General features: G+C 53.9%; 1 protein-coding gene and 1 long non-coding RNA gene across 4 annotated transcripts; one reads left to right on the top strand and one right to left on the bottom strand.

Annotated features, from left to right (window-relative positions):
* The first annotated feature begins 26794 nt into the window (after positions 1-26794).
* Positions 26795-100558, top strand: MID2 (midline 2). Of its 3 annotated transcripts, none has more exons than XM_040572349.1 (10): positions 26795-26913; positions 40097-40818; positions 75307-75402; positions 81179-81286; positions 86276-86424; positions 86886-87013; positions 87524-87667; positions 90184-90345; positions 96354-96561; positions 97380-100558. In XM_040572349.1, exons 2-10 carry the CDS (start codon positions 40153-40155, stop codon positions 97780-97782), a joined length of 2064 nt encoding a protein of 687 aa, XP_040428283.1. In that variant the 5' UTR covers positions 26795-26913; positions 40097-40152; the 3' UTR covers positions 97783-100558. The 3 variants fall into 3 exon arrangements, with proteins under 3 accessions (XP_040428283.1, XP_040428284.1, XP_040428281.1); XM_040572350.1 differs by lacking the exon at positions 26795-26913 and adding an exon at positions 34451-34471; XM_040572347.1 differs by lacking the exon at positions 26795-26913 and adding an exon at positions 37212-37444.
* Positions 100559-103686: 3128 nt separating this feature from the next.
* On the bottom strand, positions 103687-111413 carry LOC121077262. Its single transcript, XR_005823970.1, has 2 exons — positions 110515-111413; positions 103687-109687 (listed from the first exon to the last, which is right to left on the bottom strand). It is a non-coding gene; the product is annotated as an uncharacterized LOC121077262 (long non-coding RNA).
* Positions 111414-126921: the final 15508 nt, after the last annotated feature.

Below are 126921 nucleotides of genomic sequence, written 5' to 3'. Positions count from 1 at the left end.
AGCGACCACAGGACGTGCTGGAGATGGTGCCGAGTGTGATGGCTCTGGGATTCGAGGGTTTGTTTGCAGATCTCCGTGTTAAATGTGAACTTAATGCAAACGTAAAGTTAACTACAACAGAGCCCTGTGGAACAGAGCTGGGGTTAAGGAATGCACAGGGGATCCTGTCTCCGTACGCTGCTGCCTTCCTCCCTGGTGACGGATGGGTGCTGAGGGAGCGGCCAGGATGGGACCTCGGAAACTCCTGCCCCTGCCGTGGTTTCTGCCTGTCTCTGATGGTTTTAAATTTTAAGGGAGCTGAGGGGGATTTAAGTTTGAAAAATGGGTCTGCCTTGGAGATGGGAACTGTTACCAGAATGGCGATTTAAAAGGAGTCAGCAGAAACATGATCATAAACAAGATGTTAAAATTAAACCAATTTCTTCTTCTTTTATTTTCCCACCCTGAGGATTGGCAGCATGTCGTAAGCAGCTGCTGCGCCCAAGGGAATCACGGAGCCAGCTCTCCTGTGTCTGAGTGGAGGGGAAGCACCAGTGAGAAAATAGCAACACCAGTGAAGGGGAAATTCAGCTTCTAGACGCTGCCTCCACTTTGTTGGTCTCAAGTATTCCTCCTAATTCAGGGGCATGCAAAAATAAATAAATAAATAAATAAATAAATAAAATTTAAGTGGGAGTATCCCATCATCATCCTACTGCTCCCTGCGGGCAGGATCCCCGTTCCCTGTGGTTCCCTCCCAGCAAGGGGGTTTGGCAGCGGAGGAGCGTGTGGGCGCAGCAGCATCTGCCTGGAGCAGCAGCTCGGTGTCTGGGGGATGCTCTGCGTCTCGCAGTCTCCACGTGCCTGGTTTACAGGACAGCAAACCCCGACGAGATAGCATGGAGGAACAGCAGAGGTGGAGCCAGGGTTGCTGCGCTTAGGCTTTGATGTCTGTTTATTTCCAAAGGATCTGGATTCAAACAGAAAACCAGGGTAGAGGAGAAGATCTCTTTAATTACAGACTTCTCTGACATCACTGGAACAGTGAGAGATTCGATCTTTTCATGCTGGCTTCCCTTCAGACTCATAGCCCTTTGCTTTTAACCCTGGTACATTTGTAGGTTTTGGAGCAGCACCACCGACAGTGGAAGGAGAGGAGAGGAGATGCAGCACCCAAAGTGCCCCTCAGCCACCCTGCACACCAGCTGCTGTGGTTTCCTTGGTGCTGCGAGCCAGACAGGTGCCTTCCCTTGAAAAACGGGCAAAGCTGTGTCATTTTGCCAAAGTCCATGTACTTCAGCAGACAGGTGCCTCTGGATGAGAAATGTTCCTGAGCTCCACTCTCCTGCCCAGCCATACCCACTGCCCCCTAGGCCAGGGTGCCTGTGGGCCCCCAAGATCGGTTGCTGCTTGCTGGGTTCTTGGCAGCGAGACGGGACCACGCGTCCTTGGCTGGGTGCTGTGGGGTGACCCCAGGGGCTTGCAGCCTGTCCTTGGGGCTGCAGAGGCTGTGAGCAGTGGGAAAAGCAACCCAGGGCACCGCAGCCCCTTGTCCTCAGGAGGGGTCTGCCTCCCCAAAACCACGCTTTGCGCCCAGAAGATGTACCTGAGAGCGCTGCCACCCTTGCACGTGCCACGAGGAGCCTGGGACAGCGCTGCCCATAGCAGAATAGTATTTTTACTTTCTTCTCCTCTCTGCTCTTCCCTCTCATCTAGGCAGTCCTGCAGCATGCCTCTGAGCCCAAAGGCAGCCCAGGCAGTGAGCACGCCTGCCCCCAGCTCCTCCACGTGGGAGCAGGCTCTGCAAAGCTGCCAGGCACCGCATTTCTCACCACGTCAGCCCAGGTGCAGCCCTGATCTCTGCTCCTGGTTTCCTGCAAGCCTCCGGCCTCCCCATCGCACGCAGCACGAAGGCTGCGCGATCCCAGCCCTAGGCAGTCCTGCAGACTGAGAAGCATCTGGCCATGCACTTCTGCAGCCGAGCTCCTCACTGCTCCCTCTGCTCCCTGCAAACCTCCATCATCAAAAAATCCATCAGCTCCCTCCTGGGTAGCATTTCTCAGGCCACCACCAGGATGAGTGGTTACACCAAACTTGCATGAACCAGGGGTTTATGGAAAGAAGCGACCCCGGGAGCTGGGTGCTGGGTCTGCTGGCCTGGCCACCAGCTGTGTCTCTGGTGAAGAGCAGGGATCTCTGTGGGAATGCAGGTGGAGAACTCGTCTCATCTGGGGCAGGACAGGGTCCTTCACCTGGCTCTGTGATGTGGTTCGGGGCTTCGAGGACTGTGCCTGCAACTTGCCCTGGTGCTGCCAACGGGCCAAGTCACACCCTTGCATCAGGTGGAAATGGAAACGCAGCTGTAGTGATTCCTGACAAGGTCAGCCTCGTTTGTTTTTGTGCCAGCGTTGCTTTCAAACAAATAACCTGAAAATAGTCCCTTTCCCCTCCACCTCCTCCCCTGCTGTGTTTACAGCCCCAGCTTCAGCAAGCCCTGGCTCGGTCCCATCCTGCAAATCTCCTTACAAGACCCACAGGGCACTGTGCAATTAGCATTAGGATTTGACCTTTGTCCCTGAAGACCTGCCTCCTTCCGAGCGCTCGGAGCCCCCGGTGAGACGTTTGCAACCTTCGGGGTCGACCTGTTGTGGGAGGACACCCCCCCACTCCCCCTCATCCCCCATGGGATGTTTCCAGTGCAATTAAAAACCCGATCCTTTTCCAATCAGCAGCAGAGGGGGAACGCAGCCTTGGTGTGCTCCAGGACCTCACCGAGCAGAAGGCACCTCCGCACCAGGAACGCAGGCGAGCGGTGCCAGGTTGTCTTTCTGTACCCAGTGGCGCTGTGCATCACGAAGGTGTGAGCAGCTCTGTCCCGTGCTGCACCCATTTAGCAAGGGGCAGGAATTCACATATTGCAGTGACAGGAGAAAACAAAACAAAAACACACACAAAAACACAAAACAAAACACCTTCATTTTGTTTTTTAGCCTGTAGAGAAAGAAACAACGGCAGTGCCAGAAAGGTATTTAATTATACCTCATGATTGCAAATTTTATATCCCCAAATTGGAATGCACTGTATTTAATTCAATTAGACACCATAAAACTCCCGTTACCCCCTTCAGATGTTAATAAAGCCAAGAACTTACAACTCACTTTATTTGTAGTTCTTGCAACACCGAGCTGCTGTTATTTACATGTTCCTAAACATAACAGATTTTTATTACTTTTTGGCTGTGTGCCCAGAATCGGTAAAATTTTGGGAAAAAAAAGGAAAAGATGGGAACTTCTCTTCCTGTTTTTCTCTCCTCTGCCACTTTCACGGACTGACTACATAAGCTGTGAAAAAAAAAATAATAAAAGCGGGGGGGTTAATTGCTGGAGAGGTCTTCTTAAACACCACCAGAGGTTGCTCCCGGCCATCGGAGCGCAGCGTGGTGCGGAGCTGCTGCGTCCTGCAGGGATTTGGTGCGAGACACTCCCCTGCCCTGGCTCCTTGTGCACTTGTGTGTGTGTGTGTGAATTTTCTGTCCAATCGTTCTTGGATGTTAGAGCAGGTCCGACATAAGAAGGCAGCATCCCAGCTGCCTGCACAGCTCGGGGAGCAGTGAGGTACCAGAGACCACGCAGGCATCCCGCAGAGCCCCCAAGACCCTGTTCCAGCAGCCAGGTGTCCTCCCAGTGTAGCCCAGGCCATCCCATTTGCCAAGGAGAAGCTTTTTGCCAGCTTCATCCCAGCTGAAGCTGCTCAGCAGCATGGGCAGCCCACGACAGCCCCTTCAGACCAGCATTTGGAGAGGAGCAGCGATCTGCTCTCAGCACAGACTCCCCTTGGCTCTCCCTCCTGTGACGAACCGTGCTGACGCCTGCTCAGTGCCTCTCAATCACGCCGAGCCGCTGGCTGCCACCCAGCTGTCCCTCGGCCCCAGGGGACGAGAGGTGACAGCCAGCCGCACAGCGCTGCGTGCTGAGCATCTCCTGCAAGGAGCACACGGGCAGGGCTACTGGGTGCTGCCAGAGCCTGGCAAAGGGAGGCTGTGGAGGAGGCACAAACCCTGTACAGGATCTAGAGGCCGCCAGGACCTTGGGGGACTCTCTCCCCACTTGGAAATTCCTCCCTCTCCCCACTTGGAAATCTCGGACAGGGTCTGGTTAACGCCTGAGAGCTGCCAGCTTGGTCTGCATTGACCAGCCCCAAGTCGGGCTGCCCCCCATCCCGGGCTCGCCAGTGCCTGGAGGTGGCAGAAGCCTCGGGGCAGGGGCAGTGCCACCAGGCAGTGGCACGAGACAGGCAGAAGCGACCCGGCCCCACCAGCACATTTGCTGAAGCGCGATTGCAAAGTTTAGCAAACAAGATTGCCAAAGCAAAATGTTTTCTTTGCGCTGTCTGGAGGTGTTGGCGGGGTGGCCAGATCCCACAAGGATTTTTTTCCCAGAGCTGGGACGAGATCCTAGATGACCTCAGGGTGATCTCTGGTGTGACTCAGAAGAGGTTTGGCCACGGCCAGACACCCATGCCTGGCTAAGCTGCTGCTTCCCCAGGACGCAGCCTGCGAAGCCCAGCTCCACACTCGCTGGCGGAGCAGAGCAGGCGGCTGGAACAGAAAGTGTTTCATAACTGAACAGCAACGGAGGGGATGATGAGCCGGACCCAGACATAATTATTTCAGACACTTTTTTGATGATGCTTCGACGCCAAACTGTTTCAGCTTTAGGATGAAAAATGCCAGGCTATTAGTTCACAGTGCAAAACAGAGCTGCTGGGAGACTTCGGGGCTGGAGGGAGATGTTAGAGGATAATTTTGTACTAAGTTCTTTTCTTTCTGTTTTTTTTTAACTCCCCTGAGGCTTTTCAACTTATAAATTCATGCACTTGTGTGGCAGCTGCATTGACCAGCTCTGTCACATCAATAACATGTGTCACAGAGCGTCCTGTGGAGCTTACTGACACGGGAGAACACAATGGCCCATCCTGATCCCCAGCACACTTTCAGGGACATCTTCTAAATAAAAGCTGACTTGAGTGCACAGGATGGGAACATCAGGGACGGCTGAAGAGCAGAAAGTTGCTCCATCATCAGAGCAAGCTGAAGGTCCAGGGTTCGCTGTGGACTGAAAAACTTTGGCAGAGCTCGGCGGGGATCGTTGGGCACGCTAAGCAGAAGTCAGCAGATAGGAACCAAGACGAAGGGCAGGGCTGGTCTGGAGCCAGCAGCGGGACAGCTGCATCTGGTGCTGGCTCAGGTTGGGAGAAGTAAAAATAGGACCATAGCAGCGATGGGTGCCGCGCAGCAGGGAGAGCTCAGCACAGCTGCTGGGAAGCTAACATTGTCCCTTCCCAACCTGCTGGTCCCTGTTTGCATGCCAGCCGGCGTATGGAGAAAGAAAATCCAGGTGGTGACATCTCACGGGCCCAACAAAACTTCCAACAGGTGCCCTTAGCTGAGAGTACTCACAGAGCCCAAATAATCCCGACGTGGTTGATGCAAGCACCAAAACCAAAGACACCTCTGCACTGCTGCGGGTTCAGTGCCAGGGGGACTGATGCTGGGAGTTACCAGCATGGTTTTGGTGTGCAGAGGTGGTTGGGTGGAACCTGCTTGGTGCTTCCTTGGAGGCTGCTCACCCAAATTCATCTCTCCTGCTTCACCTTGTGCCCTCTGGCCCCCACATCCACCCACCCAGCACACCTCTGTATCTCATGTGCTCTGCCCCACCATTCCCAGCTTCAGGTTGCCAAGCTTTCACTAAAATTCACCCATTCCTACACCTCCCTCCTCCCAGCCCGTGTCAGTATTTTGCAGGTCTCTTTTTCCTTCTGACCCCTTTGGAAGACAAAAACCAGCACAGCCTCCCCTCTTCCTACCTTCTCAGGCAGTTGCTGGGTGCACAGAAGAATTTTTTTCAGCCTTCAGCCTAAAGTACTGCTGCTGTTGTGCCATTGCCCCAGATGTCCTGCTCAGACAATGGGAAATGAGTTTTCCACTCAGTGCCCTGGCTGTGAGGACACCACAGAGACTCCTGGTTGCGAAAAAGGGGCAGCCAGGAGACTGCAAGAGGTCAGCGTTGCATGGGGAGGATGGCAGGAGCGTCCCTGCAGCTGTGTGTATCCTGGTGAGCACAGCCCGGTGACCTCAGGGAAAACAAGACGGCTTCAGATGCATCCAGGAGACAGCAGCACTCCTTGTTAGGGCCGTGGGACTCAGAATGGGAGGCCTGGGATTCGGGTCAGGCATTACGAAAACCGTGTGATGCAAGAGCAATGAAGCTCCGGAGCAAATGGCTGGGGGCCAGGGCAATGTCACACTGCAGGCCCTAGAGAACAGGTTCGAGGAGCACCTGTGCAGACAAAGGTGCCCTGGGGCATTGTCTGAAGAGTCAGATGCCCTCAGGTTCTCCCAGCATCAAGTGCTGCGACGTGCGGGCCATGTGCGGTGGTATGTGGAGTAGGTCTCGTGCTTCCCAGAAGCATCAGACATGCTGCAAGCATGCTGCGGACTTGCACAGGGTTTTTGTGCCTCTTGCTTGTGGTTTTTGTGCCTCCTGCTCGCAGTCATGTACGGCTGGCAGATGCTGTCCCTGTGCCCAGGAATCCAGGCTCACCAGATCACCTGAAGGCAGCTCTCCAGGCCATGGATATGCCATGGCCACCAAGTGAACATCTGGATGTATCAAAGCCACCGCGGAGCTGTACCCTGGCACCCGTCCCGTCACTGCGTGGGCATCCTGGGGAAGGATCGGGGCTCGCCCCGACATCCCCAGCATGGCTGCAGAGCCCAAAGCACGCTGCTCTGGGTGCCCCTCATTAAGCAGAAGAAGTTTCAAAGCACTGCTACTCTACCCAAGGATGAAAGAGCCTCCCCTTACTCATCACACTCTCCCCAGCAATTAGCTGCTGAACCCACTTTAATGCTTTAATGAATTCTTCTCATTAAAGAGCAAACGTCTCAGAGCTGGGGGCCAGCAGGGTGAGAAGGCAATTACAGCAACCCAAATCCATGCCCACCCATACCCCTGGCTGAGGACTCGGGCTGCTCTTGGAAGTCCCTTATCACCAAGGACTTCTTGCCCGTTGTTTGCTGATGAGACACGCGAGCCCTAAAGCACCTCCCCGCACTGCGACAGCTCCGCTCGGCACGGCACAGCTCTCACATCAGCCACGAAGTTCCTCGAGAGCAGGATATGTCCGATGTTTGGGATGAGCAGCAGCACCTGAAGGGTGTCAGCAGACGGCTCCACGTGAGATAAAGCCGTGCACAAAGGCAGTCGGGGATGGTGAGAACAAGCTTCAGGTGGGAGACCCGGTACCAGCAGGAGTGGGAGAGGCGCTCTCAGCCTCAATAGGAATGAGCAATTGAGACAAGCGTAGGAGTGTGCCGTGGAAAGTGAACAGGAGGCATCTGTGGCATCTTCACACCAGCCTTTGAAAGGAGAAAGTTTCCCTGAACTGCCTTTGATTCTGGTGCAATAAGAGGATTAGCGCCAGGCAAGCTAGTCCGGGCCAGTGACTCATGTGAGGAATTCAGACTGCAATTCTGTTTGCAAATTGCCAGCTTTGATTTGGAGCAATTTGGTCATTATTCTCAACTATTCGGAGAGAGCATGTTCTTGCTATATAAGCACTTCTGCTGATGGGCGGTTTGCAAACCCTTCACCATGAGGGCGGCCTTTGTGCTGTTCGCATGGTGGGGGCTCAGTCCGTCACACCTCGCGGGGTCTGCACCGCCCTTCCCATCAGTGACAGCCAAAGGAAAATCAGCAGGATCCTGGCTTCAGAGCTTTCCACAAGGGTTTTCTCTAACCTGTTGGATGCACGAAGGTGTCGCCAAAAGGGCAAAATGTGCGACAAGTGGCTGAGGAGCCAAGTGCCTGCGAGTGCCCCCAGTGACAATCTGCCATGGCTTGAAGTGGGAAAACCTGCTTTTACAAATATTTTCACACCCCATGAAGGGAATCAGCTAGCAAGCGGGGAAAGCAGGGTATGTCTACCCGGGAGCTATTGTTTTCTTGCTCCTCGTTGGGAGCACAACTTCTGTTGGTAGCAGCTGTCTTTGCCTCCCTCTGCTCACGGATGGGCAGTGTGAGGTCCCAGCACCTCTCCTATTTTGCTTTGCAGAGATCTCGTTACGAAAGACGCTGCAGCCAAGGCTGAGCCCTTCCCAGCAGCAACAGCAGCTCATGGGCATCGGTGGCAACATGGCCAGAAGAAGCCATCTGCACCAGTAGGGCTCGGGCTCACACCACCTGCCCCAGACATCTTCCCGGATGGTCCCTTTTGAAGACCAGCCGCTATTTATAGTTTGTGACACAGAAACAAGAACATTTGGGAACGCTTCTCCATGAAAGCAAAACCCAACATTTTCTTTTAATTTCTCTGTGCGAAATGAAAGCCAGCTCACCGCTCTATTTTTAGCTTCCCCATAACAAGCCACATGAGCAGGCGAGAGGAACAGCATGTTGATGAGGAAGGTTATTGCACTCCAAACCTCCCATCGTTTCTGCAGACAAGCTGTGCTGGGAGAAGCTTACCAGCAGCCAGCAGAGGGGCTAGGAAAGCTGTCGGTCTCCTCCTTGTGACAAACAACAAGTTCGAGGCTGCCAAAGAGGATGGGAATGGACTGAGACCTGTTGGTTTCTGCAGTAGGGTGGCCTTGAGAAGACAGCCCACCATGGCAGGCTGGTCGTGGGCGCCTTTAGTCTCTCTTTTGCCTTGCTTCTGCCTCCAACTCAGAGGTTTGAGCCCAAGTATGCTGCATGAAACTCCCAACGTGAGAGCGAAGAGGAGCCTGCTTTGGGAAGCAAACTCTCCATAGCCAGTGTTGGCAATCATCCTGGAAAGAGATGACAAAACCCAAAGCGTGTCTGGATGGCAGGGAAGGGCAGCGTCCCCTGCGACACGCTACAAAAGAAGGAATAAGCTTGACCTAGATACATGAAATAACATGGTCCCTGGCAAAGTGCTGCAGCAAGAGGGAGAATTTCACATTCATTAGAAACCCAGCTCACTCGCCGCCCCCAGATACAAACAGCCCAGAAATAAAGATGCGCGGGGACAAAATGGCTTCAGCACAAGCTGGTTCCAGCCACCACAGCCACATGTGCCACCTGCCCTGTGCCATCAGGAGCCACCTCCCCTGACCCATCCTCCTGTCTCCTTGGTGCAGAGGCTCCCAGCCTGCTGCCTCTTTTTCCCAGACTTAGCAGACCGTCGTGGGGCCGTGTCACACAGGGTGGCACCAGAAGGGCTGTTGCAAGACTGGAAAGGCTGTGCTAAGTCCCGCTGCCACCAGGAATGATGTTTCAGGGGCCCATCCTGGGTTTTCCCTCCAGTGCCCAAGCAAGCGTGCTTGGGGGTTTTCCTCAGGCCCTGGAGCTGGCAACACGGACCTGGAGCACGGAGGTCTCTGATCCTCATGCCACATGCAGAACATGCCAAGGCTGGCGGAGCCCGTCTGGCAGGCGCTTGTAGGCAGGAGCAGCTCCCGCTTTGGTGCTCCAGGTTCTTATTAAAGCTTGGGCACTGCCTCGCATCCCCACCCAGGAGTGTGGGAAACGTAATTGCTCTCTGGGCAGCGAAGAGCAAGCACGCAGGGCGTGAAACACAGGCCAGGGAAGGGGGGAACCCAGGCCAACAGTAATTTGGGAAGTGCAGAGAATTTGTGAAAGTCTCCCCATCCCCACCCACAGCCCAAGGGCGTGTTACAACAGTGCTCTCCCAGGTTTCCTTCCACCACCAGGAATGACTGATCCCGACCATGCAGGCTCAGGCCGCTGGAGCTTTGGGGAGCTCTGCTCCCTGTCCTGGGGCAGATGTCTGCAAAGCCTTCTCCTGGAAGATCCTTCCTCTCGGCCACCACAAGATGCTTCCCAACAGTGAGGTTTTCAGCAACCAGGAGGTGACAGCACCTTGTGTGGCAGCCCAGGGCTGGGGGCAGGCAGAGGGCAGTTTGCCATGGTCGTCAGCATCTCCAGGAGTAACCTGGGTGCGCACCAGCCAAACGGGGACCTACCTCAGTCCTGTCACCCGTGTGGGAGTAGACGGCTCAGGAAGGAGACTTTTGTGTGGGTCCAGTGTCCCTCAGAGCTGTGCACCATTGGAAAGCAGGGTAATGTCCCACCCCAGACCCTCCTGGACTTCTGGGGGGGGGCATCGGTTTGGTAAAGCCGTGCAGAGGTGCAGCTGAAGGCTGCTTGGCCTCGCTGACCGCAAACCCGCAGAGTGTAACTGCAGCAGGCTGAGCTGGGATGCCCATCCCTTGAGGGCACCATCACATTAATCCAGAGTGAAAAGGTTGAGGGCTCGGTGGGCTTGGCATTTCCTGCTTTGATGGCTCCATTTTTCACTCTGTCCTCTCCTGGCCCTATGGGAACCTTTTGAAGAGCATACTGCTCGATGCTGTCTGCAGAACCTGCGCCATGTCCCATCCCCTGCTGCGTTGTCCAAGCAGTGCTACTCAAAGGAAAGGCTTTGCTCGAGTAGAAATGTCACTTCCCCTGTCCCACACAGGGCAGAAGCCCCCGCACCTGGTGCCCACCTCTGGCATTAAGGGGCTTTATCTCCAGGCTGCACCAGTCTGACCAGCCTGGTGCAGGGATGGCAGTTAAAAGAGGGTTAGACATCTTAGAGCAGCGATGTTGAAAGCCTCTTCTAAGTCCCAGCCTCCAATGATTATCATCTGCATGTGTTCAGATTGCCAGCACCTGGTGGATGAGGGAGCTGACAAGCTCGGATCCATCACCCATGTTGTGCTGATGCTGCTCTCGGGGGCTGCCCTGCCATGAGAGGAGCACGAGGTTAGTCTGGGAGCAGCCCTGGACAGGAGTCACCATTCCTCCTCTGCAGCAACCTTCCATTAAACATTTTTCTCTCCTAAAGCAGGGTGGAAAGCTTCACGAGCTCCCCATCACTGATTGCTCAGGAAGAACTCAGCCTGAACCACCTACATTTGTCTGCCTGAAACATTCCACTTTGATTTAGAGACATTTAGAACTTTTCATCATTTTTTTCTTCTGAAATGAGTTGAAATCAACCTTTTCCTGCAGACGGGCTTGGCCTTTTTTTCAAACTGGCCATTTTCCAGCAAGAAGATTTGAACCCAAAAGACCCAGGATGACAGGGACCGTGCAGAAAGCCTGCAGGAGCTCATCTTGCAGGAGCTGCGTAGCCATGGGTGATCCCTTATGGGGAATGGGGACATCTGTGGCAGGGGGGGCGAGGACACAAGGAGAGCAGGGGCAGAGGAGAGTGCAGCCCCCTGCTCACTGAGCCAGGTGCTGCATGGGCTGCTCCAAGCCCAGGAGCCTGTAGCATGCGTGAGAAGCGAGGGGAAGCCTCAGCTGAGGCCACAGCAGGGATACAAAGTGAAGTGAGTCAACTCCAAACACCCAGCTGGTTGGGCAGGTGTGCTGGCTTGTTATGCTTCTGCCTTCCTGATCAGCCTCTGCTCTCAGCCTCTGCCCCCCTTTTCCCACCCAGCCCTCTCCCCTGCTTCAGAGGGTTTGCTGTGCAAGGCCGGCGCGAGCTGCATCTCCAGGGGCTGGTATGAGACGGGCAGCAGCCTGCTGAGCCCTCTGGCTGTTTCGTGCAACCAGGAGCATCAACTGAATGAAGGAGACCATGGTATCTTGGAGGCTTCAGCATCCAGCACTGAAAGGACCTGGCAAAGGGAGTGAGGAGATCCAGGTGTGTGCAGTGGAGGTGGAGGAACAGGGGGAAGCAGGGCGCTGGGCACCAGCACCTCCTGGGCTCCATCCTGCTGGAACACAGAGCAGAAGACCTCAAGAAGCTCTGTCCTCTCCTGGAGGATTAATTTGCAGGGACCGAGAGGAGCTGGAGGTCAGGGCCAAGGAACAGACTGTGGCTGATAAACCTGACAGACGATAAACCTAAGCTGTGGTACAGCCTGGTGCCCTAAGCAAAGACCAGAGGCTTTAGGTTTTCAGTCTTCTCTCTGGCATCGAAATCGATGAGCAGCAGCCGTGCAGATGCACGCCAGCACTGTTCCTTGCCCCGTGCAGAGCCTGCAGCTCCGCTGGGGAGTGAGACCACCGCCAAGCCTCTGCTGCTGGCACAGGCTCCCAGAACGAGGAGCAGATGCTGGTGTCTCCCTTTCATTCTTGCTCAGCTCCCTTCCTGCTCCTCCTCCTTCCCATCTCTGCAGGGATGGTCCCCAGGTAGCAGCCAGTGGTCCACTGGGGGGACATGGGGCCAGACTCCAAGCACATGTCAGCGGGGGGCTGGACCCCCCAGCTGCCTCCCCTCTGCACCGCGCCCCCAAATAAGGCTGCTTCTAACCCAACAAGGCCGAGCAGCTCCCAATGCCCCAGCAGGACTCACTCCAGCACCAGCAGCACCCAGCCAAATGGTGCCTGGTTAGGGACATACGGCACAGGACAGGGACTGTCAGCAGCCAGAGACAAGGTGAGGTGATGAACCTGGTCCAGGTCTACCTGGGGGCAGCAGGAGATGGGACCAGCTGCAAAAATCAAGATGCAGCCAATGACCTGGGTCCAAAGTCCATCCAGGAGACAGGAGTGGAGACAAAGCTACAGTGCACATCTGAGAGGCCCACTGAAAAGACAACACAGGTCCAAGGTCCATGTAGGAAACCGAACCAGACTGTCCTGAACGTGGTAAACCTACCACATTGCTCAGGCAAGGGCTGGCAGCCCGCGGGCAGAATGTGTGAGCGGAGGCAATGAGCCTCCTGCCTCCTGCCTTGGGCACTGCTGGCACGAGCCATGCTCTGTCCTGAACAGGAATGAGGCAGGTCCCATGGGGCACCGCCAGGATACGAGTCAGAGCAGGGTTTAGGGGAGGGTTGGGGAGTGGTCTTGCCTGTCCTGGAGATGCTGCTATTCAAAGGCACGGTTTTAGCACCCAGGAGAAGCTGGGGCTGCTGGAAAAGCTCCATCTTCATTGCACAATATAGAGCTAGACTAGGGCGAGCATAAACTCTGCGTGGCCACGGTGGAGTCGTTTGCCTTGGGGCTTGATTCATGGCTGCTGGCTGCAGTGGCAGGCGGGTTAATGATGCTGCTTCCAGGAGGCTCCGTTGCAGTGCCCTGGGACTGTTCTGGGAGCAGAAGGCTGCCCGAGGGCTGGGAGCAGGGAGGGGGTTTGTGCCAGGCTGGGTACCCCCATCCTGCCTGGGAAACACCAGGCAGGTATGCCAGCAGCTCAGGAGAAGTGAAAGGACCCTCCTTATGTTGTATTTTCCTCCTGAGCCTTGCCGGTCCTGGGGCTGCCGCACATCTGAAGGCTTCCTGCCTTGCTGGTGTGCTGCCCTGCTGGCCGCCGGGCAGGAGCATCCCCTGCCCAGGGGCTCTGAGCAGGCCCATGCCCCCGCACCGACCACTGAGACCAGAGGGGAATTTAGCCCCACACGGCCAGTCCTGCTGCCAGCGTGCCTTTTGCAGGCAGCATCGCCCAGTGCTCCAGCTCCCAAAAGCCCTGCTCGCTCCCACACTTCGCATGACGAGCATTAAGCAAAATGCTGTGCAATACAGAGGGCTCTCTGCAGAGCCTCCTGAAGGTGCATGTGAGCACGCACGTGAGCAGCACGGCAGGATTATCCAGCAAATGTGCCGAGCAAGGCTGTGACGAATGGCAGTCTGCACCTCGCAGACGTGCTGCGTGCTTGCTCGCAGCAAACGTTGCAAAATTCCTTGCCGATATCTGCAGGACCCGGGCAGGGAATGCAGCTGCCCCAGGTACGGGGCTGCAGATGAGACAGCCATGCAGCAAAGCAGGTGGCTTCATTTCTAATGGAAAGATATCTGGGGCGAGAAATTGTCCCACTGGAAACGTTTTGGGGCTTTCGTATCTGAAAGAGAAGTAAATGAGGGCCGGAGCTAATGTTTGTAAGGCATCTTTTGGGAATCCAAGCGAAGAGTGCAGGCAAACGTGTGTTGTAAAGGAGAAATATATCCAGCCATTAACGAGGGGCTGGAGAAGCGCTGCTGCCTCGCACTTCCTTCCCCATGGATGAGGAGTTTTACAAGGTACCTCAACATTATTGTGGTTGTTTTACAGCAGGGGAACTGAAGTGTTTGCAAGAGGCGTGATTTGCTAAAAGTCACCTGGCAGCACCCGAATCTCCTGCTGTAGATCATCGTGCCGTGCTTACCCGCTCAGTCGCACGGGCACACCACGCAGCTCTGAGCAGGATCGGGGAAGCAGCCCACATCATGCAGCTCGCTGTGTGTCTGCTTGTACCTACAGGGACAGATAGAGGGGAAAGTCTGCTTTCTTGCACCGGCAGCCAGAAGGATGGAAACAATCAGCATGGGAGCCTTTTGTGGGGGTTTTCCACACACTCATCTGCTCCTGAGCCCTTGGATCTTCTGTAGTTTTAAGGGAAAAGATGACACTGGGTGTCACCGATGCCAGCAGACCTGTCTCCTCCAGCGTACAGTCTCTGGAAGCAGAGCCTGTATCATTGCTCAGCCCGAAGCCTGTGCTGCAGTTCCCAGCAGCCATGCACTTCTCCTGAGACCTCACAGTCCCTGAAGAAATACAGCTCCAGCAGCACGCAGGCATTTCCGAGAGCTTTCATAGAGCCCTGGATGGAGAGAAGATGCAGTGCAGCTTTATGAAGTGGTACCCAGTGCCAATAAAACCAATAAGTGCTTCTATTTATCCTTTCTGGTACTGCAAACCTAAATGGGCTTGCACGAGGACAAGGAATAAAACTGGAAGGTGGTCAGGAGCAGCAGCTCCGTGCCCACTGCTCACGCGGACGTGTCCCTCAGCCGCACTGCCAAATTTTAGAGACCTCACAGCAGAAATTAAATCTTCCTGCCCTCGAGTTGCTCCTCAAAATCTCATCCCAAGCAAAGGTTTATTCCCAGTATTGCATCTCTCTCGCTCTCTCTCTTTTTTTTTTCCCCTTATATCCAGCCTGAAAAGGGCTTGGCATTTATCTGCGTGCAGGCACCCGATCAGACTGGACTGGTGCAGATGGGGCTGCTCTGGGGACGGGCTCTGTGCGCCAGTGCTGCAGACAAGAAGCTCCTCCAATTAATCCAAAATCCGATGATTTGCAGATCCAGAACAGTAAGGATAATTTTGTTAAGGACGAGTGCCTGGTTCGGGGGGGCGGTATGGAGGATTTCACTCCAGGCACTCATGTCTACATGTCTAATGAATTCACCCACTGTGCACACCCCCGGGACACCAGCTTCCCCTGCTCTGGATCTGTTTTTCCATCTCTGAAATGACTCTTCCCCTAATTAGGAAACCATAAATACAATTTGAAAAATAAAAATGAGACTAGGCTCCATGCATAAAGCAGGGAGGAACTTGTTGAGATAAGACTTAAACCCGAGGAGTGGGAAGGAGATCTGTACAGGAATTCCAGCCCAGGAACATCTTAGCTCTTTCTGAAAGAGGGAAAAATCGATGGGGCAAAAGAATAAATGACACGGGTCGCTCAGAGCCGCTAATGGAAGATTCCCTGGGGAGGTGAGCAAGCCGGCAGCCCTCCTGCTTCATTTCTTGACAGGTTTGTCTCTTTGATGGCACTGTCAGCTCAGACACCCCCGCACTGTGACACCGAGGGGCTGGCAGCCACTCTGGAAGGGGACAGCGGGGCACGGACAGGACTTGACCACTGCAGATGCTTCCTGGCTCTTCTGGCCTTCCTTCTCACCAGCTCTTCGCTGAGACGGGTAAACTTTTTATCTCGTTCATGGTCAAAACTCAGCTGTGATGGTGTTTTCGATGTGCAGTGCTCAAGGTGGTGGGGTCTTTTGGTATGCAGGAGTCAGGGTGAAGGCATCTGCCCCGCTCTAGCTCTTGCCTTTCCCTTCCTGTGGATCTCCTGCACAGTCAGCATGGGGGGTGCACGATGGGCAGTGACACCTCTCCAAAGTGCAGTTGGGCTTATTTCATGAGTTTTGCTTAAAAGGCAACTAAAAACTGCAAAACTTGAAGAAAATCAGCCTGGAGCCTCCTGTGTCTCAGAGCACTGGTGTGGGGACAGACCTTGTGCCAGTGCATCCAGAGGAGCAGCTCACGGCGCTACGGGCGTGCAGCTGAGCTCCAGAGGCACTCGCTGCACACACGAACAAATTAATTAGTGCTCATGGTCTGTCATTAATAGCCTGTACGATCGCGTTGCCCTCTGGCGTCTGGCCGTCTGGCTCTAGGTTCAAACCGCTCCCAGCACGCTCGGCTCCGGACGGTGTGTTTGAGTGCTGGAAGTAAGGAGCAAAACCGTGTGGTTGCTAATTTTGGGCACTACCAACCAGGTCCAGGCAGCTGGAGATGCGTGCGCGTGTGCATCCACTGCGACTGGTTAGGATGTGCCTAAAATCAGAAATCTGGATGAAAAGCTGAAAGCAAGATGCTCCAGCACTGTGAAGCATGGGCAGAAGAGCGATTCCCCCTCCAAGGCTGTACCCGCTTGCAAATGGGGATTTTCAGTGAAAAACTGGAAGCTGCACCCTGCATCAGGGAGTGCTTCTAGCAGGCGCCAGCACGCCGGGCTGCCAGCCCCGCTGCAGTGTGCCAGGAAGCCACGGGCTGCACATAATTGGCATGGAAAGTGCTGATGATTATTAATGACTCCAGCTCATATTTCACCCTGAAGGAGCCCAAAGCCTTTTATGGATGGAGTGCTCAAGTGCTTTCGGTGTTGGCCTCACTTTGCTCTCCTTTAAGTTGGTAATGAAGCTCCCACAGATGGTGGTGGGACAGAGCTGGGCCAGGCTTGCTGCTCTGGATGCAGGCTCCTCTCCTGCACAGAGATGCAAAGGGCTTTGGTTTTATTTGGGATGCAGGAGGACCTGGCCATAGGGCCAGCACCCTTGTTTCCCAGCAGATGACAACCAGGACCTGTGTCCCTCGGGTAGCTCAGGCACCATGGGGAAGGACACCCCCTTCCCAAGTATTTCTGGGCACAGGTGATTACAATGAGCTCTCAGCAGTGGTTCTTCATTATGTTTTCAAAAGTGCCCTAAAATGGAGGTTCTTGCTGCCGGCAGCTGGTCTTGCAGTGTTCTTGCAGCATTGCTCCCGGTTCCTGCACATGCCGGGTTTCCTTGAGGCATTCCACAGGTGCCCTCCAGGATGCCGCGAATTTTGGCCAAAGCATTTTTTAACTGCCTAAGGTGGTCAAATGGGCCAAGTCTCCTTGCTGAGCACCGACACGAGTGAAAGGAAACAGAGACGCAGAGCGATCGATGTGGTGCCTCCTAGACAAGCGGCTGCAGAGCATCCTGTGCCGGAGGGAAGGAGGATGTTGCTGCTGCAGGGCAATGAGCCCTGGCGGAGACACTGAAGTCACCTCCCACAGCAGGATGTGTGGTCTGCTCTGCATCATACCCGGAGGTTCATAAGTCCTTCGGGAGCACACATCAAGAGCTCTGCTCAGTTAAGGCAGAACAGAGCCACGGTCACCTGTGGGGCTCCCAAAGCCCCGCATCTCCCCCGTGCACAACCGGATCCAGGTGTCGAGAGGGAAGGTGGTGCGTGTGACTTCCAGGCAGTGAAACTCCCTGTGGGCTGCAGGGTGAGGCCGGTTTCTGGGTCTGGGATGTGCTGGAGCAAAGCCGAGCTTGCCCCACGCTGCAGCAGGCTATCCATCCCCACATCATCTCCCCCCCAAACAACCTTTGGTCTGGGATGCGTGGGACGCCCGCCTCCCCACAGGCACAGAAAAGGAAGATAAGCCAGTGCTTCAAAGGCAGCGCTGATTCTGCAGGTACAGGGGGCGAGAAAGTCCCCCTTCTGCGAGCACGTGAAAGGCCAGGCAGTGAAGCCCAAGATGACGCTGATGGACTTCCACGAAGACATCGGCTTCCCACCTGTGTGCAGGTGGGTCCCCTATAGCCTGAACATCATCCCGGGCCAGCTGGGCTTTCTGCTTCCATCATGGCCAGCAGCAAACCATCAGCAGGTGGCCATACAGGGAACATGGAGTGGCATCAAGGCTTGGGCAAGTGCTGGCCAGGGTGTGGAGAGGGTGATGTCCAACTGCTGCAGGCGTGCCACCTCCCAGGCACCCTGATAGTTCCTGAGGCTTCAGTTTTCCCCGCGTTTGCTCCTGATGCATATGTGCTATGTGGTGGATCACTCCGATGAATCCCAGTGTCAAAAAGGAGCTGCAACGGCAAACTGCTCCTCTTGCAATTGTTGCCAAAAGGCCAGAACCAGCATCATGGCATCTTTCTCCCCCTAAGCATGGGGAGCATCACCTGGATCATTTCATGTACCTGGAAAACACAGAGCAAAGCTCTTGTACCTTTTTAAAGGACACATTGCAGAATTTCCGGGGAAAATACACTTCAAAATCCTAATTGTAAGCCTTGTACTCCTCTGACCTACTCAACACCACATGATAAATGTGCCAAATCATCTGGATCCCAAATAATTACAGCCTGGTGCTAATACGTGAGCAACAAACCCGTAATTATCTGCAGAAGTTATTTGATGAATGTTAAAAAAACAAAACAAAACCAACAAAAACACACCAAAACCATGAGGACGGTGGTGGCGGACGGGCTGCCCTCGGTCAGTCTCGCACGCGGGTGACTCAGGCGGCAGCGATGCTGCCGGAGCAGGCTGGGCGTGCGTGGAGCCCTGCGCCTCCAGCCAGGAGCAGGGAGGGATGGGGCTGGTTCCCAGCCCCGCTGCTGCCACGGGGCAGGGCCGTCCCCCAGGGAAGGGCTTGGCATCGCCCGATGCCACCCCGAGATAGCAGGAGCATGGGGTAGGAGCCCAGCCGGAGCTGATCCCGGGGCAGGGAGCAGCAGCGGCGGCGGCACGGAGAGGTTTGCTGGTCATGCAGAGCCCAGCAGCAGCACGGAGGGAGGAGGTGGAGGCCGGTGCTGCACGCTGCATGTACAGCTGGGTGCAGGAAAGGATTTGGGTGGTCTCTCTGACCTGTCCCCGCTGTCCTCAGCACAGTGCTGGGGTCCCTGCTGCCAGGCTCAGACCCTCTGCAGCGGGGTCCTGCCTGCAGACCTGAGCAAGCTCAAGGCACCGCAGCATCCACAAGGGCCACATCCAGGTACTGCCTGCTGTAGGAAGCTGTTACACAGTGTGGCTAGGGAGCGTTTTTGCCAATAAGAGAATAAATTGAAAATAAAGATTTTTTTCCCTCCCTCTGTTCAGCCGCGTGCTTCCCGCACGGTAAATCTTGGTGGGCTGACGGGTATTTAGAAGTGCTCGTTCATTGACAAAGTGAAAAAATATACCTGGAGCAGAAGGGCCCTGTAAAGGTCCTTGTAGACCGTGATTTGTGGCTGTTTATTCTCAGCAGCAAAGCAGAATCCATTAAAATGGATGTGCCCGTTACGGAGCACGTAGCTTCTCACTGCGAGGCGCAATTACGATAACGAGCTGCATGAGAGTGAGAGCAACTTTTCAGGTGGCGGGGCTCGTGAGCAGCAGAGCATCTCCACAGACTGCAAGGTACAACGGGGACGCTTAGGGAAGGGTCACTCGCTCCTAAAAATCGCGAGCCTCTGGCGAGGGCTGGGGGCAGCTTGCGGTGGTGCCCCTGTGCCACGCAGCGGCTGGAGCAGCCGAAGGGGCAGTGGTGCCAGCCTCGCTCCTCCGTCCTGATGTGCTGCTGCCCCCAGAGAGCATCAAGGCAGGGCTCTCTGCCTGCAGAGGCACCCACCGTGCTGCCTGAATTCGGCTCATTTTTCTCTTTAAAAACATACAGCCACTTCACGTTCCTCCTGGGAAGGCTGGAAACTGGAGTGTGGTGCCTGCTGGAGACTAAGGTCCCCGAAGAGCTGCACCTCGCTTAGCCTAGCAGGAGCCTCTCAGGAGAACAAGGAGATAAACCACCTCAGTAGCAACACTTCAGAGGTCTTAGGTGTGACGTTTTCATCTTTTATCTCCAGCCAAATTGAAAATATTTTTGTTTTGCCCTGTTGGCTGAATGGACCATCAGCCCTTCCCTGGGTGCTCCGTCACCCAGTTCACTTCTGCTTTGGGTCCTGTGTAGCTGGAAAAGATCCTGCAGGAGAGTGATCTGGCCGGCTTTCAACCCTCTGATGACAGATTCCACACCATCCCTCGGTTAATTGTTTGAATAGTTAATCACCCTCGTAATTAGCAGTGTGCTCTGCATTGCTCATCTGAATTTCTGGGTGAAACTTCCAGCTCCGGCCTCCTGTTAGACCTGTAGTAGATTAAAGGATCTGTTCCCATCCCATTTCGGCTCCCCACGCAGGTTTTTGTGGGCTGTCAGCTCGGCTTCAGCTGGGATTTTGGAGCCTCGTAACTGCTTTTGAGCCTCTCCGTGCAGTTACAGCTCTTGTCCAGGATGCTCTTTTGCTTTACTCTCACTATGCCCACAGCTCCTGGCTCTTCTTTAAGCTCCTGTCTCTTCTTTTTGATCAAATCTTTTATTTCAAGTGCCTGGAGAATGGGATGCCAGCATTAAACACGAGGTGTGTGTCTGGGATAGGGGCAAAGCATCCTAATAACAAACTCGGTTTTAGGAGCAATGGGTCCTCTGAGGTTTCCACAAAAGTGCATACTAACAAAGCTGCCTAAAATGTATGTGGAGTGTCTGTTGCTTATCGCATATGATCCAGAGGGTGATGCATGCGCTCAAACAGTGCCTTAAAAAATAAAGGCAGATGAAATCAGCTTTATAGGCACGGTGGTTATCATTAATTATTTCAGCTTGTTCATTACCTGGTATCACCTGTTTCACCTATAAATGCAACCGCTCTAGAGTACCTGAAGAGTCTCTTGTACTGCAGGATGCGTGGAAAAGCAGCCACGGCGACTAGTGAACTCCCCAGCTCCCCCAGAAGCGGGGGTACGGCTCGCCCAGACCTGCCGTCTCACCACGGGGCTGCTCGTGAGACTCGCTCCTCGTGGAGCAGCCGATGGCTGCGCACTGTCACTGCCGTTGGTTCTGCCAAGGAGAGGGATGAGAGGGTCTTTAAGCGTGCATACCCATGCACAGTGTCACAGCCCTCCTCCTCCTCCTCCAGGTTTTCATTCCCCATTAAGATTCAGCACCACTTTAATTAAAAAGCCGGCACACGGCCACCCGGTTCCCCGAGCACCCCGCGCCGGTGCTCCCAGTCAGACCTGCCGGGTCAGGGCGTGCGGTCCTGGGGGAGGCTGGATGGGGGCTGCCACCCCAGGAGCAGCTGGCAGAGATGGGCAGCACCTGGGGGCTCCTGCCAGGATCAGGCCTTCTGCTTGAGGCACCCCTGGGCATGCAGAGGGGACCTCCACCTCCGCACACTCACCAGCTGCATCCACTGGTTGCCTGCTCTCTCTGTTGGTCTTCTCCCTGCTGGGAGAAGGTCCGACCGCCGCTAACAAAGGTATCACCATGCTCCATAGCTCCTGGGGTGGGCAGCACCAGGACAGCCCCATGCAGGCATGGCCCTGCCGAATCTCAGCCCCAGCTCCCGGCCCCGCACACGCTGCGCTTGCTCCTGCCCAAAAGCGGGCAAATCCCAGGAGTGCCCCCAAACTCCAGGAGAAGAGCTGCTGTGATGTGGTTCTCCTGAGACAGCAGCAGGCGGGCCCAGGTGGACCTTCCTGGAGGACTCACAGCCATGTTGCAGGCAGGGAGGGGATATAAGCTGGAGGAACACTGCCTTGCTTTTGAGGAAGTTGAGAGGTCTTTGAGGTCTGCTGTGTGCAGATGAGGAGGGAAACTTAGGTTTTGAGCATGCTGGGATGAGGTTACTGGTGTTCTTCTGATTATAAGTCTGACATAGGTCTAACTAAATGCATGTGTGCTTTGTTTAATTCCCAGGTATGTTTTACTTGTTGATATGCGAGGCTGAAACTAGTGGGAGATGCAAGTGAACCTGGAAGGGCTGCTCCCAGAGTGTGTATGGTGAACTGGGAAGTGTGGGAATGTTTCCTGCAGGATTATAGGGTCAGGGTAGGTCTTGTGGGGCTGTTGTGGCTGCTGCAAGCCAGTTTCTCTTTTGCAAGGCATAGCAATTACCCTGGAGCATCCTAAAAGACAGTTTCGTGTGCTACAGGAACCGCATGGCGGAAGTTGAGGCTGTGCTTGGCGTGGAGCTGGGGAGCGCAGATGCAGCACGTGCCCTTGCCTTCCCTTGGTGCCTGTGCTGAGGCTTGCGCATGTCCGAGTGGGTCTTTCTCCCTGTGCAGCTTCAGGTGGGTGTCAGAGGAAAGGGAAACCTCAGCAGCAGCAGAACCTCAGCCCTCTTCCATGCCCTGGGAGGTAACGCACCCATTGGTATCCCCACAGCCAGAGACCAAGCTGATGGGAAGCATTTTGGTTGTGTTGGTCTGCTCCTTGCTGGTCAGCTCTCCACCAAATGTAACATCGCATCCTGCCATGCTCAACACCAGGAGCATCTCATATGCTTTGCTCTGGTTTTATTTCCTGCTGAATCGGTTGGCTTTGGCCCACGCAACATCTCCTTGGGTGCAAAGCTGGGTGGTCTGGGGGCTGAGAGGGCTGCGGCGGGTGGACGGCGCAGATTCAGCTCGGGCACCAACGCTAACATCACTCGTGGGGTGGATCAGCAAGCTCAGGGCAGGGGACTCGCGCTCTGTGCGAGCACAGACAAGAGGTTCACTAAGGACTGGCATGGAGGAGGTGAGGTTAAGCAGTTAAACCAGCTGTGGCTCGGGTGGCTCTGGCACCACGGAGAGCCTCACTCGAGGCGGTGTGTGGAGCTCCTCTGCAGAGGGGTTCACGGCCTGAGAACTGCTCATCTCCTGCTGTAGCTAATTACCAACCTTTAAATGCCCTGCAGCTGGCGGTCACTTGCATCTTTTTGCTGCCAGGTGCTTTAGGATGCTGATGGAGAGCTTGTACAACTCCTCCCTGCAGCTAGGAGTCCTTACAGCTGCTTTGCACCACAGCAAGAGGGCTGCGCTGACCCGGCTCCCTCCACCTTTTCACTCGATGTGGATGTTGGGTCAGGGGTTGTTTGACCACTGTTTTAAAAGACATGTTTCCAGTGCTGCAAGAATCAGCTTGAAACAGAGCTTTCCACCCTACGTGAAGTCCCCTCGTGCATATGCATGGTGAGATGCTTTTTAACTACGTGATCCTGGGTGTTTCTTTCCCTGGGACCCTTCGTCGGGGTTTCCATGCAATAATTCTCTTTGCTCTCCAAAAGGAGGCTCTAGCTGGGTTTTTTTGAAGCCCCAGTGAAGTGTTGCACTCGAAATGGCTGCAGAGGCGAAAACCCAGCACGGCGGGTGGTGAGGGAGCCCTGCAGAATTGGGAAGGGCAGCAGCAGGTGATTGCGGTGACATGCAAGCAGCAGGGGGTGAGCAGTGGCTGCCCTTTAGGGTACCCAGCTCCGTATCTCGATGATCCCTGCGTAGGTTCCATAAGCCATTTCCTAGGCTTAGAAACCAACTGAAAGGGGGAAAAAAATAAAAAAGAATTGCCACGTGAAGCCATTCTGTGCTCCAGGTGGATAAGGAGCTGCATGGCACAGAAGCGGCAGAGGCTCCTCCAGCCCTGGCTGGGGTGGCTGCTGCCCTTGTGCCACCCAGCACTGGGGTGGCTGCTGGGTTTGATGGTCATGCCGGGAGCTCCTGTAAACTAGAGTGGGAAAAACAGTGAGCACCGGTGCTGCTTTCTCTGGTCTCCCCTGCAAAGCTTGCCCTGGTGGAAGGCCTGTGAAGCTGAACCCATTCAGCTAGCTGAGTAGTTTCACCCTGGAGGCACTGTGGGGGAAGCGAAGGCGTGGTGAAACAAGAAGTACAGACTGGGGAGCTTGTGAACTCACGCTTTGTTTTGGTGGGGGGGGGGGTCCCAGCTGCTGCAGTCCCCTTGGGGCCTTTAAAAACCTATTCCACAAGGAGGTGTTGCTTCAGGTTCCTCTGCAAGCACAGAGGGCAGCACGTGGGCTCTGCTGGCGACCCTGGCTGGGCTGTGTTGTGCAACGCACCCGCCCCGTCTGGGAATGGCGAAGGACTGGGGCTTCTCGCTGCAAGGGGAGGGTCTGGAGACACCCAGGAGCTTCAATGACAAGGAGCAGCACTTGCAGATGTTGTTGCAGGGTTTCCAGCTCCAGTGGCACGTCTCCTCCCGTGCTGGCTCCCAGTGAATGGGTGTCTTAAGTGCCTTGTCCCATCCTTTGGGGGAGTGAGGGAGGGTGGCTGAATCGGGACAGGAGGAGAAGGAAGCAGAACTGGGGGCGAGTCCAGCCTTCCTGCTGTGAGAACAGTCTGGGCTCTCCCCTGTAACGTCTCACCTTCCTCCTGCAGAGCCCTTCCTTGACAGGAGAGAGGAGGGCTCTCCCCAGAGAGCGCTCCTCCTTGGCAAGGGCTGAGTTTGCAAATGCTCGTGTTGCCTTTGAGCGAACTGCTTCACCTGCAGCTCGCTGGGATGGTGTGAGGATGAAAATGCGCCCCTCAAAAACTGGAGATGCTCAGAAGATGGCTTAAAACCTGGTGAGACAGTCCTTGCCTATCAAACCCTGACTCCAAACGCTCTCAGGGTGAGAACTTCCCCTCCTGGGCTCGTAGGGGAGGCAGAAGGATGGGGCTGCTCACCAGTGCAGTGGTGCCAATCCAGTCCTTTGACTCTCCTTGAGGAACTGGGTTGAGAAAGCATTTGGGGTGGCTTGTGCGCAGGGATGCGCCGTGCTCTCCAGCAGCGTTTCGCGTGCTGCGGGGGCAGCTCAGCCCTGCTGCTGGTGCTTCTGCAGGAGGACGCTGAACAATAAAGCCTTAATGAAGCGCACAACATCGTCACCAGTTCCTGAAGAGGCGTTGGGCAAGTGGATGTGGAGCCAGAAGAGCCTGTTCTGGGGCAAGTCGGTGAGGCCTGTGGTTTGCTCAGCATGGGAGAGAGCAGAAATTTGGATGAGGCTGTGAAATTCCAAGGTTCAACATGAGGTGGTGCAAAGCATCCACTTCCCATCCCCGAACCGGAGCCACAGCTCCCTGTGCAGTAGCAAGGAGGAGGAACTGAACGTCTCTGGATAAAGGAGGTGCTAGGGAAACCTAGAAAAAATGAAGTCATCAAAATATAAAAAGAAAACGAGAAGAGATTCATCCAGGGGAATTCATCCATCCCTGCTCATCTCTACAGCTGCCTGCTTTTTGGAAGAGGGATTCTGAAGTTAAAATGATTTTTTTCCACTGTGAGAATAGATTTTAGAAGGAGAGTTCTGCTTTATAACTGTTACTTATGCACTAGGCTTCCCAGGCATGCGACACAATTTGAGCACCTTCATTCCCCCTTTGCGATACACGGCTGCTAATGCATGGCAGCCTTGGGCAGTGCAGTCGTGATTCCCTTGGTCCCAGCAGCACGCAGGGTGCAAAATCCAAGGCAGCCCCTGATCGAAACGCACAGGTCCTCCTGCAAAGGGTGTTGAGTGCTCATTCACCTCTCCAAAACACCTCTGTGGGCGGATGGAGATGATCTCCCCACCCCTAATGAACATGAACATGACTCACTCTGGAGTGGTTAGCACATTAACATAAAGAGCTCTACCCTCCCGCTGCCCTGCTTGCTCAATTAAAGTGTCATTTGAACCTGATCCCTCCTGTGTTTTGAACACATGCACACGCACAACAAGGCTGCGGTGGTGGGTGTTTGCCCAAGGTCACCTCTGACACCTCCAGCTTTCATCCAGGGGCCCAGCTGATCCCAGCACGCATCGAGCTGGGAGCAGCGTTGTCGTCTCCTGGTGACCTCTTAGGAAAACTGATCGGGGACTTAAATAAATAAAACAAGAAATAAATACTCCTGACGCTGAGCTGTGGTCTGGCGGGGCCCACCGGCTGATACCTGCAGAGCAGCAGTGGTGCTTTTCTGTGGTCTCCAGCCATCTGCCGGTTGCTCGTGGCCTCATTTCTCCTGCAGCCTGATGTGCCTGCTCGGGGGGCTGCACATCTGTGCCGTCGTCCTCGCTGCTTCAGTGCGGGCACAGCCTAAACCTGGGCCTGGCTACCTGCTAGTGGCCCTCAGGTCAGGAAAGGGGGGTTGATTTCTCCCCATCCCAGCAAAGGAGGGTTGGACTCTGACCTGGCTGCTTGCTCTCCGCACAGATGCACGCGACAGGGATGGGTCCCGGGGCAGCTGTGAGTTACGTGACTTGGCCGCGGCCACGCAGGCTGCGTTTTTGCTGCCAGGAAAAGGGAGATTGGATTTAGCGCGGAGCGAGCGGTAAGCGTTAACCACCCCGCTGTCTGATCCTCCTGCAGGCAGGGTTTGTAGCTGCTCCGCGTGGTGCAGGGGGTGCGGGCGAGCCTGGCGGTGCTGGCAGTGACCTCCCTGGGAATGTCCCAGCGGGTGGCTGCCGTGTGCTGAGGGCTGGCTGGCTGGGCCCGGCCTGCGCGTGTGTGAGCAAAGGGTGGAGAATGGAGGGATTCGTGGCTAAAGATGTGGCTCAACGGCTCTGACGCCCAGAGCTCCCTCCTATCCCACGTGAAGGAGCACCGGGACGCCTTTCCCCTCCTATTTATTTCAAAGAGGCGCTCTGGGCAGCCTTCGAATACAGATAACCCGTGCAGCACATCCCCAGGAATACATCGCACCGCTGGGTCCCCCTCCGTCGCTGTCCCTTTGCCGCTTCTGCCTCGCACGCACCCGCACCCGCCCTCCTCCCGCAGCGGCGCAGCCCCCCCCTGCAGCCCCCCCAGGGCCCTCCTGGAGCCCCCCAGCCCCCCGTACGGCCCCCCCCCAACCCCCGCAGCCCCATCCCTGCGCGCAGCCGAGCGCTGAGCGGGGCCCCCCCGGCTCCCAGCCGCCGGCCGCAGGAGGAAGGGGCGCTGCGGGGCTCGGTGCGGGGCCCGGAGCCGCCTCACCTGCGGCGGGGCGGGGAGGAGCGGCGGCGGCGGCGGCGGCCGGGGGAGGGCTCGGGAGCTCGGCGCCGCCTCCCCGCGCTCCGCTGCCGCCCGCCCGCCCGCCGCCGTCTCCCCCGCGCCGCCGCCGCCGCCTCCAAGATGCCCGGGCAGCGGCGGGGAGGCTGCCGCAGCCCGCTGGTAAGGCAGAGCGGCACCGGGAGGGGGCACCGGGGGGGGGGGGCGGTTGGCACACCGGGAGGGGGGTGCCGGGGTTTTGGGGAGGGGGCCCCGAGGTTCGGGGGGGGGCGGCCGGTGGCGGCTCCTCCGCCGTTCCGCGGCCCCCCGACCCCTCCGGCGCCGGGGCGGCTCCGTGCTCCCAGGCCGGCGCTTTTCGGGCGGAGCCGGCGAGCCCGGCCGGCCCGGGGCTGCGGGGGGGGGTCTCTCTGGGTCCCACCGCGGCCAGCCCCCCCCCGGGCTTTTTTGCTTTCCGCCTTCGAGCCCGCGGCGTTCCCGTGAAGTCCCCGGCAGCAGCCCGCTGCCTCCCGCCCCGCCGGGGCTCCGGGGAGGGGGGGGGAGAAAGTTGCAATGGAAGTTACACGAGCCCGGGCGGCGGGGGGTGCGTGGGCCCCGTCCCGAGTGGGCCCCCCCGGGGGTCGCGGCGGGCCGGAGGGGCGCGGGGGTTCCGCAGGAAGGGGAGCGCTCGGCTTTCCCCCCCACACCCTGTGAATAGGGTGGGAAAACTCGCTGCGAAATGCTTGGGGAGGGGGGGGGGGGGCTTCTCGCTGCTGAGGTGGGCTCGGACCCGAGGGGGTTTTGCGTTCCCGGAAAACCGGCCGGGAACGGGCAGGGCCGAGGAGGAGGCAGAAGGAACGGCAGCGACAGGAGCGGCTGCGTGGATCCAGGCAGGTGGTGGTGTCGCTGCTCCAGAGCCCTGCGTGTGCCGGCGCTTTACAAGCGATCGGAGCCAGGTCTGTGCCCTGCGGAGCCTTCTGCGGCAGCGGGGGAAAGCAGCGCACGCAGACCGTGTCCGGAAAGTTGCGCTGCCTGTTTTGTAAACGTTGCTTTAGAAAAAAAAAAAATTAAAAAAAAAAATAAAATTAAGCGTGCGATGAATTCCCTCCCTGGAAGTACGTGCTTGTGCGCGCTGCGCGCCGGTGGCCTCGCTGGCACGGGTACAGCTTGGGTGCCAGCAGCTTGCATGGCGTTAGGCACACGTGTGTAGGTAGCTGGGTTTGCAGGCAGGGTGGGAGCATCCTTGGGTCCGCTCGAGATAAATTTTAATTCAGGGTTGCCGTTCGTTTTGGGGAGGGAGAGGCAGGTTTCGAAGTTAGCGCTTGGGGTTTTATCCCGAATTTTGGAGTTGGATTCAGAGTGGGTCGCTGTGTAGCCGGAGGTCGGGGCTGCTGGATAGTTTGCAGAGAAGTGTTTGGGGTTTGTGGGGTTTTGTTTTTTTTCGAGCCTGTTACATCCCGAGTCAGCTCTCGTTGGTGAGATGTGCCGGGTCATGGGGGAGGCTGAAGTGGAGACACCGTAACCAGGACTTTGCAGGCTGCACGGCCATTCCCTTCCGTGAGGCTAACGAGCGGTGTGATTGTTCCTCAGGAGGGAGTAACCGCTTCTGATAGCGTACCCGCCTTCGCTCGTCTCTAGTTTAGGCTGGTGCCCCCCTTTTGGGAGCAGCTAGAGGAGTATTTCAGGAGGGTTTGTGGGTGCTTGGGCAGCAGGATTTGGGTGCCCCAGGATCGGCATGGAGCTCGGCTTGCTCCCTGGCCCTTTACAGCATCCTCCACGGCAGGAGCAAGCAGGCTCAGGATCTGGCCTCCTCCCCGAAGCTCCAGCAGGGCTTGAACCTGTGCTCGCTGGGTGCCTGGATCACGTTGGCTGCTTCTTGATTTTCTTCCCCCAGAAAACAAGCGCGTGCTGCCGCTTATTGAGAGCCTGCCTTCACCGTCGTCGTCTTTTTTTTTTTTTTTTTTTTCCAACGAGCCTCTCTGGTTAACGAGAGGACGTGGTGGGGAGGCCCGACGAGCAGCCTCCCTCGGCCGCCGCCTCCAGCAGTGCCCGGGCTGCCCAAAATGCCAGGGCCCAGAGGTCAGCGGCGGGGACAAAGCCGTGCCTGTGCGCGGCCGAAAGCTGCCCCGTGCCCTGCGAGGGCGGTGGGGCTCTGGCACGGGAGGAGCATCTCGCCCTCGGATCCCGCACTGCCTTCCTGGTTTCTTGTGGTGTGTTGTTTTTCTTTTTTTACATGCAGCTGCTTGCAAACATCGCGGTAACTCTTGCCAGTGGGATGTGCCTCCTGTCCGGGACGGTGCCGGCACCGCTTTTGCGTCCTTGAAGTGGAGCTGGGGGCTGGCAGCAGGGGGACCCCGGCAGCCCCATTGGTGCTTGTGGGCTCTGGCAGCTCCCCGCCACTGCTGGGCAGCAGCATAAGAGCCTTTTGTGCTGCTGGATACGCTGCCCTTTCTCAGGAAATCGCCTATTGTGCTGGCTGGAGGCTCTGTCTGTCTGTCTGTCTGTCCCTCCCCGAGCAAGCAAACCCAGGGAGCCCAAAGGGCAAGGGACATCCCCCCACCACCCCTTCCCCCACTCCCCTCTCGCCTTTGAGTCCTCCTCACAGCTGGGTCCCCTTCCCTGGGCAGGGATGCTCGCGGGGACCTCTGCTTGCTGGAGCCTCGCTGGTGCCCAGGGTGCAGGGAGTCACCGTCCCCAGTGTCCCCTGGTGTCCCACCACCGGGTGCAGGGGATGTGGTGCAGGTGCCATCACTGCCCTCCGGCGCGTGCTGCATGGAAAAAGCCTGGCATGCTCCGCAGATCCAGGGCTGCCTCCCACCCTTGGACGCTCCGGGCATGTTCCGGGGCTGCGTGGATGCAGGCGAGTCTTTTAAATTGAAGTGGAAACGGCGTGCGGGATCCGGAGGGTGGTTCCCGATGGAAGCCGTGTTTATTGTTGAAAACTGCGCCGGCTGGGATGTGGCCAAGCAGAGGAGCGTGCTCGGAGCCAGCTGCAAAGCAACCTGTCCTGGTGCGTGGATGTCTGCTCTTCCCCAGACACGTCTCAGCAAATGCTGCCGCTGCTCTGGTTTTATTTCTTTTTGTTTGCTTGCTTGCTTTGTGGTTTCTTTTTTTTTTTAATTTATTTAAATTTTTATTTTGTTTACAGCTGTTGCAGTGTTGGGTGCTGCAAGCTCTCAGGTCTCAAAACTCGTCTTTTTTTTTTTTTTTTTCTGTCTCTCTGGGCCCTCTGCTTGAGAAGAAAAGGGAAAACCTAGAGCACTGTGAAAAGCCAGGATGAGAAATAATCGGAAGCCTGCTACACTGGTGCGAAACAGGGCAAATCCAGAGGATGCTTTCTGCAGGCCTTGTAAGAAAGTGCCCGGCGGGGTTGTTTGCCAGCTCCATGCACGAGCAGCTCGCCATGCGCCAGGAGCAGCGAGGCTTGCCGGCTTCCCGTGACGTGGGTTGGGATTGTGAAATGAAAGGGTCTCTGTGCCTCTGCAAAATATCATTACTATTATTTATTACTGGAATTTGTGTCTAACAGGGAAATTAATTGCTAGGTCTGTTTGTTTGTGTCTCACTTTGCAGGCGCAGGAGCTAGCCCGCTCTGGGGTAATGGCCTAGAAATTAAATTTCATTTTAATATGCAAACCCAATTTTGAGTTGATCGACCAAAGGGGGGAAAATTAACTTCAGACAGCAGGCAGAGATCTTTATGAAGCAGAGTTGAAGCACAGCGTCATAAATGTGAGCTGGCCCAAGATCTGCGTGGGAGCAGAGGAGAGACGCATATATACATCCACGGGTGTGCGCAGAGTGCAGCTGGGCAGCACCCTTCAGCAGCGTGTCAGAGGTGACGTGGAATAAACGAGCTTTTGGTTTCCCAAAAGGCCATGAAGCCACACGGTTAAGGGACAGGCTGGGCTGCTCGATGGCTGGGTGGAGGCTCAGGCTGCTGCCCACAAGCTCCCGTGGCGTTTGCTGTTGAGTGCTGACGCTGGTCACTGCCCTGGTGCCGTGGCTCTGGATGGGACAACTGCACCTTCTCTTACTCCTTGTGTTAGCTGGAATCTCATGCAAGAAAACCCTTGTTTTTATTGTGAGATTGGTCAAATGCTGGCACAGGCTTGCCAGCGAGGTTGTGGAGTCTCTGCCTAGGGAGATGTTGAATACCAGGTCCTGGTCAGCCTGCTGCAGGTGCACCTGTGCAGGCAGGGCTGGGACCCCATCTCCTGAGCTTCCCGTGGGTCCATCAGAGAGCTGATGTCCCTGCTTGTCACCTTGAAGGATTTAGTGGCAAGAGGCCTAAAGGTGTTTTCTCTCCTCGGGGTGGTTTGCTGGGACCTGGTGCAGCCTGGACACTTCAAATGACGGAGCCGTGCCACGGTGAGCAGTGTGCGGTGCTGGGTGGAGCCGGGCTGAGAGACACGCTGGTGTCAAACTGGTGGTGTGATGGAAGTCCTCCAAATGGAAAATGTTCACAGAGTCAAGAGTGCATCTGTGGGAGGGTGGCCAAGACGCTGGCCTTTGCCACTCGGGTGTCTGCAGGATGCTCCAGCCACCAGGACAGGACAGCTCTGAGTCGCTGCCCAACTGTGTTGCTCGGGCTGCATGAAGGCATTTATTTCTCTTAAAGCGCCTGATACCTTCTCAAAGCTGGCACTTGAGTTCCTCCAGCGGCGCGTTCTGCAGCACGGATCCCACCCAGCTCCCAAACTCCACTGGCACGGTCACGAGCTTCAGCAGTGCAGGAGAAGGAGCCAAAAACGATTGCATTTGTTTAGCAAATCCACCCCGACGTCTCCTGGCTTGCGCTTTGCATCACGGTATGTCCGCGGCGTGCTGCGACCTGGCCTCGGCTCTCCCCGCCGATGCCTCTGCCTGCTCGCGTTGTTTCTGTTCCCCCTCCCAGGAACGTGCTCCGATCTGTGCTTGGAGGCTTTCCCTGGCTGCGGGCGGCTCCGACGCTCACTGCACGGCGCCAGGAGCGGTTGCGTGCCTGTAGGCAGGAGGAACGGGCTGGGCCGTGTCTTGCAGGAGGGTGCTGAGCATCTCGGGGTCTTCTCTGGGCTGAGCAGCCCTGGCTGCCGTCATCCTCTTCCTCCACGGTGGGCGGGTTGGTGATGCCCTCCGGGGTCTCCGCTGGCCCCATGACCACGCCTGAGCTTTCCCAGAGCCCCTGCCTCACCTTTCGAGCTTGCTTTCCTGCTGGGAAATCTGTTTCTTGATTAGCATGGGCTATTCTTGCGCCTCCTGCTGTCTCTCCTGGCATCAAGGAGAGCTGTGTGTGAAGTCTGCAAGGAGGTACCAAGTCCCCGAGTGTTTGCACAGGGAGCACAAAGCGCAAAGGATGCTGCAGCTTCTGCTTCTGGTAGCCCAGGCGCATGCCCAAGCTCCGGGTCTGGGATTTCCGTGTGCCAGCTGTGAAAAACTGCCTGTAGTGTGAAACTGGAGGTAATTAGTGAGGAAAATAAGTTGCGCTGGTCTTTGACTTCATTACACTTTGGAGAAAGGGATCCCAGCTTCTGGTTGTCATCAGAGGTTGCTTTTTCGGGTGCTGGCTGCTGTGCCTTTTTGGCCCCATGCCTCCGTGTGTGACACGTTTGCATTTTTCTGGCATGAAGTATGTAGTCTTTTTTTTTTCCCCATCCCTTTTATCTGATTGCTGAAGTCATTAAGCAGAGAATTGCATCTAAGGAGAGCTGAAAGGGACAGCGGTGGGGATGTGCCAAGCCAACCCCAGCTGCCGTGGGGACGCGTGGAGGTGACAGAGGCAGCAGGTGGGATGCAGCCTGCGATGGGCTCGGGGCAGCAGGTCAGAGAGCTTTGCTGAGCCTTTCACCGAAACCATCGTGCCCGTGCACCCCACGGGCATCTGGAAATCTGGCTCATGCACAGAGTGCTACCACGGGGTAGGTGTAGCAGAAGGTTCCAAGAAGCTGTCGCGGTTTGAAAACAAGCCTTGATTTGCCCATCTCCGAAATGATGGGGTGGGGACTGAGCGGTGTCCTCCCCATCAGAGCCCGGGAAGGACTGAAGCGACCTGCATCCGTCTGCATCCACCGTCTTCTGCCGGGGGCAGCCCCAAACGCTTGGGCTTCTGCGTCTCGTGTGAGCCAGCCCTTGGGTTAAGTTGCGCCATTCTGGGTGCCTCTTCCTGACCGCGGTGGGGTGGGAGGGTGTGAAAGCCCAAAATATCTCCTACCTGCATTGTTTCTGCATTGGGGATTAATGCTAATTATTCCCCATTGTCTCCAGTTCCTGCAGGAAGCCTTGTTTATCTTACCCGTTTAGCCAGGAATGCAACCCCAAGGAGCCCACGAGGATATATTTAAACTTACACAAACCAGCACAATAGCCTTTGAATTTCCCGACTCCGTGGCATCCGTCGTGAGCGCAGCCTCATTGCATCCGGGCGTCGCGTTCAGTGGTTTTTGGGGTTTGGATGCTGGACTGAGCAGCCTGGCCCTGGCTGGGGCTGGATCGTGCAGCCGGTAATTAGCGGCGCATGAGGCCGTGGGCGTTGTGTGGGGCGGGATGTCTGCAGGAGGCTTCGAGCAGTGGCTTTGTGAGCGTGTGCTGGGCACAAAATGGAGCTGAAGCGAAGCTGCTTGGGGCTCGCATGTACCCAGGCATGTGTCGTGGCTCCTTGGGGATGCACCATGGCCCTCAGCAGGCTGCGAGGGTGCTGGAAGCCTCGACGCAGGTCGGCAGCTCTGGGACTGGGGGGTGCAGCAGGGCCGTGCCTGCGTACGAGGCTGGCACTGCACCTTGGCTGGGGTGGGCGGGAGAAGCCCCTCCACGGGGGCTTCACATGAGCAGGACTGCCCCCCTTCCCTTTCGTGGAGTAATGTTTGAGAGCTGCTGGCTCCTGTTGAACTAAAGCAGAGCAAATTGGACAGCACGAAAGCAGGGAACTGGAAGGAGAAGCTCCGTCGAGCAGAGCGCAGGGCGGCTCGTGGGGGCTCGAGGGGGCTGCACGTGCCTGCTCTGTGGCTGGCACTGCTCCAAAGCAAAGTGGGGAAAATGCCTGCTGCTACAGAATAACCAACCTGATAAATGCTCCTCGAAATGCGATCTGTCTTAATTATGCCTCAGCGTTAAGGTTCCTCTAGTAGCAGCCTCGATGTTTGCAGGGCATGAGGGCCCCTGGGGAGCACCGGTGTGGGCTGGCTCCTCGCCACGCGATGTTTGCTTGGAGCAGATGCGTTGCGTGGCGGCAAACATCGCCTTCCTTCTTCAGAGCCTGCTCTGGGACACCCAGGAGCCCTGAGGCTCTGCTGAGCTGCTCTGCCTTGCTTCTGGTCTAGTGGGGGCTTTCGCAGTGCTGCATCGGCTGGGTGTGTGCCTGCAGCAGCTCTTTGCAGGGCTGGATGTCTGGATGTCCCCCGCACCCTGGATGTCTCCATGCAGCGTCCATCCTGGGGATAAAAGCCATGGCTTGCTCTTGTGTTTGTTTTTTTGTTTTGTTTTGTTTTTTTATAAACCACGGCATTTGCAGCTGTGCCCTCCCCTTGTCCTTGTGGAGCCAGAGCCCTCTGGCTGCCTGCGGGGACGTGGCTGGGCTCGAGCTGCATTGCAGGCTGGCTGGTGAAGAAGGAAGGGATGCAGCAGCGCTGGAGGGGGACATCAGCTCACCCCGAGCTGGGTGCTGCAGCGAGGAGCTGGCCCTGCATCCCCCGGGGCTGGAAGAACCGGTGCTGGCTGCCGTGAAAGTCCTCCGGTGGGAGTCCACGCGGGTGTACTTCTTGCAAACAGGGTACTGTGTTTCCACCAGGGTGAGCTTTAATTAAAACGATGAGTGAGCAAGCGGGGTTTAGCTTCCAGAGCGGCTGGATGCGCTGGGCTGTGAAGGGGAATGGCATCGGGCGAGGGCTGGGAGGAGAGCAAACAGCTTCGGGACAGGTGATGGACAGAGGGAAGGTGGCGAGACCTCGGGCCCCCCTGCCTGGGGCAGGGGAGAGATGCCCTGCACCTTCCTGCACCGACCAGGCCACGGGGGGACCGCCGCATGCGTGTCTGCTGGGGCTGGGAAGCAAACTGCAGGAAGCCCAGCCCGGCCCTGCACCTTGCAAACTCCAAGCGCCGGCTTTGTCAGGAGCCATCGGTGATGTGCACACTTGGGGGCTGTCACCTGGCTGGGCAGGGCTGGTGGCAGTGCACGGTGCCTCGCAGACGCCACTTAGCTGGGCAGGGTTTGTAGGAGATGGGTAAAATCTTCCCTGTGACCAGAAGGGTGCAACCAGAGGAGAAAGAGATGATCTATGGTTTGCTGCTTGGAGGTCCTGGAGGTGACCGAGGTCTCTGCCCTTTGGCCGAGCACCCTTGCCCTGTGGGGTAGCCTAGGGCGAGCTCCACGAAGCTGCTGCTGGGCTTGTCCGAGAGGTGAGCGCTGCCATGAAGTGTTCAGCTCCACCAGGGGAGCTCTGTCGTGGATGCTGGTGTGCTGGGATGCTTCCAGCACCTCCCCAAAACCCCCCTGGTGTGCTGCAGGGCTGGCACCCGATGCCACTGGGCAGGGAGCGCAGCTCGGGGGCTTCCTTGGTGACAGGTTGTGCCGGTGTGACCTACTTCAAACAGCGACAAAACCTTCGTGCCCTGCCGTGCGCTGCAATCCGAGCAGGGCAGGCGAACACGGCGTTAGCAGCTGAGGGCTGGGCACGGAGCCCTCCCCGTGTCCTGTGTTCCAGCAGGAGGATGGCTTCTGCGCTCCCCTCCGGGCGGCTGCAGGTGGAACGAGCTCATCCCATCACCAGCACGGCTGGCTGGGCCGATCGATGTGCGCAAAGCCGCAGAAGTGTCACTAGGTGTGTAAAATAATGGGAAACGCCGAGGATGAAATGACAGGAAGGATGGCGGAGTGTGCTGCGGGGAGTACAGGGGGGAGCCTGGTGGGGTGAGGGCTTCTTCGTGCCTATGGGAGCTACAGAAATCCCTAGAGGTGACGGGTATGGAGGCTCATGGAGCTGCCTGACAAATGGAGGCATGTTATGGGGCAGGAAAGAGAGAAAAGGGGGAAAACCCCAAAGGGGGCAGCCTGGGAGGCGGCGCGAGGAGGTTGGGAGCGATGCGCAGCAGGACGTGCCGGACCGGTGATGCTAACGGGGCTGGGCCTTCCTCTCTGTCACCAAGTCTTGTGTAGAGTTTGCACGTTGGGAAAGCCCCCGGTTTTAGGATGGGGGAGCAAAGGAAAACAACCACAAGGAGTGGTGGAGGCTGCTGGAGGGGACAGAGCCTGTCCCAGCCCTGGCCTCACCAGAGGCTGGTGGGAGAAGCTCGGGAGGAGGATGCTGTGATGCGAGCGGATCTGTTTCATCAGTCAGGATGACGGAGGCAGAGATGAAGACAAAACTCCCCAGGGGAATTAAAGCAGCGTGCAACTGGAGAAATTAAAGAGCAACAAATCACTGGCACCTGGTGGGCTCCAGCCAGCTCGTTGGGAGGAACTCAACAATGAAGCGGCTAAACTGCCAGCAGAAAGTAATCTCTTGTTAAAAGCAAGTGCTGCTCGGGAGTGCAGCCTCTTCTGCTCCGTCTTTAATTTAGGGAGGTACAAGGACAACTGTGGGAATTACAGACCAGTGAGCTTTATTTTAGCACCGAGAAAATTGGCTGAGAAAATAATTAAAGCTCATGTGGAAATGCCTGTGCTTCAGTGTGACGGATTAAGGACAACAAAGCATGACTTTTACACAGGAAATTCAGTTGTTTTTTCCTTTCTTTTTTTTTTTTCCTTCCTTCAGTATTGCAATAAAGTGATTGGGGAGAGCAGTTGGGAGATGAACTAAGCTATTGAGGAAGCAGCTGAGGCAGGAGCTGTGGGAGGAAGGGCCGGATCCTGCTCGATGCTGGCAGATCGGCTGCAAGGAGGACCCAGCAGTGAGGCACGCGCTGCCCTCGCTGCTTGAGCTGGAAATTTCGTGGTAAATGCGCGCACGCTGCCTTCCCAAGGCTGCAAACCAAGCACGTAAAAATTAGGTAACGCTAGGTGCAAATTGCCTGGATGAGCCTGATTGCCTCCCCCTCTCTCTCTGCTTTGAGTATCTTCGTTAGGAAGCTGTCGCTAATTACACGGTGATTGGCTGTTTTTACTGGCAGGAGCCCTGTTTCTCTGGGGGCAGAGCTGTCCCAAGGCAAATTTCGGGGAGCGCACAGGAAAGGCTGCTGCTTGCCGGGCTGGGGGAGCGAAGGGGCTCCCCATGCCCCCCATCTGCATCCACTGCCCCCCAGATTGGATGCGGCCACGGTGCTGGATGGGGATTTTTATTCTTCCTGAGGCTGAACTGTGGTCCAATTCCCAGCTCGTTTTCCCGAGGACAACAAAAAGCGCAAAGACAACTGCTGCCCAGATTTTATATCCTGCTGTCACGGAGCCAATTAAGGAAAGGGTTGCCATATTTATTTATTTATTTATTTTTTACGTAAGGGTGGAACAGCATAGCGTATTTTCTAAGGCTTGTTCTTGGAAGCAGCTGAGCAATTCTGGCTGAAGTTTTCCTTGGGGGAGGAGAAAAAAAGAAAAGCTTGGTGTAGAAAATCTCAGCCTGAGGAGCCTGTGCTTCCCCAGACTGTGAGCACTGGAAAGCAGGTCCGGAGAGGAAGGGCGGTTTGGTTTTGGTACCCATAGCCCAGGGATAGCACAGCATGGACGTGCAAGAGCTTTCTTACACCGAGGATCAAGGGAAAGGCATGGGCAGAAGGAGCCAAGGGGACTCAGGGCTGTCCAGACACGGTCAGAGGGATGAGGGTGGATTTGGGGCGCATGAATGTGTCTGCAGGAGGCATACGGGGGGATTCCCACCCCGGGTGGGGCGATGTGAGCGCTGCCTCCTCTGGCCACTTCTCTCCAGCACATCCTCGTCTGTGTTGCTAACGGAGCACCTGTGAGCTTCAGATGGGACTTGGGCTTGACCCCGAGGCTGTAAATGATACCTTCTGAGAGGCGATGCGGGGCACCTTTGCGTCGGGCCCTCCTGAATGCCATTTGCTGATACCCCACGTGTCTGCGGGTCTCGTGCCGCTCTGCGCCAGGGCACGGGTTTGAGGGGCTGCCACAAGCCGGGCTGGGCACATGGGGATGTGTGACACAGTGACATGAGCTAGGAGGACGCTGCCAACCCAGCCGTGTCACACCACGGGAGAAACGCGTGGTGTCCGCCTTGTCCTCGGGGGCCGGCTGACCCTCGGGCACGCATGACGTGGGGCTGTTTGTAAACCATGTTAACTTCTATGGGTCTTTAAAATTTATTTAGGGAGTTAATTACTGTAAACAAAGCAGCTTTAAATCTAATCAGCTATTCCTTGTGCCACGTTGGTCCCGGACATCAAAGTGAACATCAAAGTGAGAGGCATGAAAGGCTTTGAAGGCAGCGCCGCCCGACTCGCCCAGGTGCATCTCCCCGAGAGCTCCCCGGTCTGTGTCGCACAGCCCGGTTTGTGGGGCTCCTTCCAGATATCACAGATCTAAAGGATGTTGTCCTGTTGAGGAAAACAAGATTAACATAAGAATAGCCACCAGGAACAAAGCAAAGAGCTGTTTAAACTTTTTTTTTTTTTAACGTATTTTTGGTAGCTCATCAGTGAGGATGCTGTGCTTAGCCTGGAGTGTCCCAGCAAAGCAAGGGACAAACCCTGACTCCAAGGTGGATTGTAACGTCCCGATGTCGGTGAGCACGCATTTGGGCAGGCCTTGCTAAGGTTGTGAGCTCTCGGAGCAGCCCGGGACAGGCAGAGTTGTTGGGGAGCAATGCACCAACACCTGGTGCAGCAAGGTGGGAGATGCCATGTACGTTGATGAGTTGTGGTGGGACTGCAGCTTGAATTTGGGATCTTTGAGCTCTTAGAGGTGGGACAGAGGTGTGCAGAGGGAAGGAGAGCTCTGAAGAAGCCAGGGTGGCCGGATCAAGGCAGGCTGAGAGCATGCATTTTCTCCTGTGTGGTTTCTTGTTGGCTTCTTGTTTTAATTGAAAATCAAAAGCCTGCAGCTGGAGAGACATCCTGACATCCCACGGGCAATCTCCCTCAGAGGTGTCCCACTCACCAGAGGCACCCTCGCCACAAATTTTGGCCAGAAATCCCCCAGCCGGCCTGCCCCTTCCATGCATCCTCGGCTGCAGTTTGCATTTTCCGCTGCAGAGCATCCCCCAGCAGCCGCAGCACCTGCTCCCCCTGCCACTTCCCACCTAATTAAACGCTGCCTCTCATTTGCAGAAGACGTTTCCGGGCTGGTGTCAACCCGGAGCACTCGCATGCTAATTTTGAGCAGCGAGCGGGCTCCTCGAGCGTGTTCCTGCACCGCGGGGAAGCAGCGGGGCCGGCTAATTAATTGCAGTTTCACCAGAGGCACGGGCCGCTCGCCTCTAACGCAGAGCAGACCCGGAGGAAGCCCACCGCCGTGCCCCTCCTTGCTAATTAGTCTTTGCTACTGCATGCGGCTGCGGCGGAGCTGGGGGGAAAGCGTGCGGTTTTTCTTGTTAGCTGTCAGGCTGTCGTTCCCTTCCACGTGCAAGCTTGCATTTCGGGGACGGGTGTGCGGTGCGCTGCTGCTGGCTCGCTCCCTCCTGGGTGGAGAGGCAGCTGTGGAAGGGACTTGGTGCTTTTTGAATCCAGAGCTGCTCGTTGTCCTGTGTATTGGCAGTGGCTTTAGGTGCTTGAAAGGAGCACATTTCAAGCCTTGAGCTTGTTTTCCCCAGCTGGAGCTGATTTGGGCATCCCTGGTTTGCACTAGAGGACAGCTGAGGTCTGGGAGCGTACAGCTTGTAATTTGGCTTGTCTTCCTTCCTCTCTCCTAAAAGCAGGCGGCCAGGGGAAATCTGGGAGCAGGACGGTGTGCTAGACCTCCTGACCCGCTTTGCTCAGAATTTCCTGGACATTATTCACCTCTTCCCCTTCCCCAAAAAGAGCAGGGACAGTGCAGACACCAGAGGGGTTGTTCAGAGGTTTGGTTTTGCCCTCACAGAGCCCTTAGATGTTGGAAACCAGCACGGCCTCCAGTTCCTCTCTTTGGCAGCACTCGCTAGAAGCAGCATGAAATTGTGTGGTTTCTCCCATGTTTTCTCTCAGCCTTGCTGTCCCCGTCGTCTTCCCAGGCTGGGGTGGAAGGTGGCAGAGAGGAGCTTGCTGCTGCCCCTCCGTCCCCTCCCAGCACAGCTATTGTCCTGCAGAGTTCCCAGATGCAGTTGGGGTCTGGACATGGTGGGACACACGAGCCCGGTCAGGCTGTAGGAGCTGCATCAGGGTGCAAAGAGCCAAGGGGTGCAATGAGTTGGGGGTTTCCGACCTCCCCGTGTGCCTGTCACCGGAGGGAAGGAGCTGCCCAGCTTTGCTGCCCCAGCTCGCGTAGCTGCTGTCTCACACCACGCCTCTTTGCTCTCCTCCCTGCCAGGTCACAGACCAGCTTCCTGAGATTTTGACGCTGGATCGGGATCGTTTTAACTAAAGATGGAAACACTGGAGTCCGAATTGACCTGCCCAATCTGCCTGGAGTTATTCGAAGACCCTCTCCTGCTGCCCTGCGCCCACAGCCTCTGCTTCAGCTGCGCCCACCGCATCCTGGTGTCCAGCTGCTCCTCCAGCGAGTCCATTGAGCCCATCACCGCCTTCCAGTGCCCCACCTGCCGCTATGTCATCTCCCTCAACCACCGGGGCCTGGAGGGCCTCAAGAGGAATGTGACGCTGCAGAACATCATCGACCGCTTCCAGAAGGCGTCGCTGAGCGGCCCCAACTCCCCCAGCGAGAGCCGCCGCGAGAGGACGTACCGCAACAGCCCTACCATGTCCGTGGCCGGCGAGAGGATCGCCTGCCAGTTCTGCGAGCAGGACCCGCCGCGGGACGCTGTCAAGACGTGCATCACCTGCGAGGTGTCCTACTGCGACCGCTGCCTGCGGGCCACCCACCCCAACAAGAAGCCCTTCACCAGCCACCGCCTGGTGGAGCCCGTGCCCGACGCGCACTTCCGAGGACTCACCTGCCTGGAGCACGAGAACGAGAAGGTGAACATGTACTGTGTGGCTGACGACCAGCTCATCTGTGCCTTATGTAAACTGGTGGGCCGCCACCGGGACCACCAAGTGGCATCCCTCAGCGATCGCTTTGAGAAGCTCAAGGTAAGCGCCGAGGGCATCCCTGGGCCGGGGCGCACCGCTGGGAGCCAGAGAGCTTCGTGTGGGGGGACCAGTGCTGGCTGCGGGGTGCTCTGGCAGCATGTCTTTTAAGCCAAGCAGGGCTGTGGGCTGGAGGATGGGGTCCATGCACTCATCCAGGCCCTTGGGCATTTCCTTGGGCCCGGGCTCCTGGCAGGTTGCCCTCCTTCCAGCATGCTCAAGGCCTGGGGACCACAGCGCGTGGGGAGCCTCCTGCTGTTCGTGAACCTCCCCTGCCTGCAAACTGGTGCTGCAGGAAGCGCTGCGGGCACCGCCTCCGTGTCCTCCTTGGTACGGCTTCCCCAGTCCTCCGCACTGCGAGAGAGAAGGCTCTGGGACGCAGGGATGGAGCTTCCCTCTCCTGCCCGTACGCCCTAACCTCCTCCTCTGTCCTGTGGGACCTCTGGCTTTTGGCCAGTGCCACCTCCAGCAAGGTGTCCCGGCCGTGCCACCATGGTTCTCCATGGTGGGAGCCTCTGCTCTGCCGCAGTCGGCATTCTCCATCCTCGTATCCCTCGAGCTGCAGAAATGAGCAATTGTTTTCCAGCCCCCTTACCTCGAGCCTGTGCCACGTATCGATCCAAAGTGAATTCTTGCTCTGCTGCTCCTCAGGTTGGAGAGAGCAAACTTCCAGGGAGCCCTCTGGGGTGCTTTGAAGATTAATTTTTATGCAGTGGCTGTGCTAGTGCCGAATAACATGTGAACCCACGTGGATGATGTTTGACCTATATAAAGTTAGAAATCCCTCTCTGTCCCCAGTGCATTCCACATGAGTCTGCAAAATGGTTTTAATTCTTTTTTTTTTTTTAATAATAAAAAGAATAGAGCTGGTCCAGTTAGAGGTCACGCTGGCGAGGCTGTAACTGTGACTGCAGTCACGTTCCCATTGCAGCCCTTATGTCTTTCCACCTTCTTCCTTGGTCCTTTCTCCCTGAATTTTCTGGGCTTGTTCTGACACAAAAGTGCTTTTCTTGGCTCTTTGTCTTGTTAATGCTTTTAGACAAAATCAATTTCTCTGCTCTTGTGTTTTCTGAGGGCAGAAGAAATAGTTCTATCACTAGCAAAAATTGAGAAGACTTCTTGTGTGCAGGCTGGATTGTTTTAAAAAGAAAAGAAAAAAGATTTCTCTCCAGCCATCAGTCTTTCTAGATGTTGAGTTTACCCTGAGCTGTTTCCCGGCTGGTTTTCCACCTGCCCTTTCCTCGCAGCTCCCAAACCCAACGCGACTCGCCCAGCAATGCAGCGTGGTGCTTGCCGGTGTGCCCGTCCTGTCTTCGTGTTGTGCCTCACTGGGGCTTCCCCCGCTCGCGATGCAGCGCCAGCAGAGCGCTCCTCGGGTCAGAACATTCTTTTTCCATGAGGAAACGTCTCAATTAGCGAGTTGGAAACCCTAGAAAGAAAGGACCATGTATGTTTGTATGCAGTGAGACTTGGGGACAGAAATTAAACCCTTTTAATATTTCCCCCCATGTCAGCTAGCCAGGCAAGCTCATCTGAAGACAAAACCCCCGACAACAAATTGCTTCTTCAACCAGCCAAGCTTTTGCAGGTTGCCAAAAAGCCAAGCTTTTACAGGTTGCCAAGACATCTTTTTTTTTTTTTCCATGTAAATAACAGCCTTAAGTGGTTTTGGACAAGGAGGGAAGCTCTCCTCTGCTCTCTCTGCTATGAACACTCCTCCTGTGCTGCTTGTCCTGCACAGCTCGCCCTTCGGGCACTGCCAAGAGCATGGCTGCGATGCTGGTGGGAGCAGCAGCTGCCTCGTTCCCTGACGTGGAGGAGCTGTTTTTTGGGGGAAGATGCCTTGTTGTCCTTCTTCTCCCCTGCAGTCAGCCTCCCTCTTCCTCTTGCATGCCCTTTAGTGGGTGGGGATTGCCCTTGGTGAGGACTGGAGGCCCACTGGGGTTGGATGTGGGGTGTGAGCATCCCCCTGCTCTGGATGAGCACCCGGGGCAGGATGACTCCAGGATAACACTTCCCCAGCAGAAAGTTTCCCTCATGAATGCAGTGCTGCAAATAGCTGGTCCATTTCTTGAAATGTGAGGCATAAAGCAAATAAATGAAATTTTGAAATGCAAAGCTGCATCTCTGCCTGCTGAGCCGAACTAAGAGGGATGAACATTTTGCTGCTTGTGAGAATGCAAAATTAGCTGCACAGCCTTCGTCTGCACAGGAAGAGATGCCTTGTCCAAGCTGCATCCTTGGCTGTGGTCTTAAATCTCTTAATGTAATAAGCTGCAAAGCACAGAAAATCAAACCACATTGACCAGTGCTTCCACATGTCTTTAAATGCACTGGCACACTGGGGATGGTTCATTTTGTAACTAAATGATGCGCAGTGGAAACTTCTTTTGCCTCTTTTTGCATCTGTTGCTATTTAATTTCTGCAGGGATCTGGTTTGCGAGGCACAACTACTACGTGGTTATCAGTCTGTAGTGCCTGGTTTGGCAGAGTTGTGCTTTTTTTCTGATGCCTTTTCTCCTGATGCTCTACCTACGGTGCAGGAGCAGCACGGGATCAATAGTGAGCGTGCCAGCAAGCTTTAAAATCAGAGTCAATATTTGCAGCTGTATTTTGTCCTCATCTTTGTACATCCTCAGTCTATACTTTTCACCGTGGTTGAGTCCGTTGCTCTTTCTGGAAATACTGGGAATCCTTGCTGGCTGCTCTCTGCTCACCTGACCCTGTCGCTTTGCCCCCTCCTTGCTCTTGTGAGCTGTCCGTCAGTGAGCACTGAAGCCAGGCTGCTCTCGAGCATCCGTGGAGCTCTTGGGCATTGAACAGCAAGCGATTGCTCTTGTTTTCTGGCTTCGATCACAGTGCTCGAGCTAGCTGGAAACACCTTTCAGATTAAAAAAAAAAAAAAAAAAAAGGAAAATTGGAGCAAATTATTCTGTCAAAAGGACTGCTTTCCACAAAAAAGCTTTGGTTGGGGATTTTTTTTTCCTTGTTTAGAAGAGCTAACTGCCTGAAAACTGTACTTTTTGTTGTTGTTGTTAAATCCTGAAGTGTTTCAGTTCTGAGTGCTACCTGGGAGAGCAGGGACCTTTGCTGCTGTTGGGGTTGTTGGTTGGTGCTGGGGCAGATGCTGAGCACTGGTGCCCAGGCTGCTCCCTGCCCCAAGCCTGCAACTGCTGCATTGTTTACAACATTGCCAGGTCAGGTTTTTTGTTCCTTGCATCTTTAACTCCACTTGTTTATACCACTCTGCCTGCACAAGGCATGTTGCTTTTAGGTATAGTTCTTGCTCCGCAGGTTCTTGAAGGCATCTCCCTGTCCTTTCTCCTCTTGCAGCTCCCTTTACGGAGCTGCCTCTGCTGCCCGGACCCAGGAGGCAGCGCATGCCTGTGGTGCTCCAGGTGCACCAGCTTGGCTACAAGTAGTCAAAATGCAGGGGCTCGATGCTTGTTTTCCCCTCTCTGCGCATTCAGGAAGGGGTGGGATGCTGAATGTAAAGGTGTCCATCACTTTGTCTCACTGGCTGAAAAATCAGCATTAAAAATCAAATTAAAAATGGGTGTAGATTAAGCGCAAAGCAACTGGCTTGACCTAGATAAAGCAAACGCCTAGGACAGCAGCACGTTATCAGTTGAGTAAAAAAAATCTCCGCCAATTATAAATTGAGATGCCTCGAAGCCCGTAATTACAGTCATCTCCGCGTTGTGCTGCCCTGTCCCGTGCGCTGGCTGCCACCCAGCCGGGGCCGGGCGCGGGGTCACCGCAGCGCAGCGAGAGAGGTCGCAGCGAAAAAGGATTTGGCTTGTGAGCTCCGGACAGCTCTGCAGCAGAAAGAGTTTCAGAAAAAGGATTTTGCCGTAAATTATTCGCTGCTTTGCTTCTGTATCTGATCTGTTCCCTTTGCGGGAACCAGCTAAGGGCCGTTGCTGAGGTTTCCATTGACTGACACACTGGGAACAGCAAAAAAAAAATTATATATATATATATATAGAGTAACACTTTCATATCTGCTCTCTGCTAAAGGAGGAGAATAATCCCATCTCCTGTTGTGCTTCAGACAGATGCACTGCTTCCAGTGGGTTAGTGTCAGTGTGATGAAGTTTAAAAAATAATAAACAAACCCCCGTGCTAGACAAATTGTATGCAGAAAGCTGATAGTTATTCCAAGGCTCTTCAGAGAGCGGTGGGGAAGAAACCTTCCTTGGTGCTGCAATGTAGGACTTCTTCGCCTCGGGACCAGGGAACGTGTTCTCACTTGCGCTGTGTGAGTCACCAAGATCGCTGTTTAATTTATAATTTACTGTACTGCCACGGGGCTAAACTGAATTTTATACATTTATATACCTATGGTTGGCTTTTATTTTTTTCGTTTTCCCACGTGCAGAAAGGAGCTGGCTGAGAGCGAGGGTTAACGTTGTGATTGCTGCGACTCCTACACAGAAGGTGGGGGGCTGCTACCAGCAAACAAAGGGAAACCCAAACCTCTGGCTGTGTGGCAGCGATGAGCTCCTTCCCCTGAAGCAGATCTTTTTTGGGTCTGCGTCTGCCCAAGACCTGCTTAGAGAAGGAGATGCAAAGCCTTGCTTCCGAGCTGGCCTGGCGTGGGGTGATGCGGGTGGATGAGGCTCCCGAGCAAACCATCATCACCTTCCCGTTCCGTCCATCCCAGGCTGCCAGCACAGTTTTGCTTGGATTTGCCAAAAACACACACTTGATGCGTGCTGCAGGCACACGCTTACCTGTGGAGCATGGATCATATGGAAATACAAAATTTTCCTGGCTTCTTTACACTGCAGTGGGAAAGGGATCAATACACGCTCTGGTGTCTGATGTAGCTCCCAATTTAAATTTTCCATCAGTGCAGAGAATGCAAGTGTTGGTCGCTGTTTCGTTACTGATCCTTTGTCGGTTGCCAGGACCTTGAATCAGCCCTGAGCACTGAGCTCCTTGGTTTTCTTTCCCAGCCATCAGCTTTTTGGGCAGAGTTTGGATTTTTTAGTTAATTTATGTTTAAATAAGCAATTACAGGTCCTGAGATAGCAGGCCTGGAAAACTGCGTTGGTTAGATCAATCTCCTGCTTTTTCCAGGACTGTGTTCACTTCCAGCCAAATCAGGTTGCTGCGGTCTCCCCAGCCGCCAGGACCTAAGCAGCTCTGAGGCTGGGAGCAGCTAGAGGATTGACCTGCCTTGGCATCCTGCAGGATGGCAGGCCAGAGCTGTGGAAGAAGCAAGACGGTAATCGGATGGAGTTATTTTTAAATAATGAGTGTTGCCTTCTTCTCTTAAAGTCCCCAGGAAAAAAAAAAAAAAAAGCATTGCTTTCAGAAAGTGGTTGGATGCTAACTTGTTTACCTGCCGCATCAGCCTTGGGCAGTGAGGAGTCCTGCATCGTCTCATCCTGCCTCATCTCAGCTTCTCCCCAGCCTGAGGCCTCCGAGAGCTTCCAGTGCTGCAGCAGCAATGCCTCAGATGTGCCTCTGAAAGCACAAGGAATAGGCAAAAGGGGCTGCTTCAGCAAAGGGCCCTTTTGCCACCTGCAACGCAAAAAAGGCTCAATACTGAGCCTGCGTGGATCGTGTGTGCACTTGGATGCGAGGGTGAGGGCAGGGGTAGCTTGGAGCAAACCTCACTTGTGGGAACACCACGAACCTCCTGGTGCTGTCCCCTGTTCTCCACGTAAGTAGTGCTTGCCACGGTGCTTTGCCTTAATTTTAATTAGCGCTGCCCTCTGGGCTGCTGGCAAGGCACCGGCATAGGCAGTCATCAGAGGAGGCTTGGAGAGCATCGTTTCCAGTTCAAGCAGAGCACGGGTTGCGGTGCTAAGCAGAGGCGAAAACCCTTCCAAGTTACTGAAGGAGGACAGGGAGGTTTTTTGGCAGAAGCCGTTGCGCTGGTAAATTAGAAACGAGAAATTTATGAGCGCGTTAAATTGTATGACTGTGGCCGCTCCGGTTCGTTAGGTATTAAATTCCTGCTTAACTTCCTGCCTCGTGGTGATCGACTCCTAGATGGCAATTAGTTAGGTGGGAATAATTTGTGGGAAAGCACCACTCGTGCCCCGTGCATGGGCTGGGGGGCACAGGACACGCAGGATTTCCTGCCCAGAGGGGAAAGGTTTGTGCTGGTACGAAGGAGCGGGGAGCACGCTTCACCTTCAGCTGAACAATATTTTCACTTGGCAGAACTTGGGTTTTATGGCTCTGTGGGAATGTCTTCTTGCTCAAACCCCCAAAACCCAACCCCCCCAAATTTTTGGTGTTTGGAGAGCGTCCGTACATAAAGAACAGAAATAAGTCTCTGGGTCTCACTTTCCTTGAGAGGGGACCTTTCCCTGGGCTGCAGGAGGAGAGGCATGAAAAGGATCAGCAAAACATTAGGTGAGCGGTGTCGTGGTGGCCCAGGGCCAGCGGGTGCATAGGTGGCTTCTGGGGGTGTCACCCCGTGGGCTGTCCCTCCCTGTGGGCTTCGCTCCTGGTGCTGTTTTGCGCAGCTCCATCATGTTGCTCTGGGCCTGGAATAATGTGGTCAAACTGGGAAAAAAAAAAAAAAAAAAAAAAAAGAAAAAACATGGGTCTTAGGCACGTGCAAAGTCCAGCCTTGGCTTTCGCTGCTGGCTTCTCCTGCAGCTGGGGTGGTGGCGTGGTGCCCATCAAACAGGCTTATGCGAGAGATGACAGGTTTAGCAGTTGAATTTTCTATTTCTGGACGGGGGAATAATCTCTAATACATAATACTTTTTTCCCAGCTGAAACAAGTCTGTGCCAGTCCTTGAGCTACGGCCCTGTAGTTTTTCAAGACAATTGACGTTCCCATCAGCCCTAATCTTTGTTGCATGCGTTCCTTGTCATGTGATTTAACAGATATATTTTCTTCTCTGTCAACAGATTTGTTAACAATACAGATGCTTTCATGCTATAGTTTTCTGTAATGTCTCTTTGGAGGCTTCACATTTGTGTTTTGCAGTTTCTAAATTTCTGTTTAGCCCTGCTTCTTCTCTCCCCACCCTGCCGCTGGCTCCCTGAAATAGGAACTATTTCAGGGAAGACTCAGGGGCTTGCAGGCGTTTTCCTCCCTGGAACAGGCACTTTTGTTTCCTGAAACAATTGCAAGCTGTTATCTTTTCAAGGCTTCTGTCTGATGATGGCTGTAAGGGCGTGGAGCTGAACTTCCGCTGCTTCAGTTCTGCATGAATAGGTTTTCTTTGAAAAATGAAAATTTTAGTGTAATCCCACCTCCCATAGAAGGTGTTTACCGGTGTGGGGTTGCCTCGGGTTTCTGTGAGCTGGTTTTGCTCCTGGCAGCTCTGAGCCTTGCCCAAAGGTGGGACAGTGTCTGAGGCCATTTATTCTCAGCTATTTTGCAGTGCTCCTGCTGCCAGCAAGCTCGCGCTGCCTCTACCCTTTTTTCCTCTTTTTTTCAGAGATTTTACTCCAGCTTCTCCACTCTTTGCTTCGTGCTTTAATCTCACATACTAACTAGAGCTCACACTGGCAATGCCCTGTGGTCTGTCACATTCCCATGCCTTCCCCCAAGCCCTGGCCGGCATTTTTGGCAGCCTCATGCTGCGGTTCGCGTCTCCCAGGGTCCCTGCATCCTCCCTGGTGCACCCTCAGCTCCACGGCCTCAAATCTGTCACGGGGGGTGATCCCTCTTTCTGATAGTCCTGCCCTGAGCGGATGTTGCTTAATATTCAGGATGTGTGGCGTTACGGGGTTATAATGAATATTCAGAGCATGAATTAGCGTGGCTCGGTTAATTACGCGCAGCGTGCGATAGGGAAGGCGCAGGCTCTCGTTAGGGCTGCGCTCAGCTATTTGCAGTGCGTACGCTTGCTTGGAAATCACGTCCTGGGAATGCTCGGTGTCTTTAAGTAATTTGGAGAATTGGTTGTGTGCGCTTGGGCGAGCGGCGTATGAATTTCTTAGCAGGCTTGAAGTCATGCTCTAAGATGCTGAATATGCTATTATCATCACATTAAACCCTTAAATAGGCTTACAGGTGTTATTAAGTAATTTTACCATGATGGCTGACATGCTTTGAAAAAATATATCTAATTTCAATATCCAATCAGTGTGTGTTTAACGTGCCCTTTTGTAGAAATGAATGTACAACAGCAGAGTGCGTGCTGATAGAAATCCTTCTGTGTTGGGGCTGGAAAAGGATCTTGGGACCATGAGACCATGAGGCAGGAGATCTTCAGGGTTCCTGCTCTGTTCTTCCACAACAGGTCCCTGGAGGGCACTGGTTCCTGCTTTGCACTTCTTGACCCACCTTGTTTTGGTCTTCATAAGCAGGTATGGCTTCCAGATGCACAAGTCCTTGCACCTCTCTTGTTCTGCTGAGCTCCTCGTGGGCCAGTCCAAACGTCCGTAGTGTTTGGAGAGCCCCGTCCTTACAGGATGTCCTGCCCGGATGATGCTGTGGTGTAACATAAGCATGCATCTTCTGTGTCAGGAGCTGACAGCACCGCCACGGGGTGAGTGATGGCACTGGGCTGGCATGGTGGTCAGTGCTGGGAGCAAAGTGAGTCTCAGGCGTGACAAGCAGAGAGGTTTCTCGTCAGCCCTCTCTCTAAGGTACGGATTGAGTCTCTCTTCTGCTCCTACCTGTTGAATTCCTTTTCTTTGGGGTGGATTCCAGCCCAAAAAACACTCCTGGAGGGATATCTAGTGCTGCCACCTGTGTCCCACCAGCCTGCAGGACCTGGGGCTCCTGCAGCGAGGTGACACGAGCAGGCGAGGCTGGCGCACGCTCCTGTCCCATGGGTGGCCATGGGACTCTTTGAGCATTAAATGACTTTTCCACCTGGGAAAGCTGTCAGATGAATTGTCTGCATCCCAAGTGCAGCCCTTTCCAAGCGCAGCTGGAGGAGGGCGAGGTGCGCGAGCAGTGCTGGCAGCCCATCTCCCTTGGATGGAGCCTCCAGGAGCCTTTTCAGTGCTTCAGCCTGAAAAGCGCCTGGCCGGGCCTCCCATCCGTCCTCCACGCGCCAGCACCCCTCCCTTCGGGGGCAGAGAACGCAGTGCTCAAAGGAAGCCTGGATTTTCTGATGCAGCTTGCTTGCTTTGGTAGCCAACTGGCCGTGGGACAAGGTTGCGCGACCGTCCCGCGTGGTGGTGGTGCGGCACACGGTGCTCCGTGGCTTCTGAAGCAAATCTGCTCCTCAGGGGCCCAGATTTGGCATTTCAGTTTTAAAAAATGGCCTGATATGCAGCCTGCTGGAGCCCCCTCCACTCATATGGGCATCACTGATTTACAGGATAAGCTCAGGAAATAATGTGCAAAAAGGCGTGTGTCGTGCAGGATGTGCCAAAGTAATAAATCCGGATTCCTTCCGTGCTCCTCTAAGGGGGCTTTTGGGAACCAAACATCTGGTGTCAGAAGAGGTCCAAGAGAAAACGTGCACGGGTTGTCCTTCTATGTGTGCTGTTCGGGCTTTTTTTTTTTATACACATAAAATGGTGATGGTTTGGAAATAAAGGTCAGGGGGTGAAAGAGATGCTTCCGCTGCAGCTCCGCATCCTGGTGATTGCCTGACGTTTGTGGTGGCGTGAGCTGTAAAAATCCAGACTATAATTTAAAAGCCTTGAAAAATGCCCCTTTGTTGGCCTCCCAAGGAATGAATTATGTCCTGCCCAAAGCTCTCCCGGCCCTGTGAAGGAGACATTTTCATGAGCATTGTTTCAGAGTAGCAGGGCAAAGGGTGTCTGCAGCATGGGGTTTAACAACGAGGAAAGCTCTTTCTATCGTGTGTCTGTAAAGGCTTATCTCAAAATAACTTACCCTAAGTACTTCAATACTGCTGAAAGTGGTGTTCTTCCCAGATAACTGGTGTGTGGAACCATTTGTATTAACGTTGGATGGGGGCTTGTGGGTTTATTGGGTGTGCAAGTTTAAAGGTGGACCTTCTCATCAGCATCTGTGGGCATAAAACAGGGTGAGGATCCTGCAAAGCCATAAGCCCTGTAGTGGTGTACCGGGAGTGCTAGCGTTTTATGAGACTAATAACTCAGTTAAAGCCCTCAGTTTTCTTTTAAGCCACACCTCGCTTCTGAAAAAAATCTCTTTTACCAGAAACTTCATATACTTGGTTCCTCCATGGGAAGCTAAGTGGGTTGGAAAACAGAGAGATGCTCAGGTGTCACGGGGAAAGAGGCTTGGATGGAGAGGTGCCTGTGTTGGGAATTCTGTTTGCAGCCTGAGCTACCGACTTCGTTCTGAGGCGAGGACAAACGCTGCAGGTTATTTACACATCCGTGGGGTGCGGGGGGCATAGCTGGGAGGTAGTAGAGGCATCGTGGTTTTTGCCATTCTCCTGGGTGTCCTCGGGCGAGGTGATGTGGCCATGGTGGGTGGCAGCTGCTGGGCCATGGGCACGCTCTGGTGGCAGAGAAGAGGCTCCTCAAGCCCCGTTGGCTTGGCTGCTTGAACTCGCACCTCAGGCAGTGCCCTCCTCCCGTGCTTTGCTGGTGCTGCTGGCGCATCCGTCACTGAGACCACGACCTGCTGCAAAGGTTGCAGAAAGCGATCTGCTCGCTGGGACACCTGGCTCTGGAGCTTGTTAGATCATCCCAGCACCATCCGTCCCTTTGCACGTGAAGCTCACAGGTCTCAGCTGAAGCTCTATCGTGAAAAAAAAAATAAAATCATAAAAGCCACTTGACCCATTTGCTGAGCATCTGCCCTGTGTTGGCTGGAGGAGGCAGCGCAGGGTTTCCGTGCGTGCGGGGCTGTTCTTCTGGCCAGTGCCTCTCCACCGCTTGCAGCCTACCTGAAAAGCAGCTGTGCAAGATATGAGCAAGAGCCATTTGAGCAGCTTAAATCGGTTCTCACGAAGCAGCGGCTGGCTCAGCTTTTTCCTCTTGCTGCGCTTTGATCTGACAAGCGTTCGCTGAGGAAATTAGCTGTAAGGTCTTTGCTGCTGTGAAAGACAGGCGGTTTGGAGCATGAAGCGTGAGCTGTGAATCGCTGTGCTGCTCCCTCTCCTGTCATGGCTTCTCTGCTCCCGACATGGGGGTCTGGATTGCCCCTGGAGCGAGCAGAGCCGCTGCTGGCACCAGGATGGGTGCTGGGGTCCTGCCCCAGCAGGGGCAGCCCGGAGGAGGCATCCCTTCCTTCCTGTTGCCTTGAGGAGACTCTTGAGTAGGGGGAAGAACTTAACCTTTGCCAAGGTTAACGATGTTAATTTCTTCCGGTCGTAGGTGTGGATGCTGTCCTAGGCCCCCATTCCTGGCAACGTGCAAGCTGGACGCTGCCTTCTCCTGCAGTCCCCCCAAAACAACTTCTTGTGGTTCAGCCTCCCAGTCCTCGCTTGCAAATTCTTCTTTGCTCTGCCTCAGTTTCCCAGCTTTAAAGCCGCGCTGCGTTAGATTGGCATTTGAAAGACAGGAAGCGGCTGAGATAAGCTGCTGCTGAAGGGCAACGTGGTCTCCTGAGCTCGGAGCTCAGCTGTGCAGGGAAGAGCTATTGATTTTCCTTTACCTTGCTTTCAAATGGAGTTGTCAGCTTTACGACTAAACATTATGTGCTGTTAATGATTTGCTGTCTCAACTTTTTGTCTTAAAGTCTTGGCTGTTCACCTTTCTGGAGGTGAAGCACTTAAGTGCTGGCACGCAGGTGGCCCGCTGGAGAGCAGGAGGCTTCCCACCTCTTTGGGTCATTTGTTGTCAGCTCCAAAAAAAGGAAAAAAAATGGCAAAGACGGTCTTATTTTGTTTGTTGGGTGTGGAGACCTTTGGGGTTGCTTTCCATCGTGTTGTCACAACGCAGCAGCTGTACCTGGAGGTCCTCCCCATGCGCCCAAGTGCACGTGTGGATGCATGCACGTGTGGATGCTCTGGCAGTCCTCCCCGGGCAGTCCCTCCCACCCAGCTAAATGCCAGCTGTTCGTGGTGCATCAGAATAAAAGAAGTTTCATATCCATTTTAATTGTCTTTCCATTCCCACTCAGTTTTGGGGGCTGGAGTTCTTCTCCCAGTGCTGGAGCTCTGGAAGAGTTGTTTAGAACTGTGGTTTTATTTATTTATTTATTTATTATTATTTATTTGCTTTAATCTTAAAAATCATAAGAAGAGAGGGGGTAATTTAGGATTCTGACAGCAGAGCGGTCTGTGCATCCTGGCTCTTCCTGTACCATTTTACTCCAGCTCACCGAGCCCCCGGACCTAACTGGTTTGTTCACGCGTTCCTCCAGATGAAAAGGGAGATGAGACACACGCCCTGGGAATTTGTCAAAATGCATCAGGCTCCTCGTGCTGCTGGCCCGTGGTTCCTAATAGACTCAAAGGGAAGTAAATCAGCATCTTGACTTCCAAGGTCATCCGAGATGCCTCCATCTGCAGCGGCAGGGATGGCATCGGCATTGCAGCGAGCACAAGTGCCTTTGGGTGCTTCTTCACCCTCTTCTGGGTTGGAGTGTTGGTGCCACCACGGTGCCCTGGCATTGTGGGGACGTGGTGTGGGCACCAGCAAGCCCCTGTCCCCATGGTGCTGCTCCAGCATTTCTTGGGCAGGATGCTGTCCCCATCACACCAGAGAAATCATGTCCCATTGACCCCAACCCAGCCAGAAGCAGCCCCAAAGGATGCCCAGATGTTGCACAGCCACTTGGAATAAAATACTGTTCCATTTTAGGATTGGGAGGAAGGTGCAGAAGGCAGGTCCAACCCCAAGGACTCCATCTCAGTGGGTCAAGGCTGGGGGGACCCCTCTGTGCCCACAATGCTGCTGAGCACTCATATTGTGAAGCCCAAGCATCCGACTGTTCACCGGGGAACATCTTTAGCAGTGGCCAGGAGAGCTTAAACCCGTCCGGATGGTCCCTGGCTTAAAAACGAGTCTCTGTTTCATCAAATGCCCCTCAGTTCTCAAAGCTGTGATTTTTTTAATTTGACAATTCCTTGTCAGTCCCAGCAGGAAATATGTTTGGGACCAGTTGGAAAACAGAGGGGGAAAAAAAATTACCAGAAGGTTTTTCAATTCTTTGATCTTTTTTTTTTTTTTTTTTTTTTCCACAGAAAGCACAGCGAGAGAATGAATATTCTCCTGCAATCTGTTTGCTGCTCTCTGGGTAGTAGAGGATGACACCAGCTGTGCTGGCAGAAATCTTAAAAAAAGAAAAATCCCAAACTCACATTAGCAATTAAACACATCGCTTATTGAACTCTGGAGCTTAATCATATTTTTTTTTCCCATTTTTATTTTGTTTCCATTTCATTTTGTGTCTGAGTTCTGGTCTGAGGACATGCAAGTTGAGGGTTTTGCATCAGGCAGGTGCTGAGTTATTCCATATTCCAGTCAGGCTTAATTAATGCAGTGCACACGTGCGTTTGTGCTGCTGTGCCCACGGGAGCCTGTAGGGATGGTAAATCGTTACCAGCGATGCCAGGCCTCTATAGGGGTGTTTTAGGCAGAGTTGAGACCTGGGCTGTGCACCACAGCCCTCGTGGGCTGCAGCTCAGCACCTCCTGGAGATGTCACCTGCAAAGAGGTTGAGGAGGGGCAAGGGGCAGAGAAATGGGGCCACTGTTTACTGGAGGCTGCAGGAGCTCGGAGTCTTGTGAGGAGAAACCCTTGCAGAGAGGAGGGAAGGACCAGCAGCCCCGTTTCAAGCTGAGAGCGTTTCTGTGCTTGCACCCTGTGCCCTCGTCCCTGTACCCCGGGGCTGTGGGAGGGAAGGAGGAGAGCATCTCTTTGCTTCTCTTGATGCAAAGCTTGTGGTTGGACGTGGCTGCACTTGGTCTCTTCTCTTGTTCCTGGCGTGGGATGGCTTCTCCTGAAGCTGCTGGCTGCGGGCTCCATCCCCGCTGCGAACCGCAACGCATCGTGCTGCTGCGGCGCTGGGTGATGCAGAGCGCTTGGTGCCACGGTGCGTGGTGAGGGAAGTGCCAAGCGGGACGTCTGCAGGGCAGCAAGCTGCCCGCACCCGTCAGGAGGTGTTCCCAGGTTCGATTTTCCTTTGGGTTATTGCCAGGTGTCCAGCTCTGTCTCTCCTTCACCACTACGATTGCTCTAGAACCAGTCCCGATGCGTTCCTCAGCTCAGGAAGCTGCTGGTCTGAAAGTACTTCAGAGCCTGCCGTATCCTCCTGTCCCACCGCCTCCCACTTTGCATCCCATATTCCCATGTTTTATCCATTATTCCCATGTTTTATCCATTCCAGCAGCTTCTTCCGTGAGTCCTGGCACTCCTTCAGCCCGCTGGTAACAGGCAGCCCCTGGTGGGGTGTTGCAGTCAAGCGCATCATTGAAATAAATTGTCTCATAAATTATCAACAAAACCAGCTCCAACATCGCTCGGTGGCATCCCCGGCAAGGAAGCTGGGTGGTTTTAATGCAGCAGTGTGGACAAGGCCGGTTTTATGTTCGACCAGAGCAGTGGGACAGGAGGGCGTGGAGCTGTGGGGATGGAGTCTGCTGCTTCCGCACACACCAGGGCTTTGCCAGCCTGGGCAGCAGGACAACGTGGTGGGTTTTGTCATGTCAGCCTACAGGGACTTTTGTAGCATAAGGAAGTATCCCACCCAAAGCTGTGTGGGAATGGTCTAGGTCTGTATTTTTCTCATTTGTAGTTTTGTGGTAGAAGGCACGGTGGTGGGCTGGTGTGCGGGTGATGCCAGCGGGAGCGCAGGGGCTCGTGGTGCACCTCTGGCCAGGCAGCCACGGGGGCTGCAGGGGGAGCAGAGGGGTGGGAGGAGGCTCCGTGCTGGGTAGCTGTGTGATAAAAAGCTGGCAGGCATCCCTTCTGATAGAGGATTTGGGGCGTGTGCTGGAGGAGCTGAACATCTATCCCAGCTGGAGGACACGTTCTGCAGAGACTGCTTGGACACGCAGCATTTTCTGGGCACTTGTGGAAGAATTAGCATCATTAGCCTGAGTTCGTTGTCATTTGTAATGAACCCTATAAAAAAGAACCTAGCGCTGCTTTCCCTGAGTTTGCCTTAGTGGTGGGGTGATGCAGTCACTTTCGCGTAGCGTTAACGGGTGCGGGTGTCTGCGGGGAGCGGTGAGGATGGGGTGCCAGGGGGACACGGGGCGCAGCCTGGCCTAGCCTGCTGTGAGAGCAGCAGCCGTGAAAGCCATCGGGATTTTAATCACGTTGCCAGGGTCGGGGAGGGAAGATGTTACATCAGGATACAGCTGCTTTGTGCGGGGCATCCCCTCTCTGAGTAGCGTTTCTGTAACAGGTGGGCAGTGCATGGCGCTCGGAGCGGGGGGGCGATGCTATTCCTGGTGGAAAATGTCCTCTTCGATCTAAAAAGGGACGTGGAAGGGATGGGTGAGATCCCCTGAGGCCGGCATGTGGCCGCGCACATCCCTGCATCGGGAGGTCTGCTCATGCACAGCCTGACCTCAAGAGAGGGGCTTGGCCTGGCAGCACCCACAGGTGTGAGTGATAGCGATGCTTTTTTCTTTTTTTCTTTTTCTTTTTCTTTTTTTTTTTTTAATGCACAGTGCCCTGATGCATGGAGAGCTTGCAGCACAGCTGTAAGGGGACAGTGCTGGCTGTGCCACCAGCATTGCCCTGCACAGTGCTGGACCGGGATGGGGCAACAACATTCGTGTTTGTACACTGCAGCCTCTTTCCCTTCCCGTTAAGGGAGCATCCCCCCCTCGTAAAGGAAAATGCCAGCTGCGATTCAAAATGGCACACAGGATTTGGGGAGGAGGCATGTTGTATGCACGGAGGAAGAACTGTGCCCTGCGAGCCTCGGCACTGAGCTCCATTCACGGCTGGGCAGGCACCGGGATGAGGCAGGAGGAAAGGGGAAGAAGTGCAGAGAACAGAGAGCAGTAAAAGTGACAGCTTTTTAAATAATTTAAATCCGAGCCGTGCTGAAGCAGAGAGTTTATCTCAAGAGTTATCTGCAGCCAAGCTTTGTTTAACCCTGGGTAATCCTTCCTGGGCAAGCACAAGAATGCCCTGCACCGATAATACCTGCCGGTGAGAGTTATTTAGTGCTCAATAGCTGCTTTTTAAAACATTGTAAAACATTTCTATTGAAAAATAAAAATAAAATGCTAATTGCTCTGGTTTCAAAGCCCATGACAAGGCCTCTTACGGAAGATGTATGTTTGTAGACATGCTTGCCAACACATATATTAGCGGTGTCAGAGGGAACAAAAAGTTCCCGTTAGCAAAGATTAGCTTTTAAAGAAAAATGAGGGGTCCGGCGGAAAAAAAGAGGAGAGAAAAAAAAACTTGAGAAAGGTTTTCTGAGTAACCCTCTTTGTGGAGGTCTCTGCCAGGAAGATCAATGTGGTTGTTTTGTTATTGTGCCTCGACAGTGCTACGTTTTGAAAGAAGCCTTTTGAACTGCTTGTGAATGTGCAGGAAAGAAGCTGCTGGAGAGGGGGCAGGGAGCACGCTGGCCCTGCCAGCATTTTGGTGAAAAACCGCCCGCTGCTGCTAGCGACAGCGCCTGGGGGGACGCGGCGGGGACTCCACTTCTGCAGCTGGGGCTGCTGTGGTTTGCTGGACGTGGGACACCTCTCGCTCCTCCCACGTGCCAGGTCCCCCCCGTCACTGTGCTCCCCGTGCCCTTGGTGGCTTGGGAGTGAGCCCAGGAGGTGAGGAGCTGGGATGCTCAGTGCAGCTCCATCCTGCCGTGGTCCCCAGCATCTCCTCAGGGCGTTGCCATCCCTCCTGCCCTGGCTCCTGCGTCTGCTTCGCACCACAGCCAACAAAGGTCCTGCCCTCCTGGTCCCCTAGCGGAGTGCGCGGGGGCACAAAGAGTGGTGGGCTTTCTCCACCTGCTCTTCAGTGGGAGGGTGCCCCGTATTTGAAAAATAATTTCAAAAGAAAGCCTCAATACCTTCGGTTTCACGGGGCGCCGGAGCTTGGCGACTGGAAACATCCAGCATGGGAATTTCTGTAACCCAGACTTGCCGGCTGCCTCTCACGGGTGGGTGCTGTACAGCAGCTGGGGTTAAAACAGAGCCCGGTCAGTGCCCTGTGTGCCTTCTCCCTGCTTGGGCACCCGGAGGGGTCTCCTCACCCACCTGGGATTAGAGGGCTTGTGGCTGGCACGAGGGCACGGTGTGGGGCTGGGGGCAGCAGCTGGGGGCCAGCGGTGCCGGCGTCACGAGTGGTTTTGTAAGGCCGGCCTGGGGAGGAGCGGGGCCGCGAGAGCTGAGTCGGGTACGGCGTCAAGGGGCCAGCTGGTGCGGAGCGCGACAGGTGACTGAATCCACGCTGAAGGCCCGCAAAAAGCCACCGGCCAGCAAGCGCCGAGCACCACGGCCTCTGTTTGTTTTGTGAGGCACTCGGCGTTTTGCAGCGGGCCTCGTGACTGACTCGGGCTCTGACTCACGGGCTCCAAAAGCCCAGGCTTGGCAGCCGGCGCGTCCGCACGCTGTCTGTCTGTCCGGCCACAGAGCAGGGAGGCAGCTTTCTGCGTGCCCCCCAGAGGTGTTTGTCCTAGCCCAGAGCACAGCGGGCTGCCAGCCAGGAGGAAGGAAGCTGCTGGTGCAAGGGGGCTTCGCTGGTGCCGCGCTGTCCCCAGCCATGTGCCGGCTGGGTGTCGGTTTTTGCAAAGGAAACGTTTTCCTGATAGCAGCTATCTGCGGCTTGCTAGAGATAAAGTAAAATGTTATCTGCAGGGAAAAACCTTTAGAAATGCCTGCTGGAGAGAGAGCAGCGTGCCTGGCTTGCAGCTAAGGCAGGCGGAGTTTGCAGAGCGCGGTGACGCTGAGCGCTGCCCGCTGCGGGTGCTGCAGGAGGCAGCCACGAACCCGGCAGCAGAGTGCAGCGCTCTCCCTGTCGAGCTGCGAGCTGGATTCCGCCAAGCACAGCTACGTGTCAGCTCAGTAAAACAAAGGAAGGTGCTATCGCTTGCTACGCATTCATTTCCACCCAGGCCTGGTTTTCATTGAAATGATAGGAGCCAGGCAGTGCTGGAAAAACATTGCTCTTGACGCCACCGCTCACCGGGCAATAAAAAAGTTCATTGTGGAGCTGGCATGTCCTGCAGCCTGAGTGGGATTTGCCCTGGGCTCTGCGATGCCCTGAAACCCAGCTACAACATCCCAAATGGAAAACTTGGGAATGATGTGATAGGTGACGGGGGGCTCCCTCTCCAAGCAGGGTGTCTGGTGCATCACGCTCCATCCCCACGTTTCTGGATAGCTGCATTGTTTTTACATCTGCAGCCCCAGGAATCCCAGGGCTGTATGGCAATTTCAGCTAGCTTTTAAACACACAGTCTGGGGACCTCCAAAGGCTCAAAAGGCAGGAAGCAGATAAGAAAACCACCAGGTTTCTGTAAACCTTGTGGTTTGGGGGATGCTTGCCTGATGTTTATGAAGCGCAGGGGCTGGTGGCAAAGCAGATGCGGGGTGCTTCACCCTATTGCGGCACAGTGGAGCCTGTGAAGGGCTTTTGCTCGCCGGGATGAATGCAGCCCAGCAGCAGGCCCAAGCCCAGGCATTTGGTCTGTGTTTATTCCAGATTCTCACCTGCTACTCAATTAATTCTTTGCTGTGTTGCACAGCTTCAGCAGCTTTATTTGAAGTGTCGCACAGCATGCAGGGGGCGTTTGCCTCTTGTACAAAAGCATTTGCCTTTTCAGCATGCCTCCCACCCGCAGCAGCCTGTGCTCTTGGGCAAGACGCTTTTTGGTTTGGGTTGCTGTTGTCTTTTTTTGTTTCTGTGTTTTGGCAAAAAGATTTGAGTGTATCAGAGGAGAGGGCTGGAGGAAGACAGAGGTTATCACAGCCCTCTGCCTTGCAAAGAAAGGGCTATGAAACTTGAATGTTCGAGGGAAATAACTGAGATTTTGGGGCTTTCTCCCATTGTGGAGAGGTAGAGTGTATTTTTCCTTTTCTCAATACAAGAAACGTCCGTGCATTATTTTATTTTATTTTTTATGAAGAAGACAACAAGGACTGGTGGGAGCTTGGCACTTGGCTGGGTGAAGCCTGAGCCAAGCGCAAAGCAGCTGAAGTGGGTTTTGGCATGTGCAGCTCCCCTTGCGCTGGCTCCTCGGCTCTGCTTATCCATCCCCTCCACGGATTCCAGATGTTGTAACTTTCCGAAAGGTCTTTCTTTGCTTTTTGGCTTTACCCAGGCTGCCTAAACACGCTGTCTTGGGATGCTGCAGGGCATCTGCCAGTGCCGTGTCCCTGTCCTCAAGCGGCAAGGCTGGGCTCTTTGCCCGGGGCAGGAAAACCTGTTCAGACCTCTGCTCCCGTGCCCGTTGCTGCAAGACGTCGACACTTGTGCAACCCACAGGGCTGAGCCCTGCTGGATCAGCAGCCTGTGTACAAGCTCCGTGCATCCCCAGCAAAGCCCGCAGCCGCATCCCACGCATTGTGGGGGGAGAGGGGGGTCCCCAGCAGCACGTAGCCGTGCTTATGGTAGCTTTGTGGCGGGTTTAGGCATTTTGCTGGCTTTTTCGGCAGAAAAATAGCAGTGAAGGGAAAAGGCAGACAGAAGGCACGGGGCTTTCTGCTGCTCCGGTCTGCACAAGGAGTTAAAGAAGTCGGTGCGTTTACCCCGAGGCTGAGTTTGTGCTGGTGCGCGTCTATCTCAACATCTCCCTCTCCGGTTTTAACAGTCTCGCTGCGGCTTAGCATAAGCAACAGATCAGCCAAAATAAGCCCCATCCCGAGCAGCCGGTTGGCGCGTTGTATCTGCTTCCAAGAGAAACCTGAGGGTTTGCCTCCTCCTTCACGCTTTGGCGGTGCTCGCGGATTGCCCTGCCAGCACAGCTTTAGGGATGACGTGGATGTGAGCGGGATAAAAGCTGGCGCTTGGCTTTCCCATGGCCCCAGCCTCTCCCCCAGCAGCCAGGTGCTGGGACAGGGGTGCTGGAGCATCCCCAAAAGCAGCGCAGCTGAACTGCTCCTTCCGGAGCTGGAGAGGAAGAAAATCCAGGGTGAATTCCCTGTAAAACGTGGAATGGCCCCACTGAACGTGGCCGTCCCGAATGTGCCCCCGGAGGCTTTCACATGCTGGGGATGTGGAAGGGTGTCTCTGGGCAGCACATGAACAGGAATTTGGGTTCAAGTTACTCTTTCATCGTTGCAGCGATGCTCCTCGTGCCCTGCAGTGCTCTGTGTGGGATGGTGCTGGCCCTCGTGACTTACGAAGCAGCCTAGCAGAAGGAGCCAAGCGCAGGCAAGCGGTCAAGTCTCCCAAAGGGCACATGGTGGTTAATCCTTCCCATTTGTCACCCCTGCACAGTGGGTTTCTAAAGCAGCCTCAGGGGCTTTGCAAACAAAATTTTTCAGTAAACAAAGTGTTGGTGCAGCGGAGCAGGGTTCAGTGCAAGGCTGCGTGGTGAAACAGCAGAAAAACCCTACACAGAGCTGGAGAAGTGAACATGCTTCCCTGTAACCACTTACAACACGTCTCGTTATTTGTCTTCAGGTTATTAAAAGGGAAAGCAGTTGGCTCTATTTCCTTCCAACAAACCGTTCAGTGGAGCGATTTAAATCTAAAGCAAACACAACTGCAAGGGCTGAGCAGGGACAGAGCCTCTAAGAATATCCCGGCCTCCCCCAGGGTCTTTAAGCACGCCCGTGATCAGGGGGTGCTTCGCATCGCTCAGCGCAGGGCTTTGCCCTCCAGCCTCCTGCCGTGGGCTCCTGCTCTGCTCCAGCTCTGCTGGGTGCAGCCTGGTGTGGGGCTGGGGAGACCAGGGCTCCTGCCCCACTGGGCATCATGGTGAGAGGGGAGGACGGTGCACAGGGAGGAAGGTGCATGGGGAAGATGGTGCAAGGGGAGGACAGCGCAGGGTGGGACAAGGCACGAAGATGGTGCACAGAGAAGATGGTGCATGGAGAAGGTGGTGCTTGGGGAGGACAGTGCATGGAGTTCCCTCCAGTACATGGGAAGGACGATGCACAGACAGGATGGCGCACAGAGAGGACGCACAGTGTGTGGGCTTGAGGGGTGCCGAGGGGGAGCTGCGACCAGTCTGAGTGGGAAGGAGCCTCGGCGAGGGATAAAGGAAGCCCTTGGAAATTTTTTTGCTGCTCTCTGTTATGGCCCTGGTGCCTGAGTGCTGACAAACAGTGGCAAGGCTTGGGGATGCCTTTCAAAGATTGATACTGATGTTTTGTGACAATTAATCTTGCTATTTATATCAGTATAATTAGCTATGTTATTAATATTATCAAGGCGCCACAGTGCTAATTATATGTCTGCTTAACATGTGCTATCAGTGCTGTTTAAAATCCAATGTAATTCTGTTTGACATTATCCCCACCATTAGCGTTATTTGTTGTGTGCTGCGGAAGATAATTTGATGCTTCTAATCGCTGCGATACCAATTATGTAAGCTGTCCCCACTTGCCAAAGCTTTTGAGAATGATGCCACCAAGTGGTACAGCTGTCCTAGGGACGTGGCCCTGAGATGCCCGCCCTGTCTTTGGAGTGCCCTGTCCATCAGGGGCTTCTTTGGAAGGACAGGAACTCTTGGAAAATCCTGCCCCCCAAAATAATGTAAGTAGGTCTTTGGTCTGGGCTCTGTAGGAGCTTCCCTGGGCTTTTGTTTCCCCTTTTTCCCCCACCAAGAGCTGAAATATTTCATGTTTGAGGAGAAATATCTGTGGGGAACCCAACTTTAAGGAAACGTCTCCATCTTTTACCCTAAAGTCCTGTCTGCCAGCTCTGCAGGGGTTCTCCTCCTCTCCCACCAAGCTCAGGAGATGGTGACATTTGATGGCCAAGCTGTAGCCCATCCTCCAAGTGCTGTTTGTTTTCTTAGGGGCCAGGCAGCTGCCCTTGCCTTCTCCTTGCCCCGTGCCTGTTTCTCCTGTGTCTCCTGTGGTTGCAAAGAGGAGCCAAGAGGTCCCCTGGGGAAGCCTTGTGTCTTCTCTCCCCTGCAAGCAGGCGTCTTCAGCTGGCCTTTGCCGTGGCCTCGTGCCGGGTCCCACAGCATCTCCTTCCTCTGCCCGTGCTGCAGGACCCTGGCATCCTCCAGCTCCTGGCGGAGGCTGGAACCTGGGATAAACCCGTAAATACGGGGGCAGGAAGGGAGCCGCCTGGTTTCTGGCCTGCGCGCTGCTGCCTGCCCCCCTCCTGTTACTCTGGGTGGAGGAAACAGCTTGTGAACACGCGCAGGAGTTAGCACAACAGGGAATTCAAAGCCAGCTGCTGGAGCGTTTGATCGTCTTGTTTGATCCTCAGAGCTGGGAGCTGAGCTTTTTGGGGGCATGCTGGGAGAGGGAAGGCACCGATTAGCAGGCTCTGTTTCATTATTCATTTTCAGCCGTCTCGGTGCCCCTGCTCCAGCATGTAGACGCTGAAGGAGAGAGCAGGCAGGAGTGTGGACGGGTATGGGAAAGGGGGGTCAAGAAAGGGGGTAAGGAGCAACTTGGGGCTGGAGGAGTAGATATTGAAGCATCTTTAGTGATGTCTCTCCTGCCCAGTGCTGGGATGGGCTCTGGGGTGCTACAGCCCCCCAGCAGGCAGCTCCTGCCCCGTGCTTGCTGTCGGACAGCCCTCTTCTGGCTACGGTGCCTGAGAGGGGGCTTGGCTGTGGACAGAGGTTTTTAGGGATCCGGGGTAGGTTTGGAACCATCCTTTGGGATCCCCCTTGGGGTAGCTGTGTACTTGGGGAGAAAAGGGGACTCCGGACGTGGTGGGCTCTCCTTGTCGCCCAGCCCTTCTCTGCCAGCAGGACGAGATGCGGTGGGAGATCCCAGCCAAGCCATCGGGAGCCCCGCTGTCTGCCTGGCAGTGGTGGGCGGTGGCAGCTGCTTGCTTCCTTCCCTGCAAGCCTCTGTTACGGAGTATTTCAGCTCCTCTGAACGAGGTCTTCTGGGGCTGAGAGAAAGGCTGAGCTCGTTCGCCTGTGCTTTGGTGGCTCTTTTCTTCCAGCCTTCTGTTTTCCAGAGATGAGGCCATTGGCAGTGCAACTGGCCACGGGGAATGCTGGCATAAGTAAACTTAGGGAAGAGACCTGAGCCTCCGTCCTTGCACTGTTGGATAGAAATGAAGCAGTGCTGAAGGTGATAAAAGTCTCAAGTGCAAGGAAGAGGAGAGGCCAAATAAATGCACAACACAGGAAGACTCTCCCTGGAGCTGGGGAGGCAGTGGGGATGCTGGAAAACACCCTATGGTGCATACGACCACCAACCCTAATGATTCGATGCGATACTGCCATTGCATTGCCATGGCTGTTTCCATTGAGGAGCAGTGGTTCTACATCGCCCTTTTGCTGCCAGATCTTTGGGGTGGTGGCAGCCCTGGTTGCAAGGCCCCGCTGCGAGCAGCCACGTCTCCGTCTCAAGTAACAAGCTTGAGGACGAGCCATTTGGAGACAAGTTTTATTGCCAATTAATATTTCAGGTTAAAATCATGTTCTGCAGTATTTTTGCTTGGTAAAGCTAAACTGTGGGACGTGGTCATAACACAAGTCAAGCTCCCCTTGAAGTGATTTCTTCCCCGCCATTTGTCATCGACCTCTGGTGCTGTATCTTTCTGATCTCTGCAGAATTCAGTACATTTTCTGCAATAATTTGAAATGCGGGAGCTTTAGCTTCACTTTCAAGGTAATTTTGTATTTGTAATTCAAAACCTATCTCCCCGTTGTTTAGGCGTGAATTCTACTCCTAATTCATTTTCTGCATTTCATATTCAGTTTTTGAAAAGCTGAATCTAAACGTTGCTATGCAGACCAGGCAGCTAGGAGAAAAGGATCTTGCAGGTACCTTCCCTGAAATTTTTCATTACTTTTTGCTGGAATTTCATCTCTTCATTTCCACAACAGAAGGTTGATTCTTTATTAAGTGCAAATACAAATTTGAATAAATCATTTGCCAAATTCCAAATTTACTTTTTGCGGGTTCAGATTTAGTATTTCATCTCTTTAAATGGTATCATTAGTTTGGAAAATTAAAAGATTTCAAATAATTTCAAAACTCAAGCCATGCACTGAGCCTTGCAAATGGCCCACAGGGTGATTTTGTAGCTTCCTAGGGTGCATCATCAGTCACTTCAGCTGTCAGACCTTCTTCAAAATGCAGGCAAGAGCCAATATAGTCTGCTATGATTTTATGTACTTAGTACAACTTCTACTGAGGAAGGAATCGCAGGCACTGTGCTATTAATCATTCAATTGTGAAAATGAAATAGGTATGCTAATATATTCCTGTATAACTGCATTCTCCAATTTCAAGAGGGTAAATGCAAGCCAGCATTTGACTAATGAAGCTCTCTTGGTTGGGAATCACACTGGGATCTTCAGAAGGTGGGGGTGAAGGGTGTCTTTAATCAGAGCAGCTCAGGAAATTACCAGCAGAGCATCTGACCCTTTTGGAAGAACCCAAATGGTTAATGGAAACCAAAAGGCTTCAGCCTCCACCAGGAGAATGTGGCCCAGGGGATTCCTAACTCACACTAGGAGTTCCTCAGTCTTCTGTTACAACTCCCATGCCCTCCATCACGGTTATGCTTTCCGTCACGGTTATGTTTTCCATTTGGTTTGTTACAAGCTGGAACTTCCCAGGAGCAGCCTGATGCTCAGCCTGGGCCTTTTGTGCTGGCCTGCCCATGTCTCCTGCCCTCTGAAGCCATTGGGATCCCACCTCACTTACTCTGTCCCTTTGTAGGCCTCCTGTGGCTCCTCCTTAGATTTTTGCCACAAGTTCATTTTAGTGTTTCATGTTCAGAGATATTTATGGTCTTTTTTTTTTTTTTTTCACTTAAGAAACCTTAACAACAAAAATTATTGTTGATTCTCTTTTACTTAGCTTGTCCTCTTCTGTCTTTAATAACTGAGCTCAAATGTTATCAGTGGCATTTAGCGTCGTGCTATTCTGAATGTTCCCTGTGTGCCTCAGATTACTATTTGTCACTTTTTTTTTCCTGGAAACCCCGTCAGTGCATGAGATCCTCACATACCCATATTCTTAAGGGCTCTTCATAGCCATACCATTATCTGCAGCAGGAGTAGTTGATATAATTGTACTATTGTTAGTGAGCCCATGAGGACTTACATTCGCTGGAGTTGGTTTCCACCCACCTGCCCTTACTTTTTGAGCAGGGCAGCTTTTATGTCATTCTTTGTCTTTGCCTACCATGTATTTGTCCACATCCTTCAAAGGATGCATCTTCCATTCCACCAGTCATTTCTTCCACAAGGTTATACATGTTTATGGGGATGAAGCTGTGTTGTCTACCTTTAATGCTCTGAAAGGAGCTTTGTTCACTTTTGGCTTCAAAGCCCCAGGCAGCGTGGTACTGCTAGCTGCAGTCCCACTCCCGTTCCATGTCTGACAGTCCTTCCTCAGCTGTGAAGCAGTAGCCGTTTTCTCATGGTCTCGTTACTGCTGGGCTGCACTGTTGCTAGCTTTGTCCTCTGGCTATTCCTTCGCATTCAGAAGAGGTCCTCCAAGCGGTCGGTGTGTTCTGGTTTCTAATCCTTTTTCCACGTCTGAGATTGTTAACCCACATTATGGCTGTGATTTGTTGTCCTTTGGCGTTTCTGCCTTCCAAGGGTTGTGCGTAACTTCTGCCTCGCCTTGACCTGGGTGTCGGGTGTGTTTCTCCCTCCTCTGGCTCGCGGGATGCTGCTGGTGTAGCCCTCTGGGGACAGGACCATGTAAGCCTTGCACCCCACCGAGGTCTCCAGACCTCTGAAATAACTTTCTGAAGGTTGGGTGCTGGGACTGCGCCTCTCTAATAAGCTGGCTCAGGACATTTTGACTGAGACCACCAGTGTCAGCAGCACAAGCAACCTTCTGGACAGATTACCGGGGCTGATAAATGGCCAGATGTCAGCTGAGGCTGGCAGGTGGAGAGCGTGCATTCAGGCAGCACGGCCGGCCTGGAGGAGCGCATCCATCCAGCGCTCGCGGATTTGCTGAACTGTTCCTTCACACTACCCATTTCACGCTATTAGGACACGATGCACCAAGCACTTGGCCGCCTCGGGTGTCTTTAAAATACTGAGTGTCCCAGGAAGGAATCTGCATGGCTGCTGGCACACAGATCCTCATCTCCTATGAGGGACTTGCAGCAGTAACTCTAAGAGGTGAAATTCTTCTTCCCTTGCAACCTCCAGAGTTACCAAGAAAAATCATCAGGCTGTTGTTTTTCTGGATAAATGAAGCTGTTTTTCTAGCAAGCTGTCAGATTTACCTATCCTGCAGGAGTGGGCAGGGGACAGGGACAGACGTTGCTGGAGTGCCATGGCCACGTGCTTCAGCACCCGGAGGTGGGTGAGAGCTGGAATGGGGAGGACATGGGGTAAATCACTTGGGTTAAAGGTTCCCACCTTTTTGCTAGTGAAGTGTTCTGTTAGGGTATTTTCCAAACTGTGGCTTTTTGAGAAGGAAGCACTTTGAAACTGCCTTGAATTTTCCCAATTTTGAATCAGTTGGGGTGTGTCCCAGCTCTCCCCAGGTGGGAGTCGCATGCACTGGAGATGTTGCGTCCAAGGCAGTCCATCGAATGTCCTTCCTCACTGGTGGAGAGGGGTGCTTCTGAAGCATAGTTAGCTTAGCCTCTTTTTGATGTCTCTTGATGTCATTGGGAGATTTGTCTTTTGTTAACATCTTCTGCTTCTCACCATTAGAAGTTTGGGAAGCCTAAGCACTTTCTGCAGCCACAGAGACTAATACAACAACTGATGTCCCAGTCAGGTCACTCCTGACCTTCCCCCTGTTAGAAAGCTTTAGAAAATAAACAAAATGTTCATTTCAAGCCATGGAAAACATTTGGTTTGTCCAAACCTTCTCTTATACTCTATTCTCAAGCGCTCTGTCTTTGCACGGACGGCTTTCATTGCCGAGGCTGCTTGCGACTCCTGTCGCCGTGACCCGACGGGATGATAAACATCACTAACCCCAGTGAAAACTCACAGGCAGCTTCCAAAAGGTTTCCAAGTCCCCTGTGCTCACCCAGGTGACACCTCCCCAAGATGTAAATAGGCTTGGCCAGAGGCTCTCAGGCTGCTCCTGAAGATGCGCGGCGGAGACGAGGCGCCCAGTGGGAACCAGTCCTGCAGCCAAATCCTGCCTATTGATCTGGCAAGATGCTTAGTCTAGGGTCATTCGGATGTGTTGGAAAGGCAGAGACAAAAAAAGGCACCTAGAATTATGGCTGAAGGAGCCGGGGGATCCACGTGAGGGCTCGGAGATGGGGGAGGTTGCTCCCCCTTGGGCCCTGTGTCTGCTGGTTGTGCTTAGCACAGAGCGTCAGGAAACAGCACCCTGCACCTCCTGCTACTGGGTTTGAAGAAAGTGAGGTGGAATTACTCATTAGAGGAACATTTCTGGAAAAAAAGGCATTGCTTGGAGCAGTGGAAATCTTTTCCTTCCGCTCTGTCTTTTTAAAGGAATAAATAAAAGTAGTGGAAGGTAAACAAATAAGCTCAGGTCTCACCATAGCTTGGGAATTTTTACATCAAATGTAGCAAATTTAATAAGATGTCTGAAAATCACATCCTTTTAGGTTGAAAAGCACACAGCCTGAACAGGGGAGTGAAATCTTTTGGAGTATTTAAGTAGGACAGCTCAAACAACCAGATAATGGTTAGATGGCTTCAGGAATAAAAACCGACTTGTCACAGTCGGGATGAATTTAATAAAATATTTAAACAATTTTCAACAGTGCTGCAGTGGTACAGAAAACCATGATAATATCCAGTAGCGGAAGAGTGGCTTTGAAAAGATTAAAGGATGTAAACACTGAAGGACCCAAATAAGCCATGTGCATTTCTGCAGTATCGTTGGATAAGCGTTCGTCAGGCAAGCCCTGTAGTGCCTCGTTAGTCCCTTTGTAGCTGCGCTGTTTTCGGCTGGAAGGTGAGGGAATCAGGGCACTGGGATGAAGGTCAGGGTTGTGGTCCAACCTGGAACCCAGCCTTGCTGAGGACCTCACTGAGGATGAGGGTAAAGCCCTAGGAGATGCCTTGTCCTCCAGGCTCATCTCTGTGGTTGGTTTTTTTGGGTGGGAAGCTGCAGGGATGGGGGGCAGATCCTTACCGTGGGTCTGCGAGGCTGCTGTGGGTGCTGGGACGGCTCTGGCTGCCCCGGGGTTGAAGGTCTCGCTGTGTCTTGGCTACACGGGTGGGTTTCCAGCCAGAGCCAGCCCCATGCAGGCGCTGCAGTGATGCTCCTAGGAGCACCCCACGCAGCATCAGGCTGTGGGGCACCTGGGACGACTGCTGCACGGAGGCTCAGTGCTGCCCCAGGCTTCGCATCCAGCTTAGTCCCCAGGTTCTTCCCCCTGCCTAGCTGACTTGGAAATGCAGGCTTCTCAGTGTCTCCAGTAACCCTTGTTCTTCTGATCTCTTAATCCGTTCGTAACGTTCTGGAGGTTGGCAGTGGCAGCATTGCACCAGGGCACCCTGCTCATCCAGGGAGAGGAGCAAAAGGTCCGGCACGGCTCCTCAGCTCTGTTGCAGCTGTAAACATCGAGGGTTAACCACTTCTGAGCATCCCTTCTGATGCGCCCAGAGGGAACTGGGTGACCAGCACATGCGTTACCATCTTTGGGGCTTCCTGCTGGAGACTGTTCCTTCACACCATTTGATCCCAGGCAGCTTAAGGAGGTCCGGCCACCCTGTAACAGAGAGGAATATCAGCTGGCTCCTTTTTGGCCTTTTTCTCATTTTACCCAGGAAAACAGGTCCACGCAGCTCACCAGGGGACAGCTCGTTCTTTGGGCTCCGTGCTTGTGGGGACAAGCTCCAGCAGCCAGAGGTTATCCATCCCCGCTGGTTCAACACAGCCATTCCTCATCTCTCAAAGAGGATGACTTGAGCCAAGGACTTGCAGGTGTTAGGGCTCTTACAGGATCTTTGCCTGAAGGAATAATTTCGGAAGCAGAGTCCCTGTTTCTGTTAAGTACCGCAGGGACAGAGAGAGCAAACAGGGGAAATGTAAGTCCTAGAGACGCACGCTAAGCAGCCAGACAGCAAAACCTGCCAAGAAGATGCTTCAGACCGAGTCTGCAACTAATCAGCAGTTTTGGAGAAATGACAACATGAAACTATTTCATGAGATATTTTTTTCTGCCCCTTGGAACTGTACAGACAGCTTTGATTTACAGAACTAGCAAGCTCTCCCCTACCCCATTCCTCAGGTTGCCTTTCTGCAGAAGCAGAACCATTTTGTCATGTTCTGGGGGTAAAGGAGTGAAAGAGAGACTTTTTGGGAGGAGGCCAGCATGGCCCCTGCTTCGCTCCCAAGTGGTGAGCTTTGGTTTGTGGAAAGCTGGCTGGGTGGCAGAGCTGACCTGGTTCCCAACTGCTAATGCACACAACAAAGCCTCTGCAGGTCAGGGGACAAGTCCAGGAGGTGCTCCAGAGCCTGCGAACCATTGCAGCTCAACATCCTGGGGCATCTCATCCTTAAGGTCTCTTTTCCAGGAGCTACCATCCGGGGCAAGTGCTGGCTGCTGCTGCCATTCCCCAGCGGTGGTTTGCCAGAAGGATGAAATGTGCTTTCAGAGGCGCACTGCATTTCCAGAAAGCATCATGGAAAAAAACATCGGGTGTTCTCAAATCCCTTGGAAGAGAGGAGGCTTCCCGGCGGCGGTGCGAGGCAGAGGCTGCAGCACAAGGCTCTCACTGGCAAGGTCCAGGGCTGCCGTGCTGCTGGGCAGGCTTCAGAAGTGCAAATGAAGCCGCTTGCGCAGCGCTGGCAGCCTTAGGAACCTGGGCAAGCGAGGATACGAGGCGTCCTTTTTCATTTTAAGTGCCTCCCCACGCCGACTGCGGGGTTTTCAGGCTGCCCCAGACACGTCTGTGTAAATCGAACATGATTGCTATAATTCTCCTTGCGAGCGCTGGCTGCGCGGTTTCCATTCCCCCTCCTGACCTGCCAAAAACCAGAGCTCATGTGAAGCCGCGGGAGGAGAGGAATTTCCTGAGCAGGGTAAACAAGCCCATTCTCATTACCACGTCTCTGCTGCTGCAGAGTCCTCTCCTCTCTTTATTAAGGAGCCCCTAATGACTGCTGTGTCCCGAGCGGCCTTGGCTGGTGGCAGGGCAGTGGGGAGGGTGAGGCGCCTGGGGAGAAGCCCTGGCCACTTGCCCTTTGGTCTCCAGCTTGCCCTTTGCATATCCAAGAGGAGGTGTGGCTGCTACCTTCATGTCTTCGTTATTAACGCTTCGTCATCGGCTCGTTCACCCTAGCAAACGTCTGTGCTTGTGGGCACGTAGGGGTGCATGCACGGGAGAGGTGCAGGCATCTGCGTCTGCAGGGCTTGGGTGCCTGGCAGGGTGCTCACGGCGCATGGACCTTTCCAAGCTCCCCCCCCTCCCTTGATTCCTGCCCCAGGAGGACACAGTGGATGCGGAGACAGAGGGCCGGGAAGCACCAGCTCCTGCTGCATCTGCGGTGCTTTGGGATCACAGCTTGAGGTTTCTGCAGCCTTGCAGCCACGAGGAGACACCAGCTCTTGTGCAGGGGAGCCGACTCTTCTGGAGGGCTCCTTGCAGCCATGCGCTGGATGCAGAGCAGAAGAGCTGTGTCAGTCAGATGGCTTCCCCTGATCCTTTCCAGTCGGTATGGGAAGGGTGATCTGTCACAAACGGATGCTTTGGGGGTAAGAACATTTGGAGGCAGAAAATTCTCCTCCCTGCCCTGCTCCGTGCCTTCCTCTAGGCTGCAGGCCCTTTCCACCGTGCTTGCCACCAGCACATGTCCTGCAGGGCCGCGAGGCAGTGCCCTTTGGAGGCGTTTCTCTTGTAGGAGACGGGCAAGAGATGGGGCTGGGCAGGAGCACCCCGGGGCTGCCTGGCACCGTGTGTCCCACGGCGTGGTGCGTGCAGCTCCGGTGCCACAGGGACCTGGGGTGGGCTCCCTGGGGAGGTGGCCACGGGGCCACCAGCACGGCACAGCATGGCACAGCACAGCATGGCACAGCACAGCACGGCCAGCAAGGCAGGAGAAGGGCCAGCACCCTGTAATCGGGTGAGTTAGAGCAGTGCTGGTGAGCTCAGGACGAAAGAAGATGCTTGAAAAGCACCGAGACTCCAATCCAATATCTGCTAATTAGGCAACGGCACAACGCACAGCTGCATTTTTTTTTGCGTTCAGTTAGCCCTGTTTACTTGAGCTTTTTTTTCTTGTCTTTTTCTCTCCTAAATATCAATTCCCAAGCAGACATTGAATAAGGATATGCTAATGCAGGCTGCTTTGAAAGCCTCTGTGGAGGACACGTGTTTGGGATCTGTCCTCCCCTGGCTCTCCCCTCCCTGCTCAGCCCAGCAAAGCTTCACCTCTGCGCTCCAGGCTGAGGCTTTCCTCTACTTTATCTCCTTGCAAAGTGGGAGCTAGGCCGCTGCAATGATGGATTTGCAGCAGCGAGAGCAGGGCCCGGACCCAGGTCTTGCTCTGGCGTGCACGGGGTGAAAGGGGTGGGCTGAGGACGCCCAGCTGGGGGCAGGGGACCTGGCTTGATGGGACAGTCGAGCCTTCTCCAGCCTCTCTTCAGCACAATTAGAAATACCGACAGAACAAATTGCTTCATTTTCTAGGTCAGCACTGCTCTTTAAGGTGATAGCAGGCACTGAAAGCTGGCATTTTATTTCAGCTTTTACTGAGTACGTTTTGCTGCAAAGCGACTTAAAATGCATTAGTGTCACAACGCGGGAGCTGCGCCGGAGCTGCTCGGCAGGCTCAGCCATGTCTTTCTGTCACTTGTCCTTTTGTCTGCTGAAATTCTCTTAGCGTAGAAAGGCAGCTGGCTGGCTTATCATATTTCCCCCCCTGATTTTTTTATTTTTTTTTCTGGGAGTTGGTTACAAGCATTCCATCAAAGAGATGTGTTGCTACCAGCACTGGAGTCAGCAACTAGCAGGCAGCCCTGGCTCAGTGCTACCACAGGGAGGAAGATGGGGCAGGAGCATCCATCCCCATGCCCTGGACTTGCCATGGCCCCAGAGCTGTGCCAGCTCATGGAGGAAGCATTTCCCATCTGCTCTGGCTTCTGTGCATGCGTGCACTGATGCACACCCATGTGTTTCGTGTTTGCGGTGCGTGGAGGGAGGGGGCGGGGACGTCCATCCTCTATCAAAAACAATTATAAATGAACAACGGAAACAACAGCAAACCCCAAATAAACCACTGAGTAAACACTCTCCAGTTTTGGCGGCCTTTACACGAAGATAAGTTTGGAAACCCAGCCCTGCAACAAGGCAGGTCCAGATGACATCCTCCCAAGCCTTGTTGCCAAACTCGTTTGGAGGTGAGCCCTCTCCCACTGCCCATTTTAATTGGGCTGGCTGCAAGTGATCTGCAGTGTAGGCCCCCAGTAGGAGCCCCCACACTTTGCACTCCACGTCTCAGTGTTTCCGCAGCCTTACTCCAGACCCTCCTGCCCCTCGCCCAGGGCTTTGCACCAGTAGAGCAGAGCTTCTTGCTCAGTGCCTGCAGGATCTGACCTCGCATCCCCCGAGGCTCCAGCGCAGCAGCCGCAAATGGAGAGATCGGTGGTTAGTTCAGCTGCTTGCTTGCTACATGGAGAAAAAGGGAAATGCACAAGTGCATCATGCACATAGCTAAATAAAATGTGAGCGGAATTGTTTGCATATCGGTGTCGTGCTGTTCAGCCCAGTATGTTTATTTTGCATCTGGCCACCTGCAGGTAAATCAGGTGCAGCCCTTAAGCTGCTCTATCAATGCTGCAGGAAGAGGTTTGCTTCTCGCGTGGTCCTCGCTATGCTTGCAGCCAGCTCGGGCTGGGAAACGGTACCTGGTGCCAATCAATGTGGCGCAAGGATGTGGTGGTGTTCCTCTTTTATCTCTTTTTCTCGCTTCTCCCGATTGTAGAGAAATCAAATATTCTGCATTTCAGGCCAGAAGGTGGATGTTTGAGGAAATTATGAGTGTTCTATAATGCAATTTAACAAAAACCCTATAATTGCTGGAATTTATATGTACCTGCAAAATAACCAGCTGGTATAATCAAAGCTCCTTGCACCTTTTTTTCCTTTTTTCAGCAAAGCGAACAGAAGGAAATGGTCGCATCTCTGTGTTCAGGTGCTGCAGGAGGGCTTGCAGCAGCAGCAGGAGCCAGATGTGCCTCTCGAAGGAAGCCCTGCAAAGGCAGGGAGCAGCAAGAGAGGCGCTCAGGTGCTCCCCATTCATGCCATCACTAACGCCACTCAAACACTGCCGGCTGCTTGCAGCATCCCTGCACCACCGGCGTGCACTTAATGAACAGATAAATGCTGTGTGTTCGTGTACGGGGGAGGAGTGACACTGTCCCTGGCAAACTTGGGATGCTGCAAACGCGTTTTGGGCTCGTGTGCTTCAAAGCGCGCTCCTCAAGCTCGTTTCTGCCTCCCCCTGTTGCCCTCTGCCAGCAGCCCAGGAACATGAAAGCAGATCGGCCGCGATTTCAAAGCTGCGACTTCAGTGCAGCCGAGTCGGTGATGAGGAAGATAATTAGCAAGTTGAATGTTCAGTGCTTTAGTAAGATTATGTTTAATAATATTGAGCTGTAAGGAAAGGCGGTGGCAGGAGCGGTTAGCAGCTGGCTTTTTCATTATCGATACAGCATTGTTGTGCAAAGCACTTCCAGCTTAATGAAGGCACCCAGGGCTTCACTGCATTTTTCAAGCCTGTTTCTGTGTTCTGCTTTACCAGCCGTTGGCTAGCAATTTGCAGGCTTGCGAGTGAGCTTCGAGTATTTTAGGAGCCAGTGGTTTTCAGGAATTAATGCTTTGCCTGTGCTTTATGACTATGATTCAAGTTCTCTTGGCTAGCTAGACCCCAAATTATCCGTGCGTGCAGATGTTTATGGGTCTGCTGGAGCCTTGATGAAAGCCTTGGACCGTGCTTTCTAGCCGAGTATGAATAAAACACCGCAGGGATCCTCTCTCGGCCCCGGAGTTTAAAATATTAATAGGCTATCAGTTTCACGACAAGCGGTGCAACAGGTAGCGAGCGCTTTGCTATAAAACATTTTCTCTTAGCGAAACCACGGATTTTAATGGCAATGCAGTGTCACTTAAATTACTGATACCAAAAAATGCCAGTCCATTGTGTGTCCACAGATATCAAGATCTGCTCAAGCGGGCTCTTCCTCCGCACTCTGCTGGCTTGTGTTCTTCTCCCTGGAGGCAGCACAGCCCCAGGGGCACAGCGAGAAGCAGCCTGGCCAGGGAGCTGGGGCGGGCACGGGGCAGCTCACCACGGCAGGCAGAGACCCCAGCCTGCTCCCGGCCCTTCGTCTCCAGCACCAACAGAGGATGACGAGGGGAGAGCAGGGATGGAGAATAGCAGCTATTCATTCCCAGCAGGCAGACTTCCTGGCTGGAAATCGCAGCAGAATAGCTCTTTATACCCTCACAAAAAGGCAGGACGTGCTGGCAAGGAGCGGCCAAACTCTGCCGGGTCTGGGCAGCGCTTGGCAGCAGGACCTTTGCCCAAAGTTATCCAAGTTTTTGCTCCCTCAGGCAGCACATCGGGTGACAAATGGTCTGGTTTGGTGGTTGCAGTCCTCTGGCTTTGTTCATCTTATGTTTATTTTGTTTGTGTTTTTTTTTTCTCTCCCTCTCTCCTCCCGGTTGTCTGGACTCACAGCAAACCCTGGAGACGAATCTCACCAACTTGGTTAAACGCAACAGCGAACTGGAAAACCAGATGGCCAAGCTGATACAGATCTGCCAGCAAGTGGAGGTTGGTGAGAGCAGCCTGGGGAGCGGGCAGGGATAGGGAGGGGGCACCGGGGAGCTCCTGGTTCAGCCGACGGGGTGCACAGCACTCCTCCCATCTCCTTTCCCAAGCAGCAGGACCATGGATGGAGTGGGAAGGAGTGAGGGTAACTGATGGAGAGGGATGGTGGGAGGCATTGCCAGGGCTGAAACGCTTCGGAGAGGTCAGTCCCAAACGATGCAGGACTCACCAGGGGTTGGTGGGGTGTGAGGGAGAGGGGGGCAGCGGTGTGACGGGAGGAGTTCTGCAGGCTAGAGGCTGTGTTTCATAGCATCCCCCTGCGGTCAGGTGTGGCCCTCTTCCCTTTGGAGCTTGGCTGGGGCCCGATGTGGAGGCGGCCGGGGGCTGAGTGCTGAAAAGTCCTTGTCTGCAGCATGGGGGAAGCTTGGCTCTCAGGGAGCTGCCCATAGAGCAGGACCCATCCATCTGTCCATCCTCCCGGCTGGCTGAACGAACAGAGACGTGCTCCTGTAACTGAAGTTTCTGCAGGTGCTGGCAAGGACGCAGGATGAAGCCCGCAGCTGCTCGCAGGGATTTAGAGGTGGGGCGCGCTCCCATCTGGGGATGCTTTTGGCTGCAGCAGGTCCCCATGCCAGGAGCAAAGCCAAGCAGCTGGAGCACAGGCAGCGATGCTGGGAGCATCGGAAAGTAAGGAAGTGAGTGAAGCAGTGAGGGAGAAGGTCCTCAGCGGGGCTGGGGCAGGCGCTTCACGGTGCAGCCCTCCCACCCAGGGCGTGCAGCCGGCGTTCCCATCACTGGGAAGAGCATTCAGCCCTGGGGGGGAACAGAGCCTCTGGGTGCAAGGCACCTGAAGCAGAGCTGCTGAGGATGATCCTGCTGGTGAAGTCCTGACTCATGTGAGTCTCCTCGCTCCTTAGCGCTTTGGCATAGCCATCATTTCCCATCAGCACCAGCACAAGCATGTTTTCCTGACCTTTGCTGTACAAGGGAGACATCCATGCGTTGCCTCCAGCCACTGTCTCCCTGTTTTGCTGTGTAACTCGCTGCAAGCCAGGGCAGAGCCTCTCTCATCCTGCTTCTCTCTCAGCCTTTCACATGCTCCACGATGGGGACATTGAATCAGGGAGTCACCGACAAGGAGCAGTAGAAGGGATGACAACAGCTGTCCCACTGTCCTGAACATGCGATGGAGATGCTGCCTCTTCCACAGCCTCTGGCACCTCATCCTCAGCAAGGCAACGTGAAGCCTTCCTGCTGCAGTTTAAGCCTGTGGCTCCCTGTCCCATCCCGTCCGACCTGGGCACAGGGAAAGGGTTGTTTTGCCCTTCCCTCCACACGCCTGCAAGCAGCCCATCCACCCCTCTCTACTGTCTCATCGAGCCTCACCCTTGTCTGCAGCAGCTAGTCTTCTTCCTCACGTTCCTTCCTCTTCCCAAACATGCACAGATTGCCTCCCTGCTTCCTTCCTGCTGTCAGAGGCGGTGATTGCAATCTCGCCTGCCCGAGCCCTGCTGGCTGTGGCAGAATAGCGGCTAAAGCCAGCAGCAAGTGGGAAAGGCTTTGTCCAGGGGATTACAGGGAAGCGTTGGCGGAAGACAGGAGATCACCTTTAATCCTGCTGAAGAAAGGGGCTCGGCCGACCTTGCTACTTTGACCACTTGGTCTGTAAAACCCTTTGTGTTGGCGGTGTGCAATCAGGCATCCTTTGTTTGCATTTCCGAGGGAAGCGCTTGGGCGAGCTCGCGGGGAGCGCCCGTGCCGGCAGACCGGCGCTGCCCTTGGCCATGGCTGCAGACAGCAGCTTGGGAGCGATGCACTCCCGTGAGCAGCATTCAAGGGGAAGAAGGCAGCTAACACCTCACCGTTGTTGCAAAGTGCATATACCCGTTAACAGCAAATTAATTTGCAGCTTTGTTTGCTGAAGTGATACATGGAGAGCGGCTGTTGCAATTAGTTTCTTCTTAACAGGCTATTGATTTTTCAGTGCTAAATTGAGCGGCGGTTCCTTGAACCAGAACCTTTCCGGGGAGAAAAGACACTGGTCTGCTGCAGGGATCACTGACGTGGATTCAGGGGAGCTTGAGCAAACATGATGGTTATTTATAGAATCAGAGAATCATTAAGGTTGGAAAAAGCCCTCCAAGATCATCTGGTCCAATCACCCCCCATCACCAATGTCACCCACTAACCCATGTCCCCAAGCACCACGTCCAACCTTTCCTTGAACACCCCCAGGGACGGTGACTCCACCACCTCCCTGGGCAACCCGTCCCAACGCCTGACTGCTCTTTCTAAGAAATTTCTCCTCATTTCCAACCTGAACCTCCCCTGGTGCAACTTGAGGCCATTCCCTCTATTCCTATCACTGGTTATCTACGAGAAGTTAGATCCTAGTTATCTGTTAGATCCTAGTTATTGCTAGCTATCTGCGAGAAGGTAGACCCTCCCACATCCTTTTCCTCTGCGCGACTTTCCAGCCACTCTGCCCCAAGCCTGTAGCGCTGCATGGGGTTGTTGTGGCCAAAGTGCAGCACTCGGCACTTGGTTTTGTCGAACCTCATCCCACTGGCCTCTGCCCGTCGATCCAACCTGCCCAGGTCCCTCTGCAGGGCCTTCCTACCCTCCGGCACATCGACACTTCCCCCTGGGCCCTGGCTGGGGGGATGCCAGCCCTGCAGCTTCCCTTGCATGATCCTGGAGCTGCCTCATCACCCAAGCAGCTGGCAGGGATGCAGGGGTGCAGAGATGAGGGGATGGGGGGATGCGGGGATGCGAGGGTGCAAGGATGCTGCATGCACCAAGTGGGATAATTTCCCCGTAGCACAGCATGCAGGAGAAAAGGCATTTACACAGGGAGCTGCATTTTGTTCCTTACCAACAGCCTCCCAGAGACTGGGGCTCTGCCTTTCCTGCAGGCAGCATCAGCATTTTGTTCTGAGAGTGCCAGCAGCGCCGTGAGCGCCGGCAGCAGCCGCAGATCACCGTCAGATGCAGTTCAGTGCATGGGTAGGAAGGAGCTGAGACAGGCTCCGATTATAAGGGCATTTGCATCTTTGAGAGACTTGTGTCTGAATCCATCCACAACGTCCAAATGGACAGACCTCTGATGTTGAAAGCAATTTGGTATTTCGTGTAGATTCTGGAAGTTTCAGACCTCCCGGCTGTCGTTTTCCACACTGTTTATGCGTTTTCAGCTTTGTCAGTCGTTCTGCCTAAAATAACAGTTGAAATACATTTCTCAGCCTTACTAAATATGTGGTCCTGGCCTTCAGAGGCAGCTTTAAAGAGAGCACGCTAAAGTGTGAAGCAGAAAATATCTTTGCCCTTCCGTGCTTGCCGCAGGCAGGGGGCTGCATTGGAGCTATTTGTGGGCACCGCGGGGCTGTGCCTGGTCCCAGGCTTAGCAGAAGTCCTCCGTTGGTGCTCAGGAGGCTGTGCTGCCGTGTTTTGGCTCTCAGAAGGAAGCCCAGGGCCACACAGGGAGGACGGTGGGTCTGAAATCCTGGCCCTGATTTTGTGCTCCTGGGAAACCCAGGGGATGTCGATCTCTGGCTGCACCGATGCCTTCCCTTCTGCCAGCACGGATTGCAGCAGGCTGCGAATCCTGGGCTTGATTTCCACCCCCTGCCACTACCTTGCAGCAGATTTGGAAGATTATCCACTGTTTTTCTCAGCAGAGTTATCTTTGCAGACCATCAGCTGTCTCCCACTTTGGCGTTGCATAATCTGCTGGCCAGGTTTAAAAAAAGATCTTATATCAAATGTGTTTAGCTCTGGGTTGGCTTCAGACTGCTCTGCTGTTTCAGATCTTTTTGAGATTACAAAATGAAGAAAACCTATTTATGTCCTTCAGGACACTGTTTAATTCAAGTGACAGGGCTTAAATCCCCGTCTGTGAAGTGTATCCCCACTTCCCTATCCATCCCCCGAAAGGATGCTGGTCTTTCTCAGAGACAGCGGAGTAAAACCTTTGCCTGTGCTTTCACTGCACTCTTTGCATGTCTTTCTTTCAGATTTTTTTTTGTAATAAATCTGTGTATTTGAAGCCTGAAGAGGGGGTCCAGCAGGGATTAATTAGCCTGAATGAGGCAGGACGCCTCCACCATTGTACGTCGGCATTTTGCAGGAGCATTGATCTCACGGGGTTTTCTTGGTGGCTGCAGGGTAGCAAAGCCCCAGTGGCCGTACCTTTGTGGGAAACAACCCAGCAGGACAATAATTGCTTAGCACTTCTGTACTCGGGGCCCCTTGGGTGCGGATGGACACGTGGGCTTGCCCTTGGGGTGCAGATGCAGAACCAGAAGGGAGCAAACCCTCAGCTCAGGAGCAGGTTCACAGTCGTTCATGGGGGGACAGGCAGCAGAGGTCCAAGGGCACACAGGGTGTTCTCATGCACAGCAAGCCTCATGCTCCCACCACTGCCGGGCTTCCAGGTGGCAGCAGCACAGCAGACGTGGGAAAATGGGGGAACCTTGAGGCTTTCTTTCCATTTCCTTGCTGCTTTGCTTGGAATTAAGCCGCAAGGAGGAGGTGATAGCACTGCTGCTGCAGGTGGAGAAGGAACGCAGAGGGGGAGAAGACCTTCTTGGAGTCCCTAGCTGAGCTTGGACATGGCCAGGGCAGTTGTAGCCAGCTGTAGGCTTTACGCTCTTGAAGATCCATGCATCCTGCTGGCAGTGCCTTGCCTGACTGGTGGGCACCGTGTTGGTCAACAGGGGATGGAACAGCAAATGAACTCTCCCCTTCTTCACGTTTCGGTAGATGCCAAGCCACAAAATGATCACCTTGGCCAGCCATCCACATGGCAGGAGCCATGGGGAGATCAGTCCTGGTCTGTATTCAGGGCTGGCTCAGGTGACCAGGTCTACACGAGGTCTCCTCATCCTGCAGCTCGAGCCCGTCCTCGGTGCTGCCGTTCTGGAAGGCAGGGTGGGAGGAATGGCTGGCCGTGACATGTAGTGGGTTGTATTTCTTCACCACTGAGCCATAAATACTGGGAGTGAGGTTAGGGAGGGAGGAATATCCGCAGCAATCTGGAAGATCTCATGATTATGAAGGCACTGTTTGCTGCTCACTGTTACCCCTCCGGGTGCCGGTCTCGCTGAAGGCGTGTGTCCTGCACTGGGAACAGCCGGTAGGAAGGGATGCTGCGGGGAGCAGCTCGTGGGTGTGAGCACCACCAGGCTCCGTGTGTGGTGAGACCAGAGCAAAACCCACTCAGAAATTTACCTTGAGCCAGAGAAAGCTTCAAGACACAGATATTATGGTGTGGGTACATGGCCAAACCTTCGCACCACAAAGGCATCGGGCTTTTCAGAGCAGCAGGTGCTGCAGCAGCATCTGGTACTCCTGGTTTTCGGAGATGGCTGCTAGCAGAAGGCTCTTCTCGAACAGGGACTCTCGAGGAGCACTCTGAGCCCACCAGGCACTGTAAGCACAGTGCGTTATCTGAAAATAAGGGTGCAGGAGGCGCCGGTGGTACCTGGCTGCCATCGGACTTCGTTCGCTCCCAGGAGATGGGCTGATGGACGCAGCTGCAACACGGGGGGGGCCGGAGGTGGGGGTGAGCAGAAGGGCTTGGGGTCTCGCGTCCCAATCGCTGTCCCAGCTGATGAGAGCTGCAGCATGGCAGGGCCACCTGTGGTACCCAAGCTTTTTCGGAAAGCGCTGCCACCGTGACGGCGGGGTGCTGCAACCCGGCAGGACCCAGGCAGCCCTGCAGCACGCGCCCCAGCGGGACGCCCCTCCTCACACATGCGCCTCTGCTTCTCCTGCCCAGGTGAACACGGCCATGCACGAGGCCAAGCTGATGGAGGAGTGCGACGAGCTCATGGAGATCATCCGCCAGCGCAAGCAGGTCATCGCTGTCAAGATCAAGGAGACGAAGGTAAGCTGCGCCGCCCAAAGCAGCGCGTGGGTCCCCGTGCCCCTCGCTGCCACCTGTCCCCAGGGCTGGCCCTGTGAGGACGGGCGTGCGCTTGGAGGAGCGTGGCCGGAGGAGGGCAGGCGCAGCCATGGGCACGATAAATTGGCGCAGTTGCTTGTATCAGCCCAGACAGCTTCCTCGGGGCTTTTCTAACACTGCGCTGCTAATATAATAATGTGGAATTAATATTGAAGGGCCATCCGAGCTCTGCACTGCATCGTGGCCGTAGGCGAGTTTCCCTTCCTTACGGAGCCTGAATGTGCTTTAGGCTCCTGCTCTGTGCATCCGCTGCAGCACCGACGGTTAAGCCAGGGAGCTCATCCTGCTGGGAGCATCATCACCCCAAATACAGGGTTTTTTTGCAGTCAACGGTTTGGGAGCAGGTCACGCCACGTGCATATGTGTGAGAGCCAGCCAGCGTCACTCTGGGACACAACGGACCCCCTTCTGCAGGAACGGAAGCTTTAAAATGTGCACTTTTATCCCAGGCACTTCAGGAAACATATTTTATGTAACGGTGCCTTCTGCTGGTCCATCTGTCTGTCTGCCTCTCACTTCCCACCCTCTCCCCCTAACGTCTTTTGACCACGTTGTCCAGTTTCAGCCGTACTTGGCAGAGAGCTGGGACTCTTGGAGCTGCTTTTTCCTACAGATCTGGCTTCTGGGAAGAGCAGAGAGGCCCTGACTCGTGCCCCAAAGCAGCTTGTAAATTCAAACGAGCAACCTGGAGCCCATGTAGCTCCAAGCCCAGCACTGCTCCTGCAGGAGAGGAACAGGGGCGAGGGAGGGCACTGGTGGCACTGGGGGTCTGGGCAGGTGGGGAGGATCAGGACACGCTGGGCATCCTTGGGATGTTTAAATTCCAGCTTTTGGGGAACCCTTCAATGATGCTGCTCAGGACCAAGGACAGGAGGGTGGTGAGTGGTGCTCAGGGAACAGGTTTGGGAGAGACACCTCCGGGATGTGACAGCATCCACACGGTGCTGTGCACCACCCATGGGCTCCGTGTCTGTGGGGAAGGCAATTCCACAGTGCAGCCCCTGGCAGCTTCTTAGCTGGGGTCCTCAGACGCCTGCAAGACTCCCAGCATCTCTGTTCCGAGCTGCTCAGGAGCAATGCGAGATACAAGACATCTGGAGAACGGTCGAGCAGAGGGGTTTTCTCCATCGCTTTCAGCAGCGTAACACCTACGAGCAATGGTTTCCAAGCAGCCTTTCTGAGAAACCCCAGCTGCAAACACTGGAGAACTAAAAAAGACAAAAAAAAAAAAAAAAAGCAGAAAGGAGGAAGCGCTGGAGACTGCGGCTGCTTTGATGCGCTCAGACAGCAGAGCAAGAAGCACTGCGCTCCTGCTGAATTCCCATTTGGTTTCCACTTCTGGGCTGTTTTTGCTGATGGACAGCACGACATACAGTATGGGTTGCTGCTTGCTCTGCAGACGAGCCCCTCTCTCTCCCATTTATAGACGAAAAAGCCCTCGGCGTGCAGGGAAGGCAGAGCATTGCAATGCTCACCTGTTTGGCAGGGCACAGCGGGGGCACATGGTCTCTCCTCCCCTCGCTGTACCCTTTGCCACCACGTGGGAGTTGCAGGCCTCCAAGGATGGGTGCCACAGGAGAGCTCATCGGGCCGAATGCCTGGGGAGGCTGCGAGCTGGTAGGGCTGCAGTGGAGGTACCGATGGCATGTGGTCCCAGGGGGAATTGGCTGCTCCGGCCCTGGGTAGCTGTGCGATGGGGCTCCTCCACCTGCAGAAGGCAAGGAGAAACGTGCGAGGAGCAGAGCAGTGGCCTGAGGTTCGTGTCCTGTCACGCGTGGGAGCGGAGGCAGCCTGCAGGAGGAAGCATCCCTGGGAGCAGGCTGGTGATGCTGGGGGTCAGGTACCACCACATGGCACCCAATGGTGAACGTGGCACCGAGGCAGTGGAGATGCATGGGAGAGACCCATGAAGCTGTGAAAATCCTCAGGGATTAGTGCTGCAGGCTCTGGTCACTGCTGGGATGCGGTTGGAAGGAGCTGGTACCCAGGCACACCATCACAGCAAGGGCAGGGGCTCTCCTCGCTGTGCTTGCCGTGTCCTCTCTTGAACCATTTCTTCCCATTTCTCTTCCTTTTATCCTTTTGATATTTTTTTTTTCTGACGAAGCTGTTCTTAAAATGAGCCATCCATCTGCGCATTAAGCCCCAGCAGGAGCCTCCCTTCCTTGTGCAAATAGCCATTTGGAGCTGTGCCGCCTGCTGCTAGCCAAGACGAGCGCTTCTCCCCGCGATGTGCCGCCGGCGAGGCACGGCCCGCTGGGACCTGCTGCTCCCTGCCCTCCCCACGGCCCCCGGCACACCGCTGGGGCATCAGCTCCCCCAGTCTTGGTGCCAAGGGGGCGCAGGGCTCCCAACGCCAGTTATTCACCCTTGGAGAGGTCACATATAGTGGAGATGGAGCGTTCTGGGGATACCCCTTGGCCTGAAGCTGTCACGGCCCAGTGAGGTGACTTCTTAGCTGCAGCCCAACTCCTTGTGCCATTCATGCACTTCCAGGCATGTCTTTAGGTGATGCTTTCGTTGTCGAGTCTGTGCCCTTGTCTGACCCCTGTGTTTCCCTTCCTGCCTGCCCTCTCACCCTGACATCCTCCTGCTCGCACATCATCTCGCCCAGAGCTACGCTAAGCAAGGACGTGAGAGGCAGTGGCTGCGGGGCGAGCCGTGCCATCATTTAGATGCTGTACCACTGTACCCCCATCCTGGTGAGGTGCTGGTGGGACGGGGCACATCTCCACGGGAATGCTCTCCTGGGCGTGCGGAGCAGGGTGGCTCGGTGCGGCAGCCTTCCTCTCGCTCCCGCGGGCGTTACGCACGGCCCTGAGCCCCGCTGCCTCCTGGCTCTGAGCAGCTCCCTGCAAGACAGGAGGGCTCTCGCCTTGGAAGACCCCCAGGTGCTGGGTGTGCCACCTGAACTGGCTTTAAACACCGCCTGGGGCACAGGGAGAAGCGAGGTTTGGCAGGAAGACCACAGCTGGGTGCACAGCTGGTCCTCTCCTGCAGTGGCAGTGCAGCGGACACATACCGGGGGATGCCTAAGCCCGGGTGCCATCGCAGAGCTTGTGGCACTGGCTGGAGGATGCCCTGGTGTCCTCACTTCATGGTAATTCACCCCAAAGTCCTGTCTCTGGCAGCTGGGTACATGCCACGCTGGCCCCGTGGAGCTCCATCGGCCGCATCTCAGGCTGCAACGGGAGCCCTTGGGTGCAAAGTTAGAGCTTTTCCTCAGCTAGAGCGGCTCAGAGCTCATCTGCTGGCTTTTCACCCTAGTCCTGTCTATTCTGAGGTCCTGGGGCGGTGCTGGGGCTGGGAGGTGGCAGAAGGACGCCCCGCGAGGGGAGCTGGGCCGCGGTGTCAGCCGGGGGTTTAGCAGGCTGCTTAATTGTGAGCGCGGTGACAGCGCTGATACCGGGGAGAGCAGCTCCAGCAGCTCCTGTCAGCAGCCAGGGCTCACGCTCTGCTTCTTGACGGATCGTTTCGAATCACGGGCACGGCGGGCGCGGGCTGACAGCGTGCCGTGGGGGGGCAAGGGGCTGCCGAGCCGGCAGCTTTGGGAGCTGCTGTCACGGCAGCGTGGCGAGGGCTCTCTCTAAAAAATAAAAAAGGGGAAAAAAAAAAAAGGAAAAGAGAGAGGAAAGCGGGAATTGATCTCAGGATGAGACCCGTGCAGGTGAGCAGCGTGGCGCACCGGCTGCCCCCTAGGAGGTGGATGGGATTGCTGCGGGTGGTCGTGCGGAGCAGAGCGATGGGGATGGAGCTCGGGGATGGGGATGGGGATGGAGCTCTGCTGCTGCGTTCTGGCAGGACGAGTCTAGCATCATGCTTGGCTGCAAGTGTCTGCTGAATAAGCAAGGGGGAACGGTGTCTCTCCGGCTGGTGCCGTTCTGGAGGGCTGTTGGTTTTACTTTCATGCACAGTGCCTTTCAGGAAGGTCTCAAGTGGCTTGGAAGTGCAGGGCAGAGGTCTGGAGTGGGATTCATTATTTCAGAGTCTGCTGTTTCAGATATTCCCAGCTTCTGAAACTCGCTTTCTCTTCCCCTGGGTGTCTTTGCTGCAGATGCACAGAGGAACAGGGCAGTAGGAATTTGTATTTCATTTGCAAGTGCCTCGTTGCCCCTCTCAAGATGCTTTTCCAGACAGAGAATTACTTCCAGCTCGGCTGTTGGTGCAGTTCCCAGTGTGCTGATCCACCTCCTTTCTCCTGGAAGAAGGGGGTTAAATCTTGTGATTATTTTATTGTTGGAGCTGTGTGCACTAATTCATTAGACCCTCCAGAAACGTGACCTTTGCAATCCATGAGCAGTGCCTGGGATGACCTGGGTTTGTTCCTCAGCTTGGTCCTCTCTGAGTGGAGGACTTAGGAGTTCCTAAGGGCCTTTCACCTGAGCTTTTCCCCCACAGAGATTTCTCCTAAGAAATGATGTTTGTTCTGGTTTCTTTGCTCCCCTGAGCACTGGTACTTTGCAGGAGAGAAAGGGGTGCCACCAAGCCCGTTGTTTTTGCTTTATGGCTTATTCAGTGGTGTCTTAAGGCATCAGTATGTACCCTCCAAGGAGCCCCGTGGGAAGGGGGCTGAAGCATTGGAGGATCCTTGAGTGGGTCACAGGGCTTGTGGGATGCTTGTGGGGGTGGAGCAGAGCCCACTGTGCCCTATTTTGGGGTACAAGCTGGTGCCTGCATCAGTTTTCCAGCTCCTGCTCCCCCATGCCACGGACACCCTTCCTGTCCTTTCCCCTCTTACTGCAGCCCCTCACCTTTAATTGCAAAATGGTTGCAGCCGCAAAACCCCTCCCCGTGCCCCCCCAAAAAGCAGCTGGACTCTGCTAGAGGTGGTCCCAGCCGCCAGGCTGCTAGCAGCCCCCCTCCGTGTGCCGCTCGCTGAGCATCTTTGCCTCCCCCCTGCTCCCGCCGCAGGTGATGAAGCTGAGGAAGCTGGCCCAGCAGGTCGCCAACTGCCGGCAGTGTCTTGAGCGCTCGACGGTCCTCATCAACCAGGCGGAGCACATCCTGAAGGAGAACGACCACGCGCGGTTCCTGCAGACGGCCAGGAACGTGGCCGAGAGGTGGGCTCCCTGGGGTGCCACCTGCCGAGCTGGTGGCCCGGCCACAGCGAGCTGTCCCCTGACCACAGAGCCAGGGGTGCCCCCTCGCCCCGCCCCCCCCCCCCCCTCTCCCCTGCATGCTGCCCTCGCATAAATTCTGGCAGTGGGTGGCAGGACGGGAGGTGCACGGCAGGTCCTGATGATGCTGAACAGGGAGCCGACGTTGCTTCCTGATGGAGAAGAGTGGTGGAAAAACCAATGTGGTGAGAACCAGCCCAGCGCGCCGGGGCTGGGACCCTCAGGGACGGAGCCCCCTACCTCCGTGCCTCATCCTTGCCACCCCCCGGGGTTCCCCGGTGCCAGGCTGTGTCACCGCGGGCTGCCTGCGCCCTGCCCGTCGCCCACCTTGCCCCTGCCGGGAGCTGGGAGCCGGGAGCGGAGCGCACCCTGATGCGGATGGATGGGCTCTTCTTTTCTTTCAGGGTCGCCATGGCAACTGCATCCTCTCAAGTTCTGATACCAGATATCAATTTTAATGACGCCTTTGAAAACTTCGCGTTGGATTTTTCCAGAGAGAAGAAGCTGCTGGAGGGGCTGGATTATCTCACCGGTGAGTACACGGGCGCGCTCCCACCGCCTGCGCCCCGCTTCTCCCGCCGGCCCTGCTTCTTGCACCCCACCGAGGGCTGGGGGGATGTTTTAGGGCACACTGGGTTGCCGCTCGTTGTCACCGGTAAGTGGCTGGCCACAGCAGAACAGGGGCCACCATGCTGTCCCCAGGGCAGCGACATGTCCCCATCCTCCTGTTTGCAGGGTGCCTCTGCTCCCCTGCAGCAGTGCAGCAAGGGCTCTGTGCCCGAGGCAGGGGGCTGGAGACACCCCAGGTGAATTAGCTGATTGTGGTATTGTGCCAGGGGCTGGAAATTCAGGGGGAGGGCTGAAAGCTGTGGAGAAGCGAAGACATCATTACCCAGTGACGTGTAAAATGAGACGGTTGTGTGCATCGAGACACTGCTCCCTGCATGAGCCCGTCTCTCTATGGGAGCAAAAAAAGGTCTTATGCATTTTAAAACGAGAAGACGCAAACTTACTGAAACACACTACCTGTTACCTCCTGCAGCGCCGAACCCGCCGTCTGTCCGCGAGGAGCTCTGCACGGCCTCCCACGACACCATCACAGTCCACTGGATCTCGGAGGACGAGTTCAGCGTCAGCTCCTACGAGCTCCAGTACACCATCTTCACCGGCCAGGCCAACTTCATCAGTAAGTCGCCGCTCGCTGAGCAAACACCCTCACTCAGATGGGCGCTGGGCGCAGCCCCCACCTGAAACCAAAGAGCCAGGGCATTGCAGTCCCGAGGGTCCTGAGCTCCTGTCCACGCGGGAGGGCAGCGCACAGCTGGGAGCACACAGCTGGGAGCACACATCTGGCAGGGCACATCTGGGAGCACACAGCTGGCAGCTGCACCAACACTTTGAGAAGCCGTACCTACCAGCACAAAGCTCTGCATCAGCAGCGGGGCTGGCGTTTCGCTCGAATATCAGCCAGGCAGAAGCTGACGGCTGGAAGATAGAGCACATCAGAAATCACCAGGGGGTGAATATCTAGGTGGTTTCTTCCCCTCTGACACCTAAAATGATCAAAGCAGACAGACTCTCAGCTTCTTAGCGCCACTGATTGTCGTTAGGGAGAGGTGGTGAATTGCAGGTTAGGAATGCCAGGGCTTGAAGCTGTGACCCACTACAAGCCCCACAGGACAGGCATGTCACATCTGCAGTCTCCTTTTAGTCTTCCTCATTGTTCATTGTCAGGAAGGCTTATTAAAAAAAAAAAAAAAAAAGAGAGAGAGAACACAGAGAAAAGGGAGTTGTTTGGGTTTCCATTGAGGTACAATTAATTGGAGAAGAGCAGCTCGGTCAGAAAGCCAAGGACGATTTGCCAGTCTCAGGAGCAGGGATCTATTCCTCTGGGTGCCCAGGAGTCCTCAATGGCAGTCCTCATATGAGAAATATGCACACATTACAATTTCTTGTAACACTGCCTTTTCCCTAAAATTTGAGGGGGGTTGCATGGGCATTTTAATGGAAGAAGGAAAATATATCTTCCAGTTTTTCTGTCCTGAAACAGTGCTTCAGAAGAGCATGGCATCCCGGCAGCACAGCTCGTGCACTGACATTTTGCTCCTGGTTTTACATCATAGCACTCAGTGCTGTAGGAAATGGGGTGTCCCCCTGCCCTCCCCTGGGGGCTGCACTGGCAGGGCGAGGGCTGTGCGAGGAGCTGGGCAGCAAGGGCGGCTCTGGGGGAAAGCCCAAGGGGGCAGACATCAGGAGCAGCTTCCTAGGCGCCTTCGCTAGCTCTTGGTAGAAGGAGGAAAGAAAACATCAGTTAACACCTCAGAGGAGAAAATGAATAATATATCGTCACTTGCAATAATGTGTTTGGGGCCGGGTGATGAAAGCAGTTGAGTCCTTGCTGAACTCATGCACGGAGAAACACCAAAAATAGTGTGCTGGGCTCACCTAACAGGAGCACCAGGAGGCTTCCCAGAGAAGGAAATACCTTTTCACAGAGCACACAGTTGGCCTGTGGAAACCATCCCCTTTACGCTGCCTTTAAAGCCAAGAGCTCGGCAGGAGTCTGGCATTTTACAGATGACGAAAGCTGCAATAAAAAGGATTTTTTTAAGCTTTGGCAAGGATAGAAGCCCTCAGTCTTCAGGGACAACCCCTCCTTGATAGTTTTGAGAAGGAAACCTGCCTTGGAGGCCAAATCACTCCCAGATTGTCATCTCTCAGCCGCCCTGTCCGTTCCAATGAAGGACCCAAAGGTGGCCCTTGTCTGCAGGGAGATAACTCCTTGGCCATGCAGCACGTGTGTGATGAAAGCAGCTCTGTGTGCAGGACGCAGCCAGTATCATATCTGTTTTATTTTCTACTTCATATAGCATTGCTCTGCTCCCCTAGGCAGCTTCCACGTGTATTTCAGACCAAATCCAAGCTGACAATGACTGCAATCTGCCCTTGTCCTCCAACTGAGCAAGCCACAGGGGATAAATAATCACCCGAGGAGCATCCTCTTGCAGGCACAGTCTCGCTGTCCCCGTGTGAGCCTATAAAGAGGGTGTGTGGAGCATCTCCCAGGCTCCTGGCACACAGCTGTGTATGCATTCGCCAGCAATGGGAGGCTGAAAACTCTCCTCCGTCACCCTTCATTCACAGCCCACTCCTCATGAATTGTCTCACGCTTCGCCCCCAGACCTGCTGGATCCAAGAAGCCCCCAGCTACTACTTCTGAGCTGCCTCGTTTTTCTGATAAGCAATGCTCAGAAAAAAAAATGCTCAGCTTTTCTGAAAGCAATGCTCCCGTGTTGCAATATCTGCCCCAAAGCTGCTTTCTGATAGCCCAGAGCTGCTGCAGGCTGCAGTAGATGCTGCTGGGTGCTCACTGCTGCTGGCCCCTGCTGTCAGTGCAGGTTTTGCTCCTGACGCCCGCAGCACCCTTTTCCCTCTGCAGGTTGTCCTCACCCCAGCCGTGCTGGTGGCAGTAGCGGCACCTGTGGCACCACGAAGTGCTTTTCTCCTTGCCTGTAGTCCCGTGCCATCCCACCCTTGATACAACGCTACCTTAGTGGTCTGTGCCGCAGCACAGCCTCTGCAGCGTTAGGCAGTAGAGCCTCAGGGTCTTTGGGCTCCTGACTCCTTTCCATTTCTAGAAAGAGTCCTTTGCTCCGAGTCCCTTCCCTGTGAATAAACCTTCTCCCCTCTCCCATACCGCAGGTCTCTACAACTCCATGGACAGCTGGATGATCGTCCCCAACATCAAGCAGAACCACTACACCGTCCACGGGCTCCAGAGTGGCACCCGCTACATCTTCCTCGTCAAGGCCATCAACCAGGCAGGCAGCCGAAACAGCGAACCTGCCCGCCTGAAGACCAACAGTACGTGCCCCGGGGGCTCCTCGCGTTGGGGGGGAGGTGGAGGAGCTCCTGCAGCGGTCCGAAGGGGTACGGCGGAGACCGCAGTCGTCTCCAGCATGATGGAGACCCCAAAGTGATCTCTCTTCCCCGGTGGGGCTTTTCTCTGGGACGGTGTGCTGCCAGCCCTGGGGCAGCTGGGCTTTTGGGGGACGAGGAGGGTCCGGCTTCCTGGTCGCTTCAGATCACAGGGCTGTATGTTTGTGGGATGATGGATGGATGCGAGACGTCAGAGGGAGCAAATAAGTTGGCTCGTCGGGTTTTTGCCCAAGTCTGCCTGCTGCGTGACTGCATCTTCCTGACGCTCATCAGAAACCCTCCTGGCCCCAGCGAGCGCAGTGCTCCTTCGGGTTTCCCTCCCTGGCGCTGCAATCACATCTGCCTTGAGTAGGCTTTCAGAATGATTTATTGCCTCCGCCTCCTCGTTTTCTTTGCGAAACCTGTGCGACTTTAAACAAAATGAAATTAAGTGCAGTCGGTGCACTGGTGGGGATAGAGGGGAGTTGCTGAGATGCAGACTCCAATCCAGTTCTGCCTTGTTTATTAAAATTGCATCCCTCCTGCGGCTGCCGTTTTTAAGAGCTTTCTTGTGCTTTGAAAGGTGCTCGCTCTGGAAATCAGAAATTGGGGACTTGACAAGCCAAGAGCGATGATGTGACACAGCAGTGCAGAGGGGAGCGAAGGCGCTTTGCTTCAGCAGCTCCCTGGGGACAGGGCTTGCTCCTGTGTTTTTTTAAGCGAGTGTCAGTCATCGGAGACACGGGCTCACTGCTGAGTGCTCCGCTTCGCAGCTGAACTCGATTTAGTAGATTAAATAAGTGCCCAATCGGGTTTTGAACTCCCTTTGTCGCTTGGATGTGTCTGCAGCAGCTTCCTGCATTTATAAAATCTAGAGCAGGCATCGCCTGAAGCGCTACACAAATTATTCTGTATTATCGTAGCTTTGAGGAGCTCCTTTCTCGGGAGCAAGCGGCCGTGGGAGCGATCCCAGGTGATGGAGGCGCGATCCTCTCCGCTCTCTTCAGGCTGCTGGTGGCCAGCCCCATCGCTCACCTCGTCTTTCAACCTCCTCTCTTGCTGTCTGTTTTTATGCACTCAGAAGCTTGAACTTTTGATGTTTTCAGAGCAGCAACTCGTGATTTTGGCAGCAGGGATGAGCTCTGCATGTGAAGAGGGCTCATTGGCCAAGCTCGGACAAATTTATGAGCGATGCCCAGTAGCTTGACTTCAAGGGGGCTGTGCCTGATGCCCTCCAGCCTGCCCACAGGGGCAGCATCCATACACCTGGGTGGAGGGGACCAGAGAGGGGCAGAGCCCCTGACTGGGATGGGGAGATGCAAGAAAAGGGGACTGCAGGGATCTGGGCAGGGAGCTGCCCCATCTCACAGCCATTTTGTCCTGCCCGATGTCCGTGGGGCAGGGGGAACCAAGGAGGGGGTCTCCCCTTCCTGCATGCCGAACCTCAGGTACCCGGGATGCCACGTAATGCTGAGCGTCCTGCACAAATCGGCCCTGGGGTTTCGTACGTGAAATCAGTGGGGATTACTTTAATTCCCTGTAAATTGCAGGTGATTATACCCAGCATGGTAGCGGGGGGCAGGAAAAGTTCATCTTTCAGTGGGTGCTGGAGAAAACCCCATCCAGGGATGAAGGGTGGTCCCTTGCCCAAGTTTCCAACAGAGAAATGGGGCTAAAAATGGGATGCATGAATGGGCTAAAATGGGATGGTGCCGAGCGGCTCACATCTCACCCAGCACACAGGCTGCACAGTGAAAGCACCGAGCTTCCTGTGGAAAAAGAGTGATTAGTGACTGCCACAGTGCAAACAAGCACGGGAGTGTGGGAGTACTGCCCATGAAAAGTATGTAGGGAAAGTTCTGAATTTCTGGCTTAGGTACATATATTTATGCGGTCTTCTTTCCGTGGCCAGCCCTGGTGTATGAGACTCTTCAGGGGTGTTTGCTGCCCACCACGGGCACGTGCATGGTGCGGGATGCAGGTGCTGCCCGTTGTGCTTGCTGCCCGTTTCTCTCGCCTGCACTTGTCTTCATGTGGCAACATGTTTTGCTTCTTTTCAAGTGGGCAATTAGGAGACAGCACACGCTTTCCAACTGCTGTAACCTTCGTGGAAGTGTCAGCAGCTCAACGAGGAGAAGGGCCAATTAGCATATTTCACAGCCCTCTTTCTGCTCCTGAAGTGGTGTTTGGAGAGGTGCCTTCACCGCCAGAGGGTCAGTGTCAGGACACATATTGATTTCTGCAGCATCAGCACAGGCACTAAATCTGTGTTCCCAAACTGCCCGAGCAGAAGAGCTGGGTGAAATAATTTTGGTCTAGTGACAGAAAGAAACCTTCCTTTGCTGAGGCTGGGCTTGAGGAGGTCTTGTTTATTAGCAAGTGTCCAAAAGTGGTTGAAACTGCCAGAATACAGGGAGGGTACAAGTGATGGTAGTAAATAAAGTGCATGGAAAGTTCTTTTCATGGTCCTTGCCTTGACTGTTGTGGACTGGTCTTATTCTCACTCATGTTTCCATCCCTTCCTGATATGTGCATCTCTTGTGAGACCTCCTGGGTCCTACAGTGCTGCTCACATCCACGTCCCTCATCCAGAGGAGTGGGTTTGTCGTGGCACCAGCAGCTCTGCTCTTAGCAGAAGGAATGTGTTAGTGCTGATGCTTTCTAACAAGCAGGGTGTGACGCGTGCAATCCCAAAGCAAGCTGTTCGGTACGGAGTCTGTTGGGAGATTCATAGGTTTGGATGGACTTACTGCTTTCCTGCGACTCAGCAGCTCAACATTGTGGCTTTGCTTCCTCAAGGTGATGGGAGGACAATAACCGCTGCTCTCCAGCTCGCTGTGCCATGGGTCCGCTGCCCTGCCTTTGTTAGCTGGCTGGCTTCTGGCTGCAGAGCTGCTGACAGAGCTGGTGGACCAGGTGGATGGTGCAGCTGGAGGCTCACAGCCAGCTTTTGTACCTGTGCACTTCAGTGCTGCTGGCATCTTAGGTGGCTGCCCAGAGTGGACACACTGCTGGCTCTTCTCCCCTGCCCATGGAGAGCAAGAAGAGCGAAGAAAGCAGAGCTGGCACAGCGAGGAACTCTGGCTTGGTTTGCTCTTCCACTGGGCAGAGCGGGGTGGACACCTGCAGCGAGCACAGAGATTGCTTCTTGAGAGTGGGAGAGCCTGCCCACCCGGTCCTTTCTCTCTGCAGCATGCTTTCAGCTGCAAGCAGTCCCCTCCGTCCCTCCTCCCCTCCCTCAGCCCCTTGCCCTCGCCATGGCACCTCTGCACAGACCCAGCCGATGGAGCAGCCTCGCTGTTCCTCACCCATGCAGCTGGATGTCAGGTTTGTCTCTGTCTTCTGGGCATCGTGGTGCAGTTGTTCCTGCAGCATTTAGCCAGCCACAGCTCACATAACCCACAGCCCATGCCGGCTGTCCCTCTGTGTGGCTTTTTCAACGTGCTGCAGCTGGCACGGTCAGCGGGACCTGCTGAGCTTCGCCAGCATTTATTCCTTCCACGAAGCGTCGAGAAAAGAAAATCTGGCAGTGCTGCTGGCCCTTTTCTTGCCAAGTACTGCTTAGGTAACAGAGAACTAAATGCTCTTTCCTGCACCCAGGATGGGGAAGGGCAGTGTCCGTGCTGGGCACGAGGCTCTGCCTGGCCCCAGCATCGTGGACTTGATTAACCTTTCACATCATCCTAGAGGCAGTGTCCGCCTGTTCCTGTCTGGTCTCGCGTACCCAAGGCCAGCCAGGATTTCCTCCTCTCGCTGCTCTCTGTCTGCAGATTGTCCTCGAGCCCTTGGGCCAGGATGTGCCAGCACCAGCAGGCAACAAGGGCTGGACCCGGTTGTTCACGCTGACCTTAGAGAGGGGTCGGCTTCATCAAAAGGATGCGACCGTCTCTCTGCCGGTGGAGCCGGGTATTTTTATACCACCCTTCCTCTGAGCTTGTCTCTCTGCATTACTGCTGGGAAAAGGCAGATCTCAAAATATTCAAATAGCTAGAGGAGAGGGTCACTCCCAATCTCCAGCTTTACTTTCTGGCCTCTCCACTCATTTATCTTGCAAATGGGGCTCCAAGGAAAATAAACATGAGCTGCTGGCGTAGTCAGGGAGCAACGCAGATGAGCTCCATTACGGAAAGCTGCCTTGGCTCACGCTGCTGTCTGTTCACAGCATTTCCTAAGACCTGGTTTTGAAACAGCCTTGATGGTAGCATTGGTGGCGGTGTTTCACCTCGCAAGCATCATTTAGCATAGCTGAAAATGCAGGAGGGGTGGCTGGTTGTGCGCCACGGTGTCTGCCTTCCCTCTGCAGGTAACAAAGCCATGGTTTGAGTTGGTTTTGGTTGTTGAAGGTGTTCTGCTGCAGCTGCCCTGTTCGCTTTGATTTGTGCTAAACTAGATGAATCTCTCTAGAAATCCTATCCGGGCTCTATATGCTATTTATATGCTGATGTGACAGGGCCAGGTCCCTGCTGTCGCACATTGCATTTGCAAATCCGAGAGGACAGGATTTGAAAAGCACCAGAATTAAGTCGCCTGTGCAGCTGAACGTCATGCCTGCCGTCCCTGCGTTAGGCAGCACATGTGGTCACGCGTCTGCTCGTGGCAATCCAAAATGTAGAGGTGCGCTAGCCCCTTCCTGCCCGTGAGCAAGTTGTTGGAGGTTTCAGCAGCACCAAGAGCTCTTCCACCTCCCGAGTGCAGCCAGCCACCTTCGGAAGGGTTTTATCAAAGCGAGCAGGGCAGCGAGTGCGTGTCAGTTTGGCTTCTGTGGGCTGCTAACATTACAAGGGAATTGGAGCTGTGTTTCAATCCAGCCTTAAAGATCTGCAGGATCCATCAGACTTCATTGTGTTGGTGGAGCAGGAAGCCCCAGGCTGTGCACTCGTCATCTGGCCCTGTGCTCTCCCCTTGCTTCCAGACTCAGCTAAACACAGGCTGGACCCAGCGCCTTTGATTTGCTTCCACCACCGCGTGCACAGCCCAAACTGTCTTCCCCAGGCATCCCAGACCTTGTTTGGCAGCAGAGAAGTGCCGAGAAACCTCGGGCATGTTTCCTGTAAAATGTAATAGCAGCCTGCATGCCACTGGGAGCGAGTTGTGTTGTCTGCTGATGGGGATTTGGGGATATGCTCGACACTGCATTACTTCTTCTGTGATTCAGTATTGTTATACCAGCACTTCAGGGTCTACTCTCCCTTCACTGTGCTCGTATAACTCGCATTACTGCTAATAGAGTATGGATCTGTTGAGGGATTCAGGCAGGCTACATGCCTTGCCCAGACTTGGTTCGCGGTGCTTGATGGCATCTTCAGTGCCATTTCCATTATCTGGTAACATCCCCCTCACTCCTCCGCAACGTTTTACACCATTAACAGAGGGCAAAAGGGAATTGTTGTGATGAGGAAATAATGCACTTGTATGGTGCAATGTGCAATAAAGAGGTCTGCAGCATTCCCCAGCGCCAGGATGACACATCCCAGGCTGATGCATTGGCTTATTTCTCCACATTTTTGAGTTTCGCACCCTTTCCCTCTGTCTGGTCTGGGAATAAGCCCATGGTGCAGATGCTTCTCCTGTCCCTGCTCTCCTCTGCCTCGCAGGTGGTGCTGACACCCTGGGTGGTGGCTTCCTTGCAGTAGCCACTTGTCTCCCCGTTCCTACAGGGCTGGGGACACTGCTGCAGCCACCAGAGGCACGGGAGCATCACCAGGGCAGGTGGCTTATGGATCAGCCTGTGACAACAGATGCGCCAAGGCACATGGATGCACCTCAGCATCCTGCTGGGCATCCATAAGTACAGACCATCCACAGACCATAAGCAGTGTCTCTGGCTATTCCGATAGCACCCGTGGCTCATGGAGAATGTCCAGAGAGCCTGGGGCAGATATTTCCTGCCACATTCTGCCTGCACAACGACGGTAACAGACACAAATAGGGATGCATGTGTCCTCTTCTAACAGGTCAGCCTTTTAAGCTGGACCCCAAGATGGCTCACAAGAAGTTGAAGATCTCCAATGATGGGCTGCAGATGGAGAAGGACGAGAGCTCATTGAAGAAGAGCCACACGCCCGAGAGGTTCAGCGGGACAGGGTGCTATGGCGCGGCAGGCAATGTCTTCATCGACAGCGGCTGCCACTACTGGGAGGTGGTGGTGGGATCCTCGACCTGGTAGGCAGCCCCTTTCTCTTCCCTCCCGCTCCTGGAGGCCCTTGGATGTCCCCAGAGATGGCATGGGACGTGCTAGGGTTAAAGGCCAGGGTTGTTCATGATTAGAAAGGTGGCTGCTGTTGTCATTGCTGGACCTTAAATCCAGGTGGCTGTGGGTTTCAAGGGGTCTATGAGCTTCTCTTTGCTAGAAGCCTGTGGGTTAGATCCAGTCAGGCTGCAAGGTGAAGCTTTACATCCTCGTTTTTCTCACCTGCTGACCCCATTGATGCCTGCCGGGGCTCAGATTGCACCTTGATGGCACCATCACTGGGTGCAGGCTCTCACATGAGCGACTTGATCCTGTGCAAGCAGCCAAAAATGTGTACAGCCTGAGCACACAGAAGACACCCGGCCGATGAGTGACGACCCAGGCCAAGGCTGTTCAGGGCTGAACCAATTCCTTCTTTTCCTGTGCAGCTCACTCCAGCTGAAGGCCAGCATCACTCTGAGGGCGTTAGGGTCCCAGCAGCAGGTGCAGAACAGTGCCGGTAGGAGCTGATCGAGTGACTCGGAGCCAGCCCAGGGACCCGTGTCTTGGGGAGGCTCACAGCCAGGATGCTCAGATCAAAGGTGGAGCAGGACCTGCGTGCGGCGGGCAGTGTGCCTTCCACCGCCCCATGGCAATGTGATGTCCCTGTGGTGCTCTGCTTAATCCCTGCTGGAGCACCCACAGCCAGGCTTGCTTTGAACGGGGCTCTTCAAACATTTGCTCGCAGGAAATTGGGTTTGGGCTTAATTCCACGCTGAGGTCGCTAAGCAAAGCTTCTCCTCTCTTCTAGGTACGCCATCGGCGTGGCTTACAAGTCAGCCCCCAAGAACGAGTGGATTGGGAAGAACTCCTCATCCTGGGTCTTCTCCCGCTGCAACAACAACTTTGTGGTGAGGCACAACAACAAGGAGATGCTGGTGGAGGTCCACCCACAGATGAAGCGCCTCGGCGTCCTCCTGGATTACGACAACAATGCGCTCTCCTTCTACGACCCGGCCAACTCCCTCCACCTCCACACCTTCGAAGTCTCCTTCATCCTGCCCGTGTGTCCGACGTTCACCATCTGGAACAAATCCTTGATGATCCTCTCGGGTCTGCCTGCCCCGGACTTCATAGATTACCCAGAGCAGCAGGAGTGTAACTGCAGGCCCCAGGAGTCCCCGTACGTATCAGGGATGAAAGCCTGTCACTAGGATGCTCAGCCCTGCCCGTGCCCCATGGTGGCACTGGTGATGCTGGTGGGTGCTGGTGGTGGGTGCCAGGAGCCTGCCAAGCTGGAGAGCCGCCGTGCAGCCAGAACGCTCCAAGGAGTGAGGACCCGCCTGCCTGCCCGCCCACAGCTCATCTTATTTTTAAGGGGAAAGAGAAAGAACCCCTGACCACGTCTGAAAATGAACTCCTGTCGGCAAGCTCAGCGCAGTCGTGCACAAGGCTCACGCAGCATCTTCGTGGTGTGCGCCAGGCTCTCCCAAGGCAGATCATCACACAGATGGTTCTGTTTCCCCTCAGGGGCTGGAAAGGCTGGGGTGGGATTTTGGGTGACCTCCTCGGGTGCTGTGGTGAGCAGGGGGACGACTCGTGTGTCTCCACACGGCACAGGTTGGGGTAGGAGGGGTTGGCTTTTTGGAGACCTGCAGAGCCAGGTGAGAACTGGGCATCATTTGCTGGTGAGACCTTTCTGTTTGGCCAACATTTGGCAGCTTCCCTGTTAGGGTAGGTACCGGCGTGGGGTCGGTACCTGCGTGGGGTAGGTACCTGCGTGGGGTAGGTAACTTGCACTTGGAGAGGCCCCCATGGGGGAAGCAAGGCAATGGGTACGTGGTGCATTTCTGCTGCTCCCTGTGCTTGGCTGGGGCTGCAGTCCCATGCTGGGGGGGGGTCCAACCCCCACCCCTCTGCCCCACCGCTTCGGGAGGTCCCAGTTCACCAGGATGCAGGGAGGCCCCCGTCGAGCACTCGCTCAGGAGCCAGTCGAGGTGCACGTTGCCCCCGGCACAGATGCTCCTCCGTTAGCTTTGCATCGGGTATCCCTGCAGACACTGGTGCTGAGCAGAGGGGCACATTTTGCCCAAAGACCATCTCTGTGCTTTGTGACGCAAAATCTCAATTTAGGACCCCAAAATCTCAGCTCTCGGTTTGTGGTGTGAGCCATGGTGGTGTGAGCATGGGGCTGTCCTGTTTGCTCTGAGGCAAAAGGCTGAATCCAGCCTTGGGGCCCCAGCAAGCTCCTGAGCTGCCACCAGTGCTCCCAGTAACCACAAGCACCAAGTCCCCTGCAGATGGGGCCAGCAAGGACGTCAGGCAGCACAGTGGCACGGAATGTGCTGATGCTCAAGCTTTGGTCCATGGTATTTGAAAATCCCTTTTTCTCCTCTGGATGTGGTACAGCCTTGGTGGCATCACACATGGACTGAGACCTCCCAGCTCTGCCAGCCTTTTCCTTGCTTTTTTATTATTATTATTAATTATTATTATTATTATTATTGCAATGGGGAGAGACCCCTGGACCTTGCTGACAGGAAACTACCTCAAAGCCCAGCCTTGGAGGGGTGGGTGGCCGGTTCAGACGGGGTGACAGCACTTAGAGGCTCTTCCCACAGCAAGGAGCAGGCACAGGGGCTATGGGAAGGGGTCCCCACCAGTGGGCCATCCTGGGGGACTTGTGTCATTGAGGGCATCCAGGCAGAGCAGGTATACAAAGAGCCCATTCCTCAGCACAGCATCCCTCTGCTTAACCGGGGTGGCATTTTCAGTGACTGGTTGCCCAATGCTCTGGGGAGAGAAGAGGAAAAGGGACATTGCCACTTGCACTGCTAAGTCAAGTTTTGCCTCCAGTCTGGGCTGCTTTCCCATTGCTCGTGGGCTGGTGGTGCTTGGCAGGGGCTTGTGGCACACGGTGCATCCCTCCCGAGCAGACAGAGCAGTTTTATTTGCTTTAGGCCCCAGCATTCGAAAGCACGGGGTGGGGACTGAGCAGGGATTGAGCTGCCGTTCCCTGCAGCTAAGCACACAAACACAGTTCATTTTAAGAGGCTAAGTTGCCATTTTCGGTTGGATGTATTTTTCCAAAGCCACATGGAGCTATCAGTAAAGTCTTTTCCCCTTGTGCTGACCTCAGCCAGGGCTGCTCGCACTGCATCACCCTCCAGCAAATGCCCACGCACTGGAGATGGATTTTAGCTTTTGCAATCCAGGTGCCAAGCTTTCTGCCGGCACCGGCACCGCTTTGACCGGCTTATTGCTAGCGGACTCAGCGCATCCAGTAAAGCACACGAGCCGTTAATGTGACATTTGCACCTGATGAAATTGCACTAATCGTGGCAGGACCCCCGCACACCTTTGCGCGTGTCTTGTCCCGCAGCAGGCAGGCGGATGAAGCGGGGAGCCCCGAACTCCAAAAGCGCAGGCCTGGGGTGGGAGTGACGTCTGGGTCACCCACGCCATCCTCTCCTGGGGGTGGAAGAGCAGAACCTGCCCCAGCACTGCCAGGGGGCTGGGAGCAGCAGCCCCCTCCCTGCCCCTCCGTGTGATGCTCCCCCGCTGCCTCGCAGCCTTTGCCCCCAGCCCATGAGTGAGCCGTCCCTTTGGCCAAACCCATCCGGCACACGATGACACGACAGCGGTTGTAGCTAATCCGAGTCCCTCAGGCTGTGCAGCCTGCCGTTATGAATGAGCACGTTTCCCACGGCCCAGTGGAGGGGCAGGAGGCAGGCAGCAGGGTCCCCGTGGGGCTGGGGGTGCTGTTGGCCCCACTTCTCCTGGCGACCCCGCTATACAGACCTGGGACGTGGTGAGGCCCTGGTTACTGTGCCTCCTGCCTGACTCTTCTCTTCCATGTGTAACATACTCATTTCTGGGGGAGGGTTGCTTTTCCTTTTTATGTTTTCTTCCTTTTTTTTGGTTTTTCTTTTTGGCAACTCTTTTGTTAATGTGTATATATATATATATAAATATAATATAATATATATACGTTACTGAATGTGTCTGTGTTTGGCAGAGATTGCGTGGCGTGTGACATCCGCGGTCCACAAAATGCTCCTTTTGGCCATCACCAAACTTCTGAGAACATGCAGACTGCAGACGTCGGGGTTACTGAGTCAGGGGCGTAGCAAGAAATCAGTCATGCCAAAGAAAGGGCCTTCGCTTATAGCCCAGGATGGGGATGAGAAGCCTTCCTGTTTGGCAAAGCCCCTGAGAGCACAACAAGCTTCACGGGGCAGCTCAGCGGGAAGTGGTGGGAGGGTTTGCTGTCCCCAGGGCCAGTGCTGTGTGTCCCATGCGTGTCCGTGAGGCTCTGCAGGCGGAGCAGGGGGAGATGCATCCAGCAAACCACATTTCTCATCCTGGACTGCAGCCCAGGCTCAAGAGCCCAGGGGGGTGGGTCAGGTCATGCAGGATGCTGCAGCCCTGTCCAAAAAAGTCCATATGCAGAAATATTCAGCACCCTGCTCGCAGCCCCTGGAGGGTGTCATGCAAAGGCATGGTGTCCACATCTTGAGGACACCAAGTGCTCCAGCCTGCCCTCTCCCAAGGCTGCAGGGGCTGCTGGCAATCCCTGCATGCCAACCAGATGCTGTGGGGACCTTGTTTCTGCTGCCCACCAGCCCAGAGCCCCAGGAGCTGTGGGAGGGCAGGGATGGAGCCCCTGCCCCGGTGCAGTGTGGCTGATGGCCAGCTCCTCTACTCGCTGCCCCTCATTTCCCCTTTCTGCTACCCATGCCTCTGTAGCCGGAGGGCCATGCCAGCCCTCTGGAGCCACCCAGTCCCAGCACAGCCCTCCAGAGCACTGAGACCAAGGTGGGCAGAGCACTTTGCAGAGATGTAGCTGGACGTGGCCGCAGAAATGTCCCCTCACTGCCTGGGAGGTGTCAGCAGAGAGTGGGGAGCCCCAGAGCTGCCCCGCCACAGGGACATGAAGACATACAAGCCCATAGGAGATAGAGCCTGCCTTTGTTGAGCATAAGTGCCTAAAATATTTATGAAGTGGAAAACATATGGTGCAAACCAACACTGTAAAAGTAAATATTTCTTACTTTATTCCTTTGCTCTAGGCTTTTTCCCATTAAACATTAAATGCCAACACATGGAAACCGGCCTCAAGATTGAGTAGCTGCTTTCATTATGGGACAAACCTGTGGTATTTGCAGTACCTCAGACTGCTGCTTTTGCTGCGTGGAGCTTACAAACACAGCTGTAAAAAGCCACTGGTGGGGCCTGTTGCTAGCCTTCTGCTTCTTCCATGCAGTACTACCAGCCTGAAGACCCCACTGATCCAGAGCACCACAACAAGCTCCCCACAGCCTCAAGGACTCACAGCCTACTATGTTTCTGACTCTTGCTTTTGGAGCAAATTCTGCAAAGCCCTCCCATACGATGCCAAGTATGTTAATGAGGTTGCTAATTGCATGACCCTTGTCTTTGGCTGGTGATGACTGTTCAGGGCAGAAGCTGGGGGCTGCAGCTCCCCTGCATGGCAGCACGTGCCTGAAACACCAAGAGAAGACCTCAGTTGACATCAGGGACAGATAGCACAGGACAGGGAAAGCCAGGGATCCTCCTGTGCATGGCTGTGATCCAAGGTAGCCAGGACACGCTGCCACTCCTGATGCCTGGGGACCAGCTGGAGAACCTGCTCTCCAGCCCAAACAGTGGTCATCATCTACTCAGCTTCCAGTCCTGGAAGCTGCTGTGTGTGACTCCCTGGGCAGCAACAGTCAGATTCTGCAGGGGATCCTAACTTAGTCACCAGGTAGCTCGGCCCTTGCCGTCAGCTCGGGCCTGCACTGGGAGATGGGTGCTGATGATGGCCGTGAGCTGGAGGTGATGGTGGGCCCACCTCGAGTGCTCCTGGCTTTCCTGGCCCCCTCAGAGGGGTGCCAAGGAGCCAGGACTCAGACTGGGTGCTGAGGGTGCCTCCAGGCCGGGCAGGGAGGGCTCCACACTTGTGGGGGGAGGCCTGGCGGCCTGCAGCCTGCGGCACATGGGGAAGGGGAGCACGGGCACGGGGAATCACACGCACAGCGGTTTAGGTCAGAAGGGACCTCTGCAGGTCATCTACCCCAACGTGGGAGCTGCGCAGCCCTCTGAGGCAGATCTGGAGACTGGGAAGCCGATGGTCCTGGCTGGACCTGCAGCTTTGGTCACCTGGCTAAAAGTTTGCGGAGATGCACTCTGGCTTGAAGGTGAGGACATGTTGAAGCAAGAGGGTGGCTCAGCACACCAAATACCTGCCTCAGCCCATCCTTTGCAGACTAACCATCTGGCCAGGCCCCGGACTCACAGATTTTTGGCCTTCCAGTGAGGGATGAAGATGCTGCTGAAGACGCCATTCCTGCTTGTGCTCAGATCACAGATCTCTTCTATGGTCCCCTAGCCGCATGCCTGCTTCAGGTAGGATTTCAAAACAGAGGCTAAATAGGAAATGAGCCTAATGCTGCTTTCATTAACAGCACTGGGAACTTTGCTACTGACATCAGCAAGACTGGAGATAAGCCTCAGCTCTTGAAAAATGCAACCCTTTCTTCATATTTAATGTATACTCAGTCTTTCAAGTTCAAGCAAATACTTTTCAGCCATCTGGGAGGTACCAGTAAGTGAAATCACGTTCTGAAGCATCTTCAACCCTCCTTCTCACATTGGTAATTCAAATGAATGGCGAACACGGGTTAGCAAAGCTAGAGCAAACCCTAGAGCTAGGGGCAGGGACCACAGTGCCCAGCAGACTTCACTACAGGCTCAGGGAGATGTGGGCAGCTTCTTTGGTGGCCAGGGGGCCCGCATCAAACATCTGAAGCAAGAGGAAGAAAACTGGAGATCAGCCACTGAAGCCTGGAAACTTGATCCCGCTGAAACAGCTGGATTTTTGGAGCCCTTGGGTTCACACTAGGGATTTGGTATGTACCACATTCATTGAAACCTTTCAGCAATCCCCACACCACCCTCTCAATAAATAAATAAAAATTAAATAAAAATTAAAGGCAAGGACAAGGACAATAAATGAGAGAAAAATGTGAGCAGGTTTTCCTTTAATCTCTAAATTCCCCTTCCAAACCCTACCAAATCATAAACAATGTGACTTTTTCTCCATTTTTTTTTTCCTACTTGGCCCTAACACAAGTCCTAAAAAGGGTGCAGAAGATGAGGGGCACCACTATCACTGTTGACCAGACCCTGCAGTAGAAGAGACAGCAGCCCTACACCAACCCAACGAGTAGCAAGGGCATGAACAGAACAAGACACGGTTGCTCCTGAAGCCTGCACAAGGGGACGCAGCTCCTGCCCACAAATCAGGGGCAAATCACACGCACTGGCTGGAAACACCAGCTGTGTAAATCCCACTGTCAGCTGGATGAGGGTGGTCACTGTGGGGCAGCAGCTGCTCTGCACATCTCAATCAGCAGAGCCCTTCCCACCCTCGGCACTCCCATGCCATGCAGAAAGCATAGGTTATCCTTTCCATGTGGGTTTTTGGTTGTGCTTAGCACCATGCTGGCAGAGCAGCTCACAAATATTCATTTGTTCCTGGAGCCCCCACGAGATGCTTATCTCCACTCTGCAGAGGGCTGGCACCTTAAGCACAGCAAGATTAATACAGCTGCTTTCAAGAGTGTCGGCGATGCAGGGGGCTGTTCCTCGGGGCTGTTAACACTTTCAGAGGATGGTGTTTAATGTTTGCTGCTGAGATTGACTGAGCATGTGGAAATGCCATTTTCGGAGGCTTGTGATCTGGGGAACTGGGACTAATTATTTTTTTAGAGATGCAGTGAAGGTTAGTGCACTTGGTGAATTCCACAAGCAGCTTTTGGATGTTCCATGGCTGTTTTTCGGTTGAAGATCATTGATTAGTGTTACACTAGTGCTAGGAGGTGGGTTTTGCCCTGGCATTTTTCTTACACATAGAACGCCAGGCACCGCTCCTGGCTCTGCTCATTTTTCTACCCAAAACTGCAGCCAAAATATGCTGTACACAGCACATCTGTGTGTCAGCTGAACCACCAGAAAGTTATTCTTCTTTGGCGTGCACCCAGCTCTCAGGGCAACTCAACAGCACCATTGCTACAGGACCTGGTTTGCCTCCTTCATCAGGCACAACAACTGCAAAATGTTGGAAGGGAGGAATTCTTCAAGCCATGAACAACTTACAGGCTTTAGTGCAGGAGGCACAAGCTTTCTCAGAGAAATTGCAATGGAGGAAAGCCAGGGATCCTCCTGTGCATGGCTGTGATCCAAGATGGCCAGGACACATTGCCATTGTGCTGCTGGGGAGCAGATTAACTGCTGGCAGGGATCAGAGATCAGCGGACTGGGTGTTGGTGTGAACAAACAGCATTTGCCCTTTTTCTGAATAAGCCTCAGCACTGCTAAGGACAGGTGTTAACCCAGATGCCTGAAGAGCTGCTGGGAAATGGAAGCTTTGGAAAGGAATGGTCTCAGGGGTGCTGTGCATCACACCCTCTCTATCCTTCCCCTCAAAGCAAACAACAGGAGCCTCCATCACTCCAGAAATTGCTTTGTGTTGCCTGTATTTACTGCATTAATCGGGGAAACTGGATGAGTGCACCCAGCCCCAGTGTGGGGATGTTCCCTCCAACCCCACCAGAAATCTGGGCATGGCCCCGTGCTCCCCATCCACATTTCCTAGAAGCCAGAGGAGGCTTTACCCCATAACCAAGCATAATTTCTGGCTGTCTTTATTGTCATGAAGCAGATGGCGCTCGGCAGAACAGCAAGGAGGTTTTTCCTCCTTCTTGCTTTATTTGGAGCCCTTCTCCATTAACCTCTGGTTTCTAGGAAACAATATCTTTTGTGGATGGGCATCTGTGAAAGTCAATTTAAAACCATTACTGACGTGGCAGGTTGCTTCTTAGAAAGAAAAAGACTTTGCTGAGAAGATGAAATTGGCTTTGCCGCTGCTTTCCAGGAATCCGCTTTTAAACACACAAGGCTTCAGTGTCACACGCACAGCAATTCAAACTAGAAATTGCTTCCTCGAGCCAACCAGGAGGGGAAAGATTGGCCTGCAGTTTTGGGTTGGGCTGAAGGGAAGGTTAATGCTGTTTTGGGAGCCTTGTGTGCTTTGTTTGGTTGGTTGGTTTGGTTTGGTTTGCTTTGCTTTGTTTTGTTGCTATTATTTGCTCTGGAGTTCATGAAATAGGAGATACGAAAAAGCTCCCTTGCCAGTGCTCAACATCCCCCTGCCTGGGAAGCTGCAAAGCAAAGAGACAGGACAAATTATTATTTTTATATATTAAGTGACATCAAGAGACTGCCTCATCTGTAGCTGTTCACCAACAACAATGGCTTGCACTGAGATGAGATAATCCAGTCCAGGAGTACAAAGCTGCAGTCCCTCCATCCATGAATGAACATTCCTTTAACCAGTTAATTAACTCCTGGTTGGGGAAAACAATCAAACAAAGAAAGAAAAACAGAAAATATTGTTTTATAAATGGACAGAATGGAAAATTACACACTGGAGCAGCTAGCTGACAGACTGCATGGGGTAAATGATTTACAGTGTCTGAACTGGCCCCAAATTAGTCCTCCTTAGCAGAACTCTAACTGAGATTTTAAATACTCATCTGAAGTGCCAGCCCCTAAAATTGCCAGTTCTTGACCATTAACCACATCAAAACACATCGCTTCACTGTGCCTGCGGGTGTGCTGAAACGGGGCTTACAAAGAGTGGCACCTGACGTCTGTTGGCGCCTGGGGCAGTGGGCACAGGGAGGATCACCAGGACACACAGCCCCTGGTGTCCTCTGCTTGAGGAGATCCCAGGCACCAGCCAAGCCACCCAGCAGTGCACGTGCCACCCTGGTCCCGTTGGTGCTTGTCTCCTGGGAACATCGAGTCAGGACTGGCTGCAGCATCCACCTGGTCAGCGGTCACAGCAGGAGCGGCACCGAGGCTGAAAACCAGAAATGAGCCCAGTTCTCCATGGCAACGAGGAGGAATTGGGTCAGCTGGAGGAGGTGAGAGTACCCAGGAGCTTTAAAAGCAGACACCCAGCCTGAAAAGCAGAGCCAGCCCTGGGGACAGGGCTGCGAGCAAGGAACACTGCCAGGGCTTGTCCATGTCAGCGTGGGGACTCTCGGTGGCTCTCTGGTGGCACGGAGCTGTGGGTCACCAGGTGCAGCTGTGCCATGTGTGTGCACCTGAAGCCAGCATCTTGTGCTCTTTGCTTTGCAACTTCCGTGCAGTTTTAACAACCAAAGTAAGCACTTTACAGCAAATTAAGCAATTATACTTTGAAAGCTATGCAAAAATTACCTGCGAGATTCCCACAAGGCCTGCCAGAGCCAGGAATTCACCAGCACTGCAGGGAGGCATCAGCACTTTGGGGGGATTCAGTGCTTTAGATGACACTTGGGCTCTGATGTCTGATGTCCCTGGGCTCTGATGTGACCTAAAATGTGGCAGTCACTTGTTGCATCTTTGCCCTTCAACTGTCATTAAAAGGCCTCAGTTCTGCTCCCAGCTGTCTCAGCATGTGACCTGGAGATGAATAACTCCTCTTGAGCAGTACCTTCGTCTGTAAAATGTGTTTCTTAATGCACCTCTACCTGGTAATGAGTTAAACACAGCAGCTTGAGAACCGAGGGGAAATGCTGTTGATGACGAAGTTACAGTGCTATTTCAGCTCAGCAGCACACAGTGACTGCACAAATGCTATTTAGGGGTGGTTAAAGGGATGGGAGCCCTTTGCTGAGCATCCCTGTTGAGTGGGGCTTGCCAGACTCCTCTTACATCTTTGTGGGAAATACCTATATCCTGAGGAGCTCAAGATGGGACCCTCTCTCTGGACTGTGGTTCAGTGAAGACGAGGTAAGCAGATCTTCCCATACGTGCAGTCCCATGGAAGATGGGATCTGCTTCCCCACATGCCTCCTGCACAGCCCTGCTTGCAGGCCTGCAGCTCCCAAACCCATCCTGTACAGGCTGTGCTCAGCACAGGTCTCGCTCTAACTCCTTAAAATGGGTGCCCCTTATGTCCACTCTGTCCTTTCTTTCTGATTCACAGCCACTCACTGCCAGTTAAATGGGAGCCGCTGCTTCAAGGAAGGCTTTCAGCAACAAAAGATGTCCGTTTTTTTTTAGAACACGGCACTTAGACAGGGGTAGGTTCAGCAGTTCAAGCTGAATATGCTGCAGGCTTGAGCACAACTCAGAGCAGACCAAGCTGGAGGACCCAAACCTTTTCAGCTGAAGCTTCACCATCTCCTGGATGCCCTGCACAGAGCTGTGGTCAGACAGTATGGGCATACCAAATGCTGGCCTTGTGACTCCCAAATGCTGTCTCAGTTCAGCAACTCTTTGAAACAGATGAAACAAATGGAACCTTTACCAAAATAAAAAGCTTTTAAAGCCAGATGTCACGCCTGGTTGTGGAGTCCCTACAAGCAAGTCTCCCACAGCTTCTCTGGAAGGCATCCAGCACAACGGCTCTCAGCATCGTGTTTTGATGTGGGGGTCACTCAGCATGGCTTCAGGTGGCAGCAGTTGTCTTGTGCTGGCCTCTCCAACAGAGGTGGTTGCTGAGGTTTTCCAGCTCCGTGCTCTTCAGAAACGTTATTGTGACTGGTGTCTGCCCCCTTGGACAGGCTCCTGCCTGGCTCAGCAGCAGCCAGCCCAAACCAGGTGGGAGGGGAAGGCTTCGTGGGCATCCTGTCCTGAAATCCCCCTTCTCAACCAGGGCTTTACCATGGCACAACACCAATGACATTGGGTTGCATTGCGTTTGACCCCAAGAGATGCCCAGTCAAGCCATGGACCAGAGCAATCAGAAACAAAGGTAGTGAAGGAATTTGTAATTAAATTGCCATTAGATAGGTAACAGATTGTCTGACAGCTGACAGTGAGTGAAAACGCTCTACTCTGTCATGTTTTATCAGCATGAAAACCATTTGCAAGTGCTCTAATTACATTCCTAATTGCCAATGTGATTAGGGACCTGCAGCTGTTCATTAAACGTGTGTCACCCTCAGCCAGCAATCTGTAGGAGAGAATATTTAATTAATCAAATAGTGCATTGGATGAAAGCAGGAGATGGACAAGCCTGGAAGGTGAATGAGAAGTGGAGGAGCCTTGCACCAAAAGGAGCTAGTGGGTAGTGGGGTCATCACCTTCCAGCTCTTGGCGCCATGTCATACAATCTCTTTCAGAAGCTCAATAAACACCATGACAAAAAAAGTCAGCTTTCTGTCTATATTACTCCCCCTGGAGCATTCCTGCCCTCATGAGCAGACACTAACTTCTAATTCCAGCCAAATTTTTATCTTCCAGCATCTTATGCTCTTTATCTACAGGACAGTGCTCTCCTTGCTTCTGCTTCAGAGACAGCCTTGGCTCCCTCCTTACTCTTCCCCCAGTGCATCAATAGGCAGTCACCGGAGCTTGCCCAGCCCGCACTTGAAGGAGGATGGAGGAGTTCTGGTGCCCACCAGGTGCCCTCTCTGCTCAGCTCCTTGCCCATGACCATGCATCTCTCTGCAACTCTTCCACCCCCAGTTCTTTCCCAAGCATGCTGACAGCTCGGATGGGGCTCATCTTCTGCTGTTATGGGCAGAAGGGTTGGTGGCCCTTCAGAGCTCTACTGTGCCATGCTTCCCCTTGGCTAACACCAATTAAACACTCAGGATTGCAGTCTTAGACTAGTCCAACTTCAAGAGCAACCATGGGGCAGAAAAATCCAGCCCATGGTCTTGGTGCTGAGCTTCCTCCAGGAGGTGGGGTCAAGAAAGGCTGTGATTAGCAGGCTGACACAAGCTACAAAGTCCCTGAATCCCTGCAAGGGCTGCTGGAGCTCAGGGTCTCCGGAGAGGAGGCAGGAGCACTTGCATGTGCAGGCAGGGGAGCAAGCAGGGGAGGTGGGCAGGGGGGCGGGCAGCCCTCTGACCTCTGTCTGGGAGCATTGTGGTGGCACGTGCCATGTGTCAGCTCATCTGAGTGAGCTGTGTCAGTCCTACGGCGACACACCCAGCCAGAGGGTTATGGCAGTAAAGGCATCTTCCAGGAGAGTTTTCTGGGAAGTCGCATGGTTGAAGGGAGCAGCGGCAGTGACACAGGCAAGAAGAACCACGTCTCTCAATCTGGCAGCTGGAAGAAGAAGGGTTTGGAAGAGGTCACCCACAGCCCCAGCTGATAAGGCACTCAAGAGACTACGCTGACTGCAAGCTCCTGAAAATCGACCAGGAGCAGCCAGTCCCGTGGGCTAGGCTGGGCTCTGTGCGCTCTTGCAAACCTGTGAAGTTTCCTCCATGGCCTCAGGAGGAAACGGCACTTTTGAACACACTGGCAGAGGTGTGAGACCATCCAAACTGACTTGGCCCAGGCAGACTGATTCCTTCCTGCAATCCTTCTCCAGGCAGGGAGAAGAAGATTTATAGAGAAGATTCATCTGCCTCTAATTTTGCTGGTGGCTGAAAGGTGTGTGATATAACTACACAGACAGGCGCTCGCTATGCCTCGTTGCTGCTGCCAGCAGGAGCTGCCCTGGGGACGAGGCAGTGGAGGATGAGCAGGTCTGCACGCTGTCACAGGGATTCGGCTGCAGAAGCTGCAAGCATGAATGGAGCCCCCGGCATGGCACAAAGAAGCTTTTTCCTGCCTTTCTGGGCTGCTGCTACTACACAAAAAATAACAGCAGTGGGGAACCTTCAGACCATTAAATGTGCCCATAGACACGGTGATGGGGCTCCATATCCACAGCTCCCCCTGCCCCATGGCCACACTCCCTTTGAGCTGACTGCTACTTGCCCATGCTAACGGGTGAGGTGCACTAGCGTCATGAGCCAGCTGCCGATATAATGACACCAACAGAGCTTCTGCTGTGTAGACATGCCCTGAATAAGCAGAAGGCAGTAAAACAAGTCAGAAACAAAACAGAAACGAGTGATGAACAGGTCCTTGTTCTTTCAACTTACCTCCTGACTTAGGACACTTGCTCCCTGGGTGCCTCCGTGCCTTGGCATCGCTGGTGCGAGGGGTTGAGCAGCTCCATCTGCACCACCGTCACTGCATCCTCCCTGCGAGGGACACTTTCTGCTGGTTCCCCAAAAGGCAGGCGGGGAGCACGGCCTCCTCCAAGTACAGGCAAGAGCACTGGGGGGACCACAAAGGAAAATGTCGTTTCTTGTTTTATCTAGGGTTTCCATTCCAAAGCATTTCTTTTCCCTTCCCATTTCAGGCAGCGCTTGAGAACATGGCTGAGAGGCCAGGGCTCGGAGGAGGCCCCCTCAATTTAAGAGCATCTCTTTGCTTAGCACCCCACTACATCCAGCTGCCTCTGCTCCCCTGAGCAGCAGGACAGAGAGAGGGAAAGGCACCAGAGTGCATCCAGATCAGTTCATTTCTTCAAATTTAACATGGCCTGGTGCTCTTGCCTTAAAATATTCTTGATCACAACAGGGAGAGTCTTAGGAGGCTTCACCTTAATCCCTGTTTAATTTCCACTTAAGAAAATGTCGCTGTGGGTGTTTAATAAGAATTAATTCCTTTTTTTTATACAGTTACTTTCAATTAAACAGCCCCAGTGCTTCCTGGCTCTTCAAACCACCCTGAAGCGTGCTGAATCCTGCTTCCCATTCACTAACTCCAGCTCTGCTCAGCGTCACAGCTCAAGTTTCTGCAGCAGAGATCTCGCAGTGCTGCACAAGTCACCCCAGTGCCTGACAGATGCGGGGGAGCTGGGGCTCCTCTCCAGGCCCCACTGTGCCAGTTGTTTATTTGGGCTGACACCAGGCCCTGTCCCAGCGTGGGGGTCATTTCAGCCACAGCAGCCAAGCTGGGTGTGAAGGTCATGGAGCTGCCTGTAATCATCTATGAAGATGACACAGTCTGTCTGTGAAATTGTCACTGTGCCATTAGCTGTTGGCTTAGAGGGATGTGACTCAGGATGTGGCTAGTTCTCCATATTCCGGAAAAACAGAGTATGTTCTCTCTCTACACTTAAAGGGCAGAATCAACTCCGTTTGTTTTACAGTTTCACTTTCAATGACAGGACATAGAACAGACCAGGACCTTGAAGGATCGCCAGGTCCACCCTTTGCTGGAAAAATGGATCCTAGATCCTCACTCAGCTCTCAAGAAATAGAGCCAAGCAGGGGAAGACTGAATAAAAACATGGGTTGCTGGAAAGGCAGTTCAAAAAGTCTTAATACTACCCTCCAAGGACAGGGAGCCCAGACTAGAGATCTGCAAGCCTTTGCTGTGTCAGACCTCCCTGTCCTGGTCCCACTGGTCCCAGGGTCCTCCAGCTTTAAAGACTGCTTCCAGAAAGGGTCCCCAGCACCTGCTGGGCAACCTCGTTTGGGGCAGAGGGAGCCCAGAGCCTGCAGCCTGCAGACTGGGCAGGGAGGGACGTGCAACCACAAGGAGGAGGGGAAACGGAGGATGCCCCAGCACCTCTGCATCCCCCTGGCCATTTTGGGGACTCCTCACATGTGCTTCTGCAGGGCTTGCCCAGCTGATCATACAGTCCTGGGCATCTGCAGTGCAAGGCAGCGCAGCCTTGTCACTGTGCCTTTCTCCAGTCACCAGTCTCATTAGCACGGAGCTTTTGCCTCACAGGACCACTCAGTCCATGATAAGATAGCCTTGGGTGAAGCTTGCTGCTCCTAGATATCCTCTCTGGCCAGCCCTGCAGTTCTACTGCAGAGCCAATTATTCCTCCTTTCATCATGTTGCATTGTCTTTTTATTTCCCTAAGAGCAGTGCTTTGCCCTTGTCATTATTGCATTTTCTCTTATTGATTTCAGACCAATTTGTCAGCAAATAGAGATTATACCAAATACCAAACCCGCTCCTCCCACTGCAATTCCTCAGCACCTCCCCACCGCTGTCCTCTGCCCTCCACTGACCAAGGACCATTTGGCCAAGCCCCATCCCACTCTAAGCTACTTTCTGGGGGTGAAAGCACCAATTGTGACTGCTGCTCCCTGCCCCAGCTTCAGCAGCTGCAGCACCAAGTCCTAGCAGGCCACCACCAGCCTGCAGCCATCACTACCCACGGCAATATGGGTCCCCCAAGGGCTACTGGTCTCCAGGCTACTGCTAGCCTACAGAAGTCTTCCCAAGGGTGGACCAACATTTGCCCACTTTCCAAAGCTTTCTCTAGCAACACACAGCAGACCCTGCCCTGAGCTGGAGGCTGAAGTGGAGATGTCCAGAAGTCCCTCCCCACCAGTACTGCCCAGCTGTCCCACGGATCCTGGTGGTGTGTGCAGCTCCTGGTCAGTGCCTCTGAGCAGAGGCTGTCCTTCCCTGACCTGCGCAGGATTAGCATGTCAGAGGGCTGTTGGGACCACAGCATCACAGAATGTTAGGGATTGGAAAGGACCTTGAAAGATCATCTAATCCAATCCCCCAGCCACGCGAACAGAGGAGATGATGAGGCCGCAGGAGCCACTCCCAGGATGTGGCTAGTTCCCCATTTTCTCCAGGCTAACAGCAGCGGGGTTATTAGCAGGCTGAGTGGCAGCAGCAGCGTGTTCCACCGGCAGGAGGGGAAGATAAGACAGCAGCCCCATCACAACGAAACACATTTTTATAACCGCTGGTGAAAATTGATCCAATAAGTCTCTCTCCCGTAGCCTCAACAGACAACGTCACCTCCTGTGACAAAGACCTCTTTCATCTGCCGGCTGCCTGGGCACTGAATATGCTCTCCCATTAATGAATCATCAGCCTGTCAGGGAAGTTTGACTACTCTGATTTCTGAAAGTGATGGACGTGGCAGAGCTTTGCATGCTCAGCACCCTTCCTTTCCATTCCCCCATGCCAGGGAGACGTGGGTGCTGAAATGTGCATCTCTGTTGCTGGGGGAATTTGCAACCTTGGCTGCTGAAGAATAATGCACAAAGTTGCCTCTTCTGGTTACCTTTTAGATCTCCTTCTCCCCCCTGGGACCAGAGCAAGTAATTCTTTGCAGCTTGATCTATTGAACTCAGGACAGTAACATACTGCTCCCTTACTGAGGTTTTCAGTGCACACCCAGTGCATGTGCAACAGCAGCAGCTGTTCCCTTTCTCCCAGGGGGAGAGAAACCGCCTGGCATCATTTCATGGGGAGATAGCTGGGTCAGGAAAGTAGTCGGCCACACCACCGCCCTACAGCCAGAGGTGCACGCACTAAAACCTGCCTGGACATGGCTTTCCCAGTCCCGCTGTCTAGATGCTTGAAATATGAAAGAGGCAGGGAGAGGACCTCCACTGCTGGAGGGCCTCAGCTCCAAAGAGACAGGCAACACCTTCCATCAGACTGCAGGGCACAAGGGTGGGCAGGAAGCCCTCTCCAGTGGCAGAGCAGTGTCTTTAAGATGTGTTTTCCCAGGGGCCAAGCAGCCTCTTGGACTTCTACCGAGTCCCCCAAGGGCCTGGCTGGTAGCCGTAAGCTTCCCAGAGGTTTCCAGCTGAGCCTCTCATCCTTGGCACTTGGCATACCGTGGCCTCCCAGCATGGACAGTGGGCAGCACAGAGACACTGAGTCAGAAAAAAACAAGCAGGGTGGGCTCTCTGGAGGTCTCATCCAGCTTCCAGGTCTGACTTCAGAGCTGAGGGCCTTATCCACAAGAGTTAGCCTTCCTCACCCTTTGGCATGCTGCCACTTGTGTCCTGCCAGCAGGACATGTTGCTGTCCCACATTCGTGAGATGCCCACAGCCAAGAGGCAACGTAGTGGCAGAACCCAGAAGGGGTGAGAAATCTGCTGAGCTTTAGCCCGGTGCCAGGTCTGATATGCCACAAGTTTGTCTCCCAGGCAGTGGATTACACATAGCTCATGAGCACTGACTTTTATCTTTCTGAGGATCTGGCAGAAATTGCCTGCAGAACCTACGTGACCCAGCCAAAAAGCTCCTGCCCTGCAGGGTAGCAGATGCAGGGAGAAGCAGCGCTTGGTGCTTATTTCTTCAGTTCACGGTGATGTTTCCTAGGAACTCCTGCCATTGGTCTGTGATACTGTATGCCTGAACCTGAAAGAATTAAAGCACTGGGCCAGAAGAGATCCCAACCTCCTCTTTGCTGCAGTCCCCAGATTTTTCCTGCCAGATCTGCTGTGTCTCTGTGAATCTCACCCTCATCAGAGCCTGCTGGCCCAGCCTCGTGGCATGATGTCAGCACTATGGAGGTGCAGAGCTGAGCCAGCCACCCAGCTGCTCTACCCCAGCAGTGGCACGAGATGGGAACATCTGGTCTGGGATTCATCTGCCCCATCTTGGATGTCTTCTTTGTGAGGAGCTCAGCTGGACTTGGACACCTCACTGCCCTTGTGCTCCATTCTCTTACCACCAAGCTTGACAGAGAGCAAGGGGAGCCCTCACCCTGGTGCACCACTGCCAGGATGTAGGGCAAGAAAAGGAAAATGGCTGTCCAGGTGTTCAGAGCCCACTTGACCTCATTTCTCCTAGGGATCATCTCCTCTCCAGCAGCTCTCTTCTCTTCACACTGTTCCCTCTCTCCTCCCCACAGCTGGGGTGTCCAGCTCCCAGAGGCTGCCTTGTCCTGGCTGCCACATGCCTCCTTCCACTGCATCTCTCCCTAAATATTCCTTCTCCTTGCAGCTTCAGCACTAAGCCGTGCAGAACTTTGTCACGCTCCAAATGAAGGGCGAAGCATAAAAATAAGTTGTGTGTTATTTACGCTCCTCTGAATTGTGTGTGAATGGGAGTGCTGCAATTTTAAATGCTTTTAAAATCAGTTAAAGATTTAGATTTCTCTGTCGGTGACATTTGCAAGTTGATGTTGCTAAACACTGGAGTACAGCTCATTTGCAGCCACTAACAAGCACATCATAGGAGTCTGAAGCATTAAGAGTGTTGCTAATCTCCTATTATTTATAATGCTTGGTGTCTGGATATCACCAAGCCAAGAGCTGTTAGCCTGCAGCTGGAGTGTGCATCTCCCTTAAACAGAGCAGCAGATCCACAGCCAGCCTCGTTTGCTGCACACATGTTGTGGCAAGCGGCGCTCGTCCCCAGACTCTCCAGGCACCAATAGCTCGGGGTGTAAATCCTTGTGGTGAGTGGGGCGGGTGTGAGGTGGGCTGGCGTGTCAACACGCGCTGGGGAGGAGAGGCTCGGCGAGCAGATTTCTCCTTTAGCCAAGGGGGCCGGGGGCTTGTCAGGTCTGGTCCCTCGCGTGGCAGAAGCAGGGCATCTCCACCAAGCTCACCCCCTGCTCAGCAGCACTGCTCCTTCCTGCCTGCCAAAACCCAGCTTCTAGTAATGAGGATTTCACCACCCAAGCCCCTGCCAAGGCTCACTGGAGTCAGACAATGACTTCATCACAACTGGATGAACGTGAAAAGCAGCCTTAAAACTCCGCTTTGCTTCAGTCCCAGTCTTCTCCGGGGTTGGGACCCAATTAGAGCTCAGCGCTGTGGACATCTGACCACCAGCAGCCAAACCAAAATGACTGTCTTCTTTCACATTAGAGTGACTGAAGAGCTGTGAAGCAGTGATTACTTCCTCTAATTAATGGCCAGAGTTTAAGCAGGGCTAGGTTTTACCCAGCAATTCAAAAATGAGAGACTCCACAACCACCCTGAGCACATGAGAGAGTCATTCCCCCATAAAAAGCATTAAATGGAGATCTTCGAGCTACTACTTACACGGGAGGCAATGAATTACTTGCTGTGTTTAAGACAGACACATTATTTATTGAACTCGGAGAATTAAGTCTTTCTAGTCTATTGGAGATGAACCCAAGCAGACATGATTTAGAAGCCATGCGGTACTGGCAGCGCTTAGCATGGCACGCAGCAAGGCTGGCGGCTGTGCCACTGCCTGGGTAATTTACAGCTCTTTGTTGCCGGGGCGTAATACATTATTAACCAGTCATATTTTAGGAGATCCAAATTTATATTGGCTTTAATTAGGCTGGTCTCTTTTTAATCTCCAAGTGTGCACAGGGCTAATGGCAAAAGGGAATGTAACACAGAGGGGTGTATTCTGGGACACCATTATCTTTGCCTTTCTCAGATTGATCTGAAGGTCTGCAGGTTGCCATTAAGATTCACATCCGTGATGACAATGCCATGCACCATCCCTCGTACCTCCCCAGTCATCAGCAAGATCTCTTTGGAACTACTTTGAAAAGGTAAAACCGAGGCTATTAGAGAAAAGACCTTGAACTGAATACGTCGGAGGCAGAAGCGGCATGTTTGGTATGCAGCATGGATGCAGAAGCGTGAACATCCCTGTGCAAGAAAATGAATACTGAAGGGGAATGAGGCACTTGGAATAAGTGATCAGCCGTCATTTCCATCGCATGGGGGAGGAGGAGTGCCGGGCTCACCCTCACCCACAGTTGTGCTGGCACGGATGGGTGCGCAGAGGTGAGTGTTTGGAGGAGAGCAGAGACCTGCATGCTGAGCTGAGAGCATGCCAAGGGCCTGTGCACCTGGAGATGTGGCTCCTTCCAAAGCAGTGGCCTTCTTAGATGGCTTCTTACCTTGCCGGTCTGCTCTTACAGGCCTGTGGTGACCTCCTCTCTTCATTAACTTTAACTTCATTAACTTTAACATTAACTTTGCCTTTGGCACCAGTAAGACATGCCCCCGATGAACGTCAACACTTCTAAATGCCAGCTCCATCAGCTGTTTTCTCTGCTGTGAAATAGGACCAAATGCCCACTTTCTCAGACAAGGATAACCACATGTGAGCCTCCTGGTCCAGCTCACAGGATTACCCCCATCAGCACAGCAGCAGAGAGATCTAAGCAGGTTTCAGCCTCAGGGCCACGGCCACGGCCACATTTCCTTGGTAGAGAGGAGTGCTGGTGACAGTGACAGAGCTCCCATAGCTGGTCCCTGTAGTTTATTGGTGCCCCACACTGTGGCACAGGGAGCTACTCTGCCCCCCTTCCCCCTTCCCCCCCCAATAAATAAAGAAATTAAATAAATAAAATAAAATAAAATAGGAGAAAGAAAACAAAAAAGAGTTTTTTCAGCAAGTTCCTGGTGTGTTTCAGAGCCAAGTCCTCCTAAAATATTTGAGGCAAAGACAGATGGTGGGAACAAGCAACACAAAGCAGGAGACCCCCTGAGAAAGTCTGTGGGAGCCCCAGGGACAGTGAGAGGGGCTTGCAGGAGGGGTGAGAAAAGGGTGCTCGAAGGCAGAGAGAGTTCAAAGCACATTTGAGACACGTACAGCAGGTGGCTGAGAATCTAAATAAAATTATGCAGAAGAAAACAGATGATGGTAAAATAGTTCAGCAGAGCATCAGGATGGTAAATAAAGCAGGGCTGTACAAGTTGGAGGCAGTCGGGAAGCTTCCATATTGCGTTATTATCTCCTTCCCCATTTAAAAACCCAATATGAGGTTTAAACAGCATGCCATGCTGGCTTCCTGGGAAGAAATGCACTTTAAATAGATGCAAACCATCATAGTGTTGCTCGCATTAAAAAAAGCTGGCTCCCATGTTTCACTCATCATAAAGCGCAGGACTTACATCCCCCCAAATGCATTCCTCATTCCTGTCCCCCCCACAGCACAAACCAGGACCAGCAAATGCTCGGGGTGAGCTGGAGAAGCCCCCGCTGAGCCCCGGGGGCTCAGGCTGCTCCATCAACAACAGCCTCACTGAAGTGCTCCAGGAAAGCCAGAGCTTGTCCATGAATGATTCATCATCCTGCCTGACTCGGGAGGTCAGCTTAGGTGATGATAAAAGTCTGTTGAGATTAATGACTTTAACAATTAGCTGGGAAGGAGACAACATCCCAGCTCAAATTCCTCAGCCCTGTGCTGTACAACACCTCCCTGACGCTGGTAATTGCAAATGTGCCATGTATTCACACCACTGCTGTGTAACCCTTTATTTTGGATGCATTTACTTTGCACAAAGATTTTGTCTGTACCTGTAACACATAAATATTAGCACAGGTGCTTTCTATCACTGCCAGCTTTAGGGCACTTCAGTATCTTAAGCCAGGCTCCTTCTGCACTCCCCAGGCTGCTGAAGAGTGGAGAGAGCTGTATCCTGAGCCCGTGAGCACCTCCAAAAAAAAGAGAAAGCAAAAGCCTTGTTACAAAACCAGATGAAAAGTTCAAATAAAACTAATCTACCTAAAGCAAAAAAAAAAAAAATCAAATCAGTGTTCTCTCTTTCTCCCTTTTTTTCTCCCTCTGTATGGACATATGTATATATACAGAGAGAGAAAAAACTTCAAACAATTTTGCTGTGATTTCAGCTGATCTTCTAACTCATTTCCAAGCACTTTTTCAAATGAAAAGACACTGCGACTCCTCCTCCTCAGAACACCAAGCCGTAGTTTTTGTATCAGCCATTTCAAACCATTTATCCACTCAGCAGCTTTTCAGATGGAGGACTCAATGAAGCTGCACATGCTTCACCAGGCACCTGTAATTTTAAATTAAAAGAAAGGGGGAAAGCTTCATCCCCCTCCTGAGACCAGCAACTTCTGCAGCACCTCCCACCTGCAGCAATGGGGGCTCCACGTCTGAGCTGTCCCAGCTCAAGAGCTTTCCCCTGCTGCAGTTCACCACCCAGCCAAGCCTTACTTTTGTTTTAATAGCAGGTTATTACTCGGGTGATTATTTCACACACACACCCCACAAAAAAAAAAAAAAAAAAGTGTTTTTTATTTACTTCCAGGAGAGGCAGCGCAGGAGCTTGTGTTGTGTGAGGGCTTGTCTTGGGAACAGCTGTCCCCGCTGCTGCACGCTCCCCACAAATGCAATGAATAAAAATGGCACAGAGAGAGAGAACAAATCAGGGAACTATTATTGGGTGATTTCGTTGCACTAGCAAGCATGACTTGGATGGATTTTAAACCACTCTGGCTTCTTCCAATGACATTGCACTGGGGCATTGTATTTAAACCAAAAAAGCACAGATCAGGAAGCACTGTCTCTGCCCAGGAAAAAATAGGAGACATTTTTTCCATATGAGCCATAGCTGTAACTTTCTGTATTAAAATAGCCAGATATTCACAGAGCTCTGGGAGCACTCAGCTAATACTTGCATCTTTTATGGCAAGGGTTTTTGTCTAAGGCTAATTTCTTCTTGTATTCCTGTGCTTGTGACCGCCTCTGCTGCCTTGCGCAGCAGTGGCTGTGGCACGCATGTGTCCCTGGGCTTGCAAACACGAACAGCACACAGCGCACTGCGTGCTGAAGTCGGGCCTGCAGCGAGCACAGTGCTCTGATGCTCCCGGAGCAAAGGCTTGACTCTGGTCAGGGTGCTGGCACTTTAGGCACATGTGATGAGCTCCAGGGTCTGTTTCTCTGCTGGATCCAAGACGGGAGCTCTGGTCGAAGGCAGTGTGGGGCTGGAGTGGAAGGGAAGGCGTCAGCGGGTCAGGCTCCAGGGGTCCCAAGGCCACCCAGGAGGAGTCAGCATCCCTGCCACCACTCGCGCACAGTTGCGTTTCAGACAGCCGACGCTGAAAGACAGGCAGGACCAGCTGGCATCAGACGAGCAGAGCCCTTCCTTTCCCTTCGCACCGCAGCACAGCAAGTTGCACGCCCGAAAGCTCGGGTGGGTCCCTCTCTGCCCTCGCTCTGTCCCCAGCGGGAGGACCAGCGTGCATTTCCGACACCTGGCCGGTCCCACGGTGGTTTGGCTCCCGATCCCCCGAGGAAGCACCGGGAGGAAGGCTGCCCACCACAGAGGGTGCCTGGCAGGAGCAGCAGGGGAGTGCTGCAACGCCCTGCCGGGGCGAGGGGAGCTCAGCCCGAGCGAGCCCAGCCTGGCGATGCAGCAATTAGACGGCAGCTGTGTTGAGTAATGGCTCCATTACTGACCCATTATTGAAAATGACGGAATAATATTGCACTGAGAGAAAAGCAGCTACCGTGACACCGAAGGGTGCAAAGTAGCTCAAAATTATCTGATACAAATACTCCAGAGGCCCTAACAGGTGAAGTCTGAAAGGAGATAAGCTGGGGAGAGCCTTTCTGAAATGTTTCCAAGCAGGCAGCGGAGACCTTCAGAAAGCAAAAGCTGTTCCCCACGCCACAAGGACAGCCGTGGAAAAATGCTGCGTGTGGTGTGGGCGGCCCCATCTCAGAGGGGACATCCCTGGGTGAAAAGTGGCTCCAAGCAGAACAGCGATGAAGATAAATGTCCAGACACACTGCCGTGGAGAGACGCTGAAAGGACTGATTGTTTCCTTTGGAGGGGAGACAAATGGTCTGGAGAAGAGCTTGTGAACTGAAGCCTTGTCTGGAAAAAGAAAAAAAAAAAAAAAAAAGAAAAGAAAAAAGGACAAAAAGCTGCTCGCCACAAGAAATCCCAAAGCATCCAGGGTCCAGGTGCCAGCAGTAAGGTGCCTCCAGACACAGTGCTGGAGGCTGGGCCGAGTCCTGCATGGCCTAAAAGAGGTCAGGTTTGCCTGCATGTTCTGGTGCTGATGGCATCCAGCACTGCGATGACTCTGCCTGGGCAGCCTGGCAGAGCCCTGCTGGCCTGACGGGCCACACAGCGGACTCCTGTGGATCTGCTCAGGAACAGGCTGTGTATTTTTGCTGGTTTAGGCAAGAAGGTTAAGGAGAAGCAGAGAGGGAGCAGTCTCACCATGGAGGGCTTTGAATCCTTCTCAGACCAGTTGCTCCATAGGCAATTCTCCCAGCTGAACCAGTTCAGCCTCTGCTGTCACAAGCTTGGGCTGTGTGATCTCCAGTCTGCAGGCTCAGTTTAGTCTCTGAAGTAGCTGGGCCTTGGTGGGATCTTGGGATCGGGCTTTAAGGTGGCAATGTGATCTCAAAGCTGCATGTAACTTCAAATTTGGCCTTGCTCTGAGCCGACTTCGCTATGTCCCATCCCTCTGTGACCACTGTGTGACTCCACCATGTGCCTGGGGTGGGTGGACCCAGCCTGAGAAGTCCTCCCTGCTGAGACAGGTTACCTACTCATCCAGAAAGGAACAGCTTCCAAGTTGAGGTGTTTGGATTTGTGGTTTTTTGTTTGTTTTTTGTTTGTTTGTTTTTTAACAGTAATACAGCAGTATTACTCCTAGATGAAGCATATAGTTTGTGTTCACCCTCATGCCAAATGAGCTGCATTTTTCCCTATTTAGTTTTACTGTTTAGTTTGTATTTTTTTAGCACCAATTTGAAATTAAGTAAAATAAGAGATAACGAATGGTATTTTTTTTAATCAGAGGCAAAAAAAAAAAAAAGCTGCCCACCTTGATGGATAGCCATTTCACCACTCTTTTGTCAACGGCAGAATCCTCTGGACAGTTCTGAGTTGTGTTTAGAAATGCATTTAGCAAATTCATGTAGACTCCTGTCTGAAGACCTGGAATCTCAGGTCAAGCTCCTAGACAAGCATGTTGGTTGTGATGGGGATGTTTCCCTGCCTGGTTGTTGCCTCAGCCCCACCAGTGTGGCAGGACAGAGGCAACCACAGGGGCTGAGGACAGACCCAACAGGGGGCTCGTAGCCGAGCACTGGGCTTTTGCATAGCGCCCCGTGGAAATGCCCCCTCCACCTTCCCAGACGATGACCGGTTGCTCTTCAGGCACGGGCAAACATCTCCGTGGCCATTGCATGCTGTGCTGTTTCCCAAGGACGGTTTCCAAAGAGAAACAGCTGCTGCCAGCGAGGGAGCTGGGGGCAGCAGCTCACGCTGGGGGTGGCCTGGATGTATTCATCTGCACATGGTCCCACGGGTCTGCAGCGAGGGTGACAGCTGGGTTTTGCTTTACAAAAACAGAAAGAGCAGGAACATATTGCAGCTGTTGCTGCTGTGTTTGAAATGCCCATGGCATGGTCTTATGGGCTGCTCACCCCAAAACAGTGGCTGTTCAGGAGAAAGCCAGCAACAGAGATCCCCTGCCTCCACAAAGGAGCTCCACTGGGCTCCTCTTTTGGACCACTTGGTGGGCACAGACAGGCAATCAGATACTGGGTTTATTCAGAACAGGACCCCGATTTGTCAAGTGTCATCTGCTTTGGGTGAAAGCAGGGCAGCCCAGGAACTGACGGTCAGTGCTGCTGGAGGTGCAGTGGAAGTCCAGGGGGAGGTGGGAGAGACCTAAGGGTGCAGTGGGTTGTCCAGGGAGCACGGGCAATTCAAGAAAACAGGGTGGCTCTCACATGGCCCCAGCAAGCCACAAACCTGCCGGGATGAGGGCTGGGGAAAGGCCTGCAGTGGTCTATCCGCCCTAAGACGGGACCCTACCAAGATCCTCCTTTCGGTTCATGGAGAAAGGAGCACTTGAGGGGCCATGGAAACATAGCACAAACATAAATAGGACATATTAAATACACAAAGGAAGGGAAAGTTGCTAATTACCCACAAATAACAAGCTATAACCACGTAGCTCACTTAATTAGAAAATAAATTAATCACAACATAGAAGGCACGCTTTAATTATCGCCAGACACTGCACTGAGCGATAATGAGCATCACCAGAGCCGGCAAGCGCTAGCTGATGTCTGTGATCTCAGTAAGGCCAGTCTCGCTCCACACTCCTTCCAGCACGTTCACGCACCCTCTGTGCAAGGGACAGGTCTGCTGAAAGCAGCTGCTGGCCTGGGGACAGCGTGAGGGCCCTCATTTCTGGAAGCGAGACATGGATGCACGCAGCCCCATGGAGGGGCTGTAGACATCTCCACTCCTGGCAGGGTGCCACCCCCTGAGAACCAGTGGTGATGCTCCTGAGCTGGCTTTCTCTCCTCAGCTCAAACCCACGGGGGGGTCTCTTCACAGGTCCCCTGCCTCCGTGGTGGAACGGTGCTGAGCAGAGAGGTCCCCGATTTGTCCCTCTGACTTTGCAGCAGGTACCAAAGGGTCTGTTCCTGTTCTCCTCCTTGTTTGTGCCTGGTAGACCCATCCAAAAATGCATCTCTGCTGATGGCTCTGCAAGCTCCCCCACGTCCGGACTGTCTCCTTCTTGTCTCAGCTGAAGTCTTGGCCTTTTTCCTGGTTCTCCCCCAAGTTTCACTTTACTGCAGCCGCGTAGTGACCCTACCATGAGCACCCCTCAGCCCCTGTGAACAACCTATCCTCCCAGCTGTCCATCGCTCACCTAAGTGTCATCTCCTACCTACACAACTGTGTAGTCCTCACACCCAGCACCTCTCCAGACCCAGCAGATCCTCTTTTCCTCCCATGTCTGAGCTACAGCTTGTGCTAGCCTTCCACATGGCTGAGACTTGCCTGCTTACAGCACACCTTTGACCCAAGGTTCTCTGCTCCTATCCATGCTGGATCGTTTTCCTAAGCATTGCTCTCCAGGTCACCATCAACACCTCCTCCATCAGACTTGTTTTCATGTCCAGGGCCTGGCGCTCTCTTATCTTCCACCTATACATCACTACCACACCCCTTTACTCTGCCATCATTGTCCCCTCGGGTTATAACATCTCAAGAGTCTTTGCAGCAGTCTCTTTCCTCAGGACCTGGTGACACAGCTGGTTCCCTGCATGGAGCGGCACTGGGAGAAGCCTGGGAGCCTTATCTGTGAACATCCCCAGTGTCAGGGAGCACCAGCTGCCACCAACACGTCACTGTGAGGGTGTTTCTTCTCTTTTCATTTGCCAAAATCCACTGGGAAGCAGGCAGAGCCTTAGTAAAGCGGGAGGGCCATGTCACTTCTGCCTCTGCCGGGTGGAGGTTAATTAGATAATTACTCACATGTTGCCAGTTTGTCAGGCATGAACATGGCAATTGCGGACTGGGAAAGCCTCATTTCCCTGATAACTCCATTTCAGCCGCATTGCTGGGTAGGTTTTTACCAACACACATGCACACAGGTCTGCAAACAGATGATGGCTTTCCACAAGCCAGAATTATCACTGTTTTAATTTGGGGGTAACGTTTTGCAACGCGTCAGCTTAGCTACATGATGCAGCCAGGGCCATATACATGCCCTTGCAATGATGCTTGCTCATGGTGGTGTGCAGACAGGATTATCACTTCAGTACAATCTATGAAATCTCTCTGCAAGTGCATGCGTCAGCACATTAACACCTTATGTTTCAGAGCGTGCCATGTGCTGTATTTACCAGCAGGGTAAAGCATTACCACCATCTCCCAGGTCAACAGCAATGTCTTATCACACTTTTCCTAGAACAAGTGCATCCATGATACGTAGCAAGGCAGTGCCATATAAAATCACCCAGAATAATACACTCAGCAGATTATGCCATGATGGATTGTCTCAGAGTTAGCCCAGTAGGGCAAGGCATGCAAATGACATTGTTAATGTAGTGCTTGTGTTGGGATTGCCAAGTGGAAAATTGCACAGGGAGTCAGAGAGCTGGTGCCAGCGGGCAGCGTGCTCTCCTTACAGCCTGACAGCAGCAGGTCAAACACTGGGGAATCCAGTGCTCTTCCTGCTCCTCCTGGTCTTCCATCCCTCCTCCTGCAAGGTGCGGGGATTATTTGTCATTCAGCATGGTTGATTCTCTTCTGCTGCGTCCCTCACAACCAGTGGTGATGAGCAGAATGAGAGATGCTAAAAATACCCACCTTATGTAACGGCACTGCAGAAATGGCCTCATTCCCCGCAGCCAGCTCAGACCCAGGGAAGACACCCAAAGCCACCCCCGCCCTGGGAAGCTTGTCTGTTACAGCTCGTTAGCAAAATTTTAGACTGTGCAATCTGAAAGGAATGGTCACACTTGATGACGTTCAGAAACCAGCATGTCGCTGAGGACGGGGCAGGTCTGGGGCACGTTTTGGATGCTGAGCTGCTGGCCCTGCAGCTGCAGTGCTGGCAACTTGCACAGGCCGAATGCCGAACACGGCGTATGGAGGCTGTCCCTGGGTTAGGGAAACTGGGAACAATTGGCCAGTTCATTCCAGCTCCAAGTGACCTCCCTTCACCCTTTTGCCTTTGCATGGATTCAGAGCAGAAACAATTTAGACGGCTGTATTTCAAGACCTCTATTAGCTAGCTCTGACCTAGGCTCCATAATGCTAGAGAAAGCCACAGCATGCTTGGCATGGAAACAGAGGCGATACTTTAAATAGTGTGGTCTCCAGAAGTGTTTTGAAGAAAGTTCACAGGGAGCTAGACTCTCTAGAATATTCAAATTCTCATCAAACCCACTCCTAGGGCCAAGGAACCAACAGTGATGACAATAAAATGTGAACCTGAAGGACACCAAGCAGTTGATTTTTCACCTCCCTGTGGTCCTGGCAGCAAAAGTTATGCATAAGGAAGAATAATGTTGTCTGGGGACTTGATGGATGCTTGCAGGCCATAAACCACAGCATGTTTATACTGCATCAATCTGCAACATAAACACGATGTGTTTATATTTTTATTACATTTATATGTGTTTATAATCAAGTCTGCAATTTCTGCTGGTCCCCAGCAGAACTCAAGTAGTTGCTTCCTTCCACATGATGCTTAAGATGTCTTCTGGGCCTGGGTCAAATCTAAGAGAAAAGCTGGGGCACAATGTGCTGGGGCTCTTTAAGTTTCCTGGATGCCTTGTCATACAGTCAAATTAAGCTGATCAGCAAAGTGGTTCCAAGAAGAAATTTCCTCTGGAGCCACACGGCAGGGCTTGTGATCACTTGAGACCCTGGCATAGCTCTCATTCCTCCTGTGCTCTTTCTGTGGCACATCACAGATGTGACATTTAGTCTCTGCTGAATGATTAGGGCTCATTAAAAGGTGGGTGGGTTTTTTTGTTTGGTTGGTTGGTTTGGTTTGGTTTTTGTTCATTTATGTGGTGCTTTGGTGCACAGAACTGAGATTTTGAGGAGTTTTCTGGCTTGGATATTTCTTGTGAATGCCTTTGAGAGCTGGCACTGGACTTTACAAACCGATACCTGCCACCACCCATGGCACACACTGCAGGGTGTAGTTCCGAAATGGAGCAGAGAAGCCCAGGACAGAGCTAGCAGCTGCCCGTTCAGCTTGGAAACTGTCTGCTGATTTTCAGACTGGCCGAGCAGGCAGAAGGAAGAGTAACCAGGTTTGGAGACCTGTGATGGCTAACGCTGTGCCGGTTACGGCACAAAGCCCTCCCGTGGCCACGCCGGGAGAGGTTCACTGAGATTGTCAGTGCAGAGGTGGGAGAGATTCACTGAGAGCATGCAGCAGACTCATGGGAGAGGAAACTCAGCAAGGACTGAAAGCCACAATATTTAAGGCCAAGAGAATCAGGGTGCTTCACATTCAGATATGGAGAATCTCAAAGCATCCAAGCAGTGTGACAGCTAGCAGTGGAGCTTTCAGGGGGAACTTCCCTGCAGCTGGGTAGAGGTGGACTTTCTGCTCAGCTCCCAGCACTCACAAAGCATGCAGGAACCTAATGAACCCGGTTGGAATTAGTTAAAAAAAATTACCAGGACAGGGGACAGATGGCGTGACTGGCTGAGCACAGCTGGGTAACAACATCTAGT

This window comes from Cygnus olor, chromosome 13, assembly GCF_009769625.2.
Source record: "Cygnus olor isolate bCygOlo1 chromosome 13, bCygOlo1.pri.v2, whole genome shotgun sequence".
In the NCBI taxonomy this organism is placed as follows: Eukaryota; Metazoa; Chordata; class Aves; order Anseriformes; family Anatidae; genus Cygnus; species Cygnus olor.
This window is presented reverse-complemented; position numbering and strand designations above follow the sequence as displayed.

What these genes read in the sequence shown, in the direction of transcription:
- MID2 (XM_040572349.1), top strand. Translation starts at nt 40,153, where the DNA reads ATGGAAACACTGGAGTCCGAATTGACCTGCCCAATCTGCCTGGAGTTA. An exon ending in ATCGCTTTGAGAAGCTCAAG is followed by an intron (nt 40,819 to 75,306) that starts GTAAGCGCCGAG and finishes CTGGACTCACAG; the next exon opens with CAAACCCTGGAGACGAATCT. An exon ending in CGGCCAGGCCAACTTCATCA is followed by an intron (nt 87,668 to 90,183) that starts GTAAGTCGCCGC and finishes CCCATACCGCAG; the next exon opens with GTCTCTACAACTCCATGGAC.